Source organism: Grampus griseus (genome assembly GCF_964374135.1).
Source record: "Grampus griseus genome assembly, chromosome: 10".
NCBI lineage: Eukaryota > Metazoa > Chordata > Mammalia > Artiodactyla > Delphinidae > Grampus > Grampus griseus.
The window spans coordinates 5,630,111-5,774,289 of NC_139004.1; the positions used below are offsets into that span (position 1 = coordinate 5,630,111).

Genomic DNA, 144,179 nt, shown 5'->3' on the forward strand with positions numbered 1-144,179 from the left:
ACTATATTCCATATACTGGGATAAACCATAATGGAAAAGAACATGAAGAAGAATATATATATATATATATATATATGTATGTATAACTGAGTCACTTTGCTGTACAGCAGAAATTAACACAACATTGTAAATCAACTATACTTCAATAAAATAAATTAAAAAAAATAAAGTTGCACTAAGTAAAAACATGAAAATAAAAAATACAATTCAGGGCTTCTTATTTCTCCCGATGTATCACTTGCTCACTCTCTCTCCTCTGTCTTCTCGCCAATGTGGCAGCCAGGCAGGCCACTGCTGGTCTGTTAGAAACGTCCTGGGGCGGAACCCTGGACCCGCTCAGTGCTCGTCACCGGGGCCAGTGCTTCCTGCCTGCTCTTCCTCCTCTTCTGGATCACTAGAGTGGGACGATGGGAAACTTGCTCGGTTCTACCCTTTCTCAATTACCCAGGAGATGATGCGCAACCCAGACCCAGCTCGGCCTACTGCCATTCCACCCTGCAGGGCAAAGTCCCAGATGAAATTAAACTTGACTTTCCTTTGTTTCACTTTGCTGTTGCACCCTGTTCTTATATTTCCGTTGGAGTCTCTTCAGAAAAGAGGGCTGACTGAACCACAGCCCGATTTGGAGATTTCTGGGTTTCCCAGCCAAATAAAATATTAAAACAATCTTAAAAACCATCTCCCTGATTTTTTTTTCACTTTCTAAAAATAATCAGAAAATTCACTAAAATTATAAGAGGAGTCTATATAACTGCATGCTTACAGATTCAACAAACTCATTGAGATGGAAAACATTTCTAGAAAAAATGTTACCAAAACTGATGAAATTCTGAATAGGCCAAATATCAGGAAAAAATGTAGACAGTCATCAAAGAGTCCTCCCAATCGGCTCTATATTTCTACTGGTGAATCTTATCCAATTCACAAAGAAAAAAATCCTGTAGTATAAAAGCTGCTCCCAAATATGGAAGATAGAAAGCTATTTATTCATGTCCAGAAAGCAAAGGTAACACTCATGTTAAAATTATTATTATTGAAAAATAGTAAAAATAAAACAGACTGATCTGTCTATTGTTAATGGAGTTAACTCCAAGTTCCATGAAGTGCAGTCCTGAGTATTAGTTTAAGCAGTGAGTTCTTTCCCAGATGGTTGTGTTCACCCATATAAATGCTGGTGGCTTTAAGGTACAAAAGAAGGTATCGCGGTCTTTAGAAGAAGGGCAGCAGCCAGCTAAAGGTGAGTGTAAGTAGTAAGGACCCAACTCTGGGGTTCTAGAGGGTCACGATCTCTCATCAAGCAGAGGCTGTGACCACTAAATCACTTTCTCCAGGGAGAAGTTACAATCCTAAAACAGTTTTAATCTCACTATCAGAGTCTGTATTTCAGAATGTCATATTTAAAGCAATTCTAAGACATACGATATTGCCATCCTTTGCAGACCCCTCACGTAAACAAGAAAGTAATTCACCCAAGAGAGAAAGAATATCCTCTCAGATGGAAGACAAGGAAAAATTAGGGCACGCTAAAATGGAATGCAAACGGGAGTCCCCAGAAAATGAAACCTAACATTCAGATGTCAGACGTCTATGCTCTAGGAAGGGAAGCGGGCACTGCAGACTGTTTTGAGCAATGCGGACGCAGTGGGGGGCTGCCCGGGAACCTGGGGCACCAGGAGCCCCGCAGAGGTACCACGGGGGCCAGGTTCTCAGGCGAACTGTCAGAGCAAAGCAGAAACAGCCCCAAGACCAAGAATCAAGACATCAAATGAACCAGGAACACAAAAGTGAGAAGTCATGAAGTGTCTCACTCCAGGCTGCAGTGGAGTCTGGCCTATGGGATACCATCCCTCTCCTGTTCCCACTCTCAGCCCGCTCCCACCCCAAACATGCTGTCCTACTGAGGAGGAAGGGCAGGGGCTGGGCGGGAAGGCCTGGAGTTTACTTCTATAGCCTGGAACACTGAGACAGATTAATAAAGCTAAATATTTTAGACAGTGAAACAAATACATACCTTCAGTTAAAGTGCCTATGTGTGGTATTGCACTAGTCATTCTGCAAATATTTCAGGGTCTTCTAGGTATTCATTCATTTAGAGACAAGACAGAGTTGCTGTCCACAAGTGGAAGATGCAGAAAAATAATGAACAGACAACCCAGCCATAAAATGGATGAAGTTCTGGGCTTCCCTGGTGGCGCAGTGTTTGAGAGTCCGCCTGCCGATGCAGGGGATGTGGGTTTGTGCCCCGGTCCGGGAAGATCCCACATGCCGCGGAGCGGCTGGGCCCGTGAGCCACGGCCGCTGAGCCTGCGCATCCGGAGCCTGTGCTCCACAATGGGAGAGGCCACAGCAGTGGGAGGCCTGCGTACCGCAAAAAAAAAAAAAAAAAAAAAAAAAACGATGAAGTTCTGCCATTTGCAATAACATGGATGGACTTGGAGGGCATGATGCTCACTGAAATGTCAGACAGAGGACAAACACTATAGGATGTCACTTACATGTGGAATCTAAATATCAAAACAAACTGGTGAATGTAACAGAAAGGAAACACACTCACAGATATAGAGAACAAACTAGTGGTTACAAGTCCTCAATTCACAAAAATTAATTTAAGACAGTTCTTTGACCTAAGTGCAAAGTTAAAAATACAAAACGTGTAAAAGAAAACACAGAAGTTTTGCATGTGTCCTAATATGGTCAAATCCTTGGACCTTTATCTAGGGAACTGACTTCAAACACACTTTGAGCGTTTGCTCAAAACTACTTAGATGAACACTCAAAATGGGAAAAATTGGGGCTTCCCTGGTGGCGCAGCGGTTGAGAGCCCGCCTGCCGATGCAGGGCACACGGGTTCGTGCCCCGGTCCGGGAGGATCCCACATGCCGCGGAGCGGCTGGGCCCGTGAGCCTGTGGCTGGCCGCTGAGCCTGCGCGTCCGGAGCCTGTGCTCCGCGACGGGAGAGGCCACAGCGGTGAGAGGCCCGCGTACCGCAAAAAAAAAAAAAAAAAAAAAGGTTAGGTTTTGATGAATGAAACCTATGAGTGTTTATCGGATACTGACAAAGACCACAGAGGTGGCTGGAGGATACCGCAGTCGGCGTGAGGGTGGATTGATTCCTGGCTCTACCGGCCTGTGAAGCTTGGATGAGTTAGGTAATCTTCCTAAGCCTTCTCTTCATCCACCTGGTAAGTTTTTGAGGGTTAAGGTACATGGGAGAATCCATGTAAAGCTTTTAGAACAGTGGCCGTTATCAAATAATACTCAGTGTAAACACAAAATGCTATTATTAGTGTCACAGGACCCTTGGATGAGTGTTCTGTTTTCCACATAGCCGCCTTTCCCAGGCTGTATAGACACAGAAATACGTGTGAATTACCAATAACACCAAGAATATATATTCCCATTCACACACATTCACACACATTCCACATGTTTTTAGGAACATAAGTGGTTGTTTTTATAGAGAGTAGAGCCATAAAAGCAAATTTAAAAGGTTGGGGTAGCATGTGGTGGATACCATCCCAGGTTTCATCAGGGGAAAAGGTCACGATGGGAGGAGAGAGCACACTGAAGGAAGGGGTTTAGGATGCGACAGTGTGAGAGACACAGAGACAACTTACAAAGAATTCAGGAGGAGGAAAAGCAAGTTGCTGAGGGGACCTGAAGAAACTTCATGTGAAAATTATTCCCTGGGAATTCCCTGGCGGTGCAGGTGGTAGGATTCGACGCTTTCACTGCCGAGGGTTGGGGTTCGATCCTTGGTCGGGGAACTAAGATCCCACAAGCCTCGCGGCGTGGCTAAGAAACGAAAAGAAAGAAAGAAAATTATTTCCTTAAATCCATGTGTTTGTTTAACCCAGAGATAAGATAGAAGGGTGTTTTCAACCCAGAAGAAAAATTGGATCTTTTCTGTACGTCCCTTCCCTTCTCCCCAGACGCAGAGCTATTTCCAGTGGGCAGAGAGAAATTTCAGTTCAATAAGAGAAAACGGTCTAACAGTGAGGGCCATCCAGTACTGGGACAGAGCTTCAGGAGCTAATGAACCCCAGAGGCCTCTGCCTTCTCAGAGGCTTAAGGCGCTGTTGACAGAGAGGTCTTGGGAATTGCTGGCTTGTTTGTTTCTACCTGGAGCACCGCTACCACTTATGCTCTTGAACATAATACGGTTTTCTGAGCAGCTTTAAATTTAATTACCCGTGAACAGGCTTTTCCTGATATTTAATGAGGTCTTTACAAAATCGGCTCTAGTATAGCTAGGTGGATACCAGTGTTCTGGTTTGGAGTCAATTCCTCTGCTGACTTTCTCTCTCTGTGGATTCACACGGGGCATGGCCATCAATTCAGCAGTAGCTGGAAGGGGAAACACTCCACCTTATCCCTAGGAAACATCCGTGAGAAAGCTCTTTTACTTATTTATTTATTTTTCTGTTTTTAGACTTTTACTTATTTATTCCTAACGTTTTTATTGGAGTATAATTCTTTACAATGGTGTGTTACTTTCCACTTTATAACAAAGTGAATCAGTTATACATATACATATATCCCCACATCTCTTCCCTCTTGCGTCTCCCTCCCTCCCACCCTCCCTATCCCACCCCTCTAGGTGGTCACAAACCACGGAGCTGATCTCCCTGTGCTATGTGACTGCTTCCCACTAGCTATCTATTTTACATTTGGTAGTATATATATGTCCATGCCACTCTCTCACTTCGTCCCAGCTTACCCTTCCCCCTCCCCATGTCCTCAAGTCCATGTTCCAGTAGGTCTGCGTCTTTATTCTCGTCTTGCCCCTAGGTTCTTCATGACCTTTTTTTTTTTTTAGATTCCATATATATGGGTTAGCATATGGTATTTGTTTTTCTCTTTCTGGCTTACTTCACTCTGTATGACAGACTCTAGGTCCATCCACCTCACTACAAATAACTCAATTTCATTTCTTTTTATGGCTGAGTAATATTCCATTGTGTATATGTGCCACATCTTCTTTATCCATTCATCTGTCGATGGACACTTGGGTTGCTTCCACGTCCTGGCTATTGTAAATAGAGCTGCAATGAACATTGTGGTACATGACGTTTTTTGAATTATGATTTTCTCAGGGTATATGCCCAGCAGTGGGATTGCTGGGTCGTATGGTAGTTCTATGAGAAAAGCTCTTTTAATTTCCGTTTCCTTCTACTTCTATTGCTCAGAGATCAGAATGAGATAGAGAAAAAGCGAGAGATTCTTATCAGGCCATGCAGAGGGATGTGGGTGCATAGTGGGCATGGACTGGGTAGAAGGAAAAGAACAGGGAGGCAGAGTGAATTTCCAGACCTGGGTACAAGTATAGATAAAAAGGTATTTTATAATCTATTACATTAATTTGGATGAAATACAGCATTGTCCTGATGAATCAGAGCAGACGACTGGAAACTGACATACCTGTTATTTCAAATGAGTTATGATTAAGAACTACAACAAAAGTGTATCTTTGAGCTGGATATTACATTGACTTGAGACTTCAAACAGAGCTCCTTATAAAACATTCTGAGAAAGTTGCCTTTGGTGTTGAAAGTTCCCATATTTGGTTTCAGGCCAAAAGTGACTTTTTCCCCCCTGCATGATTTAATAATAAGGCATTCAGTCATCCGGGGGCTGCCTGCCTGTGAAAACGCACCACGGGCCTTGCAGGGCGCTCCCCACCCCCAAACATTCTCACATTTCACTGTCACTGCCCTGCCGGTTCCTATTAATCCCAAGAGGGGTGCTCCCTACCAAGACCCCTGAATGCAGAAGACCTCAAGGAGGGCCCTGAGGCTGACTGCGGCCTTGTGTGGAAATAGAGACTCACCACCCTAAATAAACAGAAGGGAGGTTTATTTATGGAGAGAGGGAGGGGGGCCATGGAATCTGAAGGAGCAGAAGCGGAGAGGTTCATTCCTGAGCCCTCACTTTAGTAGGGAACCAGTGTGGGCCCCTGGAGGCTCTCTTAGGGACAGTAAGGAAGGGGACGCAGGAGGACACAGCAACCGGATTGTGTGGCCTTATCACACTGAGCCTCCAGGAAAGAATGCTGGGCTCCTTCAAAGCACAGAGCTTCCCTAATGGGAACCAGGAGCCAATCAAGCTGAACAAAGTTGGGCCCAATTTCTCTAACTTCAGAGTTAAGGGCAAGCGGTCCTTTGTGGTCCTGAAACAGGTCTGTTCGCCTCCAAATCCCATGTTCTCAACTACCACACTTCCCTGGCTTCTGCGCAGTGTAATCCTAGAATCCTCCCAGAGCATCCAACCACCCGTCCCCCCAGCACTCTCTATCATGTTAGCCTAGTTTAATACTGTTTTCATAGCACTTAGCACATCTTGAAATTCTCTTGTATATCCGTCTACTTACCTCCCCTACCACCAGACTGGGATCTCCCAGAGGGAAGGGGCTGTGCTTTGTTAAATGCTGCTCTATCCTGATGCTAGAACAGTGCCTGGCCTAGAGGCAGTGCTCAAGAGATCGGGGACGAGTGAATCAGTGAACGATCAAGTGAATGAATGGATGCACTAAAGAAGTGGGGTAGGAAATTTTGATTGGTGGGATGTATAAAATAGAATACCAAGGAAAAGGAAAGGAAAATTGAGATTAGTCTGTTTGCAACCTACAATCACCTACTGCTTGCCAGCTCTCCCTGCCACTCCCAAGCCACCCAGCCCCACCTCAGGGTTCAGTCCCTAAACCTGCCTTGCGAGATACCTAGTGGCAGTGTGGTCAAGGGCACAGGGAGGAGGCTCCCTTGGAACATGACTGATGACCTTTGATTCTGAAGGGCTGAGGATGACTGTGATCCGGCTATAATCTAGCCCCGAAATTCTCAACCAGAGGGGACCTCCCGGCATCTCTGGGGCAAGAGACGCAGTGAGGAAGTGTGTGGAGTTTAACATGGTCTGGGTCCTCATGACTTGTTCACGTTTGGATCTTTTAACACATTATCAGGGAGCCTATGTTCAAAAAAAGCTGTAAAGTGACCTAAACAATGGGATCGGACAAGACTTAACAGAAAATCTTAATAACCAGAGAGAGTCGAGGATGAACCCGAAACTTGGAGTTTCAACGCACAGAAGGACAGTGGTTTCTATAAACCATGATGGGGGATTTAGGACAAGCTAATTCAGGGGATGAAGCTAAGCATAATTTGGAATTTGCTGAGCTGCAGATGGCAGGAGGACATCCTGAGGAGCCTGCGGTGGAATGCAAGTAAGCCAGTGAGAAGGACAGAGCTAGAGACACAAGCTAGAACCTTACACAGAATCTGGACCATGCCCCGTGGTACCAGAATATATACATATGGTCTTTGTCCCTAGTTCCTGGCCCAGAGATCCAGAAATCCTTGAAATTTCCAGAGTGACAGAAGTGTCTTTGTTATGCTAATGAGATGACTCAAGGGGGGGCGTCCCTAGAGAGCTTCAGGTTGGGGCTGGTCACCAGCAGGACCAATCACTTGATCAGAGGGTTGGGACTGAGAACCAGCTCAACCTCCAGGAAGGGGGACTGGAGATGGAGTTCAATCATGTGGCCAATGATTTAATCAATCGCACCTACTTAATAAGACCACCCCCTAAACCCTGGGGCTTCCTGGTTGGTGAACACCCTGATGTGCAGGGAGGGGGCCCACCCAGATTCCACGTGGAGAGGCACAAAGGCTCTGTGTCTAAGACCCTCCCAGACCTGGCCCTGGGTGTCTCTTCCATTTGTATCCCTTATAATAAAACTGTAATCATAAGTACAGCGCTTTCCTGAGTTCTAGGACTTCTTCTAAGGGAACCCTTTACGTTTATTGCCAGTCTGTCAGAATCGCAGGTGCCTGAGACTTGGGGTTGGTGTCAGAAGAGAGGGCAGGCTTGAGAGACTGAGCCCTTAACCCTGTGGAGTGTGACACTCACTCCAGGTAGCTGGTGTCAGACTGTGTTGCAGGACGCCTCCTTGGCGTGCAAACAGAGCATGTCCGAGTTGCCGCATGTATTACACAACGGTTGTGAAGGTGTTCAGGGATTTTTAGAAGCCTAGCTCCAAATGGAAACGTTACTGAATTTTATATTTTCTCTCTCACCATTCTGAGCCATTAACTGACAATAATTAAGAAATACTAAATGTCGCAATGGGTGATGATTTTGCATACATTTTATCCAAGAAATACAGAGTTAAGACGATCACCCTCATATGGGACACTCCGCTGAGGGCAATCACGAAATCAGAAAGGAAAAAACTTAATCTTCCAACTTTAATATGTAAAATGACAGACTCTGAGGAAATATAGGAAAATTTATCTCTGCTTAATTCTGGGCCTCTTTATTCCATTAATGTTAGGATGCCACTGATTTTTAAGATGATGAGTTTATAACAGACGTTTGGGGGAGATGGGGAAGGAAAGTAACACTGTCACATTAAATACAGAGATCCACTGTAAGATGCTATTCATTTCAGAAATGTAATATGTAAGAAAATAATCAAGTGCATCTCAGATTTGAGAAAATATGGCAATATAGTAGTAATTAAGATTGTCTTTGCTTCCCTTTAACTTTCAGATGATTTGCCTTAAAGGTGTTCAGTGTCATCACTTTTCCCTTATCCATTTTCTGTTCTAAAATATTACTGTCTCAAAGCACAATTGTTTATTAAAAAAAACTGTCTAGATGGGGGATAATGTGGCTGAGATAAAACAAGGGCCTATTTCACTCCATTACAAGCATTCTGAAAATCAAAAAAAATTAACTTATCACATTAACTGAATTTTGGAAAATAATTCTTCACCAATTACCCGTTAGTATCTTCTGTACTGACAGAAACCAGCTTTGTCTCATATACACACATAAACTGCAGGCCTTCCATGGAGGGAGCAGGTATCATTTCCCCACTAGGTCCTATTTTTCTATATGGAGAAGATGACTCAGAAGACAGCCCTAGGGCTTCTGGATTGCTACCTCCTTTCCCACCTGCCCTCCAGATGGCCGGCCCAAGGGAGGTAGAGCCATAAGATTCAGAATTCTCTTTTTAGGGCTCTGTGCACTGAAATCCCCTCCTAACAAGGCAGTCAGTGCTATACCTTCTGACCTTGAAATTTCTGAGTTATCTATATGAAGTTAGTGAAATGCCCAGTGCAAGAAATGGGCTGCTATTGATATCAGATAGCTAACCACAATCTTAAACAGACCAACAGGCTAATGACAAAAATGCTTCACCCAAGATGTGTGGTCCTGGACGCAAGAGAAGGGGATATGGGGATATATGTATACACATGGCTCATTCACTCTGTTATACGGCAGAAACTAACACAACATTGTAAAGCAATTATACTCCAATAAAGATGTTAAAAACATAAATTTAAAAAAAATTACCTAAAAAAAAAAAAAAAGATGTGTGGTCCTTACCCTAACCGAAGCTATCTGTAGCTAAACCTTATCTTCACCTGCCAAAATCTTACTGAAAATATTTTGCAGAGGAGCCAGGAAACATGGCTTTCATTGAGGTAAGACTCATACTCTGAGATCCCTCTCTTCAGGGGATTTAAATGACCAACGTACAAAAACAAACCCATCCACATATTAAGAAGAAAGGAGTGCTGTAAAATCCAGAGGGATATTTTTAGGTGACCTAGCAAAACCCCTGGAGATGATGCTGATTAGTTTACAATAACTGACAGAACAAGAGTGGGTGTTAGGTGAGGGGAAAGAGTATACTGTATTTATAGACAGTGTCATTAAGTTACTTACCATTGACAAGGGAGCTTTCACGTTGGAATCTTGAATCGCTCTGTAAACATCAATTATGTATCAAGATTCCTATAACGCAGCTCTGACATCTGCTTTTCAGTCCTTGTTGAAGAACAAGCTCTGTGACTTTGAAAGAGAACTCAGATGACTTGCTCTCCACTGCCCTCTCTCAAATGAATAAAGCTTATTGGCACTCACACGCTACACAGGACTTGTAGTTTAAGTGATTTACAGTACAGTGTTGAACTTATTACTAAAACAATTATTCCTTTATTGCTGTTTTAATTATCACTCTAAAAAGCTCTGTGAGACAAGGAAGGAAATTTTCATCAGAAATTGACAACAGAAACTGGCAAGGGTGGCGCCACTTGGTGCATCTAACCTCTGAAGCTGAAACAGCCTGCAGAGCAACGTGTACCATCCCGACATTTAACGACAAGGGAGATGAGTCTAGTTTCAGATGCCCTTCCGGCAGCTCAGAATAAGCAGGTCCAGCCTCCTAGAAACCCTCAACTACATCTCTAGGTAATCAAAGCCACCCCTTGAGAATGAAGGATGTGTCAGACACGGAGAGGGTGATTTATAAGACAATCAAACACTCATCTCATCACACCATCATGTAGTTTTTAACCAAAGCAACTGAAAATGAACAGATTCTCTCTTTCAGATGAGTTGCTTGCATTGATAGTTTTTTTGTTGGTGGTGGTTTTTTTAAAAAATCACATCTCTGGAAATCCTTCCCTGCAGCATAAACCATTAAGTATCCTTTACAGGACTCAGGAATGAACTCAATCCTCCTGGCTGACTTAGGAACACTGGCACGTGTTGACGGCCGGGTCCCGGCACCAGGAAACCATGTGCTAACTGGCTGCTCTATCCCTCTTTCCTCTTCAGCGTCTGCCAGGTGGAGCCCCGACTTCCAGGGCGATTCTGGCTCTTGGTCGCATCCTGCCTGTTATCTCTGTCTGGCAAACAACTACTCCGTGCTTCCAGAACAGGCACCGGTGATAAGTTATTCTCAGCCCGCTCTGCCAGAAGTTTTTTTGGCCGACAGGCTGAGGAAGACCATTGTTGTTGCTGGCTGTTATCTCTTGCCGGCTCTGCTTGGCAGATGTGCGACTCCGTCTCTCTGGTGTGGAAACAGGGAGCTCGACTCTGGATGAGTCAATACACTAATAAACAAGGGGCACGGAGGAAATAGCAACCAGTCTTGAAAACAGAAAAAGAAACACGTGGAGGTTTACTGGATGCCGAGATGTTTGTCCTCCACAGCGTGCCTCTGCTTTATCTCGCTTCACAGCCTTCCTATCAAAGAAATGGGGAAGTTCATCGTGTATCAAGTGCGAATTGGCTGTAATGTTTGTGCGTTACTTACATAGCACGGAAAGTATTTTTTGGTGCTGGGGAGTGCTGTTTTCTTCCATGGCAAATTTATATCTTCGTCATTCATCTCCCCTTTGGTCGGACCCCATATTCTAGGAAGTCCTCAGTCTATCAAGACGTTTACTGTCTCCTGGACTGATCCCCCTGAAATCAGCGAAACCGTCCTGACTGTGGCCTCGGAAGTGCCTGTGGTGAGATAAAAACGGCACGCAGGAACCCTTGCTCTGGGGAAGGCTCTGTCTCTGAGGCAGAAGCACAGGGCAGAGTGGGTGCACGTCGCGTGTCCCTACAAACACGGCACGATGCTGGAGTCCATCACCAGCCACAGGGACCAAGCGCCTCTTGGCCTCTGCACGTGTCACACGGGGGCCAAACACCAGGCTTCAGAGACTCAGCAGGAACCCCGTGGGCCCGCGGGAGATGAGCGCTCAACCTTGACGGTGTGGCGTGTCACAAGTGGAACTCGTGAGGACATGCAGGGGGACGAAGCCTGCTCTAGTCCCAGGACCACCTTCCTCTCAGAGGTCTAGGATGGACAAGAGTGGTGTCACACAGGATTGGGATCACAGGAGAGATGGGACTTCCTTGAGGGACTCAGGGACACCTCATGTCACCCTGTAGCGATACCGTCATATGAGGGTGACCAAATCTCTGTTTCCTCCAGAAAATCCTGGGTTGACCCTGGCATATGTATTCATAATACCATTTTTCTCACTCCAAAGTGTCTTTATTTGGATGGTAAGCCCTCCCATCAGTCCACACCCTATCAGGGCTCAAGATAAGCTCTCCTAATGCCACAGCTGCAATATTAGGGCCACTCACCACCTGGGCTTTTATTTAATGTGGTTTCAACAAACATTTGTTCAGCACCACGGGGTACACCAGCGGCACACCAGCCGCTGTGCCAGGCGGAGGGATAAGGACATGAATGTGAGACAGATGCAGGGTAGATGACCACCCTGTGTGAAACGCACAGCCGAGGGACGCACAAAATAGGACCTGGGCGCTGCTGAGGCGTCAGCTTAGGGAAGAGCTGCCCGCCCACTTGGAGAATCAGCTGGGGCTCATGCCGGCCCACAGGTGGGGTGGCGGTGGTGGCGTGAGTGGTGGGACCAGAGAGAAAACCATAAATCCGTGGGGCACACGTGTTTCTTGCTGTGCCCCGGGAGCCTCATCAGCACTGGAGGGCAGAGCGTAAACAGGGGCACAGGAGCCCCTGCATTTTCCCCTAAAGATATGCACAGTTTTTATTTTCAATATTTACTTCTGTCGGTGCTTGGCTACTACCAAGTAAATAAAGTAAGTCCACTCTTCTTTACGACTGAAGATCAACATGGGAAACTTCTCCCTCGCTCGTCCTTCCTCATTCCCACTGGCAGCAGACCATCCTCCTGGCGTTCTCATCAGCCGTCAGCACTGATGCAACACTGAACACGTATGGGTTTTTCTCATTATCTTTTCAGTGGCTGAGTGAACGTGCCTGCATTTTTTTTTTTCAGGATTTTATATTATTTGTGTGTGTGTCTCCATATAAAGTTTATTTTTTAACATCTTTATTGGAGTGTAATTGCTTTACAATGGTGTGTTAGTTTCTGCTTTATAACAAAGTGAATCAGTTATACATATACATATATCCCCACATCTCTTCCCTCTTGCGTCTCCCTCCCTCCCACCCTCCCTATCCCACCCCTCTAGGTGGTCACAAAGCACCGAGCTGATCTCCCTGTGCTATGCGGCTGCTTCCCACTAGCTGTCTATTTTACGTTTGGTAGTGTATATATGTCCATCATGCCTGCACTTTTAAACGTTGCTTACGTTCACCCTTTCTACGTAGAACGTCCTTAACTGTCTCCTTCATTTGTTGAAAAGCCGATCACACTTTAAGACTCAATGCATATGTCAACTCCTGAGAGAAAGCAATCCCGAGTCCACAGCTAGACTACAAATTCCGGGACACCCAACTCTGTCTCCGAGTCACCTTTCCAATTTTAGCATTTAGCCTAGAGTTCAGCAAATGATAAATCCTAGTTTGAATAAACATAATCATAGGGTTTTATCTTTTAAAAGTGTACAGCTCAGTGAATCATCCAGAGAGAACAGTCCTGCATGACTATTACCCGGTCAAGACTTAGAACATTACCGCCACCCCACAAGCCCCAATCCCTACATTCTCCCACCTCCCCAAGGATACCACTATTTCGACTTCTATCACCACCAGGTATTAGTTTTACTGTTTTGAACATGATATCAATGGAGTCATATCGTGTATATAATTTTATATTTAGCTTGTTTCACTCACATTACGTTTGTGAGGTCCATCTACACTATTATATGTAGCTGAGTTAGTTCATCTGGGGGGCAGTATATTACCTCACTGCATGAACATATACCACAGTTTATGTACCCATTCTGTTGATGTTTATTTGGGTTCCTTCCAGTTTGGTGTCTTACAAACCATGCTCTGATAAATAGTCCTGTGTGTGTCTTACGGTACACCTGGGCTCACAGTTCTGTTGGGAATGGACTTGCTAGGTCTTTGAGCAGATCTATGTTCAGTTTTGGTAGATAATGCCCAAGTCTTTCCAGAATGTGCCAGTTTATACTCCTACCTGCAATATATAAATTCCTATTTCTTCACATCTTGACCAGCACTTGGTGGGGCCCGTCCTTTAAACTGCAGCCATTCTGGTGTGTGTGTGTAATAGCGTTGCACTCTAGTTTAATCTGCATTTCCCCATGACTAATGTGAGTGGGCACTTTTTCATATGTTTATCGGCTATTTGGATATTCTCTTTATGGGCTCCATGACTAATCTGTCTGGCTACAAATCCCTTGTTATACATGTTATAAATATGTTCTCCCACTCTGTGGCTTGCCTTTTCACTTTCTAATGTTATTGTTTGAAAACAAAAGTTGTAGATTTTAAGGAAGCCTTGTCATTCATGGTTAAACTTCTGGGATCCTGTGTAAGAAATCTTTCCCTTCAAAACTCATGAAAATATGCTCTTAAATTATCTTCTAGAAGCTTTATAATTTTACCTTTCATATTTAAACCTGCAGCCCATGTGGGATTAATTATTTTTTGCATGGTATGGAAGTTGGGGCCACATTTTATTTTCCATGTGGGTATTCAATTCACCCAGAGCCAATAATTGGAAAGACTGTACTGTTTCCTACTGTTACATTTTTCATGATATCCCCTGCCCCTCACCCTTTTCTGTATTTTCTAAACTTTTATTTTTTCCATGCTTCATTCTGGATATTTTCTTAAGATGTTTCTTTCACTCCACAAGTTCTTGCTTCAGCTGTATCTAATCTGCTAGAAAGCCTACCTTATTTCCTTAAACACATTAGTCAGTTGTTTTAAAGTCTGTGTAAGATAATGTCATTGTCCAGATCCCCTGTGAGTCCATTCCTATTGTGTATTGTCTCTCTTGGGATTTCATCACATTGTCTTAACTCCTGTGTGTGATTATATTTGACTGAATTATGGAAATTTTATATGAAATGTTGTAGAGAGAATTTAAGGCCTCGGATGATGGCTATATTTCTCCAAAGAGGAATATAAATTTGCTCTCAACAGACATCTAGGGCTATAGCAGTTTCAATGATCTTAATCCAAGCTGGGATTGAGGTGATCCACAGATGAACTACAGTGTCCGTGTGGAATGGTCTATTTCAGTACATACTGACTCCTTTCCAATCTAGAGTGTTTGAGGTATGCCAGCCTGCTGCCATGATGGACCCCAAACTCAATTTCTGGATCCCCAGTCCTGTGAGTTTGTCAAAAACTTTGCTCAGCTTTTCAATCTCTCAGCTACCACTTATGGAACAGGCAGAGGTCTCTAAGGAAAAAATGGGCCCAAATGCTCATTTCTCTGTAATTTTCTTTTCCCTGATCTTGGCACTATAATTATTCACTAACTTGTTTGCACTCCATATATTCAACCAACTAAAAACATATTTTTTTGTTCTCTGAGGGGGGTTGATCTGAATTGACTAGTCTGCCCTTCACCGAAGCAAATCTCTATCATAAAATGTTTTATCACCGCCACATATTACATGCCTATCCATCCATGGTACTATGCTGAGTATAGCAGTGTACATAATACATTTCACGTAAATGACGTGTGCAATTATTTCTAATTCATTACAGAATATATTTGCAGCATCACTTGTTAGAGAGCGTGTCATCACTGTGGGATTTGACAGGATGGAACGGAGCAGACAGTGTACCTTAATCCCACAGACTTTACAGTATGGAGGGATCATTCTTTCTCCCCATATTACAGAGGTAGTAAATGACCCCAGGCAAGGTGAGTAATTTATCCAAGATCATACAACCAGCTAGTGCACAAGTAGATTTTTTAGATCAGTTATCACACTTCCTAGAGCTCTGAGTTCTTCCTTCCATAACAACCTGGTTTGCTGTTTGAAAGCGTCTACTTCTGAGTTGGAATTTCAAGTATGTTGATATTAGGAAGGAAATGAGGTTAGAGCACTTGACCTGATAGGACATTCCAATCATTAGGTACAACTTGAAAAAAAAAAAAAAAAGGCTTAAAGGCAGAAATAGGTTGATCAGGTGAAGAAACTGATGGATTTGTTTTGATGAGAACAATGAAGAAAGCAGACAGGCTGCCCAGCTCTTAAAAAACATGCAGACGGTGAACGCTGTTAAGGAAGCATCTTAGAAAAGAAAAGCAAGGCTCTTGTTTTGCCATCTGCAAATGGAACTACCCTGTGCTTTAGTTTACAAAGCAATTTTTTTTTTTTTCTGGCCGAGCGCTGAGCAGCGTGTGTGATCTCAGTATGTGGGATCTTAGTTCCCCGACCAGGGATGGAACCCGCACCCCCTGCAGTGGAAGTGCAGAGTCTTAACCACTGGACCACCAGGGAAGTCCCTACAAAGCAGTTTCATGCAACTGACCATAATAATGGTGAAACTGAGCAGGATTCACCGAAGGGAGGCAGTGGGCCACATCACGTCTATCAGTCAGTGCTACGGTAAAATGCAGGTCAAGATGAAAAGGAATGGCCAGGAAGGGAGGACGGAGGAGGGGCCATCGTACAAAACACATTCAAAGAGAAACAAAAGTTTTGTAGAAAATGGAACTTTTTTCTGGACTCATAGATTTTATAAATGTAGGTTATCATTTAACTGTACAGTACTCAAAGTAGTCATAGAGGAGCTTGCAGTGGTTTTGTATCAGTTGCTGCAAAAGTCCAAAACATTATTAGTTACATTGTGTGTTTCCATAACATCTCTGCTAGTAAACATACCTGCTAGGGTGCTGGGGACTTTAATGAGAGACTCCTGGGAGGTTATGTTACTAGCATCCCTTTTGAGCCATATTCATTTTTTCATTCACATACTATGTCACTCATTGGAGAAGCAGTTATTAAAATTTATGCTAGGAATGAAGGAAACAGATAAAAGACATGGTTCCTGCTGCCAAGAAGTTGCTTGCCTTACCGATGGAATTTCCCAGTACCCCATGTTGCTCTTGGCCATGCAAACATTAGATTCTTAGATTTCTACTCAAGGTTATTCCACTTAGAAAACGAGGCCTCACTACTGTTCGCTGAGGTTGTCATTCAGGTGTAAGGTGGGATCACAGGTCCTGTTACAGCACCTGAGTCACAATGGCAGCCTCTGCACAGTGACAAGACTGCACTCCTTTCCCTAAAACTGTGTGAAAACAGAGAAACAGTATCTTAACATTGCTTTTAAATCTTCAAGGCAAAAAAAAGAGAGTCAGTGCTCTGCCCAGGAAGGAAGAAAATAGCTGCACCACTTCTGTATATTTGCTAGGACGCTAATGTCAAAATAGGCTCAGACGTTAAGAGACACTGAAGCTGGGGTGGCATCGTTGTTCACTAGTCAATGAAAAGCAGATCAGATCAGACACCCAGTTCCTTGGTTACACCAGCCACACTCTGAGTGCTCAGTCCTCACATGGGGGGCTGGTGGCTGCCATATTGGACAGCTCAGATACATAACACTTCCTTCACCACAGAAAGTTCTATTGGACAATGTTGGAAATGGACTGGGTTTCCTAAAACGGTGGAAAGTTGGGATTGCACATGGTGCCAGTGGGTTTGGCTAGCAAAAAAGGAATTCTAGTTAAATATAATGAGAGATCTTCTTTTAAAAGTTCAGCTGGAACTTTCTAGCATGTAATTAAGCCAAAGAATAATGACCGAAACAAGTTTCTCCTGGCTTTGGGTGTTTGGATACCGACTGCTTTGAATCTTGTCTGTAGGACATACAAGACGCCGTGCCCCTGTGTTTGGCCACCAGGTGGGCCCAGGATCACTAATTGTGTAGACACCATCCAGCTACTGGCTGACAGCAAAGGCCCTGCAATGCAAAGCCCTGAAAAAGGCAAGCGGGGAATTCCCTGGCGGTCCAGGGGTTAGGAATCCGCGCTTCCACTGCAGGGGACCCAGGTTCGAGCCCCGGCTGGGGAACTAAGATCCTGCAAGGCATGCGGCACAGCCAAAAAAGAAAGAAAGAAAGAAAGAAAAAGGGAAACGCATTCATCCTGCACACTGAACAAATGCTCTGTCTGCCTGCAACTGTATTCCACAATGGGGGAGAAATGCCTTTAACGAGAGGGTCCTCTTATTCATGTGATTGGACACCTGAAGGTTTGCCCTTGACGTGATCACATGGGAGGGACAGAATGGAGCCTTCGGCAGTGGGTTTTGTTAAGTGCAACTATCTTGCTCACCTTGACATGATATTCCATTTTACACCCCATTTACCTGCTCAAATCCAGGTCAACCTGATACACATTACTCTCAGTCTTAAAACATAAGACAGAGGTAAATGGGTGCAGTATTTCTTGAGTCATGTGGGTAAACGAGACCTGTAACAATGTCAAATAGGTAACCGGGGCTTAATGAGATTGGTCAGCACTAGTTTATGTCTTCTGTCTACCCCCTGGTGGAGGGATTCATTACTAGTCGGAGCCAAAGAAGGAAAGAGAAAGAGAAAAAAGCATGAATTATTTCCTGAATATCTATTCAGTCCCTCCCTCAGTCATCTGGGGTTTGTTGTTTATACGAGATTGCCAGCTCCACAGAAGGGGAGCTGAAATCCATTCCTTCCCTTTGAGCCTCTGCTTTCCTGGAAAAAGAAGGAGCAGGACAGCAGCAGGAGGGCTCTGCCGAAACTCTTCATTCTGAGCTGAAGGGCCCATCACTCTGGGTGCAGAAAAAGAAAAAAGAGAATGATGAGCTTTGCTGCCCTGGCAGGTCTGGAATCCTTCCTTTGGCTGTGGGTGATATCTAATGATTCAGAGGAAGTACTGTCCATTCTTCAAAGCAGACCTAGCCAATTGTGTAATGTTTATTCTGAGGCACTGGAAGAAGCCAAAAAAGAAGGGAGGTTGGGGAGAAATTCCTTCCTTTGCAATGATCAGCTTACACCCTACACCACCAGGTCTGATTACCCTTATCTTTTCTTGCGTAACGACAGTGTTATGACTGCACAGAAGTGACCAGACTTCCAAAAAAAAAAAAGAAACTCCAGCCACAATATTTGACTCTATGCCTCTGGCGGTAAATCCCTTAACACTGGCCACACGCTGCGTGAGAAGCTATTTCCTTTGATTTACTCATTTACCAGTTCTCACCTCCATCAGGTGTCCCCTGTTCTTACATTAGCGAACGAGGTGAAAAGAAAAGTCTGTTCGACTCACAGACATAGAGAACAGACATGTGGTTACCAAGGGGGAGGGGTGGATTGGGAGTTTGGGATTAACAGATGCAAACTAGTATACACAGGATGGATAAACAACCAGGTCTTACTGTATAGCACAGGGATACATAGTCAGTATCCTGGGATAAACCATAATGGAAAAGAATGTATACATATGTATAACTGAACCACTTTGCTGTACAGCAGAAATTAATGCAACATTGTAAATCAATTCTACTTCAATAAAGTTTTTAAAAAAGAAAAGTCTGGGGCTTCCCTGGTGGCGCAGTGGTTGAGAGTCCGCCTGCCGAGGCAGGGGGCGCGGGTTCATGCCCCGGTCCGGGAAGATCCCACATGCCGTGGAGTGGCTGGGCCCGTGAGCCATGGCCGCTGAGCCAGCGCGTCCGGAGCCTGTGCTCCGCAACGGGAGAGGCCACAACAGTGAGAGGCCCGCGTACCGCAAAACAAATAAAAAAAAAAAAAAAGAAAAGTCTGTTGGTGTTGCATCATCCCTTTCATTTAGGCAGATTTCATCTAATGTAAATACCCTTTCATCTCTTTTTCTCATATTGCATACTGATTTTAAAAATTTGTTCTTTTTAAAAACTAGGTTTCTGGGGGCTTCCCTGGTGGCACAGTGGTTGAGAATCTGCCTGCCAATGCAGGGGACATGGGTTCGAGCCCTGGTCTGGGAAGACCCCACATGCCATGGAGCAACTAGGTCCGTGAGCCACAACTACTGAGCCTGTGTGTCTGGAGCTTGTGCTCCGCAACAAGAGGGGCCGCGACAGTGAGAGGCCTGTGCACCGCGATGAACAGTGGCCCCTGCTTGCTACAACTAGAGAAAGCCCTCGCACAGAAACAAAGACCCAACACAGCCAAAAAATAAATAAATAAATTAATTAATTAAAAAACAAAAAAACTAGCTTTTTAAAAAACTAATACCAGGACCCAGTTAAAATTATTCAGGCACCACAATATATAGAAAAAGTAAGTATCTCTCCCACTGCAGACCCTTGTCTCCCCAGGCCTCACCTCCAAGCCAGTCATTATTACCAGCTGCTGTGTAAACTCCAGAAACAGCCAAACCCATGTGTGTGTGCATTTCCTCCTTTTAAAATGCATTTTCACATAACAATATATTTCGGAGGGCATTCCATTTTATCATCAGTAGTGCTGCTTCATCCTTTTTCATGGCTGCATCGTATTCTAGTTTGAATACATAATTTATATAACCAGTCTCATACCAATGGATATGTATGTTTCCAGTTGTTTACTCATATATGAAAAGCTCCAACAAAGACCTTTGTATACATGTCTTCACATACAAGTATGTGCACTTTAAATGCTGATAGATATTTCCAGATTGCTCTCCAAAGAAATTACATCAACTTATACCATCACGACTGTATATAAGAACCCTTGCTCCCCACTTCCTTGCCAAAATCATCTAATAATATTTACAATCTTCCATCAAATGACAGCTCTACCTGAAAAACCACACGAGATATAGGGACCTCCAAATAAACACTGGGTCCTGACACTGAGCCTTCTACCCTATCTCTTTTTTTATATCAATTTATATATTTATACATATATTTATATATAAATTTATTTATTTTATTTATTTTATTTTTGGGTCTTCATTGTTGCACATGGGCTTTCTTTAGTTGCAGCAAGCAGGGGCTACTCTTCATTGCAGTGCGTGGGCTTCTCATTGTGGTAGCTTCTCTTGTTGTGGAGCACGGGCTTAGGCACACGGGCTTCAGCAGTTGTGGCTCGTGGGCTCAGTAGTTATGGCACACGGGCTTAGTTACTCTGGGGCATGTGGGACCTTCCTGGACCAGGGCTTGAACCCGTGTCCCCTGCCTTGGCAGGTGGATTCTTAACCACTGTGCCACCAGGGAAGCCCTACCCTGTCTCTTGTGAAACCAACGTCCCCTGTATAAGCCCTAATACCTAACAGAGCAAAACAAACAAGATGAAAAAAACAGAATGGGATATATGATCAAACAGACTAGCGCCGCCTAGAGGCTCCTTATTTTCAGTACTGCCAAGTTTGCAAACTACTTTGTACTGGTAATTGTGCGTGTGCTTTTTGAGGGTGGGGTAGTGAGAGGAATCCACAGTTTTCATCAGATTCTCAAAGCGGTCTGTGACTGCTGCCAAAAAAGCTAAGAACCACTGACTCAGACAATAAAAAAGAAAGAGAAAATTCAATGTGTATAAAAATGCAAGTGCCTGATTTTATGGCTTAATGTAGATAACTAAATAACACTGTAAACTTACACTCTTAATACATAAAATAATGCAATCACGCTAGAGCATTGATTCTCAAATTCTGGACTCAAAAAATTTCTAAAACAAAGTTTGTCAACCAATATGGTTTTGCCAAAGTTCTATTACATCAAGTAGAGATGTTAACAACAACAAAAAAAAAATTACTATGTTCTGTCATCATTTTATAAGACTATTTTAACACCCAAAAATAGGAAAGATGTAACCTTAGAGTAAAAGGCAGTCCTTTAAATTGAATAAGTTTAACTCTTTAAAGCTCCCTACTCTGCCCCACATTTTCTCACTTCACCATCAGCCCTCAAGTCTGAATGACACACACAGGAAAATGCTGTCATGCATCATCACTGTCTGTGGGCCGGCCCTCAGAAACCACTGCTATCAGGGACCTGTTTTTTTTTTTTAAACATCTTTATTGGAGTATAATTGCTTTACAATGGTGTGTTAGTTTCTGCTTTATAACAAAGTGAATCAGTTATACATATACATATGTTCCCACATCTCTTCCCTCTTGCGTCTCCCTCCCTCCCACCCCCCTATCCCACCCCTCTAGGTGGTCACAAAGCACCAAGCTGATCTCCCTGTGCTATGCGGCTGCTTCCCACTAGCTATCTATTTTACGTTTGGTAGTGTATATATGTCCATGCCACTCTCACTTTGAGGGACCTGCTCTTATATTCAGGAAAGCCGGGGCTCCTTCACTGTCTTGTTTTTGGTCTGTGCAGCTGAACGATGTAGAGGAAAAAGCACCAGATTTTGAGTCTTGGATTTGCCATTAATTAACTTCAGTTAAGTTACTTAATGCCTCTTTGAACTTCAGTTCTTACGTCAGATGAGAATACTAACCCCTTTCCTGCCTACCTCCCAGAACTGACCGGTTCAGATAAATAAACATGTGAGCAAGGTTTTTTGTAAACTATGATTTATGATACAACATGCAAAGTTTATTCAGCTAAAGAGGAGTGAGGTCAGGACTCGACCCCATGACTCTCTGGGGATCCCATATTCTTTTTTTTTTTTTTTTTTTTTTTTGCGGTACACGGGCCTCTCACTGTTGTGGCCTCTCCTGTTGCAGAGCACAGGCTCTGGACGTGCAGGCTCAGCGGCCACGGCTCACAGGCCCAGCCGCTCCGCGGCATGTGGGATCTTCCCGGACCGGGGCACGAACCCGTGTCCCCTGCATCGGCAGGCGGACTCTCAACCACTGCGCCACCAGGGAAGCCCGGGATCCCCTATTCTTAATCATTAGGATATACTCTTTCCTAACATGATATAATTATTACTGTTATTACTACAATTCTTATATGTTTTCATTCCAACCACTGGCTGAACATACAATGGTTATTAATTTGCAAGACTTGGGCTCCTTTGATATGTTAGCAATACCTGTGCCTACAGATGCCAGCTTTTAGTCTAATTAACAAAGGATTTGCTCAGGAAACATTCAGTTTGATTTCTTTTTATCTTCAGATATTAACCTTTGTAGATAATCATAAGACCTATTAGGCAGAACCACTCGGCTACACTGCTAAGGAAAGGCTGAGCATTACTGTACTCAAACTGAACTTATCTGGTGAAAATGTAAAAAATGGGATGTAAAATTAGAAATGTCAGGTCTTTTGAGCAGTGTAGTCACTTTACTAAATCTTCCATAAATTATAGGTAGGCATTAAAACAGTAATGTGAGGCTTAAAACAAAACCAACAAAACAAAACAGTACGTGAGCTCGCTGAAGGCAAACGATTATACTCGAAGGGACTCTCTGGTATACGACATTTTTCTCATTCATTCGTTTTGTGATTACCTAGAATAAAACACTGTTGACTTTTTCTCTTAATCAAGACAAAATCATCTCTAGTTAAAGCTGACTGTAGCGTTGGTAGGTCAGAGAGGTCAGGTAGGTGAAGAAGGTCAGGGAGGTCAGAGAGGTCAGGGAGGTCATCAGGGAGGTCAGGTCCACAGCAGGGAAGCCAGGGCCAGGGCACTGGCAGCGGGATGGGGTCTCCCAGCAGGGAGGGCGGCACTGAGCGCCCCCCATTTGTGCTGCCAGCTGTGCGAGGTGGTGACACCCGGGCCAGCATCCTCCCACGTGGCCCTTCTTCCTGTTCTTTATTCCCCCAGTGCGGGGCCATGTGACCTCACGCCTTCCTTGGTGGCGTCACAAGCGGAGTCCCAGAACTGCCCCCCTCGCCACCCACACTGCTGACAGCCACACCCTCAGCCCCATCCGCCAGCTCGCTGGCCTTCGGGATCTCTGTGGCCTCCAGCCTCAACCCTCTGCCCAGCTTCTGAGGTCCTACAGAATCAGCGTCCACCCGATTTATCCCATCGCTGTGCCATTACTTCACCAACCCGACCTTACGTCAGGCATGAAGAGGACTTCACCTTTCTTTAGCAGACACATTGCTTGTACTTCTTCTCCTCTCTGGAATTTTCTATCTGCTCCCTCTGCAGGGTCACATAATACAGGGTATATAGGCTTTGGAGTCAGACAAGAGTAGGTATGAATCTCACTCACATTCTTTCTATATATATTTTTAAAACATTTATTGAGCAGGTACAGTGTGTCAGAAACCGCCAAGTTCTTCGTCTCATTAGTTTTTTCATCACACTAAATCTATGAGGCAGCTGTTGTTATTGTCCCCAGTTTACAGGTGAAAAGAATCTGCAGTTCAGACATTAAGCATAGCCAGTCGGCAGACGGGATGGGATACAAATTCAAAAAGTCCTGGAATTCAGAGCCAATAACCTTAACCGCTACTCATTAGCAACCCTCTAGTTATACGAGCTTAAGCAAGCTATGTAACCTCTCTAATCCTTAATATTCTCATGTATAAACAGGGATATAAATGTCTACTCAGCAGGATTAATGAGATCACGTATACGACGCTACTATCAAAGAGCCTGGCGTCCAAAAGAGGCTCCTAAATGTTTCTCTCTCTCTTCTTTTCTGTCCAATGACATTCCCCTCATCTTTTACATCCTGCCTCTTCCATGAAGGGTCCTTGAAAGATGGAATGAACTGCGTCAGCCCATCGTGGTCTCTTCCTCCTGTACAACCCAAGAGGTCTAAAATTTAGTTTCAAATTGTTTTCCAACCATTTCATGTAAGTTAGTTTTTGTTTTTTCACCTGAAGTCTTTCATAAGTAGCAGCCACATATACTTCAGTTACATCCCCTGTTCTCTGCAAAGTACATCGCAAGAATGAGATAAATGTGGACTGGATTAGCGATGCAGCCCCTGGATACAGTCTAAGACAGGTTTTGCTTTAGAAAAATTTCATTCTATACTTCAAAGTGCTTATAAAAACGGTATCATGGTAAATGCAGATTCATAATCTATTGTTTATCCAGCACGACGGGTAAAAATGAATTGAAAATGAGGAACAAACTGGAACTTAACTGATACATCTTACTGAACTGCTATATTACCAAGGAAATCATACTAGAAAACATTAATAGCGTCCATCCTTAGATATATACCGCAGCCGTTAGGATTTAAGTGTTCCATGCATGTGTTGATTTTTCACAGCTGGTGATTTCCCTCTGCGGTCGTTAGGAAGACGATGAAGGTAACTGGGATTTATAGAATTGGCTAACTATTGTGTTAAGCCAGTCCTGGGAGTGAGCCAAGATAAGAAGCCAGAAATGACTCCACTGATACGAACTAGAGCCAAACAGCCAAGGCAACTGACTTAAGGCTCCAGACACGGTCTATTCTCCGTAAGCTCCTGAACTATGCCTAAGACCACTGAAATCCGGCCCAGCAGACGCCACAGAAGGAAGAGGGTGCCAAGACCTCGCCTGGCCCTTTTCCACCCGCAGGGCCTACCTTAACCACGTCCCAGAACTGCACGTGGCTGTTTCCCGTCCATCACCACGTGAGGGCCCAAGTCCTCCTGTCAGGCTTAGCTTCATCCTGGACCCTTCGCTAGACCTTGAGTTTTACCTGTTACCTTTTTACCAAAACAATCTGACCCATTTCCACCTACAGTTTCTCAATTTGAGTCTCTTGACTTGAACAGAGCTGGTGGGAGGCAAAAGGAGACAAGTCCACAGTGTGGACATGTGGACTTCAGGAACCAGATGGAGGGTGCCAACTACACTGTCAAGTAAGGGCCGGGCTAAAGGGAAAGACGTCTTAAAGGAAGAAAGTCTCAGGTTAGCTATTTCCACTATTTCTGAAGAACTGGCCGATTTCTGATACAATCAGAAAGAAACAATTTTAAATGCCAATTTCATACTACATTTTAAAAAGTTACCTATTTCCTTAGAGAAATATGTCAAACACTTTGACTTGATGTATCTGAATGAGAAGACACTAAATCAATACCTAAGCTTCCAGGCAGGGAGAAGATTTATGAAACCCAAACAAGCGGCCTGAAGACAGTCTACGTTTCTGTGACAAACTTCCGGAGCTTCTATAACCTCCCTGGGTAATTACAGTGTCTCAGGTTTCTCTTCATTCTGCTGACTGTCCCTCCCAGTGACACTTGCACACAATATATTATACCTTTTATTTAGTAGGGAGGGTATGTCAACACAAAGTCAAATATTCAGATGAAATTCAAAGCAGGCAATCTCCTGGAAGTTTTCAAAGAGTTTTACAACTGGCATCCTACGTTGGCAGCCAAATGACTGTGCCCAATTTTGTCTCAGGACGTGAAGAAAACCTATGTGTGCATCCCTGATGAAATAATTTGTTGCAAAGTTTTCCTTCACATGAAAATTCCAGAAGACAGTGTCTAAACCTTTCATCTTAATCACTCCTTTCTGTCATAGGCACATCATTAGGCTACCTGGGCGATGCCTGGATGGTTAAGGGTCACAGAGAAGAAGGCTCTTATTATGAATATTTACCATCCCATATTTAAGATAAAGGAGCCGCAGGGTTTAAAAAGCTCTCACACTACTATACAACATGTAGCCTCATTCTTGCTAGAAAGTATACATTTCTTGTCCAGAAAGTCTGAAACAGAAGTCTCAAATTCTCTTTAGGAGTAAAAGGAAACAATGTCATAAAATTAGTTCCAGAAACTGCAGGTAATCTCTAGGATGGTTCCCATAAATGGACAAAAAGGAACCCATGGCCATCCTCTCACAAGTACAGGGGTCCCAAAGCAAAGATAGACAACTCACCCAGCCAGAGCCCCTCTCAGTAACGCCAAGTGGGTAGTAATTCATTTCTGCTGGTCACTGGGTTCCAGTGAAGGAAACTGAAATGTCATACCTTCATTCACAACACTGTCTCATGGAATTATTTTTTCCGGATTCCTTGGGAAGTTAAAGTATTTGAGAAGAATATCAGGAACTGTTGTTTCAGCCTGTTTTGTGAGTAGATAATCGCCTTCCAACTCCATTATTGCAGGAAATGATGTGTATGGCATTGTTCCTAGTGGGGAGAGCACTGTGTTTCAGCCAGACCCGTACATGCTTATTAAACAAAACAAGAGCGTGCAGCCTAAGTCACTTCGCTGAACTCAGACTTTTTGAATCTGGTCTCTAGATAAGAGACTGGCCCCAGACAACCTACCCACATCCCAATAACATGCTTTTGAAAGGGTGTAAGCAAAACTTGTTTTGAGAAATGAGGAATTTCACCAATACTACTAAATGTGGCAAATGAATAACTCCAATAAATTAAGTGCTATCAAAATGGGTTCAGCAGAGACCTATTTGAAACGCTTGATTTTTCTCTCATTTGGGTCTGAATCAAAGACCAGCCTGGGAACTAGAAGTAAAACACATTTCATCCTGAGAAGTACCTATGAGTCCGTGCAATATATTAGCCGGTTTTCCTGACATGTGACATCATTTGTGGTACCAGTTGTATGGACGTGCCATCTAAGGGGTTAGAAAACTAGTATTTCTTTGGCTTTAATATGTATTTTAGGATCACAGAAAGCAGTCTGATCTAGCTAAGTGCTCCAAGAAGAGAGAGCTGCTATGGACTTCTCTTTAAGAAGCTTAAGCTACTTATGATCACGACCTATCAACCTTTCTATGGGTGGATTACAAAGAGTAAGTTCCTAAATGGACATCTAGAAGAGATGGTGATGATAATACAACTGTTATAAAAGCAAACGTTAAATACAGCACTTATACGCCAGGCTCTGTTTAAAATATATGACGTAAGTTAACGAAGTTAATCCTCAGAACAAACTAGGTAGGTTTTGGTACTTTTACTACCCATATTTTACAGATGCGGACAGTGAGGCACAGAGAGGTTAGGTAACTTGCCCACGGTCACCTAGTTAATAAGTAGCAGAGGTGGAATTTGAACTCGTAGTGAACACTCTTACCCCTCAACTGTCCCACCTCTGGGAACCTCTGGTGGTTCTCAGACACTTCCGTCCGATTCAGTTATGATACAATGATCTTATCTCCTCTTCATAGAGATTATTATTTGGATGGTTTGGTAATGAAATGAGAAGCACCAAACATTTTCTGGTTAGAGTCTAAATATTTTTAATAGAAACACCATAGTTCTATTATAATTCAACTTTAGTTTCCAGTAGTTTCTGTAGAGAGATTTTATTTTTCCCTGGAACAGTATGCTGCAGTGCTATATATGATACTTCAATAAAGAGGAAACTATTTCTATGGAATGTCTAATGCCTAGCATTGTCATTCAAAAGCTTAAGGATCTTTAAATGATTTTTAAAAATCCATTACTAAATGTAGAATTAAGTTTAAGAAATACCTCAGTTCTTTCATATTATACCTTAAAAAAATCAGGTGTAAAGAAATACAGGTTCAAAGCCTATAGCATATCTATCCATCCATCCATCCATCCAGTGAGTAAGTCCCACATGCCAGGTACTGGGAATATAGAATGGATAAGGCAGACAAGGTTCCTGCCTTCATGGGCTTATGTTCTAGTCAGCGAAACATTAAATACCAATGGGAGGGTGCTATTTAAGGCTTGAGTGGTCAGGGAAGGCCTCTTGGAGGAGGGAGCGTTGAACAGAGAGCTAAGGAAAGAGAGGGAGGGAATCTCGGTGGGATCTGAGGGAAGAGCACGTCAGGCAAAGGCTCCCAGGTGGAAATGAGCTCAGGTGTGTTTGAAGATCAGCAAGAAAGCCAGCGTGGCCAGATGGAACTAAGCGAGGTGTACGGGGAGGGAGATGAAACGTGACAGCAACAGGACCTCGCAGGCCATGCAAAGGGGCTTGGATTTTATTGAGCGGGAGAGGGTGTCATTAGAGGGTTTAAGTCGGTGAGTGACAAGATCTGCTCCGTGCTTTCTAAAGGATCCATGGCTGCTGCGTGGAAAATGGATTGGGTAGGGCTGGGGGAAGCAAGAGGATGAGCAAGGAGACGGTAAGAACCAGCGGTGCACGGAGAACACCGCGGTGGCTGAGACCAGAATTGCAGGCGTAGAGGTGGTAAGAATTGGTGGTTAGACCCGGGATAACGAAGGCAGAGCCAAGTTGCTAACTGATGGATTGGATGTGGGGCGTGGGGTGAGTACTGATGCCTGGATTTTGACCCAAGCAACTGGATAAACAGTGGTGCTGTACACAGAGCTGGGAAGCCTGGGGGAGCAGGTCTGAGAGGAAGAGGCAGCAAGATCTCTTCAGACACCGAAGTCTGACATACATTCTAGAGACCTAAGTGGAGGTGCTAATCGGGCAGCTGAATATATGAGGGCGAAAGTCAGGGCTGGAGATATAAACTGGGTGTCGAGAAAAGCATGGGACGGGGCTGCAGGGAAGAGAACAGGCTGGAAATCTGTGAGGCACAGCAACAATCAGAGCCTGGAAGAGAGGCCCACAGAGGGGAGAAGGCAAAGCAGGACTGTGTGGCCGTCAGGGACCCAGGTGAAGACAGCGTCTCTAGAAGGAGGGAGGGATCAACTGTGTCAGCTGCTGATAGAGTAACATGAACCGAGGACCGAGCACTGGATTTGGCCTGACGGAGGCTTCTGGTGACCTCGGTAAGAGGGGCTTCAGTGGAGGAGCGGTACTGAAGGAGGGGCTGGGATGGGCTCAGGGGAGCATACAAGGTAAGGTAAGTTCTTTCCAGGCATTCTGCTATAAATGTGAGCAGAGGGGCGGAGCAGCAGTTAAAGGGTAAATGTGGAGCCTGGCGGATGGGGGGCATCCTGGGTTTAGGAGGCAGTTCTAACACGCTTGTAATATGTTAAATGAAGGATTTTGCATAATCTTTTAAGTTTTTATTTTTCGTCTTCTAAAAAATGGAAATAAAACTAGTTTAATTGATTATAACTAATGTTGGAAACATGCATTTTTCTTCTGTACACAATTAATCAAAGTTTTGTTTTGTTTTGTGTTTAAGATACGATGGGGACCTAGACTTGGCTCAGCCAGTCCGCTGGCCACAGCAACTACGCATATTGCCTCTTACTTTTCACTTGCTGTAGCCTTGAGTTTTCCTTTTCCGAACACTTAAAAAGGAACTTGTCCTTTTCTTTACTAAAATCGAATCTAGGTGGGCAATGGAAACCAGACCTCACAGGTGCGTCACCCGCCTCCCCCTTGGGGCTCTCTGCCCTCTCCCTGCTGTCACCACCAAGCATGTTTGAGACTGGGGGTCAGCTCCTTCCTTAATTCCCTCCACACAGCGGAGATCATGTTGGAACATTAGGAAAAAAGGGTTTCACTAAAGACTGGGGGTCACAAAATGTGAAGAGTCACAAAATATAACCAGATAATCTGGTTTATAAAGCATAACTCACTCATCTTTGGCCCAGGCCCTCCTACAAAGACTCCCTGACCACCTCCACACGAGGCAGAGGTCATCTGTAACCCCTACCCACTAAGGCTGCTATCAAGTGTGCCTAGACTTCCGAAATTCCAGATGAACCGTGGGGGGAGGGGACAGGAGGGGAGAGAGAGGTTTCCACACCTGCCTGGCCCTAAGAATCACCACTTTTTTGGGTGATTAACATTAGGAATGTCCACACATTCCAGGATTCAAGTGTTGTCTTACTCTGTGTCCCTAATGAAATACCTCCATGAGATGATAAGAGAATAAACGCAGAATCGATACAAGAGATACACACAAACACGTGTATCCGATACGGACGAGAGGAAGGCGTTTTGTCATCCTCTCCGGCGTGTAGACCACCAGTGGGACCCGGCACCTCCAAGAGCGCTGACTCACTTCATGGTAACCCATGTCTGGGATGGCGGGATCAGTTCAGGCAAGAAAGAAGAAAAGAAATGAAAATAAACCCTGGGGGCTGCTCCCCCCAGCACCCTGTCACTTCTCCAGCCCCAGTGGAAGCCTATGGGTAGCAAACTCACAGCCAACTGGTCGGCTCACAGGACGTCCCACCTTAAGAGGGCCAGGGATGAAACGTTATGGGAGCTCACTGAATCTGCAAATGGAGGTTCCTTTTACCCGGTGGTGCGTTTAAAGAACTATCACTGTCACCTAAGTACGTTAAAAACGTGTGTGTGTGTTGGTGGTGAAGAGGGATGCTTCTCTCATCTACTACTTAATCTCAACAAGTCATTTAAAAAACTTGAACATCTCTTTAGCACCAGATAAGAAACGGTGATACTTCACTGGGAAGTGGGATGGAGAACTTTCTGTTTCAAGGCAGTAAGTGTAACAACAGCAAGGAAAGCAGACTGGAGAGAGGCCGGAACTGGGGATGAGGGAGGATTCGGCCTCTACCAAAGAAGCCTCCCTTCAGGAATGGATTCTTCCACCCCCGTTCCTACCCGGCAATACTGCTTCCAGAGCTGCAGTCCAGCTTCCACAAGTTGAAACTCTAAATACATCTCTCAAAAAAAAAAAAAAAAAAGGCCTTCAATATAGTGGCTGATTACTAGCTTACATCACTGGTCCTGCTGCTGGTACTATAATACTTTGAGACACAACAGTCTTTGTGGCTAGAAAAGCCTGATCACTATGTACATCATTGTTTCTATCCGAAGATTCATTCCCAAACAGATATCTATTTGGTAATTGGGAGTCACTGTGTTTTCCAAAAGATGTCAACTTTCTACTTTCACAGTATATAGTTTATCTTAAAAGCTTTCCTGAGAGAAATAGCAAATATTATAAGCTAGGTGACAGACCAGAAACCTGATGGTGTAGACTAAAAATAACAGAACATGTTCATCTAGTCTTTACCTTCATATTCATCCACTGTGAAACACAAATGTAACAAAAATAGCAAGGGTAATTCAAACCTCACTTAATCAAACTCATTAGTAGCCTTATACTATGGAGAGAACTTTTTTTTTTTTTTTAACACACAGCACATGTTCTAAGCATGGGATAGAGAACAGCACAAAACACATTCTTTGTCCTTGAATAACTTAATCTACTGGGAAAGGAAATGGGAAATCCTTAAATAGGCCTAGCTGCCTAATAAAAGCCCATAGTATTTTCTCACTAATGTATAAAAGCAAAATATTTATCTAGAAGATAAAGATATCTTAACATCTTTCTGATCTTCCTAATAGTGATGCTGTTCTCAAAAGCAAAAAAATTCAGTCACTTGGGCTAACAATTATGATTATATATAAAAAAGCAACAGGGCTGATTATCTAAATTTTGTTGTCATAAGAAATATAAACAGTGCATAGACATACCTATATATGGATGTTAAAAATTCTCACAATCTTAAATTCCAAACTGAGATCTTCATCGCTATCCCTGCCCTGTCTAGACTAGGAATTGCTATTTTCAGTCACATTCTCAAAAACCCACGCGCAGGGTAGCAATTTCCTCTATCAGTCACACATCTGAGTCTATAGCGCAACCTTCCTGTCATACTGTCATTGTGCCACACAGTCTCATTAACCTACAGGCTATGCACAAATTAATAAAGTTGGAAGTGATGTGAAAATTGTCTAAGTGATGTTAAGTCTGTAAATTTAGCGATGGAAGCATAACTGAAACTTAGGTCTTTTGACTCTCAAACAAGTGCACTTTCCAATTTCCAGTCTTCTCTGATATTTTCAACACCAAAGAAGCCTAGTAATTATTGTATGAACTTACCAGTAATTTCATTTGCATTTTTGATAAACAAGGGCAGAAATTGAGCTTTATGCATTTTTTAAAAATCCCTACAATTTATCTAGGAATACAAAGTGGCTGGACCACAGGTGCTTCATAAATGCTTAATGCACTAAACTGAACCGGATATTCTGCCATTCTTCTCACTCTCCAAATCCTACTGAATTCAAGTTTTATCTTTATTACTAATGATTCTTTGATTATAACTTACAAAGATAGTTCCTACTAGGAATTCGCTTAATCATAAACTGTTTTCCTGGTAGAGCATCGTCTTTGATATGATACTGTGTAATACTATTGTCCTGGTTCTTCTATTTCGTTATTACATGTGCAAAACTGATCATAAATTCCATTAAGATGGAGTGCTATTATTGACTCTAGTTCTCTTGGAATACAGTCCAGACACAGCACAATGCTTCGATGAATAAATGTGTATTGAATTCTACTTTGGCGTCCATAGTTGGTGGGAAAAAGATACCCTGACAACCAGCTCTTTAATTCCTACTATTATTTTCCACCAATTACCGTATTTTTGTCTCTAAAAATTAATTTGGAAGTTATAAAACTATAATTTGGAGGAAAGGACAAGGTTTTTTTCCAAATCCATTTAAAAACATTATGGGGAATGCACTGTTTCTTGACTTGATTTTGGCTACACAAGATGTAACCTAATGAATTGTGTACTATTCTACACTTCAGGATAAAGTCCAAAGCCTCACCAGGGGTTTTTGCTGTACTTTTACTGCTAATAGTACCTTCACATCAATAATATAATTTATAAATCTGTATGTATGAAACATGAAGAAAGTTAGGAAAAAAATAACAATTCTCAAAAGTACTCCTAACCCTCCAGGGATACTATATATATGCTTTCTTAAATTTTGACATTTTTGCTCAGGATATAACTCACTTTCATTATTTCTTACACATTTTTGTTCACAGATGGTATGCACCCATCTACACAAAACTGCTTAGTGGGGAAAAAAAAAATCTGTTATCACAGTGACACCTGCTGGTTTTTAGCTACAAATTTTAGATCCCGAGTAAAAAACAAATTCTTTAGCGTCAACATTTTTCTTAGTAAAATTAAATAGTTTCCATCTTAATAAATTATTTGACGTATAATTAATTTTAAAATAAATTTATTCAATATACAATGGACCCCATAAGGTTTGTGTGTGTGATCACAACCTCACTGTAATTTTATGAACTATTTTTCTAAAAAAGATACATCTCCAAAGCTGCTTAAGCATTTCAGAGTACATGAAATTAAAAAAAAAAAAAAATTAACTTATGGCTTTCTATTCAGATTCTCTACAAATTCTGTTTTAAGGGACTCACTATAGAAGCCTTAAAAATATTTACAAAATTGCTTCTCTGAAGAATTGTAATTTAAAAAATATGGACGATTTCATAAAAGTCAAGAATTTGATCTAGAATTCTTTTCTTGTGATGAGAACTTTAAGATCCGCTCTTAGTACTTTTCAAATATACAATATTGTTAACTACAGTCACCATGCTGCACATTACATCCCCAGAACTTATAACTGAAATCTTGTATCCTTTGACGCCCCCCAACCCATTTTACCCACACCCACCCCTGCCGCTGGCAATCACCAATCTGTTGTTTCTATGAGGTTTTTGTTTGTTTTAGGTTCTAAATAGAAGTGACATCATTTAGTATTTCTCTTTCTCTGACAGATTTCACTTAGCATAATGCCTTCAAGGTCCATCCATGTTGTTGCAAATGGCAGGGTTTCCTTCCTTCTCGTGGCTGAGTAATATTCCGTTGTATGTGTATATATACACATATCACATCTTCTTTATCCATTCATCCACTGATGGACACTTAGGTTGTTACCATGTCTTGGCTATTGTAAATAATGCTGCAATGAACATGGGGGTACAGATGATCTCTTCCAGATAGTGATTGTTTCTTTTGGATATATACTCAGAAGTGAAACTGCTCGATCATATACCAGTTATAGTTTTAATTTTTTTGAGGAACCTCCACGATGTTTTCCATAGAGGCTACACCAATACAATCCCACCAACAGTGTATGAGGGTTCCTTTTTCTCTACATCCTCACCAGTACTTGCTATCTCTTTTCTTTTTGATGACAGTCATCCCAACAGGGGTGAGGTGATATCTCATCATGGTTTTGATTTGCATTTCCCTGATGATTAGTGATGTTGAGCATGTTTCATGTACCTGTCGGCCATTTGTTTATCTCCCTTGGAAAAGTGTCTATTCAGTTATACAAGTTCTTTATATTTTTTGGATATTAACCCCTTATTACATATATAATTTGCAAATATTTTCTTCCACTCTGTAGGTTACCTTTCCATTTTGTTGATGTTTCCTTTGCTGTGCAGAAGCTTTTTATTTGCTATAGTCCCACTTGTTTATTTTTGCTTTTGTTGCCTTTGCTTTTGGTTTCATAACCAAAAAATCACTGCTAAGACGAATGTCAAGGAGCTCACCCCGTTTTCTTCTACTAGTTTTATGGTGTAAGATGGAGGTGTCGTTTCAACCTTTCCATGTGGCTGTCCACTTTTCCCAGCACCATTTATTATAGAAACTGTCCTTTCCCCACTGTATATTCTTGGCTCCTCTGTCATAAATTAACTGACCATATACATGAGTTTATTTCTGGGCTCTGTTCCATTGGTCTATGTGTTTTTATGCCAATACCATACTGTTTTGATTACTGTAGCTTAGTAATATAGTTTGAAATCAGGAAGCACCTCCAGCTTTGTTCTTCTTTCTCAAGATTGCTTTGGCTATTTGGGCTCTTTTGTGGTTCCAAACTTCAGTATTGTTTATTTCTGTGAAAAATGCCATTGAAATTTTGATAGGGATTTCACTAAATCTGTAGATTGCTTTGGGTAGTATGAACATGTTAACAATATTAATCCTTCCAATCCATGAGCATGAAATATCTTCCATTTATTTCTTTAATATCTTTCATCAATATATTGTAGTTTTTGGTGTACAAATCTTTCACCTCTATTTCTAGGTATTTTACTCTTTTTGATGCAATTGTAAACGACATTGTTTTCTTAATTTCTCTTTTCAATCGTTCATTGTTAGTGAATAGAAACACAGCAGGTCCTTGTATATTGATTTTGAAACCTGCAAGTTTACTGAATTTATTAGTTGTAAGTTTCTTCGATGGAGTCTATGATAAACAATATCATAGAAGTAAAACTCTATTTGCATATGACACTGACTTCTCTTATAGTCAAAAGTTTCACTTATAAATAATACCTCTACGGAGACTGGAAGTGTTCAGATTGAAAGCCTATGTGTGACAGAAACAAAAAAGAGAATTCACAATGCATATTGGAGGCATTTGTGATTCCTCCAGATTTTCATGAAACCTTGGGTTTAATACCACAAATCTACTTCTATCTATATACTCATAATAGGGACCCGGGATGTTTTCACAAACTATATACAACAATGCCCTAAAAAGAAAAAAAAAAAAAAGAAATCCAAAATGAAATATACAGATAAGAGTTATACAGGTTCAAAATGAGACTGCTATACTCTTATTTGCTTTTATTAGCTCATGAATAGTAAAAAGAATCCAATAGAAATAATGGAAACAATCAAATTAGTTCACAGATAATAAGAAAACACAAAATAGAAAATATTGAACATTAGGCACAATGATTGAAAGAAAAGGTATCATCCTTTATACTAGAATATGGACAAGGTCTTTTGGGAGGGAAATTTGAATATAATAAAATCAACATATACCTAACATACCTTTCTGAACAGAGAAATCTCCAATAGCTACTGAACACCAAAAATGCTAGAAAAAAAGTTTAACTGTATTTATTTTTACTTTATTATTTTTTTCTTATTGGAGTATAATTGCTTTACAATGTTGTGTTAGTTAACTGTATTTTTTATTCATGGCTAAGTTCATCGCAAATTAATGAAAACAACTGAAGGCAGATTGGGAAAAAGTGAAATTCTACAGGATAATTTGACTCTGGAACTGATAACTGTCCTAGGTCCCCATCCCTGTGGCCTAGAAGAACCCCAGTTTTAAGGACCTGTGCCTGCATGGGGGCAGGAATCACCGTCTGGGACTGTGTTAGTCTGCTTGGGCCACTGTAACAAAACACCACAGATGGGGTAGCTTACACAAAAGAAATTTATCTTCTCACAGTTCAGGAGGTAAGAAGTCCAAGATCAAGGTGCTGGAAAATTCCATCCTGTTGAGGCCTCTCTTCCTGGTTTGCCGATGGCCACCTTTTCTGCTGCGACCATATGATCTTTTCTCTGTGTGCACGTGGAGAAAGGGTGCTCTACTGTCTCTTCCTCTTCTTATAAGGACACCCGTGCTATCAGATCAGGGCCCCACCCTTCTGACCCCACTCAACCTTAATTACCTCCTCATAGGCCTTGTCTCCAAATACAGTCACATTGGTTAGGACTTTAACGTATGAATTTTGGGGGACACAATTCAGCTCACAACAGGGACTGAGCTGGACTGCAGTACAATTGGTGAATCCCCAAAGGGCACCACTCTCAGTGAGTGAACTAGGAAAACACCTAAAGTTTCTCTTCTTTATTCCAAGTAGAGCTGTGAAGGATGAAAAAAATCTCTAGGAATGTCTTATCACAGCCTGACACTGGCATACATTTGAGGAAGAAATTCACACTGCCTGTAAGTGTCTGTGAGCACACACACACTGAGTGACAGGGTGGGAGTGGAGGAAAACTCAAGGTGAAAACTGACTTTGAAGTGGTCCAGGGTTAGAGGGCCATAAGAAACAAAATGGAGGTGCTAGGAAAAAAACCCAAAAACCAAAACACACAAAACATACCAAAAATTCCCGAAAAGAAAGTTCAGAGGAATGTAAACTCACAATGAAAATTCACTGATCACATCAGAAAACAAGTCACCATAAACTTGTTTCAGACAAAACAACAAACAACAAACTATAGATTCAGATTCACAAAAAAGGAGAAAAATACAGAAATCATCATATGCAGAATGCAAAATAAGTACATTTAATATGTTCAAAGAAAAGAAAAAGAGGGAATAATGGAACTACCCCAAATGATGAAGGAAGTTTGAAGAAGAACCAAACAACACTTTCGGAAATGAAAAAAATATACCCATAATTAAAAACTTGATAGGTTAAAGACAGTGAGAAGACACATTTAAACAAATCATCCAGAATTCAACACATAGAGACAATGAGATAGAAAATACGAAATGGAGATAAAGCAATATGGAGAACAGAGTGAGATGGGAACACTTAAGTCTAACTTGATCTCCTAAAGGAGAGAATCCAAAGAATGTAAAGGTACAATATTCAAAGAGGTAAAAGTTGAGAATTTCTCATAATTCATGAAAGGCACTAATTCTCAGATTCAAGAAGCTCAGTGAATCTGAATAGATCAATGAAAAGAAATCCACAGTAGACACGCTGTAGTATAATGACATTTGATTGCAGAATGCGAAAGATAAAGAACTTAAACATAACCTGAAGGAGAAGACAGATTATCTACAAAGGAATACTGATCAGACTGACAAGTGTCATTTCAGTAGCAACACTGGAAGCAAGATGACAGTGGAACAATATCTTTAAATACTGAGAGAAAATAACTGTCTATCTAGAATTGTATACCCAGATAACTTTCAAGGATAATAAGCAAATACTGACTGTAAAAAATAACTGTTTTTGGAGTTAAACTGAGATAAAACTAAAATTCTAGACACTTATTAGTTAAGGGGAAGCAATCACTTTGTTCAGAAGTCTAATATTCAAATAAGAGTAAAGACATAAACTTTAGATTCTGTTAACTATGCAAACTAAATTTCATGGTAAGCACTAAAAAGATAAAAATTGAGTTTTACCTTTCAAACTAGTAGAGGAAAATTGTAAAACGAAACAAAACAAAACCAAAACTCAGTGTGGAAAAAGAAAAGAAAAAAAACCCAAAGGCAGTGAGGAAACAAAATGGTGGGACAAAAAGCACAGTAAGATGGTACAGCAAATCCCCTACATGTGAACAAGTTCCATTCTGAGAGCGCATTTTTAAGTCCAATTTGTTTGTAAGTCTGACAAAGTTAGCCTAGGTACCCAATTAACACAATCAGCTACACAGTACTGTACTGTAATAGGTTTACAATACTTTTCACACAAATAATACATAAAAAACAAACACAAAAAATAAAGAAAACATTTTTAATCTCACAGTACAGTACCTTGAAAAGTACAGTAGTACAGTACAACAGCTGGGATAACGGGGCTGGCATCGAGTGAACAGGCAAGAAGAGTTACTGACTGGAGGAGGGAGAGGAGGTGGGAGATGGTAGAGCTGAAGGATCGTCAGCAATAGGAGATGGAGGGCAAGCTGCAATTTCACTCATGCCTGACACTGATGGCACAGGTTCTGGTTCCTTGCTGGATTCAATTCTACCTACCCTCCTGTAAAAACGATCCAGTGATGTCCGGGTAGGAGCTCTTTTTTTTTTTGCTGTCACAGATGACACGGTAGCACTGGATCGCATTCTGAATGGCTGCTGCAACCCTCGTGTACCGTTCTACATTCGGGTCCTGTGCTCAAAAACTAACAGTGCCTCCTCTAAATAAAGACAATCCCCTTGCTATTTCCTGTGTTGTGAATCTCTTCTGTTCTTCTTCTTCCTCTTGTCTCTCTTCGTCCTTTCTCTGGGCCTCCAATTCTGTCAGGTCTTTATTAGTAAGCTCCTCGTGTTGCACAGCAAGGTGTTCAATGTATGAAAGACACGTGAACTAGCTTACGTGATTGGACAGGAGAATGAATGCACGTTCGCATCTTTGAAAATTCGCAACTTGAAGGTTCATATGTAGTGGACTTACTGTATAAATAAATCCTAATATATTAGTAATTTCAACAAATGTAAAATGGATTAAAGTCTCCAGTTAAAAGATAATTAGATAGAAAGAAAAAAAATCTAGTTACAGTTTTTAAGGGGCACATGAAAACATGATATAAAGGTCCAACAGAAGAATAAAGAAATTTATACCCTACAAATTATTAACCAGCTGGTGTGGCCTGTATAAATCTCTCTTTTAGAAACAGATTTTAAAGCAATATAAACTGATACAAAAACATTACTAGAAATAGAGGCTGTGACTACAAATATAAGATTCAATTCTAAACTTGGAAGATAATTCTAAACTTGTATGTACCTAATAACAAAGCTTCAAAATATATGAAATAAAAACTGAAAGAATTACAGGGAGAAATCAGAAAATCCACTAGAGTAGGAAATTTTAACACATATCAGAATCTGGAAGATCAAGTAGAAGAAAAAAAGAACAGTAAAACAGACAATTTAACCAACACAATTAACAAGTTTGGTCTAATGAATACCCAACAGTTGGAAAATATGCATACTTTTAAGCACTAACACAACATTTACAAAAACTTAGCATATTTTAGGTAAGATGGCAAATCTCAACAAATTTTAACATCTCAAGTCTTATATGAATCTATACTTGGACCACAATCCAATAAAAGCAGAAATCAATAATAAGAGCAGAACTTAAAAATCTACATGTTAGGGCTTCCCTGGTGGCGCAGTGATTGGGAGTCTGCCTGCCAATGCAGGGGACACGGGTTCGTGCCCCGGTCCGGGAGGGTCCCGCGTGCCGCAGAGCGGCTGGGCCCGTGGGCCGTGGCCGCTGGGCCTGCGCGTCCGGAGCCTGCGCTCCGCGACGGGAGAGGCCGCAGCGGTGAGACGCCCGCGTACCGCAAATAAAAAAAAAAGGCAAAAAACTACATGTTAGGAAATGGAAAAAAAAATCCACATATATAAGTCAAAAAAGAAATCATGATGAAAAATAAAAAATACTTAGAATTTAAAAACAAATATTTCTATAGCACTTTAAGTTGACAAACATGATTTCGTTTGATCATTAGAAACTAATCCAGTGAGGCACACAGAATCCATACTCTCTCTGCTTGACAGCACAGCAGCAGAAACGCTGTATGTTATGTAACGACTAAAGCTACTTTCTATATATAAATAAAACACATATCAAAAGTGATTTAAAAACTGGGAAATATAAGTGAAAGTGTTCACTACTAAAAATAGTAAAGGGAAAGAAAAGCAACCCTCTCTTTTAGAAGCTATACTGAACAGCTAAGAAAGTCACAAAGAAAGAATTTAGTATCAATGTTTAAAGCTCGAAAAGTCCATTAAATCATTTTGGTTTAAGAAGTCTCTTAGATCCTCCTATAGTATATACAAACTCATATGGTAAAGTATTTATTATTCATATGAGATGAACAAACACTGTCAGAAATCTCTGCACAAGTTGAGGAACCATTCCTAATCACACAAAGTCCTGATCTCCTGGTTCCAGCATCTGTTCAATGGTGCATTGGCAATTAATGGCTCTCCCCAAACTGCCTATGGTACAAAAGGAATTTTCATTTAAGGTTCCCCTCCCTTTTCATGTGTGGGATATTTTGGGAAGTATGTTTTCTTTTTCCATCCACTGAAAGAGAATTAAGAAAATTCCAACATGCCTGAATGTCAGCAAGTGCTCTTTTTCGTCCAGGTACCGGAGGATGATGGATGAACCTGTCAAGCCTACAGTAGCGGACAGAGGGAGTTGGCAGAAGTTCAGTGTTACTGAAAGAAATCTCAAATACTTATTTCATCTCCTCTATTAACTTTAATCACATTTTCAACATGCAGCCAAGAATGAAGCTTTGACAGCAAGCCATAAATTTACACAAGCAAGCATTGTCACTTTTCTGCAGTAGCAACACTGAGATAACACAAGAGTTGAGTATTTTCTTTCTTGTGCCTTTCTTTACTGAAGAGCAATGAAAAAAAAAAAAGACCTGAAAGATTTATCCATACCTCAAATTCATTTGCCATAAATCTCTTGAAATTATTGCATTTAATTCTGCTCGGTTTATGGCAAATAAAAAATCAACTTAGTTCCTCATTAGATTGGTAAATGCAGAGTTTTAAAGATCACAGTGATGACAGAACTGGTACATGTTTCATCTTAATACACCTGCTGATGAGAACAGACATTAAACACTAAAAAGGATTTACATTTAACATGGATCATTTGCCATGTGGGCAAATACTTCTGGTGTACTCAGAGCCAGAATCTTTATATGGTTCCAGAGGGACGCCTTGGCAGATTTTGCTGATTACTCATTAAACAGCTGAAACATGTACAGACATTATTTATCTTACAAAGCTTACCCACAGCAAAACACACGTAAAAATGAGGTAAATCTATGGGCAAGATTATGGTTCTTGGAAAGGTTAAAAGTCAACTCTATTTTTGGTAAGCTTTTCCTTGTGAGCACATTTTAAAAGCTGAAAATATGAAGTGCGGGAAGGCCACAAACTTCACAAGCATGTCTTGCCATCCAGTGAAACACGGCACTACGCTGCCATGCAAAATCTGCAACTTCTCCCAACAGGCCAATCCAGAGACCAACGTGGCTCTCTTTGAAGAGCAGAGACAAAGTTTTGACTCTCTCCAATGTGGTCTCTGCTCCCAGGACAGTTGTTTCTCAGTACATTACTCATGGAATAACACTGTACACACTCTTCCAAGAGCCAGGGAGGCTCTGACAGGCAGCCACCATATCGGCCTTATGAGCCACAATAATAAAGTAACATTAACCCTGCATAAGAATGAATTAAATTACTTTTCTAAGAAGTCTGTATTTACAGTTCCCCGAGATAATCAATGGAAACTAAGACCAATCTTCATTAACAAAGAGCGTGTTTATACCATTTTCCTCCTACTTCTCCCCATTTAGAGATACAGGCAGATACAGGAAATTGAAACTGGGAAGATGTGGCATTCTTCTTCTAGGAAACAGCTAAGACTCCGGTAGCAGTTTCTTTTTTCTGCAAAAGAGTGACACTGAATACACTGCTCAACTTGAGGCAGAGGCTGAGCGGTTTCTGAGGGGAGGCAGTATTTTCTCATCAGTCTGTCACTGTTATGGCTCAAGTTCTCCAAAGGCTGGGTATTTTGCCAGGCCCCTCTCCATCTCGGCGTATTGTTCTTTCAGCCTCTCCATGGCTGTTCTGTGCTCTTCGTCCACTTCAGCCTGTTTGCTGTGTTGTTCTTTCATGAAATCCTCCCACTGCATTATATGCTGTTTCTCACTAGCTATTAAATGGTCATTACGCATCTGAGAAAAGAAAATTTGAAAGTCATGGGACGTTTTGCAGACAATTAGTTTTCTATGCAGAGAGACAAATATTTTGATATTTGCTCACTACAGTGTAACAATCGGCTTATAAGTCACAGTGACAAAACTGCTTTATAGTTTTAATGTCCAACAAGAACATGACATATTAGAAACATCTAAGGCTTCTCTTACTATGCCCGAACATGGGCATGCACATTTCTGAAATTTCAAAAATGTCTAGTATTTTAAATGACAGAATCAAACGTAATCCAGGTAAATTTTCATACCTCTATTTCTCCACAAATTCCATTTAATCGCATATAATTTAAAAATTAAGTTTAAAGAATACATGCCAAAAGAATTGTTATTTTAAGAAATCAAAATGCATGTCTCACACAAAATATTTTTGGCCACATTAAAAGAATCACAGATTATTAATCACTGGAAGACAACTCAAGAACTCTCTCTTGGTTCAGTTCCAAAACTTAAAGCAAATAAACGGCAAAAGCATCTGTGTCAAATATCTAAATTCATCTTGAGATGTCCCTTAGTATTTCTATATGAGGACAAATTTTTTCTTTTGAGTAACACAACAATAAAGATGAAACAATATATAAATTAAAAGGCATAAATTTAATATAATTTATTATCTTTGAATAGGTATTGGGTTGGCCAAAAAGTTCGTTCGGATTTTCCCGTAACATCTTACAGAAAAACCTGAACGAAACTTTTGGTCAACTCACAAAGAGCTAAATAACAAAAAGACAGTATAAAAAAAACTTTCTATCTCTGCCTCAGTATTCTACGTATGTGTCTAGAAGTTTTGCCACAGACTAAGTCCTGTTTAAAAAACAAGCACTGTGACAGGTGCAAACCATCAAAACCTACAAAGCACCAAAAGGCTTACTAATCCCAGAGCTCTAATGAAAGCAGGAGGACACCTGGTTACTCAGAATACTGGTAACTCAGATGCTGAGAGAGCTATCAGGAAAAAGATGGAAGCCGTGTTTTCCCGCCACCCATAATGCCGCCCATTATCTTCTCTCTCATCTGGGCCATGATGAGAAGAAGCAAGGTGGAGAAGCCATGGTGCTCTAAGTATCTATGAAAGGTGTATTTCTGCTAGTTGTTTTGTATATCTTATCTACTTCTGAGGTTACAGGATTCTCATTTTACAGATGAAGAATTAAGGCTTAAGAACACTAAGTTTACTTCTCCATGGTCACTGAGCTACTACATTGTAGACTCAAACTTAGGACTTGCTGACACCCAAACCTATGGCTTTTCTATCACGAAGTGCAAATCAGATCTTTCCAAGGAAGTTTTACATAGATGGCTAAAGGTCTTCTGCAAGACAAAAAAAAAAAAAAAAAAACTACTGCAAGAGTTTTTTCTGCCAATCTGATCTAAAGTTCCTCAGCACCAAGGCGAGAGGTTAGAAGTGAATCTGAAGTTTCAGTTATAGTGAAACATTCCCCTAAAATATGTCCCGCAGACCCATGTGATCTGAGCAGGCAGTACAGTGGTGGGGAGAGAGGGTTAGGATGGGGTTTGCTGATCCAGTAAGTTTGGGAAACAGGTTAAACAAAATTCAAAACATTTCTTCTTAACCTTTCGGCCTCATGGACGGTAATTCTTCAAAAGATGAATAAAACATGAAGAGTTCATTAAATTCTTTTCATGGAACTTTTACAAAACTATTTATTTTAAGAGAAAAGTCATAGAGAAGAAAAATGCAAATAAATTTCATCAAAATGATGCCTTGCTTTGGCTGAAAATTAATTTCTAATAAGTACAGAGGATACTAACCCTGCATGCTCAGAGTTGTTTAACAGATTAGTCTTCTCTTTTTAATTGAAGCGCTGTCATTAGCTTGGCTGACCCTGTGATCTGTGCCATGAGGCAACAGCCCAGGTTCGACTTCCCACCAGGCAGCATGTTGCCATACAGCTCAACAGAGAAAAATGAAGATTTGGGAAGTGGATAAACCTGGCTTCAAATTCTGGTTCACCTGTTACCAGTTGCATGACTGGCCACGTTAAATTTTAATTTTAAAATGAGGAAAAGAATATTTACATTCATAAATAAATCTGTATCATGTCAAGTTCCTAGCTCAGTGTCTACAGTGCTTAATAGAAGGTAAGCATTATTATACAGATATGAGCAATGCATTAGAAGGCAGATCAAACCACTTTTTAATCCTCTTCAATTTAGGGTTTTAAATCTTTAATTTTAATAATCTGATTTTAGCAACAGATTTTTATAATTCAAACAATACAAGGCAACTCGAATAAAAGTAATAGTTCTCGCCTCCCAATCCCATACTCAACTCAATCTTCCCGTGATTCCACCATTTACCATTTGGCTGTAAGACAAGACTTTAATTAAGACATTGCCAAAGACCAGTTTCTCTATTTTGTAGCTTCAGAATACTATTACCAAAGACATATACATCCAAGTAGCTTTTTCATATGACACATATCACTGCTTGGCCTCCTAGTCCAGGTGAAAAGAAGGTGAAGACTGACAATTCCCTAACCGAGTTGAAAATCTAGTCTTGCTTTCATATCAAGGAGTTTTGCAGACTTGTGGTTGCCAAGGGGGAAGGGGGTTAGGGGAAGGAATGATTGGGAGTGTGGGATTAGCAGATGCAAACGCGCGCGCGTGTGTGTGTGTGTGTGTGTGTGTGTTGGATAAACACCAAGGTCCTGTGTAGCACAGGGAACTATATTCAATATGCTGTGAAACCACAGTGGAAAAGAATAGGAAAAAGAATATATATATATATATATGTATATGTATAACTGAATCACTTTGCTTAGGCAGAAATTAAACACAACATTGTAAATCAACTATACCTCAAGAAAATTTTTTAAAAGAGGTCTGGAAGCCACTCTACTTTATCTATCCTTTCTCAGTCTCCCACCTTTAATAACAATAACTGCTTTGAAATCTTGCATTCTCCACAATTAGTAAGGAAAAAAAGGGAGGGGTAGCTTGTATATTCCTGTACTGACAACACTGTAATCTTTACCTATAAACAAAAGTCAGCTACCAGAAAATAACATCTACCTGAAACTTAGTTGAAAACTTTATGGTAAGAACTTTAAGCGGTCAAAAAAAAAAAAAAAACACGCACACGCGTGCACGCGCACGCGCGCACACACACACACACACACACCAGCCCAAAATAACATAACACAAAGTCCATTTAAAAATACTGCAGTATTCATGAAAAACTCTTCTGATTCTGAATTTATTTGCCCTACCTTACACACAATTCTAACCAGGTTAGTTAACTGTTTTCCAAAGCTATACCATATTAAAAGTCAAATTAAAGAAAATGCTGATAAATGAGATAGAAAGAAATGATAGGCATCAGCCTTACAAAAAAGAAGACAGATACAGAAACTTAGAAACAGACAGTATCTGAGGGCATCTGAAATAGAGAAACACGTTTTTCTCTCTAATTCCCTGAGGACATCACCATTTTCACCACAGCATAAAATTTTACATTCTCAGTAATTCCTAATTCATAAAGAAAATTAACCTGTAACATTTAATAAACTTTTTATAAAAACCAGAAAAGTGTGGAATATATTTTTAAAGATTTCCATCCAAAATAGTTAAAGTGATAAAAGTACTATGCTTCAAGATGATAAAAATCTCAGCTTTGTGGTTGACCTGGCTATATGGAATGATTTGTGTTCTAAGACTTCTAGACACGTGAGGTTTCATTGTATGTAACAGCAGAAAAATCCCGAGTTAGCTATATCTCACATATCATCACCCAGAAGCAAGTTAAAAACTATTTAAGCCAACAGGAGTGAAGGTTACCTCAGAGCATATCTATTCAAAATGTCAGGAAATACAGTCTGGGCAGCGGTAACCTCACCAGAACAGAACAACAAGGAGCTGAACTGCTCCTTGATCTGAAGCAGCAAAGGCGCCACCTCCTCGAGAACCAAGCCCGTCCTAAGGGCAGCGCGCCTCCAGTTCACGCAGAGCAAGTTATAAACGCCAAAGATTTAGCGTAACATGCCAATGAGTCTGTTTACAACTAAAAAGAACTCTCAGAAGTAAGGAACAGTCTTTTATAAACAGTGAGCTAACCGCAGACCGCCATCGCCTGTGCGCAGCAATTCGGCTTTCACGTTCAATACAGGGGGCTCTACGTCAGATTTAGTCGGGAAGGATTCCTCTACAGTTGAAATGCGTTTGAAAAATAACGATCATATCTAACTATCGTTATGTGCAACAGATTCACACAAGACTAACAGAAGGAACACAACATAATAATGGAACTACTTACCATTTAAAGCTTAAAATTACCTGTAATAGGTAATTACGGTTAGCAGTTAAATTTCTAGCAGCTACCAAAAGAGTACATACTAAATTATACGTTTAAAACTTGATATTCATGGTGGTGGCAGTAATTAGGGTCTCTGGTGAGCAATTTGCAAAAATCTATCAAAATAGAAAGTATAAACACTTAAGGCTCAGTAATTCCTCATATTAGCATTTTCCCTTAATTTTTACTAAAGAAGTATCACAGATCTTAGAAACAAATTCAAATACAAGAATATAAAGGGACAGTTCCCCCCCCAACATACACATACAAATCCTGTCCCTTGTTTCCTTTTTCCTAGTATTACTACTAGTTTGATGGGTACACTTACGCTTTTTCCTTTGTTCATACAAACCTATTTACTTAATTACAACAAAATGTAGTCATACGACACATGATGGTCTGCAGCTTTCTTTTTTCAATAACGATACAATATGTACTAATGGCATACCAACAGCACGAGGGTGGGAGAGCTCTGCCCTGGGTGCAAGCAACAAGGGGGTGCACTGTCTGACAGAATTTAAACCGATGACACACACAACTGACAGACTGGTTTTTATTACCACCAGGTGCTGGCAATATACTGAGTAATGTCAGTGATAAAATACTCTTAACCCCCAAATCCTTCTTTGGTCTGAGTGCTAAACGATTATTGAGGTTACTGTTGAAGTTTAGTAATACATAAGTTTCAAATTAACACATTTTCATTGTTTATCCTTTAATAAACCTTGAAGTTAATTTAAAGGACTTCCAGTTACAGAGCCAGTCCTGAACAAAGTGAGTCAGCTACACACGTTCACTTCCAAAAGTAAATTCCTAACAGTTCAGAATCATGTCAGCTTTCTTTAGATGCTCAGCCCCTCTAATCCCTGAATTACTAAATGTCCTTGCATTTAAAAAATGATCCAGCACTTCCCCAGTGGCACAGTGATTAAGAGTCCGCCTGCCAATGCAGACGACACTGGTTCAATCCCTGGTCTGGGAAGATCCCACATGCCAAGGAGCAACTAAGCCCGCGAGCCACAACTACTGAGCCCATGCGCCGCAACTACTGAAACCAGCGTGCCTAGAGCTTGGCTCCACAACAAGAGGAGCGACCACAATGAGAAGCCCATGCACTGCAATGAAGAGTAGCCCCCGCTCACCACAACTAGAGAAAGCCCACGCGCAGCAATGAAGACACGACACAGTCAAAAAATAAAACTAAAAAAAATAAAAAATGATCCAGCACAGCAACTGCAGAAATAAAACCTGAATTAGTTCAAATCTATCATTCTACATTACTTTTTTTTTTTACTTAAACTTGTATGTTTCACTCTGTAGTTAAAATTTTTATACTGTGGACACTGGGAGCCACTAAAATGGTTTCCAAAGAAATAAAGATAGTATTACAGTTTCTAGAATTCATTGTGAAATGTGACTTTTATGAATCTCTTCCAGACTTATTATGTTTAATACTTCCCCAAATGACATATCTGTGTATTTTATCACAATAAAAATAATTCAAATCAAGTTTCAGAGGGTTCTTCCTAAATGAAATCAATTGCATACTCAAAGGAGTGGATACATTTGTTTTCCCAAGATAAAAAAGAAAATGCCAACTTTAAAAGAAAATAAAGAGAAAGTTTATTAATGAGCTATAGCTGTGTACCAAAAATAATTAGCTGTAATGGTTTTTGTCTCTTTCTACAACAGAAAGAAACAGTAGTAATAACCCAGCTTACTTATGTCCCATTGGAGATACATTTGAAGAAAAGTCAATCCTGAAGGCAAACTGTGTCTAGGACCAGGTCTATAAATCAACTCATGGATACATAATAAAAACACATTTTTGCACGCATTAGTCTAAGTCGGTAATTCTCAGTGGGGGGTGATTTTGAGGCTCCTGTCCCCCAGGTTTTTGGTTATCACAACACAGGTTGGGGGTGGTGATACTGGCATCTAGTAGGTAGGGGCCAAGGATGCTGCTAAACAGCCTACAACATGCAGGAAAGACTCCACAACGAAGATTTATCTGCTCCCAAACGCCAACGGCGCAGAGGTTGAAAAATCCTGTCTAAGGGAAAGCTCTGAATAAAGCAACTAATGTCTAAAAGGTTCTTTGGAACATCTGTCAGCAATACATGTGCCTTTAATTTTACATATGCCTTACAAGGATAAATGAAAAAGTATTTACATCAATAAGAAGTACCAGAATAACAACTGCCAGTAATTATTTAAAATATTTAGAATATTATGTACAGTCATCCCGTGGTATCCATGGGGTTTTGGTTCCAGGACCGCCCCCCCCCACTATGGATATCAAAATCCACAGATGCTCAAGTCCCTTATAAAATGGTGTAGTATTTGCATATAACCTGTAAATCCTCCCATATACTTTAAATCATCTCTAGATTACTTATAATACCTAATACATATAAATGCTATATAAATACAGTGTAACTGCTTTGGAAACAGCTGCCAGCATGTGGCAAATTCAAGTTTTCCTTTTTGGAACTTCCTGGAATTTAAAAAATACACATTTTAAATATTTTGGTTGAATCCACAGATGCAGAACCAGCGGATACAGAGGGCCGATTGTACTGATCTATTACCCTACAGTTTCAAACTCTATCAAGAAAAAATGTATAAACCATGCTATCTCACTGCTCTCATAAAAAAAAAATCATACAGAGGGAAAACTAAATTTAATAAATATTTGTGGACAAGATGAATCAAAGGATTCATGTTTACTTTATTATTATCTCTAGTCTGGATGAACAGAACTTCAATAGTTGATGCCTGTGCATGAACCTAAGTTTAAACCAGTGACAGATATTAATCAGCTCATCATCTGCCTTTGACAGCTTATTTAAGTCAGTGAATTTTATAAGCCAATTGTATTTTCATTTCACTACTCTTACTGCTAGTGCCCAATATGCAGCTTGTATTAGTTACCAGTTTTTAAGACATATGTCAAATAACTGGGGAATGTGCATTTATTGTCCTTCTGAATGTACTTTTAGATATCAATTGTGGGAAGTATGATTTGGATGAATGACGTTTATCATAACTTACTTCCCACAGAATTCCACAAATTGTCTTGACATAAAAGAATGATTAATGGCAATAGTCTATTGTATTCCATTACTACTCCCATCTTTCTTTGTTCTGAGAGCCATTCAAATATACAAAATGTAGCCAATAGAATAACCGAGGCAACAACTAACATTAGATTGTAAACTGCAGCTAGAGGTCAATTTTGCTTTGTGCACATTTGCTAGAGGAGAAGTTAGCTTTGCCTCTCTGTCATATGTATGTAGTCTGTCATATGTATGTAGTCTGTCATATGTATGTAGTCTGTCATATGTACGTCGTCTGAAGCCTCCGCCACACCAAGTTTTGGCGAAATCAGATATGGCACTTCAGAAAAAAAGAAAGACCTTAAGGATCCATATTTCAAATGTTCCGCTAACTAGACACGCACTAATAAAAGAAATAAAGACTACATTTCAATATATTCTAAAATACTGATTTTTAATGTGTATTCCATTAAAAAAAAAAGTTCAATAACATTCTCTAAGATAGTACCTGGAAGAAATATATTTAAGACCAAAATACCCCAAGGGCTTTATTATTTCTTGAGGCCATTTTTTTTTAAACCAAGGGACAGTATCTTTCAATTTAGAAAATCAAGTGCTTCACCAACCCTACAGACCACAGCTGGGCTCTTATGCAGAGTGATTGCCTGCATCTTAAACAAACGATCGAGGTGGTAGGGGAAAAAAAGCCACCTGACATTTGGAAAGTAAAGCTATTTCACATAAATTATATAACACAATATATCAGGTAAGTAGAACATCAATCTATCAGGTAAGTAGAACAAGTATTTGCTTTGAAGCTCAAGGACTTGTCCAAGAGCACACAGTTAGCTAATAAAGGCAAGTACCAGAAATAGAAGACACCAGATATTTTTTACCCAATCTGGTAATTTTCCTACTTACATACAGTTAATACACCAAACATGAAAAAAGTTCAAAGTGACAAGAGGAACCATCTATCCCAATTATAATTTAATGTTAGGTTAGTTCTGCTTAAGAATGACAGGGATTGCCATTTTATCAGAATCATAACTGCCCTGAGAATGTCTTAGAAATAAAGACCAATATCATGTGAGTGCATATTCACGTAAAAAAAAACCCTTTTTCATTTTTATTTTGAAAGCCAAGAGAACTGCGTAAGTTACAGCCAGCACAGCCAGCACAGCCAGTGTTCTATCAGAAAAAGTCTTTCTGATTCTCAAACACAGGAATGTTCCTGGTGCTTCCACAACAAATTGCTTAACGTTGAATGCTTGATTCTCTACATTCTTCTCTGGAAACATCCATCTAGACAGTCTACCTACCAGCTCCGTGAGACCACCGACTTCTCCCATCTTTTGCCTTTGCTTCCACTGTATCCTTTATCCTACAGTATCTTTCTTCCCATCTTCTATCACTCGAATTCCTACTCACTGATCATGGTTGGGCTCGGATGTCACTATCTTCCTAGTAAATTACACTTTTTGCCAAGATCCTGCAAAGTTCTTTGTAACTATCACAGCCCTTACTTTATCCTACATTATATTCGCGTTAGTGGTTTGGGACTCCTAGACTTTTAGCTCCTACATGTATGAGCTGCCTTAAACTTAAATTAAAATCTTTCACCTTCAGTGGCACCTAGCCAAGTAGAGACTAAAAAAAAATCTGCTGTCCAGCTGGGCATGGCGCACTGAAGCCCCCACAGCTGTCCCCACCGTGCTCTCCGGACACTGTGCAAGCACTGCACCCCGACACCAACTTCCCTGCCCACGGCTCTGCCCTGCCATGTTATCAGTGGTCTCGCAACAGCCCTGTTTCCCAACCTGGCCCGCTGGGATCCTGTTCCTCTCGGGCAGCCTTCCCACCTGGCTTAACTGTCTTTTCAGTAAGGCTTGATCCATCAGATTGTTGAGTTTTTAAATTTATATCAACATTAAGAGTTGAGCAAAGGGTGGAGCAATTTAAACTCGGGCAAGGCAAGGTCCGTATTTCTTTTTTACAGTGCCAGATCGGTACCATTATTATGGATAAACCACACATTAAGGACAAATGGAGATAGTAACGCTTGCTGATATAAACACACAAAAAGGCATATTTTCAGAGTGACTCACCATTTCTTAACAAGTGCATCCCCACTAGTTTAGAACAATAAAGTTATAAAAATACTTCATGAAAACTGTAAGTTAAAACACCAAATTATTACAGGAACTTAAATTCTTGTGCTGTTTTTCCACATCTGAATTTAGTTAAGGTATAATTCAAATAAGCAAAGCACTACCCAGCAAGTGATTCACACACTCTTATGACTATTCATTAAAGAACCCATCCACAGGCATGAACGCCTCCTTTTCTAGAAGAAATAATACATAATATACTCAAGGCCTCAGGCCTGAAGATTTATATTTCCAACCTGGTGGGTATTTTTTGTTCCATGTAACAGTCCTATTCTTTCTCCTCTAAGAGACAAATACCACTTTCAGGGAAAAGTTGAAAAGGAGAAAAAGAGGTCTGCAATTTGAATTATAAAAATACAGATCGTGCAATTATGTGACCATACCTCCTCAACACACCTTCAATGAATTAGCCATTTTTTAATCTTTTAAAATCACTGCACAAGAGAAAACAAATTCAGAGAATTTTTTAAAATCAAAAGCAACTGCTAATAATATGATAATAAAAGCCCTGGAGTTACAGCCTCCATTACCCAAATGGTCCACTTTTACCTTGTTTCGCTCCTGTTCCCTCTGTTGGAGCCTACAGACCGAGTCCGTAGCTGCTTGCACTGAAATAAAACAGAGTGGGTTTTCAATCAGCAGCCCTTGTTCAAGGAGAAACTTACCTGGATTAAAACAAAAACAAAAAACAACACTTGGACTGTTTTAGATCTCAAGAAACTATGCAAAAAAAGCTGGTATTTTGGTCATGGTAGGGTGGCTAAAAGGGGAAAACAAAGTATTCAGGATGTCATAATGAGAACCACTATCATTTGTGAGCTTTGAGCTGCAAGCCAAGGGCATTCAGTACTAATTCCAATGACAAGTTGTCATCAATGACCTCAGAATTCTCTAAAAAAGATATAAAACACCTGATAAATGTATCATTCCATTCTGATGGATGTAGACTTTACGGAGTCTCTCTGATTCATTAACTTCCCCTGCCCCTTCCTCACTGGTACCCCTGCTCTCTTGCAGGCAGGACTTGATACCCAGAATGCTTCGACGACTTTCTACTATTCTTCTCACCTCTTCTAATTCATCCTGGCTGCCACTGCCAGATTCAGGTTTCTCTGGACTGCTTTCTTTTGAGTCATTTCCCTTTTGTAATGACTTAAAATTGCTAGTAATAATTATTGTAGTTATTTGCTGAGTACTACTATGTGCCAGGAAGTGTGCTAAGTACTTTCCATGTATTACTCCTCTTAATTCCACTTTCCTACTGAGTATCACTATCCCATTTTACAGATTTTTGTCATCTGTAAAAAACTGAGGCACAAACGCAGTGAAACGTCACTCAAGGAGGTAATATGACTAACAGGCACAGAAAGCAGGACTTAAAATCAGACCCCTGACCCTAAGACTCGGCTCTTACCTTCAGGGCTCTACCTCTCTTATAATCTCAACAATGAAACTGGTTTTAATCCATCAGTTGTTCAAGCCTCTTCCTTTACCAGATCCGTTTTATTTTTGTACACAAACGTTCTCACTTACTTCGCTGGTTGGTGTGTGGGCTAAGAGTCAGCCTTCCACAGTCAAACCTTGAGTTGAACTTTAGTTACGCGTGTGACTGCCCTTGGGCTTGTGTGCTCGCTCGTTCATGCAGCCGTCTGTCAGGTATTTACTGAGTGTTTGCTATGTGCCAGGTGCTACTGCTGCTGCTCCTAATCTCTCAGAACCTTAGTTCCTCATTTGTAAAATGAACGTAACAACTAATAAGAGGGCTTCAGAATGGACATGAGAAAAGGATGAGATAATGCAGTACGTAGTATGCTTAAAAATAATTGAAAGATTAATAATAAAAGCTATTCAGAGCAGTTCTTCACACATGGTAAGCAGTCAAGAAATGTGACTGTTGCTATTATTCTATGCACTGTCCTCTCCCTACTGAAAGTGCTTTCCTTATTCCTTTCCTCTAATTAAAATGTTTACATGTTTCAAAAGCCCAGTTCAAGGTTTAGTGCCTTCATAAAGCCCTCCAGTTGAATCCTTTCCCTGTAAGGATTTTCTCTTATTTGAAATTCTTTAACCAGGTATGTGTATATCCTACCACTTTATCTTGCATTTGCTTAAACAACTTTACCCAGTTGTTTCACAATTACGCCTTTCTACCCCACTCAACCCAGCCCCAAGTTCAAAGTTCCATACAGGGCAGGGGCTGTGACTTCTCTTTCAGAAAAATGTTAGGCCCCTCCCTGAGAGGGTATGACAAAGGGGAGGGTTCAGCTTTTAAAAAGTCATGTTTTTATCAGTAACCATTCATTTTAGTCACATCAAAGATAACACTTTAGTACTAAAAATTAAGGTTCCCAATCATTGTTTGTTCTAATAGAAAAGTTGAAAACACAACAAAATAGGAGTTGATGAGCTCTGCCTTCTTTCTGTGGTATATTAATATTACATCATCTCTCCCGAGTGGTGGTTCTATCATTTCCTGTATTTTCTTTTTCTTGGCTCTGAACATAACTCTTAAAAAACCCATTTTGTGGTCTTTGGGTGCTTCATCATTTTCAGATCATTCTGGGCTTTATCTAAAAGAAGAGTTACAGGACTATGACATTTATATTTTGTCATTTGTTATATACTTTAAAAATTTAATTAGAACACATCAGACAAAGGCACACTTTAGTTCCTTATCAGGATTATCTTTGTACTTAGAATATCCATTTTGAGAAATTTCAGTCCCTGAAATTTTTCATTCTTTATCCACATGATAAAAAAGGTTTGCTTTCTGAATTTAATGAAATCTGCTCTTCTAAAATCTAAGAAAATCACCTAACTACCCTTTCTTCCCCTTTCTTTACAAGTAGAGACTCCAAGAGGAAAAGGGCCATTTATCTAACCCTATCACTTCTATACCACATATTGGTCATTCCTGACTCAGTAGGAAGCCACTTCCCCAGCTGTCTCAGTGTCCCAGGAGGCTATACTGACTTTAAGGAGTTAGGAATTCATCAAATTATTTTCTCTAAACCAAAAGATTACTTGAGGAGATTAGCACCACACACAGTAATTGTGACATGCAACAGCTAGCAGTGTCCCTGTGTCCTCACATAAAAGAGAAACAAATTCATTGTGTCACAGTGTGTATGTGTAAACTGCAAATACACACCTAAGAAAGTAGCTCTGGTTTGGTATTAGGAGCAGATGTTGGCTGAATTCTCATTCATTCATTTCAAGGAACAAATAGTGTGTACAGACGGAAAAGATGTCCCAGAACCAAGCCGTAGGGCACCCCAATGTCAAAAGTCAAGGAGAGAAGTGGAAACTAACAAAGCAGACTGAGAAGGAGGAGCCTGTGCTGTAGGAGAGAATCCAGGAGAAAAGGCGGACTCTCCTTATGACCTGTTCCGCAGAAGCGTCATTCTGAAGTTCAAAGAGCTTGAGCTCTGGCAGCAGAAGCACTAAGTCTGCATGGCGGTTCCTCCAACTATTAGGGAGAACCATGGATGTTAAAACACTTTCAGTTTCCTCAACTATAAATGTGTTGGGAAGAGGGTGATAAATATTTACTTTACACAGTTAAGATGGTCAATGAGGAAAATACAGGTAAAAAATCTAACTAGTCAAGTGCTATTAAAAATTAGTATTTTAAGTCATAATGAGTTCTTAAAGTTTTCTAGCTACAGAGGGAGAGTGAAGCAAAATCAGACAAACTTAGCCCAAGTACCTTATAAAATAAATTAACAGTTTTTTAAAAAGGTAAAAAAAAATCCATCATTTACTGAACAATGAGGAATTATATAATTATATTTAAACTTTGAAAAGTGGTGGCCAAGGACTTCCCTGGTGGTGCAGTGGTTAAGAATCCACCTGCCAATGCAGGGGACATGAGTTCCAGCCCTGATCTGGGAAGATCCCACATGCCATGGAGCAACTAAGCTTGTGTGCCACAACTACTGAGCCTGTGCTCTAGAGCCCGCGAGCCACAACTACTGAGCCTACGAGCCACAACTACTGAAGCCCCGCGCACCTAGAGCCTGTGCTCCACAAGAAGCCACCGAAATGAGAAGCCCGTGCACCACAACGAAGAGTAGCCCCCGCTCACCGCACCTAGAGAAAGCCCGCACGCAGCAACGATGACCCAACGCAGCCAAAAATAAATAAATAAATAAATTTATTAAAAAAAAGTGGTGGCCAAGAATAGGAACACAGAGTCTATAAAGAACTGAGACTCCTCACCTCACCATAACCACTCCAACCCCCAAAAAATGAGAAAAAGAAAATGGACTGGGATTTCCCTGGTGGTCCAGAGGTAAAGAATCCACCTTCCAGGGCTTCCCTGGTGGCGCAGTGGTTGAGAGTCCGCCTGCCGATGCAGGGGACGCGGGTTCGTGCCCCGGTCCGGGAAGATCCCACATGCCGCGGAGCGGCTGGGCCCATGAGCCATGGCCGCTGAGCCTATGCATCCGGACCCTGTGCTTCGCAACGGGAGAGGCCACAACAGTGAGAGGCCCACGTACCGCAAAAAAAAAAAAAAAAAAAAAAAAAGATGTCGGGAATGATATTCACCAAAGCTAAAAAGCAATGGTTATCTTGAGGCAATTAAAGTGATTTCTTGCTTCTTTTTCTTTCTTATTTTCTTCTTTATTTCTACTTTCTCATTACTTAGGCATATATCCTTTTGTTTAAATAATAAAAAATAAAGTCACTGCTCTTAAAACTTAGTTTATTTGAATGAGGAATAACCGAAGGCTTTCTGTCCTTCTTAGCCTCTAAAATCAAAGGCTGGGTCCTCAATGCTAAGCAAGATCTTGAGACAACAAACACGGTGAAGTTTACGAGTCTATGAAATAAATAATAAGTAGAACACAGACACTAGGATGAGAAAAACGTACTTTACGGGTTACTCTTATGTACCCTCCTAGAGCTCTCACTTACTTTTTGTGTTTTTTAAGGAACCACAGGTGAGTTTTGGTCCTGAAGCCTCTGCTCATCCAATGCTAAGACACTCAGCTAGGATTCTGTAACCGTCTCCATCCAAACAAGCCGAGACGTCCCTCCCTTAATGCTCCACAGTTGCTCAGTTTTGTGCACAACGATCGACCAATAGCTTAAGATCCACACCACCGAGTTCTAAGATTCTCAGCCAACCACACTCCCAGCTCAGCCCTCAAACATGCAGAGAAGAGGTAAATGAGACAGATCTACTAACAGGCACAAAACAAAACTCAACTGTCACTAACCTTGTAAAGTATTAGTTAGATCAGAGTATACTGCCTAGATAAACTCACTTTTATAAGCAAGCCAGCACCATGGCTCAAAATGTAAAGTTTTTAAACATGAAATCCTGCAGGAACAAGAGCTGGGCCCAGGCCAATTTTTAAAACTACATTGGCTCTAAAATCAGATAATTATCTCCATTATCCCCGTTAGGCTCATGATAATAGCTACCAGGAAATACTTAGGCTGGAGCCTACTGAGGAAGCCATTCCTGCTTCTAGCGACAAAATTAACTCCAAAGCCACCGCATGTCTCTAATGCTAACAATAAGGTAGTCCTCAGAGGCTAAAACTTTCATTATTACTTCACATTCTGCGTGCTTTAATTCTTTCTTTTAGCAGAATACATTTACAGTCTGGATTCCCTGTTACCTGTAAAACTTTTCTATTTCATTGTGAAGACTATACTTTTAGCATGAGGCCTCACGTCAGAAATAGCTTTGGCCCAAGAACAAAACAAGTCAAAACAACCATTCACAGTTTTCTTTTTCTTACTAAGTTTTATCCAATATTTTTTATATACTCAAAGTGTGTACAAGGAAAGTTATAAGTACATCTCGAAAGTAAACATAAGCATTTCTATCAATAATAATTTGAGTTTTACTTTTACTGTAATGACTAGAAAGCTTGTCAAGGTTAAGGAAGTGATGGTTGAACGAACAAGGGTGTGTTTGCAGTTACCATGCAAAGCCTGAAGTCAATTCTAGACTCTTTGCTCTTCTACTCAAAGAAACCAAATGTGATTGTGGGAGGTCTGTCCTCTCCAAGCTCCTCTGAGCATCAGAGGACCCAGGCTAACCTGGACTTGCACACATACTCTTATGTAACTCAGTCATTAACCAAGCCCCCCTGCTACCTTCCCTCACAGGACATTACATTACCCTCCAGTTTTGCTATTTTCTCCCCAGAAAGATATTGTTTCATGTTGCCCTCCATCGTTATCTACCAGCATCATTTGTCCTTGGACAAACTGAACAGTGTCAATATGGACCCGAGAAGCGCTGAGTTTCTGATACACCTCTAATTTTAAACTCAGTTACTAATAAAACTCCTTTTATTTTATAGTTTAATATGTTTAATAAATATCCTTTTAAGCAAACATCTCTCCATGTTAAAATATTTTGCTTAATGAAAAAAGTGATAAAACATAAACGTTTTTGACAGGTTTTTTTTTTTTTTTTTAGTTAAAAACTCTAGTATCCTGTTTGAAAAAGAAGCTTCATTTCATATCCTAATTACTGGTCATCAAACTTTTTCTTATGAATAAGCTTTTTTTTTTAAGGTAAAAAATGTTTCGATTGTCTTACATCCTAGAAGGATTATCTTGTGCACCCATCTTGCCTTGGAGATTAATGCTCTTAGCATCAAGGGCAACACACACTAACGGCTGGATAAGCACCTTATCTGTGACTTCCCTCTCCTGGCTCCCGCTTAAGAATTCTCTCTCCCTCTCTCAGCAGATACTCAAGGACATCCATTTCGGCAGCGCATGCATCTGAAATAAAGCAACATGAGGAAACCTCCGGCTTACGTCTCTGGAGAACGTGGTTCAAGCTGTCGTGCATGGCCTCCCTGCACGCGGGAAGAGTACGTTCATTTGTCTCATGGATCATATTCTTCAAGTTTTCAAGAACTCGCATTTCTCGAAGACCACGTTTTTCCTGTTAAAAGAAAGTAAACAGTTAGTACATATTGTGTCTTAAATCTTAGTAATTACTTTCTGGGGTTTCCACCCAGGTTTTGGTTATGTTATTACCTACTACTGAAATTTACCCAGCCTTCTTCCAATTATTTGGCAATAAATGAGGTCACAACCTGGAGGCATTTTTTTAAATTACGAAATGCTTCAGAAGTTGCAATGTAATATTTTTATACCTATGTTTAAAAATGGGCATGAGGGGGGCTTCCCTGGTGGCGCAGTGGTTGAGAGTCCGCCTGCCGATGCAGGGGACACGGGTTCGTGCCCCGGTCCGGGAGGATCCCACATGCCACGGAGCGGCTGGGCCCATGAGCCATGGCCGCTGAGCCTGCGCGTCCGTAGCCTGTGCTCCGCAACGGGAGAGGCCACAGCAGTGAGAGGCCCGCGTACCGCAAAAAAAAAAAAAATTGGGCATGAGAAATACTAAAAGAACAAGAAGAGACCTAGACTCCATGTATTTCAACTGTGGCAAAGAAAGAAATGATCTGGTTTTAAATTTGATTTTGTTGTTCTTACCATCATAAAGCTTCTATTATTATGCTCTGTATTTTTCATCTGATTCCAGATTTCTCAACTAAAAATGTGTTGTAAAAGTAATAGTATGTGGGAACTTCCCTGTACAGAAAAGAGTTAACACTGAGTGCCTGAGACCGCCTCCTTACAAAGGCTGCCTGCAAGGTTGGCCTTCGGCTGGGGGCTGGGAACGTGACCAGAAAACAGCTCCCATGGAGGTGTAAGACACCTCTTTCCTTCTGGGAGTCTGGAATTTTGATACGCGCTAGGCAGAGTGTGCCTACTTGTCCAGTCCCCAATAAGAACCATGGACTCCCAGGTTCAGACGAGCTTCCCTGGGAGACACTATTTCATGCGTGTTGTCACAACTCACTGCTGGGGGCACCCCTGGAAGTTTCTGCCTGGCTTCCTATAGAGTCTCCCCATGCACCTGTTCCCTTTGCTGATTTTGCTCTGCATCCTTTTGCCATAATAGAGTTCAGCCACCAGTGCAACCACATGCTGAGTCCTGTGAGTAACCAATGAACCTGGGGGTGGTCTTGGGGACCCCCAGCCCATCCCCCCTTCAGAAAGCTGAGCTTAAACCACCCTTCCACTTGGGTGGGCTAGACTTAGTGACCTGCTTCCAAAGAATAGAGCAGGGAATGAGAAAAATATTAACTTTACAGTGGAGTCAATGAAGGTGACCTCATCAGTGATGTCATGGTGACAGCACGCACCTCCCAATGTAATGTGACAAGAAAGGCACTTTAACCTCTCTGGTACTCTTTCCCAAAGCCCAGAAACCCAGTATAATCTTAGGAAGAACAGCAGACAAACCCAGATTGGGGGACATTCTACAGGATACTGCCCAGGACTCAAGACTGTCAAGATCAAGAAAAACAAGGAAAGACTGAGAAACTGTCACAGACCAAAGAGGACTAGACAGACATGACAATTAAATGCAGTGTGGTGCCCTGGATTACATCCCGGAGCACGAAGAGGACTGCAATGGAGAAACCGGTGAAATCCAAATAAAGTCTGGTGCTTCATTAGCAGTAATGTATCAATGTCACTTTCTCAGTTTTTACCAATGTAGTATAGTAATTAATGTAAAACATTAACAACGGGAGGGGACTTCCCTGGTGGCGCAGTGGTTAAGAATCCACCTGCCAATGCAGGGGACACGTTCGAGCCCTGGTCCAGGAAGATCCCACATGCCGTGGAGCAACTAAGCCCATGCGCCACAACTACTGAGCCTGCGCTCTAGAGACCGCGAGCCACAACTACTGAAACCCGTGCACCTAGAGCCCGTACTCAACAGCAAGAGAAGCCACTGCAATGAAAAGCCCTCACACCACAATGAAGAGTGGCCCCCGCTCACCGCAACTAGAGAAAGCCCACACGCAGCAACAAAGACCCAATGCAACCTAAACAAACAAACAAACAAAACAAGGGGGGGTGAGACGTATAGGAGACCTCTGTCCTACCTTAGTAACTTTACTGTAAATCTTAAAATAATACAAGACGAAAAGTTTACTTCAGAAAGGGTGGTAAACTTGATTGTAAGGAAATAATGTTAGTTACTGGGGGTTTTGTTTTGAACCATTCTTATGAGCAGCTGTGGTCAGATTTTTACTCGAATTTTTCCATAATAAAAAATTTTAAACTTATACAAAAGTTGAGAGAGAATGAAAGAATGACTCCTCATGTACTCATCACCAAGCTTCAACTCGTGGCTGACTTTGTTCCCCCTGTAACACTCCGTACAGCCCCCTACCCACAATCCTAGATTCTTTTAAAGCAATATTTCAACATCTACCTTTAAAAAACAAGGATTCCTCTTTAAAAATAAAAAATAAAAAAAAAATGAAATCACAGCGCCCTTCCCCTCCCCCATATCCTCCTCCCCTTGCCCCAACCCGCCCACTCACTCTCTCTCAACAATCATTCTTCAATACTAAATATCAACGAAGTACTCACATTACCTCAAATATCCCAATGTTTCCTTCTATACCCCAGTTCGTTTAGACCAAAATCTAAATAAGATTCATACACTGCAACTGGTTAATATGTTTCCTAAATTCTTTTTAATCTATAGATTTCCCTTCCATTTTTTGTCCACCTTGCAACTTATTGAAAAAAAGCGAGTCATCTGTTCTGCACAGTTTCCCACAATCTGTTTTTTAACTGAATGAATCCTAATGGTGTGATTTAAGATATCCTTTTGTCTCTTCTCTCTCCTGTAAATTAGTAGTTAGAACTAGAGAGCTGATCAGATTCACGGTTTGTTTTGTTAAATTGTTTGCAAGCATATTTCAGAGGTAGAGATTGGTTCAAGATGGCAGAGCAGAAGGACGTGTGCTCGCTCCCTCCTGCGAGAGCACCGGAATCACAACTAACAGCTGAACAGTCATCAACAGGAAGACACTGGAACTCACCAAAAAAGATACCCCACATCCAAAGACAAAGGAGAAGCCGCAATGAGATGGTAGGAGGGGCGCAATCACAATAAAATCAAATCCCATGACCACTCAGTGGGTGACTAACAAACTGGAGAACACTTATACCACAGAAGTCCACCCAAAGGAGTGAAGGTTCTGAGTCCCACGTCAGGCTTCCCAACCTGGGAGTCCGGCAACAGAAGGAGAAATTCCCAGAGAATCAGACTTTGAAGGCTAGTGGGATTTGATTGCAGTAGTTCGACAGGACTGGGGGAAACAGAGACTCCACTCTTGGAGGGCACACACAAAGTAGTGTACGCATCAGGATCCAGAAGTAGTGACCCCATAGGAAACTGAACCAAACCTACCTGCTAGTGTTGGAAGGTCTCCTGCAGAGGGGGTGGCTGTGGCTCACTGTGGGGACAAGCAAACTGGCAGCAGAAGTTCTTGGAAGTAATCCCCTTGGCGTGACCCCTCCCAGAATCTGCCATTAGCACCACCAAAGACCCTGGGTAGGCTCCAGTGCTGGGTCGCCTCAGGCCAAACAACCAACAGAGAGGGAACCCAGCCCCACCCATCAGCAGACAAGTGGATTAAAGTTTTACTGAGCTCTGCCCACCAGAGCAACACCCAGCTCTACCCACCACCACTCCCTCCCATGAGGAAGCTTGCACAAACCTCTTAGATAGCCTCATCCACCAGAGGGCAGACAGCAGAAGCAAGGAGAACTACAATTCTGCATCTTGTGGAACAAAAACCACATTCATAGAAAGATAGACAAAATGAAAAGGCAGAGGACTTTGTACCACATGAAGGAACAAGATAAACCCCAGAAAAACAACTAAATGAAGTGGAGATAGGCAACCTTCCAGAAAAAGAATTCAGAATAATGACAGTGAAGATGATCCAGGACCTCGGAAATAGAATGGAGGCAAAGATCGAGAAGACGCAAGAAATGTTTAACAAAGACCTAGAAGAATTAAAGAACAAACAACTAGAAGAATTAAAAAACAGAGATGAACAATACAGTAACTGAAATGAAAAACACACTAGATGGAATCAAGAGCAGAATAACTGAGGCAGAAGAAAGGATAAGTGACCTGGAAGACAGAATGCTGGAATTCACGGATGTGGAACAAAATAAAGAGAATGAAAAGAAATGAAGACAGCCTAAGAGACCTCTGGGACAATATTAAATGCACCAACATTGGCATTATATGGGTCCCAGAAGGAGAGGAGAGAGCGAAAGGACCCGAGAAAATATATGAAGAGATAACAGTCGAAACCTTCCCTAACATGAGAAAGGAAATAGCCACCCAAGTCCAGGAAACTCAGAGTCCCAGGCAATATAAACCCAAGGGGAAACACGCCAAGACACACAGTAATCAAATAGACAAAAATTAAAGACAAAGAAAAATTATTAAAAGCAACAAGGGAAAAACAACAAATAACATACAAGGAAACTCCCATATTGTTAACAGCTGATTTCTCAGCAGAAACTCTACAAGCCAGAAGGGGGTGGCACAATATATTTAAAGTGATGAAAGGGAAGAACCTACAACCAAGATTACTCTACCTGGCAAGGATCTAATTCAGATTCAACGGAGAAATCAAAAGCTCTACAGACAAGCAAAAGCTAAGAGAATTCAGCACCACGTAACCAGCTCTACAACAACTGCTAAAGGAACTTCTCTAGAGACACAAGAGAAGAAAATGACCTACAAAAAACAAACCCAAAACAAATAAGAAAATAGTAATAGGAACATACATATCGATAATTACCTTAAATATGAATGGATTAAGTGCTCCAACCAAAAGACACAGGCTTGCTGAATGGATAGAAAAACAAGACCCACATATATACTGTCTACAATAGACCCACTTCAGACCTAGGGACACATACAGACTGAAAGTGAGGGGATGGAAAAGATATTCCATGCAAATGGAAATCAAAAGAAAGCTGGAGTAGCAATACTCGTATCAGACAAAATAGACTTTAAAATAAAGAATGTTACAAGAGACAAGGAAGGACACTATATAATGATCAAGCGATCAATCCAAGAAGAAGATAGGACAATTATAAATATATATGCACCCAACATAGGAGGAGCACCTCAATACATAAGGTAAATGCTAACAGCTATAAAAGAGGATATCGACAGTAACACAATAATAGAGGGACTTTAACACCTCACTTACACCAATGGACAGGTCATCCAGACAGAAAATTAATAAGGAAACCAAGCTTTAAATGACACACTAGACCAGATAGATTTAATTGATATTTATAGGACATTCCATCCAAAAACAACGCATTACACTTTCTTCTCAAGTACACACAGAACATTCCCCAGGATAGATCACATCTTGGGTCACAAATCAAACCTCAGTAAATTTAGGAGAACTGATATCATATCAAGCATCTTTTCTGACCACAATGCTATGAGACTAGAAATGAATTACAGGGGAAAAAACGTAAAAAACACAAACACATGGAGGCTAAGCAATACGTTACTAAAAAATCAAGAGATCACTGAAGAAATCAAAGAGGAAATAAAAAAATACCTAGAGACAAATGACAATGAAAACACAATGATCCAAAACCTACGGGATGCAGCAAAAGCAGTTCTAAGAGGGAAGTTTATAGCTATACAAGCCTACCTCAAGAAACAAGAAAAATCTCAAATAAACAATCTAACCTGACACCTAAAGGAACTAGAGAAAGAAGAATAAACAAAACCCAAACGTAGCAGAAGGAAAGAAATCATAAAGATCAGAGCAGAAATAAATGAAATAGAAACAAAGAAAACAGTAGCAAAGATCAAGAAAACTAAAAGCTGGTTCTTTGAGAAGACAAACAAAATTGATAAGCCATTACCCAGACTCATCAAGAAAAAGAGGGAGAGGACTCAAATCAATAAAATTAGAAATGAAAAAAGAAAAGTTACAACAGACACCACAGAAATACAAAGCATAAGAGACTACTACAAGCAACTCTATGCCAATAAAATGGACAACCTGGAAAAAATGGACAAATTCTTAGAAAGGTATAACCTTCCAAGACTGAACCAGGAAGAAATTGAAAATATGAAGAGACCAATCACAAGTAATGAAATTGAAACTGTGATTAAAAATCTTCCAACAAACAAAAGTCCAGGACCAGATGGCTTCACAGGTGAATTCTATCAAACATTTAGAGAAGAGCTAATAACACCCATCCTTCTCAAACTCTTCCAAAAAATTGCAGAGGAAGGAACACTCCCAAACTCGTTCTATGAGGCCACCATCACCCTGATACCCAAACCAGACATTACAAAAAAAAAGAAAATTGAAGACCAATATCACTTATGACTACAGATGCAAAAATCCTCAACAAAATACTAGCAAACAGAATCCAACACCACATTAAAAGGATCATACACCATGATCAAGAGGGATGTATCCCAGGGATGCAAGGATTCTTCAACATATGCAAATCAATGTGATACACCATATTAACAAACTGAAGAATAAAAACCATATGATCATCTCAATAGATGCAGAAAAAGCTTTTGACAAAATTCAACACCTATTTATGATAAAAACTCTCCAGAAAGTGGGCACAGAGGGAACCTACATCAACATAATAAAGGCCATATACAACAAACCCACAGCAAATGGAGAAAAACTAAAAGCATTTCCTCTAAGATCATGAACAAGACAAGATGTCCACTCTCACCATTACTATTCAACATAGTTTTGGAAGTCCTACCCACGGCAATCAGAGAAGAAAAAGAAATACAAATTGGAAAAGAAGAAAAGTAAAACTGTCACTGTTTGCAGATGACATGATACTATACATAGAGAATCCTAAAGATGCTACCAGAAAAATACTAGAGCTAATCAATGAATTTGGTAAAGTTGCACGATACAAAATTAATGCACAGAAATCTCTTGCATTCCTATACACTAATGATGAAAAATCTGAGAGAGAAATTAAGGAAACACTCCCATTTACCACTGCAACAAAAAGAATAAAATACCTAGGAATAAACCTACCTAAGGAGACAAAAGACCTGTATGCAGAAAACTATAAGACACTGATGAAAGAAATTAAAGATGATACCAACAGATGGAGAGATATACCATGTTCTTGGATTGGAAGAATCAATATTGTGAAAATGACTATACTACCCAAAGCATCTACAGATTCAATGCAACCCCTATCAAATTACTAATGGCATTTTTTACAGAACTAGAACAAAAAAATCTTAAAATTTGTATGGAGACACAAAAGACTCCAAATAGCCAAAGGAGTCTTGAGGGAAAAAAACAGAGCTGGAGGAATCAGACTACCTGACTTCAGACTATACTACAAAGCTACAGTAATCAAGACAGTATGGTAGTGGCACAAAAACAGAAACATAGATCAATGGAACAAGATACAAAGCGCAGAGATAAACCCATGCACCTATGGTCAACTAATCTATGACAAAGGAGGCAAGGATATACACTGGAGAAAAGACAGTCTCTTCAATAAGTGGTGCTGGGAAAACTGGACAGCTACATGTAAAAGAATGAAATTGAAACACTCCCTAACACCATACACAAAAATAAACTCAAAACGGATTAGGGACCTAAATGTAAGACTGGACACTATAAAACTCTTAGAGGAAAACATACGAAGAACACTCTTTGACACAAATCACAGCAAGATATTTTTTGACCCACTTCCTAGAATAATGGAAATAAAAACAAAAATAAACAAATGGGACCTACTGAAACTTCAAAGCTTTTGCACAGCAAAGGAAACTATAAACAAGACGAAAAGACAACCCTCAGAATGGGAGAAAATATTTGCAAACGAATCAACAGACAAAGGATTACTCTCCAAAATATAAAACCGGCTCATGCAGCTGTATACTAAAAAAACAAACAACCCAATGCAAAAATGGGCAGAAGACCTAAACAGACATTTCTCCAAAGAAGACATACAGATGGCCCAGAAGCACATGAAAAGCTGCTCAACATCACTAGTTATTAGAGAAATGCAAATCAAAATTACAATGAGGTATCACCTCACACCAGTTAGAATGGGCATCATCAGAAAATCTACAAACAGCAAACGCTGGAGAGGGTGTGGAGAAAAGGGAACCCTCTTGCACTGTTCGTGGGAACATAAATTGATACAGCCACTATGGAGTACGGAGGCTCCTTAAAAAACTAAAAATAGAACTACCATACAACCCAGCAATCCCACTACTGGGCATATACCCTGAGAAAACCATAATTCAAAAAGACACATGCACCCCAATGTTCACTGCAGCACTATTTACAATAGCCAGGTCATGGACGCAACCTAAATGCCCATCGACAGACGAATGGATAAAGAAGATGTGGTACATATATACAGTGGAATATTACTCAGCCATAAAAAGGAACGAAACTGAGTCATTTGTAGAGACCTGGATGGACCTATAGTCTGTCATACAGAGTGAAGTAAGTCAGAAAGAGAAAAAACAAATATCGTTTATTAACGCTTATATGTGGAATCTAGAAAAATGGTACAAATGGACCAGTTTGCAAGGGAGAAACTGAGACACAGATGTAGAGAACAAACGTATGGACATCAAGGGGGGAAAGTGGGGAGGGTGTGTGTGTGCGGTGGTGTGATGAATTGGGAGATGGGGATTGACGTATGTACACTAATATGTATAAAATAGATAGCTAATAAGAACCTGCTGTATAAGAAAAGTAAAATAAAATTTAAAAAAAAAGGAATATTTCAGAGGTGGGCTGTGCACTTTCAACAGGATGCTGGTAACATTCCGTATTCATTTATCAGCAGGAATACTTCCATAAAGAGAAATTTCCCCTCGACAACTATTTGGTTACTCTGAGATATGCTCATATGAAAGGCAGAATAAAACATTTGATTATTTCTCTTTATCCACCAGTTTCAAAAATAATGGTTTGGTTTCCTAAAGCTGCTAAAGGTTTCTTTTTTGTATGTTTCCACGCATTCCTATGACTCATAGGAATATCTGAAGTTTTTAACCCATTGCAGTATTTGTCCTCCCTGATGCTGAAATCATCCTATTTCCAGGGAGAGCCTATTTACCTTGGCTCTGGAATGCTTCAGTCCAAACCCCAGTGCTCCTTAGTAGCTTCTTTGCTTTCTAGTTCGACCTGATGCTCCAGGCTCTTCTTGTCCATTTCCTGACCCAGACTTGGAATCAGCAGGTCTCTAAACACCACTGGTATTTAGAGACTGAGCACTAAGGGTCAGTCATCATTTCTAGCCCTTTGAGTGGACAAGGCTAGGAAATAGGTATTTTTGTGAAAAGAAAAGAAACATCTAAAGTTCACATTCATAATCAAACTTAAATTCAGGGGACTTCCTTCGTGGCTCAGTGGTTAAGAATCCGCCTGCCAATGCAGGGGACACGGGTTCGAGCCCTGGTCTGGGAAGATCCCACATGCCACGGAGCAACTAAGGCCGTGCGCCACAACTACTGAGCCTGCGCTCTAGAGCCCGCGAGCCACAACTACTAAGACTGCGCGCCTAGAGCCCGCGCACCGCAACGAAGAGAAGCCCCTTCTCACCACAACAAGAGGAAGCCGCGCACCACAACAAAGACCCAACACAGCCAAAAATAAATAAATAAATGAATTTATTTTAAAAAAAAAAAAACCCTTAAATTCGGGACTACAGGATTTTTAATTACCCTCCTGTCTTTATGTTTCTTTTTCAATTCTCAAAATACCAACAGAGTTACTCATTTGCTTTATCACCAAGTCAATGAAATAACAATACCAGTGCCAGAATTAACAAAATTACTGAAAATAATTTCAGGGTTTTTTTTTTTTAACTTTCTGTTCTGAAGGGTATTACACTAGAAATGTACACAGTCAAATTACTGCGTTTTAAAGTTACCTGGAAGAATTTCTCTGCGTGGCAATGCCACCTTCTAGGAAAATAGGTTTGCTTTTTTTACATGTTACTTGATTTTTAGGGATTGCTCCTTAAAATTTAATTCTCTTTTAAATTATGTAAAATATTTACATGGCTCCCAAACTACATCTAAAAATATATATATTCAAGAAAGTCTAGCTTCTATCACTACCTTTTGTATCCTATTCCCTCTAACACTCTTTAATTATTTTTATCCTGCCATTGTCTTAACTATAAGGATATACATCCACATGTATACATAGGTATGTGTATGTATACACAGATGCGTATATAAACATATATGTGTGTGTATATACACATTATGTATAAATATATTTCAACTCCTTCTTAAACAGAAACATGATATACAGACTTTTCTTATTTCACTTTGAGTCACGCTGATTAACACACACACACCCACAACGTATATAATCTTTCTCTATGTGGTCACGCGGTCTATTTGTTCTCTCTTTTGGGTATCTCTTTCAGTATTTTAAAAAGTTGGCGTTTTTGTTCTCATGGTTATGTTTACACTAATACTTCTTACAATAACCCGGTCTCCACTCTGGCTACTGTCTGTTGGTTCCCTACTCTAAGCAAGATTAGTATTAGGTGGTCACCTCTTCTGTCTCTAGCCTTTCCCTCTCCCTCAAAATCTAATCTGCAATAGCATCCTTTCCCTCCCAGTTAATACTGATAAGGCAACAACTGAGGACAGTCTCCTTTTCATATGCCCTCCCCTCTCCTTCCGTTTTCTGATAGGCTGTATCTACACGGGCAGAAGACAGAGCCACCGCATGTGACCTGGTTGGCTCTCTCCCTTATAGCCATTGTTTAGCCTTAAATTACACGTTATAGTAAGTGAATTTGTACTGTCACCTCTCTAACAGCCCATTAATGACAATAATTAATTTAAACAACAAATAGGCCCATCTGGTATGTGCTTGTTTTTATGCTGATATTTTTGGCTAAGGTATACGGTTGACACCTACTACAAAAGGAAGACTATAGGGCTTCCCTGGTGGAGCAGTGGTTGAGAGTCCGCCTGCCAATGCAGGGGACACGGATTCGTGCCCGGGTCCGGGAAGATCCCACATGCCGCGGAGCGGCTGGGCCCGTGAGCCAAGGCCACTGAGCTTGCGTGTCCGGAGCCTGTGCTCCGCAACGGGAGAGGCCACAGCAGTGAGAGGCCCGCGTACCGCAAAAAAAAAAAAAAAAAAAGGAAGACTATAAACCAACATCTGTTTATTTGTTATATGAATATTATTTCTGGGGTGAAAATTCTCAGAGCAAAGCACAGCACCAATGAAGCTTGGTTTCTGATGTATAACACCCCATAAAATTACATATACAGTTAATTTTTCTCAAGTTGAAATTAATAACAAGTGCTCAGGTAATGTGCTTCAAGACAGTGCCTGGCACTAAATGCTTCAAAATGTTAGCAATTGTTTATAATGTTAGTACAGTCACTGTAATATTTACATTAAAGATGTAACGACAGTATCAGAGAGGAAATGAGAGGCCGATGTAATATTTAAAATTTTCTTTCCATCACAAAATGGTCAGTCCCACAAGTTTCTTTTCTCACAAGTTTTAAAACCGTTATCATACATACGTGAACCTATTACATGCCATGTGGGATCGACTTCTTCCTGATATTTAATACTCTGACAGCTACTCTTACAACCTAACAAAAATGAGATCAGATGTCAAATGAAATTCTTGTCTGTCCTGCCTTTTAAGAGACTTTATCTTTTTTTTTTCTTCCGGTATGCGGGCCTCTCACTGTTGCGGCCTCTCCCGTTGCGGAGCATAGGCTCCGGACGCGCAGGCTCAGCGGCCATGGCTCACGGGCCCAGCCGCTCCGCGGCATGTGGGATCCTCCCGGACCGGAGCACGAACCCGTGTCCCCTGCATCGGCAGGTGGACTCTCAACCACTGCGCCACCAGGGAAGCCCGGGACTTTACCTTTTTATCAGTACAACTCACATTCAGACGCAGCAGTAAGAACCCTCACACCTCCTATAACTACTGTACTTATTTTAACAAATTTTTTTGCCTCAATTTTAATCAACATTTCCTCCATTTTTTCCCTATTTCTCTAACACCTATTTTTCTTTCTCAGTTCAAGTATCAGCCCCGCTTCTGAAGATTTCCCTCCCAGCTCAGCTGGGAGTTATCTCCGCTTCTGAGATTTCAATCACTTTGTGCTTATTTTATCATAATAATTTCACCATTACAATTTGTTCTCCGCAGACTGTAAATTCCTGAAGGTAGAGACTGTTTCGTATCTATTTTTGCGTATCCGGTGTGACAGACAGCTCTGGATCCATCCCCCTCCTCTCCACACCCAAATACCACGTGGTGGTAAACCTGGCGTAACAGACACAGCTAGCCGTTGCCCCCCTGCCGTCCTTTCTGCTGCATGAAGTGCACGCGCCATGGCTGGGCTCCCACAGCTACCCTGTGAGCGTGAGCCTGGGGTGAGGGCACCACGGCAGTGAGGAAGAAGGAAAAGCTGGAGGAAGAGCTGACGTCCTAGGGCTGCCACACCTGCCCCAGGCTCTGGCTGCCATGAGAGGAAAGTAAGCACTTAGGAAAGCCACTCTCCTCAGGTGTCTGTCACTAGTGACCAAACACCTTCCTTATGATACACCAAGGTATTCAGGAACCAGTCAATAAAGCAGTCAGAGACTGAAGTTTGCTGAAGATGAGTTCGTGCAGGACTGCACAGCCCCTAAGCATTTCATAAACGCTGACCTGCACGGCCTCCCCTCTGTCCCACACGAGAGAGGCCCCAGCGTCTCTGCAGCTGGAAAGATAACAGTGCAGAAGATCATGCCTTTACTCGCTGACACAACCAGACAGGCTCACTGGAGGGGCCCTGCCGGGATCTCTGTTCATAGTATTTACTGGAATCGGGGGGAATAAAAGAGCTGTGTGCAGTTGGGAGCAGGAGAGTCAACTGTCCTGAAATACTAACAATCACAAAAAGAGAGCTTAAAATATTATAATAGAAGGTCGATAATTTAAGTAATGCTGCCACCGTGTGGCACTTATTGCCTTCTTTTAGAAAGGAAATTTTATAAAGAAAAGGATTATCGTTGCCGTGTGTGTTAACTTTTGAAAATATATAAACTATAAACGAGTTTCCTTTTAAATGCTAGCCAGTTTTTCTTCAAGTGAACCACATTTAAGTGACCTAGAGAAGACAAAACTTAAGGACTTACTGTGTGGCACATGGAACCATATACAATATCATGTAATAACCTGTAATGGAAAAGAATCTAAAAAAGAATATACATATATATGTATGAGTATGCGTGTATATATATAACTGAATCACTCTGCTGTACACCTGAAACATTGTAAATCAACTGTACTTCAATTTTTAAAAAAAAGACAAAACTTGTAGGAAGCCCTGACAGCTCTGCCTCCCCGTTCCTCCGGTCCAGCCGTGTGACGCTGGGGAAAGACCACTTTTAGTAAATAGAGGATGTTTTTATTTGGGCCAAGATAGAAAAGAATGGTAAGTAATGCACATATCTATTCAAATCTAAATCTCTAAAATGCTTTCAGCTTTTCTCTCATAATTTGAGGGGAAAGGTTAGTGTGTAACAGACAGAAAAGGTACCCGAGCCTGACATACAGGAAAGCTTCCAGGAGACACTAAAAAAGACGGACTGGGGAGGTGACTGCGTGAAAGGACGGCATCAAGTACTTTTCTAGAAGAGGAGTCATGTGACCAATTAGCTGGAGAGAGCGCAAACACAGCTGATGAAATATTTTTGAGCCCTTCAGAGACCATTCTTCAGTGACTACATGAGCCTACCCTGCTGCATAAAGGCTGGGCCCGTCTGTCTTACTCAGGGATACAGCACTGGTTCCTGACATGAGGTCTCACACAAAATAAGTGCTGAAGACATTTTGTTTCACTTTCTATAATAAGCTTACATCTGTCATACCCAGTGTGAAAATTTTATTCTTTAGTAAACATTTTCCTGAGATGTCTATACCACTTGCTTAACAAATCGCTGTTTTCCCTAAAGATATCAAAAACGGAACCAAAACTCAAAGTATTGCAAATTCTGAATACAATTTTAATTTGATTTTACTTGCTCCCATCTTTCTCTTAATAATAACAGTTACCAACACCTGCCTAACATCGACATACCACGGAATTTAAACAATGATACATTACTTAATCCTCACAAAAACTCTGCAGTATGTATTATTGTTCCCGTTTTAAGAAAGAGGAAACTAGGCCTTAATAAAGCAAATAATCACAGCTAGGAAGAGGGATACCAGGATTTGAGCCCAGATACGTCACAGGTCCAGCTCCAAGGCCCATGTTCTTTTATGCTTCAGCACAGCCCTGTCTCCAAAGAGACCCTGGAGGGCTGAACAACGCGGAACCCAGGTAACTGCTCTCCTCTCAAGCACATGCCCGTCTTCTCTCGGCCCCAGTTAACAGAGGTGTTGGCTTCAAAAGGGAGTGAGCTCTTCAATATAACATATTCCGCAGCATAAATGAAACAACACTTCTTTCATCATCCATTCAAGACTCGGTCTTGCTTGTACAGCCCTTTTGCAGGAACCACCTGCATTATCTAACGAGCGCTCAGCCACTCATCGGCTGTGTGACCTTCCACACATTCCTTTCCATCTCTGGGCTCAGTGAAGCGGGGGTGGGGGGGTGGGGTCAGACTAGAGAAGCCATCTTAATTCCAAAATTCTATGCTTCTTTTAATATAAAGTAGGCCTTTAGAGATACATTTACAAACTTTTTAAAAATAAAAGCTATTTAGCATTTCAAATTAACCAGATTGGCCAAAAAAAAAAAGATGACTTATGAAAGGATGTTGGAAAAGCCAGGTCTTAGGCCAAGCTCTGTTAATTGTGCTTTTGAATCATATTAAGTACCTACCCTACAATGCACAAGACATTCTTTCAGGCACTTTGAACACAACAGAGCATAAGAAAGGTAAGTGTCTATATTCTAGGAAGGACAACGGGCAATAACTAAGCAAAAAGTAAGGAAAATATAGGTAGTAATAAGAGCTCATGGAAGGCAGAATTCAAGATGGTCCCTGAGAGCACCACCCCTAGGATATACACACCTCTCAGTTATTCAGTCAAACCCTAACCGAGGTGCTGCTGTATAGATATTCTGCAGGTTTACTTAAAGCCCCAAATCAGCTGACTTTAAGAAAAGGAGATTATCCCTAGAGGGCCTGACTCCATCAGGTGAGTCCTTAACAGGGATGGGACTCTTCTCGGTAAGAGAGGTTTAAAGCATGAAAGGCAGACTTCACTTACGTCTTTGAAGAAGGAAGGGGCCGTGTGGCAGGGAATATGGGTGGCCTCTAGGAGCTGCGAGCGGCCCCGGCCGACAGCAAGCAAGCAAACGGGAACTTCGTCTACCTGGGCAAGGAACTGAGTCCTGCCAAAATCCTGCGAGTCAGAAAGAGGACCCTGAACACCAAATAAGAATGGCGCCTGGACAGCTCCTTGATTTTAACCGTGTCAGACCGTGAGCAGAGTACCCAGCGTGCTGTGCCCAGACTTTATTCCCACTACTTTATTCTCACTAGTCAATTGTTAATAATCTTTACAGAGCATGATAAGGGAATAGTCTATGGTTAATTTTCTGTCTGGGGGATAATTATTCTTACTCTACAACAGCAATAGTAATGATGACAAAGATAACTAACAGTTATTCCTAGGTACCAGAAAATATTCTAAGATACACACACCTTTAATCGTCACAATAACTCCATGAAGCAGATATTACGCAGATTTTAAGTCTCTTGAACCCAGAAATGGTGTCTAATGCTGCAGCTCTGTTTCTCTTTTGAGTGCTCTGTACCACAGGCTTTCTGTACTTTTAAAGTGTTTATGGAAAGGTTCTCTCCTTTTAGCAGGTTTAGACTTCCTGCTTGGTTGGAGTCTCATTTGAAAATAAAACCCCAGGAATTCTCTGACGGTCCAATGGTTAGGACTTGGTGCTCTCACTGCCAGGGGGTTCAATCACGGGTCGGGGAACTAAGATCCTGCAAGCCGCGAGGCCAAAAAAGAAAGAAAACGAAAACCCCAACTTCCACAAAATCACAAAACTGCTTGTGTAACGTCATTTACCATCTACCCAACAGGAGCTTGGGATGTTACTATTCAACGCACAGTGAACCAATTATACATGTGCAAAATCACAGTCAAACGAAACAGAATGGCAGGCTAGTGCATCAGGACTGTTGGGACATAGCACACGAGGTGGGGTGGGAGACGGTAAAGCTAGAAAGATAGGAGCCGGGTCATAGAAGGATGCCGGGCTTTGTCCTGTAGACAGAAAATGATATCAAAGGTTTTGAAAAAGTTAATGTCAGAGCGCTCTGGCAGCAGGGTGAAGACTGGATTTGACTGGGTTGATAAAGCAGGCATACCAATCAGAATGGACAGAGATTTGTTAGGTAGCATTTGGAAGGCTTGATCATTGAATGTAACCTAAAGAGGAGGGAATAAAGGGCGATTCTCACGTTTTAACTTGAGTGCTTTCAGTAGATGCTGCTGCCCCAAATGAGAAAAAAAAAATATAGAAAATGGGTCTGCAAAACTGACCCATTCATCTGTAAGATCATTTTTTTCATTATATCTCATTTTATACCTGAAAACCTGAGTTCAACAGACAGTAAACACCCCAGAGCAGGCACCAGAACTGGAGCCCAAGGCACCTGCTGCCTACTCTCGTGCTCCCTCCATTCATGTCAATGCCTCTGAATGCTTTGTACATTTTATGAACACATGAACAGAAATCATAGATTTTAAAACTAGGGAATTTCCCTTCCGTATATTAACACACTAACAATTAGGGCAGTCTTTTTACAAAATAGGTTTCAAATACTCACTTCAAATTCTTTCACAAAATAACGGGTTTCACCTTGGATAACTGGTCTGTGATCTAACAGCCTCGAATGAATTTCTCCGAGATCTGTAAAGACAAAATGAAACTCACGGTCAATCCACGCTAAGTGGCACAATCTCTAGCTTGTTTTACTCTTCCTGTCCCCACAAACGTATGAAGGTTAAAATCCAGTTCAGACTATGGATTATCCAATCAGTAAATTGGTAAAGTACTTTTGAGAGCAATTTGGCGATATCTAATAAAGTTGAAGACGTATACCTAGCAATTTCATGCCCAAGTATGTGCCCTAGAAAAACTCTTAAACAAAGGAAAGAGAAATGCATAATGTTTACTACAGCATGAATATAATGTCAAAAAAAAAAGGGGGAACGACTTAACATACTCATAGGATGGATATTACAAATCAGTGAGTGAAAATGAATACAGTGGGGTTACATTTATTAACAAGGAAAAATCCCATAAATAAAATGTTAAGCAAAAAAGCAACTTTCAGAAGGATAAAGCCATTTATATAAACTTTCAAAATATGCAAAATCACTTCCTGTTGGGACATATACAGAAGCCATAAAGCTATAAAGAAATGCACGAGAACGATAAACACCAAATTCAAGACAGCAGTTACCTTAGAGGAGGGAGGGCCGTGCAATGAGAGCAAAGGGCACGATGGGGCTCTTCATGTGTGTTTATTAATATGGGTGGTGAGTGTTCATTGTAAGTCACTATAAGTCATAATTAAGGAAAAAAAGTTCTGAATTTTAACTGTTTTTGGTGAGTCATCCCGGGGTATATTCTGCTCTCATACCACATACCATATTGTCCTGAAATTTCCTCTCTACTCCAGTGAGTAAGAGATCAAATTGTTTGTATCATCCACAAAGGGTTAACATACATTTTTCTATACGACTGAGAAGCCATTACATTGATCTTGGGATACCTGCGTCTGTGGCCTGATGTAATGGGAATTTTCTTAGTCTTTGGAGAATTCAATTCTGTTCAGAAGTGGATAATCACCACTTCTGAAACCCTGACTGCACTCCAGAACTTAAGATGTGGAGATGAGGGGAAAAAAGATTCTGAAACACACACGACCACAGAAATTAAGCTGGTTTTGTACTAACATTATAACAACAAAACAAACACATTATAATAATTCAGAGTTGCAGGTATCCCAAGGATTACAAACAAATTCTCTCAGTTTAATAATGTAAAGGTAAGCCACATATTTCCACATAAACTCAATCCTAGCCGGGCTACAGGCAAAGCACTCTTTTGTTGTTTGTTAACAAGACAAAAGATATAATCCTTTGTTCTCCAAAGTGCATACTCTAACGTGGGAGTTAGACAATCTCTTCACACAAAAGACAGAAATAAGCACTTCAACAGACTATGAGACAAGAAAAAACACAGTAAACTGCAGATCTCTCATTATCTAATGAAGTTCTGGCCCTGAATTTGCAGACCTTTAATGTAGTATGTGGATCTCTTTGCCCATAAGGAACAATTTACTGCAGAGTAAATTTTTCTGATAACATCCACATCGTCACCATTGTCACCTCACTGCTTCTCAAATCCATCCCTTCTGTTCCATCCTTGCTTGTCTTGGACTGTTTCAACAGAGTGAGTCACACCCCTCTTCAACCCACTCCATGTACAGTCAATTCTGCTTATCTGCAGGACAGTAGGCCCCTTGTATTCTCTGATTCTGCAGTTACAAATTCACTTTATAAAGTAGGCAAGTTCACAAATGGGCACCCTGCAAGATGAGGACCCACTGTACCTGCCTGAGTGCTCTATTTAAAACACAGATCTAACCACATGACTCTTGTACTTATTGTTGTTCCATAACAATATGGAACATTCAACAAGAAGTCCAATCTCCTTAAAAGGCAAGAATTCTTCTTCGGTCTGATTCCCACGTGTAGTTTCCCAAACATGCCGTACTGACTCAGGCCTCCACACCTTTGCTCATGCTCTTCCAAACTAAGTCCAAAATATCCTTGCCCGCTTTTCTCAACTACTAACCCTTTATTCTTCAAGACTCAGGTCAGACACTCCATGCCCCAGGAAGCTCCCCGTCTCCTAACAGCCAACCACAGCCCAGAAAACCTCAAAGACCTGGGGCCTAAGTATTGAAATCATTTATTTATATATTTCCCTCTCCCTAGACCCTGGCAATAAAACTCGACACGTATATTTTCACAATCGATAGTCTTCAAGTAAGATGAACTAAAAACAGATTTTCATACTGAAAATAGTAAATCGTTCCACAAAAAAACCCAAGGAGATTCTAGACATATTTTCAATTATAACTCAATTTTGAATTAACCTGAAAAACTTCCTTTGAATTACCTTCTTTTAAAGAAAGTACTACATCTGAAACTAATATATTGTAAATCAACCGTACTTCAATAAAAAAAAAAGTACTACATCAAAATCACAAACTTCTGTGCATCAAAGGACAAAATCAATAGAGTAAAAAGGCAACCCATGGAATGGGAGAAAATATATGCAAATCATGGCTGTAAAGTGGCTAATATCCAGAATAGAAAAAGACCTCCTATAATTCAACAACAACAAAACACACTACCTGATTTAAAAACGGGCAAAGGACCTGAATAGACATTCCTCCAAATAAGATTTACAAACGTCTAGTAGGCACATAAAAAGATGTTCAACATCATTAACCTTAGGGAAATGCAAATCAAAACTACAAGTTACTGGGACTTCCCTGGGGGTCCAGTGGGTAAGACACCGAGCTCCCAGGGCAGGGGGCCCGGGTTCGATCCCTGGTCAGGGAACTAGATCCCATGTGCCGCAACTAAGACCTGGCGCAGCCAAAATAAATAAATAAATATTAAAAAAAAAAAACAAAACTACAAGATACTACCTCACACCCACTAGAAAGGCCACTACCAAAGAAACAGAAAATAACAAGTATTGTTTAGGTTGTGGAGAAATGGGAACACCTGTGAACTGTTGGTGAGAATGTAAAACGGTTCAGCCACTATGGAAAACAGTAGAGTGGCTGCTCACAAAGTTACAAACAGATTTATCATTTGATCCAGCAATTCAGCTGTGGGTACATATCCAAAACAAATGAAAGCAAGAACTCGATATTTGTACATCCATGCTCACAAGGGCCAAAAATGGGAAGCAATCCAAGCGTCCATCCATGGGTGAATGTATACCCAAAATGTGTGTGTGTGTGTGTGTGTGTGTGTATACAATGAAATATTTGAATCATATTCAGCTTTAAAAAGGAAGGAAATTCTGCCACATGCACGATTTTACTTATATGAAGTACCTAAAGTAGCCACATTCAGAAACAGAAAGCAAAATGGTGGCTGCCAGGGGCTGGGGCGGGGGAAAGGGGAGACTGGGGAGTCCGTGTTCAATGGGTACACAGCTTCAGTCTGGGAAGATGAAATAGTTATGGAGCTGGATGGTGGTGACGGTTTCACAACAACGTGAAACGTACCAATGCCACTGAATTGTACGCTAAAATATGATTAAGGGAAACTTTATATTCCACGTATTTTACCGTAATTAAAAAAAAATTTAAGTAATAGTTCACTAAGATTGCACATGTAAACAATTATAATTTAGGGCTAACACCCATGCACTACGCCCACACTACTAACTAGATTTGAGACACCCTGAATTCTACACAAACCTGACAGATACGGTTAAAATGCAATAGGCATGAACACGAGGATGCCATTCCCTGGGCAGCGCTGAGGGGCGCCGGAATCCTACAAGGGCTTCAACACTGCAAGACGGTAGGGCTGCCGGCAGAAGCGAGGGGTTAAGAGAGGACGGAGATGAGGCGGTGCGGTATTTAACTGGCAAAGATCTTTCTGCACGAAACAGTTGTTGATAGTTTGGAGAATCAAACCAATTCAGGTTCTGTGAGAATAAGGGCTGTAGCTAGGTTGTAACCTTCTCCCAGCTCAAAGCAGACGGGACGAGTGGACATCGGTACACGTGTTGGGGGCCTTTGGTGTTTTAAGATGCCTTCATGTTCTCTCGTTTCCACCTTGCACGACCCAGGAGCAGACAGGGTCAGAGCGAACGACCTAGGTACACACCTCCTAAGCGGCCTGCCTGGGTGCGCGGGCTCTTCCCGACTCCCAAGCTCAGGGCATCACACGTGGGTCGCGAGCCCGCGTCCACGGCAGCTCCACGCAGGGTCCCGGGCTGGGGGAGGGGAGAGGGCAGCCCGACGGCTCTCGGCTGCGGCTTCTACGAGGAAGCAGGAGGGGCTAGGGCGATTTGCTGTTACTGGGAGGCACCTGGCGCGGGGAAACTGGCGCCAATGCGCAGACCCCTCCCCCACCCACCCACCGCAAACGCCAGGCCGCCCAGGAGCCGGGGGTCGACCTGGGGCTCGGCCCCGGGTCAGAGGACGCCGCCTGGGAGGTGGGGCTGCGCTGGGACCACCGGGCCGAGAACCCTAGAACTCCGTACCCTTGATAATGAGGTGGGCTGGCGAGCCCGCGGTCCCCAGCGAGTCCTTCTTCTTGCCGCCGCCGCCGCCGCCGCCGCCGCCCGACGCGGCCTCACAAACCACGGGGGTCTCCGTCCCTCCGCCGCTCATCCCGGCCAGCTCCGCCCACCCGCGGCCGCGCTGCGCCTGCGCAAACCTACACAGTCCGCTTTCCCGCGCGGGGTTTAGGCGTCATCAAAGAGCATCGGGGAAGCTGAGTCTACCCAGCGGCCGGTTCCTATAAAGCCACTATGGTGTGGCCAGGGATGTGAGCTTGAAGAAGCCGGTGCCGCCATGCTGGGTTAGGGCAGATGCTGCCGGAATAGGAAGGTGTTTGAAAGTTAGAGCTAAATTTATTCCTCCCTAAACCTGCTGGAATTTATCGTGATTTAGAGAGGTTGGCGGAGAGGGGATCTAGTCATAGATGAATATGAATAATAGTGGGGTAAATACATCATCTATATTATTACCTGCCACCAGTATTTAATGGAGGTTGTTGACGTGAGTGCTTTGCCACATTTGCTCATCATGGCAACTGCGGGAAACAGTTTTGTCATTTCTTTCTAACAAAAGAAGAAACAGGATTAGAGATTAAGTAATTTGCCCAAATCACCTCTCAGACTCATTCATGCCCATGTAAAGAGCAAAAATGTCTGTTCTTAGCATTTGTATTTACAAAATCTCAACCAGTTGTTATAGGGGCTAAGATAAAATAAATGCATGTAATTATGGAAGGGACCATAATTTGCTAGGCTGCTTTGATTCGTAGCCATGAAGAGACAAATCTGGTGCTGACATTTGTATCTAGTGCTACTGTTTGGTAAACTCCTTAGAGTTGATCTTGTATTCTCAACAAGTTGTCATTCCCTTCCTGGCACAGGCCTTCCCCCATAGCCTCTGCTTTAGCTCCTCTCGGAAGTACCTAGATAATAGTAATTGATGAAATTTTCCTGAGGTGTTTCGAAGATGTGAACCCACCCCCACCAAATGGAGGATGTTAACTACTTGATGACTATGAGCACGTAGCCCCAGGCCTCCCGGAGCCTAAGGACTGATAAAGTTAACCCCTGTGACGCCACCCTGTTCCTTCATCAACAGCCAATCAGAGTATTGTGCACGATCTGATCGCGTATTCTGCAGACCCCTCCCCCCACCTTGCCCTTGGCCTTTAAAGATGCTTTGCCGAAACCCTTCAGAGTGCAGGAGGCTTTTTAGGACTTGAGCCACCTTGTCTCCTTGCATGGCCTTGCAATAAACCTTTCTCTGCTCCAAACGCGGACGTTTCGTCGGGCACATGAACTTGCGTTAATATTTGTGCCTGTTCAAACGACAGACGGTGCAACTTTTCAGTGACTCCTTCATCTCCTGTGTTCACCCAGCGGTTCTTTCTAAGAATCATCTCTTAATCTCTCCCTTCTCCCTCCTCTCTTCCTGCACTGTCCTTACCCTCAAGGGTCTCTCAGTCACCAACATTTACAGTCTAGGGCCTTGTATGTGATAGGATGGAGTTAAGTGCAGCACATGTGTGGGACACCTGGGGGCAGGAGGTGGCCAGGAACGACTTCCCAGAGGAGGTATATTTTGTCTTCAGACCTGAAATGTTGTGTAAGTCATGTGGGGTGCGGTGAAGATGGAACTTGGGGTTTTCTAGCACAGGAATAACAAAGAGGCATAAAATAGATGAATTCATAAGTAGAATGTGAACTTGGTTAATTGCATGTTATTGGGTCCGGCTTCTAACCTTTTATTTCCCTCGCTTTGGCATTAACCTCTAGAAAACGTAATTATTTTTAAAGCCCCTCATTATCCTCCCCTCTTCTAGGCACTTTCCGTATTCAAGTTTTCTTCTGCATCTGCCAGACTAAATCTTCTCTAAGCTTAGTTTCTTTGAACTACTGAAAAACCTGGGAAGACTTGATACTGAACAGGACACTGTGGGGCTCCTGGGCACAAAATTCTGTGTCCCTCATTACTCGATTACAGAAAATAGGCTTCATTCAGCCTCCATGACCTTCCCAGAGTTCCAACTAGCAGGTTCAAACAGTTGCTAATTAGGGAAGGGCGGGGATGCGGAGACAAGGGAGGAACAGTGAAAAGAAACAGTAGTGTCAGAAGTTCCTTAATGGTCCAGTGGATAGGACTCGGTGCTTTCACTTCAGTGGCCTGGGGTTCAATCCCAGGTTCCCCTGGTCTGGGAACTAAGATCCTGCAAGCCACGCAGTGTGGCCAAAAAAAAAAAAAAAAAAAATAGTGCAGCCTTGGGACAGGGATACATAACAATATCTTTTCAGATACTGAAACCCCTACCAGGTGGGAGAAATTAACCATAATAAGCACGGTGACCCCAGACCGGTTAGAACCAGAAGGTTGACGATGCTGACTCCCACTTACTTCCCCACCAACCAATCAGAAGAATGTCCACAAGCTGATCGCGCCCTCTTTGAATCATTACTATAAAACTTCTCACTATCCCCTCTAGATTGGGATACACAGTTCTGAGAGCAGGAGTCTGCTGTGGCCTCCCAATAAAGCTATTCTCTTCTACTTCACCCAAAACTCTGTCTCCAAGATTTAATTTGGTGTCGGGGTACAGAAGCCAGATTCGGCTTCAGGCTCCCTCTAGTACAGTGAGATTGATAGTCCCCCCACATTAACATGGCTGTTAAAATTGCAGATTCTGGGTTCTGCCTCCCCAGATTCTGTTTCAGTAGTTCTGGGGTAGCTGCTACCTCCCCGTACCCAATTGCCAGTTGATTATGATATAAGAATTCTGTAAGAAACGGCACCAAAAACGGAGGAGAGCTTAAACAAGCTTTATTTGGGAACGCTCCAGGGCGAGGTTCACTGGTCCGAGAGAAAGGGGCCAGAGAAGTCGCGCCCAGGTGCGGGCGCTAACAAAATGTATAGGGATGGACGCAGGGGAGGTCTTGCTGTGTGAAGCATCCCTTTTTTGGTAATCTCTCGGGTGTTGTGGCAATGTCAGGTGTCGGTTGCATCAGCCTCAGAGCCGTTGGTTCTGCCCCTCGGGGAGCGGGAAGACCGGGGCCGAGTGGTGTGGCAATGTCAGGTGTCGGTTGCATCAGCCACTTTGGCGGGGGTTCCGTCTGGCTCCCTGGGCCCTTCCCCGGACCTGCTGGCCTTACAAATTCCAGGTGCAGTAGTTAAGACTTTGGAATCAGACAGAACTGGGTTCAAATTCTGACTGTGCCACTTGCCTGATGTTCCTTTTCTACAGAATAGCAATAAGATATCCATATTATAAAGTGATGATTAAAGAAGTTAATACCTGTAAAGTACTTAGAACAGCGCTTGGCACAGCAAATGCTCAATAAATACTATTTCAATAACCTCCTCTATCTCCTTTTAAAGCCCTGTATAATCTGCTCTTTCTTCCAATTCACCTTTATTTGCCACCACTATAATGTCTTGCACGTGTTTGGCGCTTTACAATTTATAAAATGTCATCACACATAACATACCATCTTCTCATTATTCTAGTTAGGATAAATATTAAAATACCCATTTTCAGATACAGAAACTGAGGATCAGAGAATGTGGGAGAGTCTCTAAGATGGCTGCCATGTTTTCTCCCTTGCTGCCCATCAAGAGACGGAGTTTGTTTCCCCTCCCCTGGAGTCTGACCTGACCTTGTGACTTGCTTTGATGGGTAGAACATGGTGGGCCTTAAGTCACCTGGCAGTTTCTGCTTTTGCTCCTGTCAGGAAGTCTAGGCTGTCCTGCTGGGGAGAGGCCGTGCTGTGGAGAAGCACGGGAAGATGAGACATCCCCTGTAGAGAGGCTTTATAGGTGAGAACGGAGGCCCCGTAGCAGCCAAGTGTGAGGGAGGCCTTCTTGGGTCTTTCAGCCCAGCCATGAGCCAGCTGAACGCAGTCCCATGAACTGCAGTGGAGTGGATACCACCACATGAAGCCAGAAAACTGCCTAATCAACCCACAGTGTTATGGAAACAGGAGGGAAGGGGGCAGGGCACAACCTCTAAAAGAAGGACATAGGGCTTCCCTGGTGGCGCAGTGGTTGAGAGTCCGCCTGCCGATGCAGGGGACATGGGTTCCTGCCTCGGTCCGGGAAGATCCCATATGCCGCGGAGCGGCTGGGCCCATGAGCTATGGCCGCTGAGCCTGCGTGTCCGGAGCCTGTGCTCCGCAACAGGAGAGGCCACAACAGTGAGAGGACTGCGTACCGCAAAAAAAAAAAAAAAAAAAAAAAAAAAAAAAAAAAAAGAATGACATAGCCACTGAGGATATGACGAAAACTGGCTAGAAACCATTAGGTCAAAGATGGCGGAAGATTCGACTTCCAGGGGACCTTGAGTCTCATTATACGCTCATTGTAATACATCAGCTAAATGACACAGGCACCAGCGCCATGACAGTGCTGAGGCTGACTATAAAAGGCCAAAAAGTGGGCGGTGGCCCAAGTCCTGGAAATCCCCGCCCCTTCCCCAAAATAGTTGGAATAGTCCTCCCGCTCATTAGCCTATGAAATTACCCAGCCCATAAAAACTAACCACCCCATATTTTGGGGCCTCTCGACTTCTGAGATGGCCCACACTGTCTGTGAAATGTGTTTCTCCCAGGGCCACTCTAGCCGTTTGAGACAGCCCGCATTCTATGGAATGTGTATCTCACTAAATAAATTCATTTCTTACCTATCACTTTGTCTCTCACTGAATTCTTTCTATGCTGAGACATAAAGAACCTGAGCTTCATTAAGTCCTGACACCAGGTGTGTGATTTCAATTAAAAGACAGTGGGTTCGGGCGTCCCTGGTGGCGCAGTGGTTTAGAGTCCGCCGGCCCACGCAGGGGATGCGGGTTCGTGACCCGGTCCGGGAGGATCCCAGGTACTGCGGAGCGGTTGGGTCCCGTGAGCCATGGCCGCTGAGCCTGCGCGTCCGGAGCCTGTGCTCCGCAACGGGAGAGGCCACAACAGTGAGAGGCCCGCGTACCACAAAAAAAAAAAAAAAGACAGTGGGTTCCACGTCCCAATCTGAATTGTGCAGTTTCACTATGAGAAATAATAAATTTTTGTTGTTTTAATCCACTAAGGTAGGTGTGTGTGTGTGAATTATAGAAATCCTCTTATAGAGGATTTCTTATATCCTCTTATAGAAAGGATTTCACATGGCTTACAATGATCTGTAAATGTACTCCCACAACATGGTACCATAGTTATCAAATAGCAGAACCATGGTCAGAGCCCTGGTCTATGGACTTCAAGGCTGGTGCTTCTAAAACAGCAGAGCTCCATCAGCTGGGGGTGGGGTGGGGTGGCGATGTGGTCTCTCCACTGTGTCATGACTGTGCCAGACATTATTTCTGCCTCTTTCTTTTTTTTTTTTGCGGTACGCGGGCCTCTCACCGTTGTGGCCTCTCCCGTTGCGGAGCACAGCCTCTGGACGCGCAGGCTCAGCGGCCATGGCTCACGGGCCCAGCCGCTCCGCGACATGTGGGATCTTCCCGGACCCGGGCACGAACCCTTGTCCCCTGCATCGGCAGGCGGACTTTCAATCACTGCGCCACCAGGGAAGCCCTGCCTCTTCCTTTTTAGACACCCCCTTCCTGGAATGTTTTCCTTGCCCCTTCTGCCTGTTCAATGAATTGAATCTACTTTATTTTTGTTGTATAATAAAGAACTTGGCTGATCCGTATCCCTGGTTCCTGGAAGATAACCTCTAAATCCTTGGAATTTCCCAAGTGAGGGGAGTGGCTTTGTTATTCTTGGTGGGCCGGAAGTTATGCTAAAGCGCTCACTCACGTGGGTCCCTGGATGGTTCCAGGATGGGGGCTGGCCATGCATGAAAGACCACCACGTGATTAAAGGGTTGAGGCTTTGAGCCATGTAATATCAGCTTGACTTCTGGCGAGGAGAGCGGGCTGGGGATTGAGTTCAGTCATTCAGGCAATGATACATCAACCATGTCTTCACAGTGCAACCCCAGTAAAAACCTTCCGGACAGCCCGGGTGACCTTCCCGGTTGGTAGCCGTACTTTAATGTGCCAAGAGGGTGAGGCAAACATGAGGACCCAGAAGCTTAGCGTTTGGGACCCTCCCAGACCTCACCCTACGCATCTATTCATTAGGCTGGTCTTGACTTGTATCATTTACAATAAAATTGTAATCATAAGCACAGCACTTTCCTTAGCTCTGTGAGTCATTCTAGTGAATTATTGAACCTGAAAGGGTAAAGTGAGACCTCCTGACATTTGTAGACAGCTGGCCAGAAGCTCAGGTGGCCTGGGAACCACCAGAGCTGTGGAGCCTTCTGGAGTCTATGAGGTCTGGGCTAACTCCGGGAGTCAGTGTCAGAACTTGCTGCAATTGAACAAACACTTACGTGGCACTTATGACAGGCCAGCTAATGTTGTAAGTGCTCTGTACGTGCTGACCCAGCTAGGGCTCATGGCAGTCCTCTGAAGTTGGTAGCATTATTATTCTCCTCATTTGACAGGTGACGAGGCTGAGGCATAGAGAGGCTAAACGCCCAGCTGGTTTGGGGCAGAAACAACCTGGTCCCTGCGTACGTGTTTAAGTGTAGGTGGTGGATAAAGAGAAAGTAGGGGAGGGTGATCTGGAGAGAAGGAAGAGGGAAGCCATACTACCTCTAACTGGCCTTTTCATTTCCTCATTCAAACACGTTTAACAAATATGGATTGAGCACTTTCCGTGTGCCAAGCGCAGTGCTAAGGGCTGGGATATAGCGCTGACCCAGCCTTTTCCTCCCCTCACGGGGGCGACATCTACCAGAGGGGACAATATTAAATCCCTATGCAATGACTTTCCTGCAATTCTGTTGCTTACAGCCTGTAGATACACGTTCCAGCTGTTTGATTGTTTTCTTCCGCCCAGTACTGCGTTGCGTTGTTCTCTGGGATGGTCAGGTCCAGAGTACACCTCTGTTTCTTTCTCCTCTTTTACACAAATCTTTCAACTGCAGCTCAGACAGCAAAGAGCAACTGAAAGAAAAGTTCCAGTGGCAGAGCCCTCCTGACAGATACCTTGGGCTGGGGTCCGGGCTGCTCTGTGTCCTTGCTCTTTGACCCGTGGAATCTCCCTGAAGGGCTTGTGTTATCTCTAGTTGTCTCTGGATTGATAAGACGTTTCCTGTATTATTTAAATAAAACTTTTATTGAGATAATTGTAGATTCTCATACAGTTGTAAGACATAATACAGAGATTCGTCATACACTTTGCCTGATTTCCCTCCACTGGTAACATTTTGTAAATGTGAATATCATAACCAAGATACTGACATTGATACAGTTCATCAATCTTATTTAGATTTCCCTAGTTTTACCTGTACTCATTGTGTGTGTGTATTATGTCCTATATAATTTTATCACATGTGTAGGTTTATGTACCTACCTGTGTTTATGTACCTACCTACCTGTGCTGACTATGTCAGCACAGTCAAGATATTGCACAGCTCCAGAGCCATAAAGACCCCCCTTGGCACCTTTTTGTAACCACACTTACCTTCCTCCCTGCCCTACGCCATCCCCTGGCAACCCATGATGTACCCTCCATTTCTAAATCGTTGTCATTTCAAAAACATCACCTAAATGGGATCATACACAAAGCACTTCTCCTGTTTTAAGAGTAGCTCTTCTCCCCTGCACAGCGCTCTATGCTTGATCCCTTTTTAGAGACTCTCAGTATCAGACACTTCTAAACTATGGAATGGTAAAGGGATTTTGCCAATTATTGTGCTTCTTGAGAGTTAAGGCATCTAAAACATGCAAATAATGCTAATTTAGAAGAAGTAAATTTCTGACTTCAGGGTAAATTATTTGCTAACTCCTTATTGAACCTTATAAAAGTTAGAAAATAAAAATAAAATGTGTATTTAATTACATGCCTCTTGAGAACAAAATTAAAACTCATTTCTTAGTATAAGCCCATGATGGATAAGCATAGCTGCGGGAGTGCGCTCCTAAATTTATTTTGCTTTTTATCAAATCCACTTCATGAGATTTCCTCTGCATATTTTCTATTGGCGTTACTGTTTATCCTTTTCTGTCTAACCTTTTTTTTTTTTTTGCGGTACGCCGGCCTCTCACTGCTGTGGCCTCTCCCGTTGCGGAGCACAGGCTCCGGACGCACAGGCTCAGCGGCCATGGCTCACGGGCCCAGCCGCTCCGCGGCATGTGGGATCTTCCCGGACCGGGGCACGAACCCGCGTCCCCTGCATCGGCAGGCGGACTCTCAACCACTGCCCCACCAGGGAAGCCCTGTCTAACCTATTTTTGAAGTGGGTTAAAAAATTAAAAATGGAAGAAACTGATGAAAATAAAGGAGGGGAAAAGATTAGACAGTTTGGGGGAGTAAAATACTCAATATTACTGTGTGTTAATCATATGAAGTTTTGGAAATGCCTCTGGCATGCTAAGCCCAGAGGCTGTGTGTTATGAAATAACGCGCTGGGTATTGGCATTGGCAGAGACTAGGCAACGACTTTACAGTCCTGGACTGATCCTTCTTGGACTGAATCCTGCTTGATGCTTCTTAGAGCTGCTTCCAGCGTAGCTCCATCACTTGGAGAACATGCAGTGCTTTCCCGCGAGAGCTGCTACAGAGAGAAACTCCTGGGACAGAGCCAACCAATCAGAACTCAGGATGCTCCATCACCAGGCTAGGCCCACCTCCAGAAAACTGGACTTAGCTACGCAGAAAGACAGGAGCAAGAGTTTTTGGATGAGCGCAGCTGCTCTGTGTCTGATCGTCACCCAAGCTTCGGACAGGTGTAGTATAACGGTTCTCATGGTGGGGTCACCACACCAGACCTCTTGAATCAGAAACTCCAACGGGGACCCAGCAATCTCTGTTTTGAGAAGCCTCAGGTGATTACCACTCATGCTCAAGTCTGAGAACCACTGCTTTCATGTAATGTCTGTCACACATGCCTCAAACTTCAGACAATGACAGTCAGCTCTACATTTCTTTCATCTAAGTCTCAGGGTTCAAGTCAAGTGCCGAACAGTCAGGAACTGGTAAGGTCAACCAGAGGGTGAAGCATTTCTAAGGGTTTTTAAGATAAGGGTGTGTGTGTATCTGTGTGTGTGTGTGTGTGTGTGTGTGTGTGTGTTGCAGGAGATTGGGAAAACTGGGGCAGTGGAGGAAGGATAACCCACGTTGCATGAACAGACTGGTTCATGGACTGCACCAAAGAAACTCTGGAATTTGTAATCAGATGGCTGGAAGTTTGTGGTCTTGGTCAAAGCAGGCCTGGGGCCTTGCTGTGTAGAGCGATGCTTTGTCAGGTTAGTTGTGTGGCTACTGTATTTCAAGCTTAACTTGGACAGACAGGCCTGCCAGGCACAAATTTCTCAAGCAGATGATGTTCGGGAAGGCAAAAATTATCCATGGCAAGACCGCGAGGACCGATGACCCTTAGCAGAAATGGCAAGCCAAGTCCGCAGGATCTCTAATACAACTGGCTAGCCCTAGGGACCCAGCCTCTCTGAAGTGGAACAGACAGCACAGATGAGCCATCAAATGAACTCGCCAGGCTGGAAGACATGTGACGCTTTCATTCTCCCCACAAAGAAACGAAAGTTTAAAAGATGAAAATATTCCTAAAGGAATCATGATAATGGAAGAAGAAACCCTTGAGACATAATAGCAAAAATGGCCAGCATTTCAAATTCTCCTGACGTCCTGTCTCCCTTCTTTTGGCCTCTCTCGTAAGTGAAAGATGAGTTTTGCTAGATAAGGTAGCAGTTGGAATTAGTTTTATTCATCGGCGGCAGGGAGAATAAAGGAAGAGCCTGCAGGAATATGGGCTCCAGCAACAAGTAATCATTATTACAAAATCAAATTCCCCATCTCATCTCTGATATGCCTGTATGTAACCCTAGAGCTGGGCTTCAGTGTTATAAATCCAGCATACAAGACATGGAGCAGATAGAGCCCCTTGTGTATCGAAAAGCTCTGGCCAGCAAGAGCGATATATGATAGCAAATTTCTCCCCACTGCTTTTTCAATAAAATTCACCCAGAGCTCCAGGAAGAGTTGGGAATGTAATTCAGCTTCAATAAATCAAGACTAAAATTAAGATGGCCAGATATGTAGCAGCCTACTCAGGTGTATGGAGAATTTCAAATTTAGTGCCCTGGTAATGGGTAGAAGCAGGTTACCTCATTATGGAGAGAAAGAAGAAATATCGCTCTCTGGAGCTAAAAAGCTAAATGCTCGAATCCACAAAACCACCACATCTCTGCCAAAGCTAGATTAATATTAAAGTTTGTGTAACATCTGACTTTTTTTTTTAAAGGAATGAAGTGAACTGATAGAAAAAAACATACATAAATGAAAAAGCTGTACTTCACAATCATTCTAATTTGACTCCTCGTCAAGGGTTGTGTATTTTATCTCTCGGTGTGATGTACGTGTACCTGATTGCAATAGAGTTCTATTCTTTCCTAACAATATCTCTGCTTAAGTTTTTATCAACACGTCTTGAAGCTATGCTGGAAGGACTTTTAGCAGGGCTCTCACACGACGCACCAGCAGCGGGTGATCTGCCCATTCTCTCCACTCCTACCTTCCTACCTTGGTCCCTGCGGTAAACTTAATGTGCCCATTACAGACTGTGGTGACTACAGATTCAGGTTTAACTTGGGGGAGCCAATGGGGGACCTATATGCTTAACAGGGAGTAAGAATGAGCTTGCCCACACATCTGTTAAAAACCTCCATGCAGTAATGTTATGCTGAATCTGGATGGGGATGGAGGAGAGTTTAAGTTAGGTCACTTTTTCTACCATCTTGTGACGGAACTCCACAAATCACTTCGTGACATCTTGGATGCTTTGGGTATAAGTGGGCCGAAAGACAAACGGCCTTTTTTTTTTTTAAATATTTATTTATTTGGCTGTGCTGGGTCTTAGTTGCGGCATGCATGCGGGACCTAGTTCCCTGACCAGGGATCGAACCCACACCCCCTGCACTGGAAGTGTGCAGTCTTAACCACTGGGCCACCAGGGAAGTCCCACAAATGGCGTTTTGATACTGCTTCCAGTTCTATTATTTCTATTTGGTTTGTTTACTTATTGATTTTTATTTTGGGGGCAGCGCCGTGGCTTGTGGGATCTTAGTTCCTCAACCAGGGATTGAACCCAGGCCCTCCACTGCAGTGTCCTAACTACTGGACCCTGGGGAATTCCCCTCTATTTGGTTTAAAACCATTATTTATTGTAATTAGTGGAAAATTTGTGGATCCTCGACTGAAGAATGATCCTTCCCTACTTGGAATTTTTGACCTGTTCTTGGAAGTTGCACAGGGTGTAGGGAGACAGGGCCAGTACCTAGTCACGGCCGTCAAATCAAACCCCAGTGCATAAAATGGTGATGTCCTCCAGTTCTGCAGTTGTACAGTTCCCATTCACTCCAGCCGTGGTCTAACTGGGTGGTCAGCATGTGGGTTAGTCTCTGCCTCTGCCCTACCTCCTAGAGTAACATGAGATAATGTGAAGGTTGTAAAGTGTCTGGCACAGAGCCCAGACACAGTAGACACTCAGTAAATGGTATCTGATTATTTTTTTTTACTTTCAAAGAATGCTGAGCAGCTGGTTGCCTTCCCAAGGATGCTTTACCTGCTGTTTCAGGAATCTGTTTACAGACCATTGGATTGGAAACCCTATGAGGGCAAGTGTGTACCTGTGTTGTCCACAGGGCCTAGTCGACTGTCGACACACAGTAGGTGCTAAAGAAATATTTGAGGGCTATTTTTTAAAAAATTGAAGTGTAGTTGATTTACCATGTTGTGTTAGATTCTGGTGTACAACAAAGTGATTCAGTTATACATATATATATATTCTTTTTCATTATAGGTTATTACAAGATATTGAATGTAGAGGGATTATTAAATTTATTAATTTTTTTAAATTTTATTTTTGGCTGTATTGGGTCTTTGTTGCTGTGCGTGGGCTTTCTCTAGTTGTAGCGAGTGGGTTTCTCACTGCAGTGGCTTCTCTTGTTGAGGAGCATGGGCTCTAGGCACGCAGGCCCCAGTAGTTGTGGCACACGGGCCTAGTTGCTCCGCGGCATGTGGGATATTCCCAGACCAGGGCTCGAACCCGTGTCCCCTGCATTGGCAGGCGGATTCTTAACCACTGCGCCACCAGGGACGCCCTAGAGGGATTATTGAATGATGAGTGCTCTAGGCTTCTGGGAATTACAGAAAGGAAATGGTGAAAAGGGGCATCTGCTTTTCAGAAGGAATGGCATACACTTTATTTTAGAGGAGTTTCGTTGATCTTTTAGGGAAAAAAGAAAAATAGCATGCGCCCTTTTTTCAATGGCTTGAAAGATGTGAGGACCAGAGATTTTTAAGCTGGTGAGTAATACAATGGATTCATGTTTTACCAAAATCATAAGATGGGTACTTCCCTGGCGGTCCAGTGGGTAAGACTCCGTGCTCCCAATGCAGAGGGCCCGGGTTCAATCCCTGATCAGGGAACTAGATCCTGCATGCTGCAACTAAGACTGGCGCAGCCAAAGTAAATAAACAACTAAATATTAAAACCACAAGATGCTCTGCCTAGTTATTTTATCTGATCTTGTTGAGCAGGTGCCTCAGAGATGGCCGGTGGGAAGAGGCTTATGGATTAGTTAAGAATTTGACTTTACAAAATTGTGGGTTATGATTCTACAATCTTCCATAGCAGTTTGTCCTTCACTGATCACTTTCTGTGTGCCAGGCACTGTGCTAGGTAATTTTTATACCTTCTTATTGCAAATTAAATGAGATCAGTCATCTTCACCTCTGTTTCATAAGAGGAATTTCACATGCAGTGACTTATCCAAGGTCTCGTAATTAATATACGGTAAGGCTAATGTATTTGACTCAAAAAGAAAGAAAGAAAAAGAAAGAAAGAAAGAGAGAGAGAGAGAGAGAGAGAGAGAGGGAGGGAGGGAGGGAGGGAGGGAGAGAGCGAGAAAGGAAGGAAGCAAGCAAGCAAGCAAGCAAGCTGCTTTAGGACTTCCTTTGCGGTCCAGTGGTTAAGACTCTGCGCTTCCAATGCAGGAGCGTGGGTTGGATCCCTGGTTGGGGAACTAAGATCCCACATGCCACGTGGTGCAGCCAAAAACAACAGCAAAAGCCTGCTTTATTAAGCTATAATTCACATATCACAAAATTTACCCATTTAAAGTGTACGAGTCAGGCATTTTTAGTATATCCAGAATTGTGGAAACATCTAATTTATTCTCAAAGTTATGTACACTTTTGTTTTATCCAATGCCTACGGCAGCTTTTTCTAAGGTTGGCAAAAACGAATTTCACAAGTTGGTTAAGCAGAAGTTGCCAGGCACACTGGTGCTTACAGACTGAGTTTGAGCCAGACACTCGACTGAATCCCAACCCCTGGATACTGGCTGTGACCCGGGGAAGTTCCTTAACCAATCTGTGCCTCAGTTTCATTATCTGGCAAAAGGGGATAAGAATTAAAGGAGTGAATTCACTTAAAACACTTAGAGTGGTGCCGAACACATACTGAACGCTCAAGAAGTGTTTAGCTGTTAGCGCTGTTATTAAAAGTGCATTCACAGATCCTCATAACTCAGTATTGCAGGATCCTAAAATAGCTTGTGAACCTTGAAAACCGTGATCAGTGAAAAGTATTTATTCTATGGTATTCGAATTCTTTGCAAACTGATGATCCATGGAACGTCAACAATTTACTCACAAAAATTATTTTACAACTGGATTATTTAGCATTCAGAAAGTACTTTCCCACTTAAACACTACTTACCGTGATAGAGATAGCTAGCTGCCTACCTAGCTGTATCCTTTCTTCCTTCTTCCTCATTCATAGCACAAGTTTTGTTCTGGCTGGCAATGTGTGTGCTAAAGGACTCCACTTCTGGCCTTTCTCCCAGCTGGGATGGCCAAAGACATGTAAATAGATTTTGCTGAATAGGGCTTCCCGGAAAGGTCCTTCAAGTGGAAAGCAGCTAGATGCCTAATACCAACTGTGGACTGTCTTCTTTCACATAAGAAACAACCCAGTTTAATGTTATGTGGTTTTTCTGCTATACATCTGTACCTAATTGCAATTCACACTTACACTTTTCTTGGTTAGCTCAAAATGCACTTAATACTACATTCTTTCAACACACATCGAGCATTTACTGTTATGTGTCAGTTATTGTTTGGACAGCTGCGAAAAGACAGTCTCTGCTCCCAAGGAATTAAACATCTGGTGGAAGAGACTAGTGATCAAAAATAGCACAATGACGTCAGTACCAGATGGGAGGCAGGGGGAGATGGGTTGGTCAGCGTGGACTTGACTTCCAGGACACGACAAAGTTGAATACTGAAGAGGTCATCAAGTGAGAAAGAAAGGGCATTTCAGGTAGAGAAGTACCTGACGGAAATGACCCAGGACGCCCCTCAGCCCTTCTAAGGGGAAAAGAACTGTTTCGATTTAGACGCTGAGAACATCTAACCTTATCTAACCTTTGCCTACGGGAGCCAGGATTTTCTCTTTCTGCCACCCCTGCATCTTCCAAGATCATCCTGGCACGTAGTAGGTGATAACTATTGAAGCAATGATATGCTCTGCAATGAAGAACTGACTAGCAGATATAAGATTCACAAGGGGGACTTCCCTGGTGGTCCAGTGGTTAGGACATGGCGCTTTCACTGCCGTGGGCCCGGGTTCAATCCCTGGTCAGGGAACTAAGATACAGCAAGCCACGGGGCGTGGCCAAAAAAAAAAAAAGACTCACCATGTGGAAGTGGGAAGAGGATACATTTGGCAAAGAGGTATCCGGTATCCTCTGTCCCCCGCTTCCTCACAGCTGACCTACACTGAAGGAAAAGAGTGAAATGGCTGGAACAGAAGGACTGGCTAGCCCATCTCTTGCCTATCCTGTCTATCCTGCTTACCTCCCCGGTCCAGGGGAGACCAGAGAAGTGTTAGGGGAAGGAGTAATTTGCAGCAGTGGACTTTAAGGTGGAAGCCTTACAGCAGACCCAGCTGGGGCAGCGGCATGCATGAGAAGTCAGACTGGGCCTGCCTCGGTGGCACACGTACTAACTCCCAAGGGGAACTTGAGCCCTTTAGTCTCTGAACATGCAAATACAAGTCCAGAGTTTCTAATATAAAGGCTACTTTGTAAAAATTAAAAATGCTCCCAATAGCAATGAATTGTGAAATCCAATCCTGTAAAAATTGTCTTGATCTATTACAATATACTCAATACTCTTGGCCTATTAAATCTCTTGACTCTGTAACGTGAAGAACAAAAGCGGGAGTGGGGGGCCTCTTACAAAGAGAAACCTTTACTGACAGCCATGGGCTGCATGTTAGGCTTTTTCACGTATGTTTGTCCCCACAAATCCTCAACATTTAGAGTTATCTTCACTTTTACATTTTATTTTTATGTTTAGAGATTAGAAAATATGGTTAACTGATTTGTTTTAGGTCATGCATTCAGCTAGTATGTGATCAAAGCAGGACTGGGCCAAAGGGATGGACCCTTCCCAAGTCTCTGCTCTTTGCACTTGAGCTTTGAATTGTATTCTACTGAGACTCAGAGTCAGCACCAAAATGTTGCACAGCATTAACAGTGAAGTGTTCAAAGACAATTTTTCCTATTATTTGTAAATATAAGCTCTTTAGCTCTCAATCATTGATTATTTATTTACTCAGCCACTAAGAGTTATAAACTGTATAGGTTTGTTTTAATACAGTATGAGTCTTCGTTCTTTACACAGAATGTCAACAGCAGCCTTTCTATGTTGGTTTTTAGTTTAGAAAAATCTAGTAGTTATCAAGTCCGAAATTAGTGGGATAGTGGGAATTTCCCATTGCTTTTTAGCTACTGCATATTCCAATGAGCCCAAAGACAACAAAAGAATCATGAATTCGAGGGAATGTATTTTATTCCACTTCCCTCTAGGGCAGTGCAGTAGTTTCACCTCAATGAATACCGACAACAGGAAAGAAACAAACAAAAAAATGACTTTTTCAATTTTTCAACCACGTTTACTGGCTCACATAAATATTTGAAAACAAATCCATCTGTCTTCCCTTTTTTGTCTCCTTGGCACAATTTACCCTAGTTCTTAAAAAACAAACTACTATAAATATTCAGAAGGGGAAAATTAATTTATAAGATGAAAGAGGTCAATAAATAGCCAAATATTGTCAACCATCAGAATGACTATTTTTTTTAAGATTAAGCCACTGATTTGCAACTTTTATTAAAATAAATTTCATCTCTAAAAATAAGATAATTGATACCTTGATCTCAAGTTTTGACAGCACTTGAAGTTTTACATTAAAAAAACTGCAAAATTTCAACTAAAGAACAAATAAAATGTTGGGACACAAGTTTATACTTTAAAAATTCTACCAACTTCAATGAATAAAGAATGGCTGCCTATCAATTCATGTCAGTCCTCTGGTCCAGAATACACTTTCCATTTAAAATATCTTAATCACTCTTCTGTACAGCGCAGATGGCTTCTAGTGGGAATTAGTATACAGTCTGTTCTTGATGAAGACAACACTAGACAGATGTTGCCTGATGCCTGGATAATGCTGAATGTGACAAAACCAGCGAGACACGTTAAGATATTTCTCCTTTTCTTGAACTGTCAGGTCAACCTAAGTAGAGATTAAAAACACACACACAACACAGACATTACATAAGTGCAACTATTAATACCATTTGAGTAGGAGATAGAAATTTGGGGGAAAAAAACCCCACAGTTCTCAAAGCCCACATATTCAGATAGGAGTGAACCACTTCAGCCACTTGGACGAGCCCACCATTCGTTTAATGATTTCATGTTCAGTTCAAAACCAGATGTGCTTAGGGGCGAAATCTGAAGTTTTCAACAAACGAAAAATTTACATTAACACAGGACCTGGAGACTAAAGTTTGTTTTTTTACTTTATTGTAAAGGAAAATAGAAGAAAGGAAGAGAATAGCTTCTGAGACACTAAGACATGGTTCTTTCTCCGATACTTTTCGCAAACCTAAAATAAGAAAGGTTTATTGGCATCTAACATACTTAACAAGGGAATACGATGTAAACTCAAATACATACACATATATATATATATTTGTAGATGGCTGGCGTATATGTGTGTGTAGACAACTGCTTCTTTCTACTAAACTCTGGGGGAAATTTTTACTGAAGAAGACACTGACTCATTTAATGTTAGGGGGTTACTGCTTAATACAAGAAGGAAGGGCTGTTTCTGGGGTGTATGTCTCAGATGAACAACAGACCTTCTGAATTCTGTTTGCAATAAAGCTGCACTCAATCTTTAGAGGATGTAGTAGTTCACAGAATTTACTGTCAAGCTACAAGTATGCCCAGAGATTTGGTTAGGGAAAGACGCAATCAAAACAGTGGGTGCCTATCATTTCACTGGGCTCAGATCCCAAAGTAGGTGACTTGAAGCCTTTTCTTTGAGCCAAATCTTGGATTAGAATCATGAAGAGGTGTCAGGTAAGGAGAAGCCAGTAGGACGGCCACGGACCAGGTAAGATTAGTGTAGTTCCTTCTCCTGTTGTTAATTCATTTGTTTAACATATTGCAAGTCTCCCTAAAACTGACAAGGAATGTTCACGCACACCAAAAATCTCAGTCACCCTCACGTACTTCAAACCCATTGGCAGTCTGCTTGTTGGAAGGCACTTTTAGCGATGGATGCCCGATGGCTGTTCAGAATTTAGCATATACTTCTGCCTACAGGCAAACACTCTGCTAAGTCACCAGGTCAACAACACTGAAGGACAAATCACTCTGGTATCTAATAATTATTACAGAATGTAAAATATTATTAGCAATAAAATTAAAAGGTAGACATATAGCATTTTCTCAATAAATGTTTAATTGAACATGTATTTTCATTTCACATTTACTATAATGCTGTCTAAAAAGAGAAAGTGATAGAAGTCATCCTGCCTTCCTTTTTTCCTTTATGACATTAGGATACAACTGTATCAACATCTGATCTGTTAACATCTTTGGTGTCAAATGTCTATCTCTGTTGGACCAGTTTCCTAGCAGGGGGGTCTCACTGCTACTGTTATGTAAAATTTAAGTTTCTGGTCTAAATCCTACACAGCAAGCTGCTGCAGCAAATTACAAAAATACACTCATCTTGTTTAAGGGGGTGGAGGGCTGCATCCAGTTACCAGAAACATGTGACTAGAACTGTTCACCTATAACATAGTTAGGCCATGGCAAGCAGATTAAAAAATTAACACAGTGGCGCAGTGGTTGAGAGTCCGCCTGCCGATGCGGGGGACACGGGTTCGTGCCCCTGGTCTGGGAAGATCCCACATGCCGCGGAGCGGCTGGGCCCGTGAGCCATGGCCGCTGAGCCTGCACGTCCGGAGCCTGTGCTCCGCAGCGGGAGAGGCCACGGCGGTGAGAGGCCCGCGCATCAAGAAAAAAAAAAAAAAATTAACACAATAGTCAAGAAAATTGGTCAAGAAAGTCTTTTTTTTAGTGTAAAAGTTACTTTTTATTAAAAGAGAATTCATGGTTTCACATGTAAAGAATCATATTATTCCTAACTATCTTGTACTGTACATAGAAGGCACTTAAATAACAATTGCGGAATAAACCGAGTATCAGTCCATATTTCAAAAGGTAAAACACATTTTGTAAAAGAGCTAACTTTTTGTTCTTTTTCTAAATCTTTACCATAGGTGAACTTCACCACTGACTTCTAAAGAAAATACAAGATTTTTAAAAAGTTCAACTACTAGTAAACATAGCTGCAACTCTAACAGGAAATGGGGGTGAGTTTTCCTTCCTTCCTTCCTCCTTCCTTCCCTCCCTTCATACATAAATACATACATACATATTTACATACGTAAATAAAATTCAAAACCAACTTCAACAAACCTCTTTACTAACAGTTAAAGCAAAAAGTAGCAAGTATTACTGCAACTTGATTTCATGTCAGCTGTTGAAATACATGATGAATCCAATCTGACTGCTTACAAATTTGACTAATTTCAGAACTCTTTCATTTTAAAAAGTCTCTACTCAGCCATTTTGTGAGATGTTATTTTTCAGAATGAATTAAAATGCACCAAGAAAGCATTTCCAAACAATAAAGTACTGATGCTTGTTTGACCTACGTTCAAGTTGTTCACTCAGATTTTGACACAGGGAAAAAGGGCAGTGTCTATTTACTATTTACATTTCAGAACAGCATTTGGTGTCACCGGGCCTAGCATATGCTGCCACCAGGCCTATCACTGAAGATTTTAACAACAGTAACAAACTACAACACATGGCAAAATCGATATTCTCCAACTTAAAAATTTCACTTTTTTGGTCTCTAGTGTAAGGATTACAACAGACCCACAGCACAAAATAACTGTTATTCCAGGAACTTCTAAAGTTTCTTCTAACATTTCCTAATTTATTCTGATAATTTTTAACTAGATGATCTAGTTTAGACAATGTAAATTTGTTCATTTTCCCTCAGAACATTTTGCTAGAAATGCAGCACTTTTTCAGACGGATCAGGTTATGCTTAACCTTCTGGTTTAAACTTTGGAGCTTGCCCCTTGAGTCTGAGAAAATTATGACTGACCTCGCTTTGTTACCGCCACTACTTTTTTGGTAGACATTCTATTTCTGAACATACTGTAAACAGAAACAAACAAACAAAGATTTTACCCTCACCAAACTTACATTTTTTTAGAACTTTTGGGATGGGATCCCCATCAAATATTTTACTTAAAACTGGTTTTCCATCATTCCTTTCTAATTGACTATTTTTTTCTTCTTTTTTTTTTACAACAGGAAACACGATGCGATTGTTCTAGTTACCGTTTCCTGCTTCTTACTGGTCAGAATGCCAGCGAGTCTACAGTGGTGCTTGGCTCTTCTACCTAATCACTCCTTCTTATTTATACTGGCACTCTACAACTAGTCTGAACTTTAAAGCCAAACAGATAACATTCTTAGTCACTAATTTTCCATGAAGACATGTGAGAAACTCTTTGAGTGACCCATTCCAGACCAGGGTGAAATGCTGGTCTGCTACCTTTCCAACTGGCACCATGCTGCCCCTGGGACATTCTTTACGGCCTGCGTTCCTGGACTGTGCTGCAGCTCTTTTTACTTTTCCTTTCTTTCTAAAAGAATGACACCTCCACTGGTGCTCCGAACTTGGAAACAAATGTATCTCATTGATAACAATCTTATAGTTAAGCAGCACATATTTACAAAGGATTTTAATAATCTTGAGTAACAGCCTGTTCGTAGGGACTGCTATCTACTGAAGAAATCACTTTAAGAAAGCAATGAGTCACAGGGGTGATAATAAACGGCCACAGTAACTGGCAGTTTAACAAAGGAAGAACAATGTAATATTGCTCAGAGGGAATTAAGATGGACCAGATCTCAGAGTAATCAGCCACCGCTGAAACAAAACACAGCAGGACTACTTGATGCCATCAAGGTTCCCTGACTGCTGCTTTGTATACTGCGCTGATCGTGCTGACTACATATTAAGTATTTAATAACGTGAACAAGTAAATGAAGGAACGTATGAGGGCAAAAATAAATGCACTGCCATGGCAAACAAAGCGCTAGAACTGTCTGATGAACACAAGCAGGAAGCCTACTCTGCCCGAACTCAACACCTAGTAATCATTTTTTTTCTCACCTGGGTATATTTACACCTCACTCAACAGGAATGTCATTTAACACCGCAGGGCAACGCTGTCACAGCACAGGCCTCGTCTGTGAGGCCCGTTCCTTGAGAAGGTGTTTACTTCTCTGCCATAATCTGCCTGCATGTGGACCAGGGTGGGAGAGCTGCTTTGGTTATGGACTCATTTTACGAACCCAAAGGGACGGTGAACAGTGATTTACGTATCATTTCACTCAATTCTGTTTGGAAAACAATAAGCATGAGATACTCAATCATAATACTGTAATCACTAAATATAAAAAGGATATCCATGTCAAAATAGGGAATATAAATAGGCAGAGATCATTGAATATTGTTAACAGAAGCCTAGTTTTTTTTTAAGTTTTATTTTATTTACTTTTTTTGGCTGAGCTGCGTGGCTTATGGGATCTTAGTTCCCTGACCAGGGATTGAACCCGGACCACGGCAGTGAAAGCCTGGAATCCTAACCACTAGACCACCAGGGAACTCCCTGGAAGTCTAGTTTTCACACGCAGCATTGAATGAAACTCTTCTAACCTGCTTGAAAACCATACACCCTTGTGGGCACCTAGACTCACAGTGAAACAGCTTGGCAGCCAGTGCTACAAGTGCTGTGCATTAGGACCCTGTCCACTCTGCTGGCAAAGAAATTCCACACAAGCTCCCTCCTTCTCTGAGTATTTCCTTTCCCTATCGCATGACCTGTATAAGTCAGAGAGGGAAGAAAGTAAATATACACGTTGGTGTGCAAGAGTTACACTTCCTTGTCATCTTTTTTTTAATTAGAGGGGAGAAATGCTCATCTTCTTAATGACAGCTTGTGTGTGATTTCTCCGATATAGCTCAGCCAGGAGATAGGACTGAAGGCACATATTTGGACTGACCAAGAGTTGGGGATTTGAGTTACACAAAGGGGATCTAGGCTGGATGGGGAAGAAAGTGTACAGGTTTGGAAAGAGGGAAGGAATTGAGTTACTTCGGATAATGATGGAACTAGGGAGTAAGATTAAGAGCTAGGGTAAGAGATGGCACAGAAGGTGCAGTACTGAAATCGAGGTGTAGAGCTGGAGCAGAAAGGGGATGGTGGGGTCCAGGTGAGGATGACAAGCGAGTACAAAGGGTGGCAAGAGAAGGAGCCCCAAAGAAAAACAGGAACAAGAACAGGAATCAAGCAGGTCAAGGAACAGGAAGCTCCTATGTGTGATGGATCCATGGAAGGAACATTTGCATAAGGTACCTTGTATAAAAATAATTCCTTTCACTTTCACGTGATAAGTTGAAAATTCAAACTTGATTTAAATTCAAGACAAAACAAATCATTCTGAACATCACAGACAAAAACACCAATAACTATTCAAATACTCACAATAAAGCGATGAAGTCCATAGTATAAGAGGATATCTGCTAATGTGAAGTTATATCCTGTAAGGTAGACTTTATCTTCAAGATATGAATTAAGATCCTAGGGAAAAAAAATTAAAAATATTAATTTAAAAAACAGTAATAATAAAGTTAACTATACATTTGACTTGAAACATTTAGAAGGCTATTAGAAAACACAATACTGACATTTAATTTAATAAATTTAATCTTTGACAATAGATTTGAATTCACTCAAAATCACAAATCACATAACAATCAACTCATTTTTTAAAATAAGGTAAATATTATTAGCCTTATTTTAAAGAAATAAGAAAACATTAGAAAATGATATTCACAGCCATCTCTGATCCTTTCAAAGACTCCAATTTTTTTGCGGGGGAGCATTCTGTAAATCATGCTCATGTTGGATTTATTTTTTCCATTAAAATATAAAAAGCTCCTCAACAATTCCTATTTTTTAAAAAAATTTATTTTATTTATTTATTTTTGGCTGCGTTGGGTCTTCACTGCTTCGTGTGGGCTTTCTCTAGTTGCGGTGTGTGGGCTTCTCATTGAGGTTGCGGAGCACGGGCTCTAGGCACGCCGGCTTCAGTAGTTGTGGCACACGGGCTCAGTAGTTGTGGCTCACGGGCTCTAGAGCGCAGGCTCAGTAGTTGTGGCACGTGGGCTTAGTTGCTCTGTGGCATGTGGGATCTTCCCAGACCAGGGCTCAAACCTGTGTCCCCTGCATCGGCAGGTGGATTCTTAACCACCGTGCCACCAGGGAAGCCCAACAATTCCTATGTTTTAAGAGAATTATAATTTATTATAATTATAATAACTATAATATAATTATTAATTACAATAAGTATAATCAATATCAATTATATTAATATATCAATGCTATTAATTATAATATTGATCATATTAATTTATTAATATTAATTAATGTTGTTAATAATTATTGTAATTATTGTTGCATTTTAATATATATTTTTAACTTTTAATTGAGGTAAATACATGTAACATGTAAAATTAATCAAATTTTAATTTACCACCGTAACCATTTTTAGGTGCATAATGCAGTAAGTGTTAAGGGTATTCACACTGTGGTGCAATCAATTTTCAGAATATTTTCATCTCAGAAAACTAAAGCTCTGTACTTATTAAACAACTCCCCCTTTCCCTCATCCCCCAGGCCCTGGCAATCACCATTCTGCTTTCTGTTTCTATGGATTTGACTATTTTATACGTTGTATATAAGTAGAATCATATACTATTTGTCCTTTTGTGTCTGGCTTATTTCACTGAGCATGATATCCTCAAGGTTCATCCATGTTGTAAAATGTGTCAGAATTTCCTTAAGGCTGAATAACATTCCACTGTATGTATAGACCACATTTTATTCATCCATTCATCTGTCAGCAGACACTTGGGTTGATTCCACCTAACTGCTACTGTGAATAACACTGGCATGAACATGGGTGTACAAATATCTCTTTGAGACCTAGTGTGAATTCTTTTGGGTATATTTCCGCAAGTGGAATTATTGGATCATACGGTAAATATGATTTTATTTTAACTCTTTTGATGAATCGCCATACTGTTTTTCATAGCAGCTGCACCATTTTACATTCCCACCAACAGTGTACAAGTTTTCCAATTTCTGCACATCCTCACCAATACTTGCTATTTTGGTGTTTATTTTTGGTAGTAGTCAACCTAATGGATATGAGGTGGTGTCTCATTGTGGTTTTGATTTACATTTCCCTAATGATTAGTGATGTTGAGCATCTTTTCATATGCTTATTAGCTTCGTATATCTTCTCTGGAGAAATGTCTACCTGAGTCCTTTGTTCATTTTTAACTGGGTTCTTATTTGTTGTTGAGTTGTAGTTCTTTATATATTCTGGATATTACCAGATATATGATTTGCAAATATTTCTCTCCCATTCCATGGGTTGCCTTTTCACTCTGTTGATTTTTTCTACTGATGCAAAGAAGCCTCACATTTTGATGAAGGCCAATTTATCTATTTTTACTTTTGATGCCTGTGCTTTTGGTGTTATACCCAAGAAATCGGTGCCAAATCAAATGACCTGAAGCCTTCCCCCCAGGTTTTCTTCTAAGAGTTCTACAGTTTTTGGTCTTATGTTTAGGACTTGGATCCACTTTGAGTTAATTTTTAAATATTGTGTAAGGTAAGAGTCCAGTTTCGTTCTTTTGCAGTTGGATATCTAGTTTTTCTAACACCCTAAAGACTCCAATTTTAAACACCATTTAAAGCTACAGAAAGTTCTTTGTCATTTGTTCCTCAGACAATGACCATCAATTTTTAAAAGGTTAAGCACTGAGCTCCCTAAACAGCTCAGAGGCACTTTTGAAGGAAAAAAAAATTTAAGTACATGTTAAAAAATTAAATAAAAAATTTAAAGGATCCTAATCTAAATCAGAAGTATTATCTGATAGATGAGCATAAATAAAATCAATTAGTTTCCTGAGAAAAGAAAAAATCTAGACAAAAGAAAATATATTATATACATATTTTTGGTCCCTCTCGAAATTAACATGTAGTTTAACAGCACAGGAATTTACATTAAATTACATTCACATGAAAGGAGACAAAAGATTCATCTCACCTTCAGAGAAAGATTTATAAATATCAGATATTCTCACAGGCTCCTCTAAAGACTAGTTATAAAACACTGCCCCAGAGGTCAACAGCATTCATTCTAGAAAAATTTCTTAATCTGTAGAGAGAGAAGTCTGTTTTGATATTCAAATCATATGCCAAATGCTTGGCACATAGTGGTTCAGTAATCAGTAAATGTTTGCTGAATTGAATCTGATCTCTTTGAGTTTGCCCATGCCTTCACTTAAAGACAGTAATTTTCAAGACGGTATTTGAATATGGGACTGTTAGGGGTGGTACAGATGATGACATAAAGGAACACGGACATAAACAGGGAAGCAAATGCATAAGAATCAAAATAAAATTGGGTAAAGAGGGTAAAATACACTGGTATATTACAGGCTACCACTTAAATTCTATAATAATCTGCTTAATGGAGATGGTTTTTCTTCAAATGTCTTCAAATGAAACAAGTTTAATAAAGCATAAGAATAAAATAAATATATCTACAATTAATGTTAAGCATTTTTAAAAAGGTCTGAAACAATAATTCAACACTGCTTTGTATAGTATATATATTCTTAAAATAGAATCCATATCTATATTTTAGTTATAAAGACTCTTTTAAGGTTATACTCTTTAGTTATAAAGACTTTGAAATGGAGTTTCAAAAACTATGAATAGGTAATATCTTTCTGATTAGTGATCTAAATCAAAATTTTCAGAAATTAAATTCTGATTTTTCAGAAATTCAGAAATTTTTCAGAAATTGAATTCTGAAATTCAAAACAGAATTTCACACATTCAAAATATTCAGGGAACAGAACTAATGTCTGATGTTCATTACATTTTTTTTAAACAAGTCTTTCTGATGCCATTGCCAAACTTTAAAAAATATTTCCCTCTATAGAGTTCCACCTGATTTTTCTTTTTCCTCTTAATTACCTATTATTAAACCTTCTAATAATATTGAAAAAGCAGTATAATAAACAACTATATATCCTCCATCTAGATCCAAATGTTAGTGTATCATAATGCCTGCTTTCTGAAATTACACCTTAATTATGAGCCATTGTGGTTTTAACTCTGAAATGGAACTTTTGCAAGTAAATGAAATCCTTTCACAATATCCTTAGTAGGAAAATTTTAAAAAATAAGTAATAAAAACGGAAATAGCCCAGTATGAAAACAGGCCAAGAATACATGTAAGCAAATTTTTAAAAATAATGAAGATGCTCATAAGCATTATGAAAACAATGCCACGGCATTAACAACGTCAAGGAAAAAAGTGCAAAGTAAACAGAGATCACTTTTTGGTTTGTTCTGGTTATGAAACTGGGGTGGTAAAGAAGGAAAAGGGGTAACATCCAGGGCAGCAAGCGTTTTGTGGAAGAAGCCACTGTCAATACACTTTTCTGGAAGGCAGAGGAGCAACATAGCCTTAGACATATACAGCTTTGGCCCAACCACTTCCCTTGTAGGGATTTGCCTAAGGAAACCAATGGGAATGTGTGAAAATATTCAGCAACAATCCAACACTACATGAGGACAGACTAAATCTTGGCACAGCTATGTGACAGAGTACTAACAGGTTATCAGAGACCGTATAAGCGAGTATTTACGGACTTGAAAAGATGCTCCCAACATACTGTCAGTGAACAAAAAAAAACAAGTTACAGTGTCCAAGAGTGGCCCGTTTTTAAAATACAACACACATATATATATGAGAAAAGAAAAAGCATGTGAAGAACACGAAAGGGAGTCAACAATCCACTACCTGAGGACCAAACGTAAGTGTTGCTAACAGCTCTCGCTCGATGGTGGGACTACAAATGTTTGAAATTTCTCTTATTTGCTTACTTATATTTCTTAAAGTTCTACAACGGATACTGCCTTTAAAATAAAAACACTATCACGAAATAGCAAAAAGCAAAGTAAAACAGTAAACAACCCTTTCTCATCTAGCCCCAAATCACACACACATCTGTCTCCCCCACTGGTCTGAGTTCTGTAAGGGCAGGGGCTGTGCCTAGTGGGTCACTGTATCATCAGCCCCTAGGACCGTATCCTACTCATCACTGTAGGGACAGATGAGCAAACAGTGGCAGAGCAAGGGCGACCACCCAAATCATCCAGTGCCTTGTACATTTCAAAGATGGTCATATCGCCAGCTGGATTCTCCCAGTTGAGATTTCAGATAATAATACTGACATATCCCAGACACAATGTTTTATACTTCTAAGCTCCTAATACCAAATCTCTGAATACGACTTTTGAACTTACACACCCAATTTCAATGAAATACTTAAGAATTAAATACTTTACTACTAATGCTTTCTTTTGGAAAACTGTAAGAGAGAGTTGTATTTACTTCTTATTTGCCTGAAAGCTCCCATTCACTTAGAGGGAAGACATGCTTGCTTCCCTTTGGGAGCGCTGCCACTCGTGGATATTAAAAAAGAGTAGTTGATCAGGACAGACCTATAAACGAAAGAGACCTGAAATTTATTTTCTACCAGTTCTATTGATGGTATCTGTCAGGAATACAGTTTAAACCATTTCTCCCAGAATGACAGATGAAAAACTTTCAGTACCATAAGATCTTCTTGTACAACTTATATCACCAATTTATATTATAATTGGAATAAAATTAGGAAACAGAAGGGATTCCTACAATGACATGTGGTTGTCTGGGTGATCTCTAAGGTTCCTTCAAATTTTAAGCTTAAAAACAAACAAAAAAAACAAAACAATGCTTTATTTTTATATAATTAACAAAAATAATTTTATTTATAAAGATTTTTTATTCTTAGTGATTCTGGAGCCATATTTGGTTTATATTTTATATCAATAGATTCTTTAATTCTAACTTGACCTCTTTAGAAAGAAAATACAAATCCCAAAGCAATCAGTCTCAAAGGCGGGAAATGTGGGCTTTCTCAGATCAAATGGACAGATTTTTACAAACTACAACCCCCAAAACTTTGATTCCCCCTTGGCTTTAAGAAAGTACTTTACTGGTTAGGGAATCAGGACTGCAGAGTGGGGGAAATGAATATCAAGCCATCACATTAAAAAATCATACAAAGCTATTATTATTAACTATGATTAGTGCTGCAAAGGAAAAGCACAGGGTGCTGTGTTAGGAAAGAAAATCACTGAGAACAAGGAAGTGCATCTGTCTGAGAGAGAGTAGCCAAGGACGAGCTGAGGAAGGGGTATGTGAGCTGAGGGGCTGGCAGAGGCTGTTCCAGGCAAGGAGGTACCTATGTAACAAGGTGCTCCTTGTTAGTTTGTACAGACTAACATGAGGCAGAAGGAAACAAGTAAAGAAAGCCAACAACTTCAGTTACTGAATCTCAGGGAAGAGACATCCTGTTATTAAGAGTTCACACATTTCAGCCTATAAAGAGACGTGGCGATACCTTCAGAACAGTGCGGATGTCGTCTTTACTGGAGTGTCCATCTACTTGAGTTACCCTGTATTCTAACCACTGTTGAACCACTGCTTTTTCCTCTGCGGTGCTCCCCAGCAAATATTCCTTGTTGGCCTGCTGGACTAGGTGAGCTGCTATGGTAGTCAATCCCGTTAGACTTGGACCATTGTTCGTCTGAAGAACTGGAATCTTAAAAAGAAAAAAAATTCTTCAGATAAATTTTAAAAACAAATACCATCACGACTGTAAGTTCTAAGTAATCGCTAATTCCCAAACTGTCTTTTCAAATACCCTTAAGATATTAAATTACCTACAAATGAGTCAGGAAAATAAGAGTTACATAATTTACATTTGATAATAGATGCTTGATGCTATGAAACTGGTAATAACATTGCAAAAATTAGTAATGATGCTTCTGCATAATTTATAACTACATATGTACAAAAAGAGAAAATGGAAATCCTAATAATATCACATTAATTTTGATCAAGATTACCCATACCTTATTTAGCAAGGTGAATGAACATGCTTAAATAAACCCAACTTCTGTAATAACAAAAGTAAGAAACAGTTATAGTGAACACTGAATTCATGTTGATACAGCTAGAACCACCAAATGAGTTCTATCCTGGTTTAAGTGATATGTGATCTAATATAGTTATCTCATTAACTAGGTGTGGACTGCGATGGTGATTTCCTTGCCATGGATTGCATATTCATCAATTTTGGCGTCATTTAGAGTGAGGTCACTGATTATAAAGTCTAATAATAAAGTACGGGCTTCAGGTAATCACCTGAAAAACAATCCTACTTTCTAAGTTTCCCCTACTGTAACAGCAATCCGAAGGCTCAGATTATAAGAAATTGCTAATTAATTTAATTGTTCTTGATGCGCAACTAAGCGAAGCATTTTGAGAAATTTAAAAGAAAATGGAAAGTATCACCAATGGGGAGACTGATCAATTATAAACAAGTATACAATCTAAAGGACCTCAGGAAACCAAAAGAGAATATTTCCCCTGGAAGACGGCTGCTCTCTTCAGCCATCTGTTCAGTTCAAATAGCATACTGAACTCGGATAGCGATTTTCACTGTTGAGGGCCCTTTCACACTTACATCTAGGTCAATAAGACCATGTGAAGTATACGGGGAGATTAACATTTTATGGATACAGATTCAAAGGTTACCTCCTAAACGGTAAAGGAAGCAACCAGAGGTAGTCTCAGCTTTCCACTTCCTCACCAGCTACTTTCCATTCATTACTTAGCTCCTTGAACTTTGACTTTTGCCTTCACCCTCAAATGAAACCATTACTTCTAAGATCACCAATAACCTCCTTTAAAAAAACGCATTAAAAGAAAACAATAGCAACTCACTGGGGATGCTGCCAGTGTTCCATTCCTTGACTGTGTTTGTGTGCATTTTATGGCAGGTAACTCACTGAGATGCGTGTGCTTTTAGGTAGGGGAAGGAAGGGAGGGAGGGAGGGAGGGAGGGAGGGAGGAAGGGAGGGAGGGAGGGAGGAAGGGAGGGAGGGAGGAAGGGTGGAAGGAAGGAAGGAAGGGGGAGAGAGAGAGGGGGTGGGGGGAGGAGGGGAAGGAGGGAAGGAGGGAGGAAAGAAAGGAAGGAAGGGAGGGAGAAAAAAAAGAGAGGGAGAGGGAGAAAGGGAGAAAAGAGAGAAAGAAAGAGGAAAGAAAAGGACTCACAACTGCTGACTGTGGGGGTAAAATGACAATTCTAGAAAACTATTTTCAAAAACAAATTATCCACAATCCCATCACAGGAACTCAAAAAATTTCCGGTTACTTTCTCATCTAATCATTATATCTCTTAAGACAGGTAAGTAATTTCCTCCTTAGTTTACAGATAAAGAACCAAGGTCACCAGGTTTGTAACGGCAGAGTCAGGGTTTCAGTAAAGTACATTTGGCTGGAAAGTTCATTCTCCTTCCTTTACGCAGCCTAAGTAGACAAACCTCATGCAGCTGCAGTCACGGGACACACACCACTTCACATTCACCTTAAGGTTCCATGGTCTTCAAAGTGATCACTTTCAATGGCTACATAAATAATGTTCCCATGTGCTGATGTACATAATTTAATAACCACTCTCCTAGAGCTGGATTCCTGGATTGTTTTCAAATTTTTATTATCGATAATATTGCAGCGATGCCTTATCACTGGCTATTGCTGTCAGTTGTCTTCCCCCCAAAATGAATAAATCTTACCATATATCCTCATCCCTTTCCCCAAACACATCAACGAAAACCTTCAATAGCTGTCCTCTGCTTTAAAAAAAAGAAAGAAAAAGGAGAACAAAGGTTTAATTAAAATAAAATAAGAAACCACACTCTGAACTCCACAGCCCTCACAATTGGGCCTCGAACTACAACTCTGGATTTACTTTGCATTGCACCATCCACCGTATTGCTCTACTTGTTACCCCCAATTACCCAATCTTTCGTAATTTACTGGTCTTACACACTTTAAACACCAGCTTTTCACATAGTTTACAAACTCATTTTTAGAGTCAGGATTAACTTTCTCTTCCACCTCCTCAACAACGCTCTCCTCCATTTAGCAGCTCTGCTGTTCTGATTAACATGAACTGTCGATGACTACTTCTCATACTGGATCATAAGCTCTCTGAAGGCAAGACTCATGTTTGGCAACATCCCCGAAAAACAGAAACCAAACCAGGGAGTAGGGGCAGAAGGGGAGGAATCAGCAGGAGTACAGAGGCAAAAGCACAAGCTGGCCACTCGGCCACTCTGGCTCCAGTGCCTACTCTGCACCCATCAGTGGGCTGGTCTCAGGCAAGTCATGTTATCCTTTCCAGACTTCAATCTAACTGACGTGTAAAAACTACAATACGACTGCTCTGGAGACAAGATTTTAAGATGGACCAAATGAGGAACAGAAAAAGTCACAACAAAAACCAAGTATCATCTAGAAAAAAATCTCAAAGGGGCAAAAAACGTACATAATCCAAAGTTGTCTTCCTACATTTTCCTCTGATACATTGATTCCTCCACCGCAACCACCCACCTAATAAAACACAACGTCCTTCAAAGCCCTCAGAAATCTGAGTCCCTACACCCCACCAGGCAATCTCCAACCGCGGAACTTCCCCCCTCGATCTCTGCACGCTGCACACTGAACTTGACCTCACAAGGCCTCAGAAAAACCGAATCTCCCAGATTGCGCCAGGACTCACTACGTGATCTCTCATACGTCTACGCTGCAATGCAGCACTTTTCAGTACTGTAACTAACACAGCTGCAGTGCTTGTCCACCTAGCTAAAAATCAAGCTTCCTAAGGGGAGGGACATGTCCGCCTCGACCACCTCCGTATCCCCCGGCCTAACACGGTGTACTCGGCACGCCGTTTGCTCTCCGCAGTCGCTGCGTAATTCTGAATGAAAAGTACTGTTACAGCAAATGCTGTCACTGAACGCACACGCGGGGCCTCCAACTCGGTCTACCCGACGGCTCTCTGAGGACCCCCTTGCTTTCCCAGAATGGGATGATGATGACAACTTCGCGGGAGGAAAAGTTCAGGCCAAGCCCGAGAGGAGCAGGTGCCCCCTCCTCCCTCCGGGAGCCAGGGCCGAAGGAGGAGAGCCGGCGGCGCAGACACGTTGTGGTGAGAAGACGCGCGGCATCCTCGCTCCGCCGCCTCCGCCCGCCGGCCCGGTCCCACCCCGGCTCAGCAGGCCGCGCTCCCGTCCACCTCTCCCCCTCCGCGCTGCCTCAGCTTCTCACCTGACGCTCGCCCTGAGCGCTGTACTTGTTCCCTTTACTGAGCCCCAGACACTTCTCCAGCAGCGTCAACTCAGCGGCCGCCGCCATCTTCCGGCCGAGCTCTCGGCAGGGGCGGGACTAGGTCAGCAAGGGTCTCCTGCATTGGCTGAGAGGGACGTTCTACTCTCACAAACGTCAGCGGCTACTGGCTGAACGGAGGGGGCGTGGAAGGTGCGCCTGTGCGCAGAGGCGGGGCTAAGTGAGGGGCGGAGCCGAAGGCGGGTCGTGGGTGGTGTGACAGCTGGAGAAGGAACTAGCAAACCTCAGGACTCCAGCTCAGGGCTAGCAGTAGAATTCTGAATTTAAAGATTATCAAAGAACACTGGGTGTGTTAGATAGTGTCAAGTAATTTGTATAGCCCATTCATCCATTACTAGTTTTAATGATCTTTATTTGCAATACCAAAAGATATAATAGCGATATAATTTATGTAGATATATTTATGTGTTTTATGTATATTTATGTTTAATTTGTGTGTGATAGTGATACAATTTATGTAGCTTTTGGTATATAAATAAACAATGCACAAAACACTTTCTCCCTAAGATATTCTAACATCTTCAAAGTATAAAATGGGGAGTATATGTTGAACTTAGAATATTTCCAAAAGTTTTATGAAAAATGATTTCCACATTGAAGAATGAAAAAACAACGTGTGTATTAGTCTGAGAGAAATGGAAAGGAAACACAAGGTAGTTCATCACTAAGTCAGAGATATAGTTTAGTGGGGAATGCTGTCACTGTGTGACACCTTCCCTACCCTAAAATACTTAAAGAGTTAATTATGGCAGCAGACATAAATGTAAAGAAAAGAAAATTTGGCCAAGTCGACATAAACAAAAGACAAAGGATATTCCAGTATAAGTGGATTATTGTGCATTAATTATCTGTTTATTTTCCTTATACAGAGAGTTGAATAACTATTTCACTCCTTCCAGAAAGGCCAGTCCTCTGAGAGAATTCACTCATCTATTTACACGTTTTGCTTGCAATAAAATATTTTAAAACAATCTGTACAGTTATCTAATTCCAATAGGCATTATATTTAAGATAAGCCTTGACCTAAATCACCTAACCTGAGATTTGATTTGAATTCCAGTATAAAGTATCAGAAAAGACATGCACCCAATGGTAAAAGTGATAACTCTGGGAGAGTAAGATTGGATATATGGGTGGAATATCACTTTTTAATTTATGCACTTCGATTTGAAATATTATAGATAGATTTTGTAATTTAAAAGAAAGTTGTTTGTTTTAAAGTAGTTATAAGTTTATTTCTTCCCTTCAAGTCCTGAAGGTTTTTACATTGTTATTTATTTCTTGAATGGGGGAGAAGTTCACTTGGTTTGAAATTCAAGGGCACAAAAGAGTATACAATGAAAAGTCTCTCTCCATCCCTCACCCACAGCCTGGGGATGGTTGCTTTAGACAGGGCATCAGTGAACACCTCTGAGGAGGGGAAAACTGAGCAGGAACCTAACAGAGAACTCGCCAGCCATGCAAAAACCCCAGGGAAGAGTGTGCCAAGGCAGAAGGAACAGCCAGTGTGAAAGCCTAGAGGCAGGATTGAACTTGACATTTTCAAGATGAGGCTTGAAATTATGACCATCAGACTCTCCACGATCCCATTCTGTATCCTACTGGCAACCCCTGCAGTGAGTCTGGAGTGGATTTTTTAAGACCTTTTACTGGGCATGTACACACATGTATATGGTACCTTAGGTGTCTCCTTGATTTTTTTCATACCCTATGTATCGTTTGGCAATTTCCTTTTACTCAATAATGTGTTGGAGACTTCTTTCATGCCACTTAAACACCTCATTCTTTTTAGCTGCTACTCAGCACTTCAGACAAGAGCTGTAATGGTTTCACCATCCGTCATCCTCTTGATGGATATTTAGGTTGTTTCCAATTTCTTGCCCTTATGTCACTGCTGCCGTAAGATCCTTGATCAGGCTCCTGTGTACGTATGCAAGAGTTTCTCTAGTGCATGGGTCTTGCTACCGTAGATCAGGCTTCAAGGTCTCCCAGAGTGGGGTGGAGAAGGGGAGAGGATTACTCCATTCTTCAGAGAAGAATTAATGTCAGAGCATGGCCTGTCGAGACAGTTGGTGTGCGGGGGGGCGGGCCTTGAAGGTTTTTAACCTTGAATTTCCTTTTCTTCCCTGGTATTCCGCCTTTTGTTGTGGATGTGCATGACTGGGGAATAAAACTGGTTGACCACTGCAGTGCTTCTGAGCTGAAAAGGAAAGCAGGTGGTGTCACATAAGGGGCAAATTTAAACCAGATTTCAGGAGTCAGGCATTCTGGTTTCTGATTAGCATGGAGAAGTTGTGTCATTCTGGGAAGGCAGTTAACCCCCTTGGGACTCAGTTTCCCCAAGTATAAAACAATGGGCTTGGATTAGATATCCTCTCTGGTTCCTTTTGGTGTTGACATCCAGTTTTTTCAATACTTCGAGACTTTTGCCTGAAAGTGAATAGGTATTTTTGTACCACTAATGTAATTTTGTCATTGTAAATTTATAATGTAACGGTGTTACTAATGCAGTTTTGTACTGTTGGCTGGAAGGGCCTTTTATTGTGGCCACCTGTGGTGTATAGATAAAATGCTTGCTTGTTTGAACAGACTTTGGGGGTGGCCATAGAGAGGGGGTGTCTAGATGTTCCTGTCATACTCTCTAGTCTTAATACCAACGTATGAGAAAGAGGATGAGAAGTACACGTAGACAGGGTTGCTTTCAAGGGCATGCTTAGCAGGACCCTGTGCTTGGTATAACACTCTGCTGTCTCCATCTTGAAACTCTTAATAGCTTTTAAAAAGGGGCCCTGCCTTGTCTTTTTGCATGGGCCCAATGACTTATATAGCCAGTCCTGCATGTAAAGCTTATTACCTTTGCTCTCTGATTTTACAGGCTAAAAAGATTCCAAGAAACATGTGAGGCTTTGACATTCAGTGTCCAGACAAAGATAACTGAATATATCTTTCATGAATGCAAATCTATTTCAGAAACTTGGACAAGATCTAGCTTGGCTGCCTCTGTGTACATTATTCTCCTCTATAGGGAATCCAGAAGGAAACTAGTGCTTGCTGAGCACTATTGTGTGTTAGGTGCTTTAAGCATGAGTTATTTCATTCAGTTCTTCACAACGATGGGAGATGTGTGGCCTCCAGTTATCAGTCAGGGCTTTTGGATGCAAAGGACAGTATCTACTCTGATTAATTTAAAGGATATTAGGAAGCTCACAATAATGTTAGGAAGCCTACAGGAACAATCTCAAAGCTAGGTTTCTCCAAAACCAAGCTGGAGAAGTGGCCTGATGAGGGAAGTTCTACCGCTGATGTCATGGCTACAAAGTATTGCTACAAACATAAGAAATTAGATTTTTCTGCAGCCACTGCTGCTACCAGCACCAATGCCACTTCTGCATCAGGAACATGACCTTAAAATCATTGGGAAACTGCGTCTCCCTCACTGTTGCCTTTGGAAGCTGGTTGCCTTGGCTACCAGCTATTCCCTCGAAGAGCGCATCTCCATGCACGGTGTCTTTCCGAACATTACTCACTTCTTCTTCTTCTTTTTTTTTTGAAGTACAGTTGATTTACAATGTTGTGTAAAGAGCACATGGAAATGAAAACAGCTTGTGATTGCCTCACTGGTATTAATTAGAAGAAAAAAAGCCATTGTTTCCATGTAGGTGCTGGAAGAGCAGGGGAGAAGGTGAAATAAAAGATTACTAGCAAACTCTAATATTGTTCATAAATGGTAACTGATAGGCAGCATCCCAAAGAAGAGGGGATTAGAGTTATTATATAAAGCTAACCTTAGGACAAAAATACTAACTTTCCTAAACGCCGAGGGGAAGAGAACACTCAAGCAAAAAAAAAAAAAACAGACCGCATAAGTGGATTACTGTAATCTTCATGAGTGTATATAATTTATATAACATAAAATCAATATGACAGAGCTGAGGCCAAGTATATCGATTATATTAATAAATATATATGGGTTTAACTGACCTATAAAAAGAAAAGGGTTTTCGAATTGGCTAACAAAGCAAAATTCACATTATGTCGTTTACACGAGCACATCCGAAACAATACAAATGGTACTTTATTTGTTTTTTATTTTTTAAAATAAATTTATGTATTTATTTATTTATTTTTGGCTGTGTTGGGTCTTCGTTTCTGTGCGAGGGCTTTCTCTAGTTGTGGCAAGCGGGGGCCACTCTTCATCGCGGTGCGCAGGCCTCTCACTGTCGTAGCCTCTCTTGTTGCGGAGCACAGGCTCCAGACGCGCAGGCTCAGTAGTTGTGGCTCACGGGCCCAGTTGCTCTGCAGCATGTGGGATCTTCCCAGACCAGGGCACGAACCCGTGTCCCCTGCATCGGCAGGCGGACTCTCAACCACTGCGCCACCAGGGAAGTCCTCCTTTCCCTGTTTTTATGGTGAGCTGACGCATGCTGTATTTCCTTCACTCAATATTAGGCATAAGAATGAGGGGAAATGTTGTATTTTACTTACAATAGTCAATATGCGTATTTTTAGATGATCTGCATATTTGACTTGGAAATATCCATGCGAAGACCTCCTTGCTCATAATAAAAATAACTTGATGATTTGATTTTGTCAAATGGAACGCTTTTCTAATCTGCTGTTGTCCTAGTCAAGTTTTAAATCCACAGTACCTGGGGATACAAATTAAATGTCAAAGGAAATTAATTTGTCAAGTGGAACACAAACCAGCTGATTTTCTTTTCTGGAGCAGGCCTGACAGCTTTCTGTATGTCATATCGGCATCTGTTAAAATGAGCCGCATATGCCAGAAACCGTGATTGTATCAGACTGCTCTCAGCAGCGCCTATCTGAAAATGTTCAGTTCTAGGGGAACTTTATTTTAGAAGAAGATGTTGGGATTTTAAACCCAGGTTTCATTGCCATCAACCGCGTGCTAAATAAGGTGATACATGTGCAATGCGTGCTTTGATTTCTTTGTTGCAGGTACCTCTCATATCTCTGTTTGTCCTGCATTTATCCCAAGGGTTCTTTAAGTCATTATTATGCACCAGGCACTGAATTAAGCAGTAGGGTCACATGGACAAACGATCCCTCAGGTGTAGGGTGTCTGGAGGGAGGAAGCTTGAAAACAGACCATTAGAATCATGTGAGAGGCAAAGAGCAGGAAGCAGAGAGAAGGGCAGGAGCACAGAGAACTGGGGAAGGTCAGGGAAGGTTCCCTGGGGGGTCAAGGTGTCTGAGCTGAGACCAGAGGGAGGAAAAGGTGTTTTTCAGGTGAGGGGTGAGATGGAATGGAAGTGGAGAGTTCTGGGGGTGGGGGTGGGGTGGGGATTGCACATACAGAGGCTGTAAATTGAGGAGAACGCGATTCTTGCAGGAACTGTCCCAGGTCAGTAGGGGAGAGGGAAGCTGGGCAAGCAAGTAGGTGCTGGATCAGAAGGAGTCTCTTTTTTTTTTTTTAATTAATTTATTTTTATTTTTGGCTGCATTGGGTCTTCATTGCTTTGTGAGGGCTTTCTCTAGTTGCGGTGTGCGGGCTTCCCATTGCAGTGGCTTCTCTTGTTGCGGAGCACTGGCTCTAGGTGCGCGGGCTCTAGAGCACAGGCTCAGTAGTTGTGGCGCACAGGCTCAGTTGCTCTGTGGCATGTGGGATCTTCCCGGACCAGGGCTCGAACCCGCGTCGCCTGCATTGGCAGGCAGATTCTTAACCACTGCACCACCAGGGAAGCCCAGAAGGAGTCTTGTCAGCTGCGTTAAGAAGTCTTTGCTCCAAGGGAAGCCTCCTACCCTGCTAGTGGGAATGTAAATTGGTGCAGCCACCATGGAGAAGAGTATGGAGGTTCCTTAAAAACCTAAAAATAGAGTTACCATATGATCTAGCAATTCCACTCCTGGGCATATATCCAGAGAAAACTCTAATTTGAAAAGTTACATTCACCCCAATGTTTACAGCAGCACTATTTACAATAACCAGGACATGGGAGCAACGTAAATGTCCATCGACAGAGGAATGGGTAAAGAAGATGTGGTGCATATATACAATGGAATATTACTCAGCCATAAAAAAGAATTAAGTAATGCCGTTTGCAGCAACAAAGATGGACCTCAAGATTATCCTACTAGGGGAGCTCCCTGGCAGTCCAGTGGTTAGGACTCAGCATTTCCACTGCTAGGGCCCGGTTTCAATCCCTGGTTGGGGAACTAAGCCTCCTGGAATGGCCAAAAAAAAAAAAAAAAATTGTCATATTAAGTGAAGTAAGTTGGACAGAGAAAGACAAATAAATATCAGATGATATCACCTATATGTGGAATCTAAAAAAATGATACAAATGAACTTATTTACAAAACAGAAATAGACTCACAGACATAGAAAACAAACTTATGGTTACCAAGGGGATGGGGCAAGGAGAGGGATAAGTTTGGAGTTTGGGCTTAACAGATACACACTACTACACATAAAACAGATAAACAACAAGGTCCTACTGTACAGCACAGGGAACTATATTAAATAATCTTATAATAAGCTATAATGGAAAAGAATATGAAAAAGCATGTATATATATGTATAACTGAATCACTTTGCTCTACACCAGAAACTAACAGAACATTGTAAATCAACTATACTTCACTTTAAAAAAAAAGTCTTGGGCTTCCCTGGTGGTGCAGTGGTTGAGAGTCCGCCTGCCGATGCAGGGGACGCGGGTTCGTGCCCCGGTCTGGGAGGATCCCACATGCCGCGGGGCGGCTGGGCCCGTGAGCCATGGCCGCTGAGCCTGCACGTCCGGAGCCTGTGCTCCGCAACGGGAGAGGCCCATGTACTGCAAAAAAAAAAAAAAAAAAAAGGCTTTTCTCCAAAGTCTCTGAGGCGCCTCAAACTCAACGTGTCTGCACTGAACTCACTATAGTATCTCTTATGCTCCTTCCCCAGACACCCCCGCCCCGCCCCAGGTCCTCTCTTGGGGCTGAGCCTGAGCTCTCCCAGCAGCCTTGGGAATGCTCCTCGCATAAGAAGTGCTCCACTGTATTGAAACTGCCTTCTTCTCCCTCTGTGCCCATTGCAAGCTTTTGCTGAGGATGTGGACGGCGTCCTGTTTATTACTGAGTCATCAGCACTTGGCACGAGAGACCGAACAGAGTGGGCCCTTGACCACTTCATTGGCTGAATGAGAAAATGAACATGATGCTGGTCAGTGGGTCACCGAGACCAACATGCACACTGCGAGGACGTGGTAGCATTCTGCCTTAAAGTAAATGTGAAAATCCCCAAAGCAGAGAATCCATGCCTGCTGGGTAGGTCTGTGCGAATGAAAATGACTCAGAAAACTACTAGAAGGAAAAATTTACTAAAGGAAGAATCACTTCCTCGCCCCAGTCCCCCAATCCCTCGTTCACCGATTTCCTGAACCACCAGCTCTGGGCTCAGAAAGTGGCCATTTATCATCTCATTGCATCCGCCTCCTCATCGTCCTCGTTATTGGAGGATTTATCAGTCATTGCTGCATGTCTTGTGGGATCTTAGCTCCCCGACCAGACCAAAGATAGAACCTGTGCCCCCGGCAGTGGAAGCGCAGAGTCCTAACCAATGGCCAGCCAGGGAATTCCTGAGTTTGGAGTTTTTATACTTTGTTCCCTTCCTTTATTTGGCTGTGCAATAGAATCTAACCCTGTTTTTGATGTATAAAAAATTTTTTTAATTGAAGTATAGTTGATTTAAAATGTTGTGTTAATTTCTGCTGTACAGCAAAGGGACTCAGTTATACACATATATAATTCTTTTTTATATTCTTTTCCATGACGGTTTATCCCAGGATATGGAATATAGTTCCCTGTGCTCTACAGTAGGACCTTGTTGTTTATCTGTTCTATATGTAATAGTTTGCATCACCCCCAAACTCCCAGTCCAGCCCTCCCCCACCCCCTTGGCAACCACGAGTCTGTTCTCTGTTTTTGATGTTAGACAGTTGATAGCATTTAGGCTTCCACCACTGCCGCTCTCCACCCCCGAAATCTGGTACTTTACCAAAGAAAACCCCATACGCCTCCTGAGCTCTTAAAACTAAAAGGAATTTTGAAACTCGCAATCCCAGCCTGGCCATGGGAACCCTCTTCTAGCCCCCAGGCACGATGAAGACCAGACTCATGCTCTGCTCTTTGCTCTTGCCATTGCAGATGGGCTTGAACCTATTCTTCTCTCCCCAGAGTCCCTTGTGTGTGGGTAACAGACTTTCTTTCAAGTTCTCTTGGTGCCTAAAGACATGACATCCGTTGAGACAGCCAACCTGTTAATTGAGAGGGAGTCCATCTCGTATTTGTGGGATAATCAGAAGACAGCCTGTGTTATCTGAGAGTCCTTGGTAAGCTCGGGGCTGTCATACTTTTCTCTTCTCGCTAGTTCCTGCATGCCTCAGCAACCCTTTTGCGTTTTCTCAATCCTTTCCATGCCTCTGTAAATAGTCCTTTCATTTAAAGTCTCTTGAATCATCAGAGTTGGATTCTGTTTCCTGCAAGCATCCTGGTTGCTACTGGAAGAAGAGGAAACAAGTTTGATGAGCATCTAGTTAGTTGCTGTCACATTACAGTCAGTGTCATTCTTTGGATTTTTTCCTTGGCTTTTGACAGATATGGGTATATATGCACACCGGCCTAAGTAGATGGGATTTGATTAGGAAATTTAGTAGAGGAACGTCTTCTTCATGCACTTGACACTCAAGTGTCATTTTGCTTTAACTCTTTTGTGATGGCATTTGGACATGTATCGGAATGAAGATTACTCACCTGAGACTGGACTTTGATTAATATAGGACGAGCATGTTTTATACAAAGCTTCAGTGGAAAGCCAGATGAGGTTCTTAGTGAGGAAGCACTGCTGTAAAAATCAGTCCGCAAACCAGACACATGTTTTCCTCCGACTCATCCTGTTGAGATGCCCATGGATGTCCCTGTCTTAGAATCAGAGGATGCTGGGAATAGGTCCATGCAATTGACATGCTAAAGAAAATCAGAAAGAGAAGAATTTCTCCTCCAGTGCTGCTTGGAATTCCATAGATGACCTGGCTGCCCATGTATTATTCTCAGTTTTTGGTTTAAATTAGGCAACTGAAACTCATGTTTCTACTTCGTTTGATTTCATATCAAGCATCCTCCAAATTGAGGGGCATTTTTTAAACTCCGTTAGTTTGTGAACAAGAACCTCCAAGGAGGTTTGCTGTCTTTGCTCCTGATTTGTGTGCTCTCACTAGCTTGAAGCTCTTTCCAGGCTCTCTGGTGTTCAATTAATAACAAATGATGTGGAGCTGACAGGTAGGTGAAGATATGGAGTGCCATGATATTAAAAAAAAAAATCTCAATCTATTATGCAACACAGTGTGAAACACTTTGTCAGGTTTTGCCTGTAGGTATCTTAATTTTACTTAAGTATTTTGCTCACATCTTTTTGAACCCAGAGGATGGAAAAACATAGCCCTTAGCAGCTCTCTAGCAGACTTTGTAGCATATAAGGCTGTGATACTGAATACCGAACTGTGTCAGTTTGGGGGGGATTATTTGAAACCACACTGAATAAAACAAAAAGGATAAATATACTTTGTTAGTGGAGGAATTGTCTGATTCTCATTTGAAGTTATAAGGGGTCCAATTTTGGATCAATTTCAACATTATTTCTCACAAGCAGAGCCGTCCAACTCTGTCCCAAGTGAGTGTGCTCCTTGTCATCGTAGGTATTTAAGCAATGACGGATCATCTGCCAACAATTCCTAGGAAATGGTTCTTAGCAAGTACGCAGAATATTGACAGAATAATTTGGTGGTGTTTAAACTGCATGCATTCAATTTGTTTCGTATTTTAAATTTCAATGCACTCTTTCTTTAAAAGGAGTTCATAAGGAAAATTTCAAACATACACACAGGCAGAGAGAATAATATAATAAATCCCTATTCATAGTCACCCAGCTTCAACAATTATACAGTTTCTTTTGAAGAGAAGTGCTACTGTGAAAAATGGATGTAGAAACTGATGGACTGGATAATGCCCGAGGTCCCACGATTCCATTTTATAGGTAACGCTAAGCCTCCCTGTCTTGAAGGGCCAGTCTCTCCGTATAAATTGAAAGAGAAGATTTTGATGTGTGCCCCTCCTGAGCTGTCCTCTTGGCCACTGACCCTCTTCATCTCCTCTGCCAGCTTTGGTGTGGACAACTATTATTCATTTCTCTGCTGGTTATGATTCCTTGATAAGTGTCCCTTGCTCTCCTTGTGCCTGTGGAGGGGTAAAGATTTATTTTTTTTACCTGGGCAGTGGCATTTTGGCTGACCAGCTGCTGGGGACTTTGCAGGTGACTGCTGTGCACAGATAGGAGCTCCCATGGACAACGTCACTCTGGTCCAGGGAGCCGGGAGGGGACACTGCACGCTCCCTGAAGACAGCAGCCGCCTCCTGGCACTGAGAGGCTCCACATTCATTTCTGCCCGCTTCCTTTGTTTTCTTATACATCTCCTGAAGGGTCAAGGCAACTACAGGGAATTACAAGAGAAAGAAGCCTAAAATTATGTTCCAAATTTGACTGTTTCATTTAGTTCAAGAACTGGTCCCTATCCCAGAAGGTTGCTCAGGATACCCTCATGGATATTCCCAGATCTTCATCTCATTTCTTCCATCCGCACATTTATACAATTTCGCAAAGGTGCCCCTCTTTTTTAAACTTCCATGATGCGTCTGTCCTTCGACCTTCCAGAAAACTCCATCCTATAGTCACTGAGATTGGTCCTTCTCTTCTGACCAGCATATTTCCCCGAGTCTGAGTTATTCAGTCTAGAACACCATTCCAGGGGGAAGGGCTCCAGGAAGACAGTACATTTTGGCTTTGCATCGCTAATTCCAGGGAGTAGTTCAAGGGCGATATCCAGGCTCCAAGTTCAACGCTCACCAGGTTGGCCACTACACGTCTTTATTCTCCATTTTTTTTCGATGAGTCATTGATAAAGCAAATACAATTATCCATTTCCTAAGGCCAAACTTTCATCCTAGTGTAAGCTGTATAGTTGAAACAACAGGGCCACAAATTTGCAGCCAGTGAATCTTCCTCAGTCTATAGATGTGTTTGTTTATCCAGCACGATGTTGAACTACACAGTTTCAAAAACTTGAATTAGTTGCCGACATTTAAAATCAAGAAATTTTACATAGAAATCCAGATTTCTGACTTTCCTTTAAGAACAGGAAAATCTGGCAACGCTCAACATCCTTTCCTGCTTGGGGACACATATCTGGAGTTGAGTAGCTGCTGCTCCCTTTGGAGGGAGGGCATTCTCTCTCTGGTTCAACATAGACTCACCCTCTCTCAAGTATCCCCTAAAACTAAGGCAGCCAAGTAGTGACTATTTATCATCTTGCAACCAACCCATTTCTCTTCAGGATTTCAGTCTCTCATATAAGAAGAAGTCTGTCTGCAAGCAGCTGATGGAAGTACATAGCCACCCTACCATGCCTCCAAAAGCCCAGGATCTTTCTGTTTTCCTGTTCTGTTATTCCAACATGTTGCCCTTGTCTTCATGGTTGAAAGGTGGCTGCCATATCTCCATTGCATCTGCATTCCAGGTAGGAAGAAGGGCAAAAGGAAAAAAATCACTTGCCAACTGAGTCTTTCCCTTTTATCAGGAAAATATGATATTGGTTACGAGTGTTTGTCAAAAGCAGAATCCACTTTGGAAATTCCACTGCATGACATTTCGTTTCTACAATGAATCAGAAGAGAGTTGTAGCTTTCATACAGATCAATGATATTTTGAAAAATTTCCTTCTAAAATTACCAAGCCTTGGAAGTCTCACAGTATCACTTTCATCACATTCTATTGATCAAGGCTGCCCCAATTCAAGGGCAAGGGAAATAGACTCTACCTCTTGAAGAGTAGTTGCAAGGTTCTGAAGACCATGTGGGACCAAAACTATTGCTGCAGTTATTTTTGGAAAATGCAATCTGCTGGAGTCTCCACAGATTGCATTCTGGTCACAGCAATGCCAGTCCTTCCTACATGGAAACTATACTTGCCCGGAAGCATCATCCCATTATGACACTAGGCTCCAAGTCAGTGTCGAGTATCCCGTCATTTAAATCTGGTCCAGGTGAAGATGAGGATTTTTGAACATTATTCTTCTGGAACAACTCATTGAGAACTGTTCCTTTTGTCAGAAAGACCTGTGAACTAAGTTATCTGGACCCCACTTAGCCAACACCCAACGATGGGATAGGCATGGGATAACCATTTTAGACATTTCTGTTCAAAACAGGTGAAGGCACACAGCAGTTACAGGTTTGTAACAATTCCCAAGTCCAGCTGGGCATGTGTTGGCAGTTCCATGATTAGGGCTCAATTCGAACGCCTGGGAAAGATTCACTGCGGCTCTTTCCTCCACCCTCTGAAATATCCTTCCTTTCCCTAAAATGTGGCCCATGTTTGAAGCGTTTGAATAATTTCTGTATCTGGTTTCTAACCACAGAAATTTGATCATTTGAAGACATCATTTCATGTTGTACCGTCTATGCTCTCAATTCAATCTAACGTAACTTTAAAAATTCACAGGTTTTTCGGTGAATTGATTTGAAATCCATTCCATTAGCTAAAAGAAACACTTGAAATCTCTTGAATAAACCCTTCTGCAGCTTAGATTCCCTGGAAAGCAGCCAAGGAACGGTGGCTTTAAGACCCTTAGACTTTTTTTTTTCTTTTTGAAATGGGTGCTGCCTTCTGAGATCTTAACAAAAGCTTTTACAATCACACCTTTGGCTTCATTTTTAGACCATATTTTCCTGACATACTTTGGATTTGATCTTCGTCCGAAAGGTATTTCTTAATCTTAGCACTGTTTGCTACCTGGAAAGGCTGGGAATGAGAAAGTTTTATTTTGGAGGCTAGCAAGCCCTGGTTCCTTTATATCTAGCAGTTCTTTATTGAGTTTATTTCTCTACTCACCTTTACTGTAGCAGCAAATAGAGGCCGGTGGCACCTTCCACACTATGCTTGGAAGTCTCCTTAGCTAGATTATCCCTTTCAGAAGTACATTTTCTATTTCCACATTCCCACAACGAGAGTGTTACTACATTTTCGGCTACGGCATCACAATGATCCCCTTTCCTCTAGTTTCCTAGAACATTTTTCTTTTCCTTTAAGCTCACCAACAGCCTCCTGGGGGCCATCATCAGGGTTCTGCCAACAGTCTCTCGAAGGCCCTCAGGCCTTCTACCAACACTCTGTCCTGAAAACTGCCATATGTTCTAGGATTTAGTTAGGGCAGCACCCCACTTTCTCGTACCCAAATCAGGTCTTTATTTATCTATGTAGTTTGTAGCACAGCACGGGGTAGAGTGGCTGTTTGATGCGGAATTCGATTTTCAGTTCGTTCTTTTCGTCTCCTTTTTTTTCACATTTTAAATAGTGATCATAAGTGGTTATGGTTATTTTCATTTTTCTTTGATTAGTTGGAGCTTAGTGGGGAATCTTAAAGTTTTATGCATGAGAAGAGAGTACTAGTTTTTACCATAGATCAATGGCATTTTGAAAATTTGTCTTTTAAAATTACTTAAACACACAATTGGAGACACTTGGATTTGTTTTTTATCCATAGGGACATTCATAGGGACCAGGTAGTAATTTATAAAATAAACACAAAGATCAAAGTCATTTGAAACTCAGACTGATTTTCTCTCTTTTTTGGGGGGCAGAGGGTTGTTGAAACTTCAATTCGTTTTTATTTAAGACCATGCTTGCCAGCAAGGGAAATATAATCCACTTCAACCGTCCAACCATTGACAGCACATTGTATTTATTCATTAAAGTAATCGGTCAATGGGAATAAGGTTTTCTTTTTTTAAAAAATATATTAAATAGTGAAAAAGACGGGTTCATAAAAATGTTTAGGAATTTTCATTTCTTATCTTCGCTCAGCTGTCTGCAATCGTGTTATCCCATCGGTGGGGCTTTGGCATAGCTGGCTTGCTCTTGGGTACATGTGAACCCCTTGTGTGTATACGTGGCATCTCCCTGCATCCCTGCCTAAGATGACAATAAAGGTAAGAGTAATTAGAATTAGGGACACAAAAGAGAGCAGAAGCGTCAGCATTGGCACATTTTTGTGGACAGACACTGGTCTCGTGGTGACTGTGTTGACACTTGCCCCCATTGTCCCTGTGACTGCTCCCTCCCAGGGTCTACAGTCTACGAGTCTCTAGTCTCTGTGGTCTGTCCTCAGTCATGGAGACTTGCAGGACAAAAATCCACTCACAGCCCTCGAATTTCCAAAGGAGGTGATAAATAAGGCAATCACATAACTATTATTTTTCTGTCATAAATTGTCTATGAGGATGACTTTCTTTAATACTGTTAAGATGATCAGTATGTATTTTAAAAATAGTGACATATTTAAAAACTTTTTATTGCAATATCACTTGCCTACAGAAAAGCTCATCCGGCATAAACATACATCTCAGTGAAATTTCACCAATAGAACACACCTGTGTAACTGACTTGCATCCAGCTCAAGGTAACATCACCTGAATCCTTTGTAATCTTTCCAGTCAGCGCCTAGCCTAAGAGTAACCACCAGAGATTGGTTTTGCCGGTTGTTGAACTTCATATAAATCATGAGGTAAGCACGCTTTTTTTAAAAAAATAAATTTATTTATTTTATTTACTTATTTTGGGCTACATTGGGTCTTCGTTGCTGTGCGCGGGCTCTCTCTAGTTGTGGCGAGTGGGGGTTACTCTTCGTTGCAGTGCAGGCTTCTCATTGCGGTGGCTTCTCTTGTTGCAGAGCACGGGCCTTAGGGTGCATGGGCTTCAGTAGTAGCAGCACGCGGGCTCAGTAGTTGTGGCTCACAGACTCTAGAGCGCAGGCTCAGTAGTTGTGGCACACAAACTTAGTTGCTCTGCGGCATGTGGGATCTTCCGGGACCAGGGTTCGAACCCGTGCCCCCTGCATTGGCAGGCGGATTCTTAACCACCGCACCACCAGGGAAGCCCGGTAAGCACGCCTTAAAAAGTACTTTGTATGCTTTATTGAGGCATAATTGACATACAGTAGATTGCATATATTTGGAGTGTACAATTTGATGGGTTTTGACAGATGAATACACCCATGAAACCATCACCACAATCAAGATAATTAACATGTTCATCGCCTTCAAAGTTCCCTTATCTACCCTCTCCCCCAGCCCTACCTCTCCTCTCCCTAGGCCACCACTTTCTGTCACCATGGATTACTTTGCATTTCCTAGAATTTTCTATAAATGGAATCATACAGAGTGTACTCTTTTTTTTGTCCTTCATTCCCCGTAATTATTTTGAGACTCGCCCATGCTGTTGTGTGTATCACTAGGTCATTCCTTTTTAGTGCTGGTAGTCGTTCTCTGGACGGATGCACCACAATTTCTTTATCCATTCGCCTGTTAGTATTTTTTGGCATCTGGGCTTTTTTGGCTCAACATGATGTTGGTGAGATTCATTCTTAGTAGGATATTTACGGTAGCAAAGTGGAAATCACTGTGTTAACACTCCAAGGAAGAAAAACTCTGCAGCAGAACAGATGGACTGATCTACATTTAATGTGAATTCATGGCCAACATTGTCATTTCACAAACTATTTTAATCATTTATTGAGCATCTACTTTGTACAAGACATTGTGCTAGTCACTGGGAGTTTAGTGGACTGGTCGATTGTATTATTGTCCCTGGTTGTTTTCTGCCCTCTCTATAAGAGCATTATTCAGCCCTGTCTGTAGCCATGTGGCTTGCAGTGCCTCCCTACATGAGGATTATACTTCTCTACCCCACTGATGTCAGGGGTGGACGTTTGACTTATTTTGGTCAATGAAATGTGAGCGGAAGCTTCAAGAGCCATTGAATGGTTTGGTCTTAGCTCTTTTCTTTGCCACAGGATTACTGTGCCCCAGACATGGGGCATTTCTTCAGCCTGAATCTGAACGAACAAGGCACATAGAACAACTGCTGACCTACAGCTGATACGGATAATGAGTAAGAAATCTTTGTTATTGTGGGCAGTAGTTACACATAAGAGCTTCTCTACGTGAGCAAATCAACTTGAAATATTGAGTAATTGGTTGTGTTTTTGTGATCATACATTCCAACAGCCAATATCTAATTCTAATATCTAAATTTTTAAGGCTTCTTCAGTTTTAATCAACCTTCTTATTCTTTCTTTACCAATATATTAATATTTCCTTTAGCTTTAAAATGAGTTTACCTTGAATTAAGAAAGAAATCATTTCCCGAGCGTCTAGATTATCTCGTTTAATATTTGGTCCTCCGATTTCTCCTCTTCAGAAGACCATTAGGTTATAGACAGTTGCTTTCAAACTGTGCTCTGTGGATCCCAAGGATACGTCTTCATCTCTGCTCTGCTCCCCACTGTGAAGTAGAGGCATGATGCTCAGAGCCTTCTTCACCCCCTTCTCAATCTTCTATACCTGCATTCTTGTTTGGCTTCAACCGCAGAATCTCCTGTATTGTTAAAAGAAAGTGCAAACCACAGGGTTACGGAATTATGAGCACCATGCTGAAATCCCTACCCAAAGCCCTCCTTCTGGTGACCCAACAAAAGAGGTCTAACTGACATAGACTTGACTGTACTTTCTTATGCCCACTCTCCTGAATTGTTAATCTTCTTGTACTTCATGCTGGGCCCGGGCTAATTGGCATAGCTGTAACTCTCCAAAAAAAGTCACTTTACGTCTTAATATTGTCTGAGAATCCATCTCAAACTGTGTTTGGTTTCGACCTTATATTTCAAAATTAAAATCCATTCATGATCTACAAAATGCATATACTTTATTGGGGTTGATTATCATACTTGTTGCCACTGGAAGGTTTTAAACTCCCATTTCTGAAAGCTTACTTCTAAATTTGTACTTACCATCAGCTATCGATATTACATATTTGGAAGGATCATTGTAAAAGACACTTTGAAAATCTAGCTATTGTGCAGCTGCTTAAAAAATACACTTACCCAGTGATTCTTGGCTGTAGATGACTGTTTTCGGGCCTGTTCCTCCCTGGCTAGGCTGTTGTTTGGGAACTGACCAGCTGATGTCACTATGGGACCGTGAATGTAAGCGTATTTCCAAACCCTTGGTTCAGAGGGACTTTGGATTAGCGTCCTGGTAGCCTGGGGAAAGACAACCTCCCTCAGACCCAGCGCCAGCCTCCGCCCAGCCTCCTCTCTTCCCCTGCCTGTGTAGTTTATAAAATTGAGAACTAGCTGACAGATTTAATTTTGATGGAGTATTACCTGTAGGCAAGAGGGCAATCAAACCCACACTGTTAAGGATGGGGGCGGGGCGGGACTCGAGATAATGAATCTATTATCTCTGTTTCGCAAATGGTGAGTGTCAGGCTAATAATCTGTCAGTTTCTTTTTCCAGTGCTATAAGCTTTCACTTTCATTTTCTTAGGTACAACTAACTTAGAACTACAGTATCTATAAATGGGATTAATTGGGTGGGCTATTTTCTAGACCTCCTATTCCCTGTATCCTTTTCTGTGCCTACTCTTGATGTGTTCGGGCCATCGCAGAGTCCCAGCTGGACTTGAGATTTCAAATCAGTCTCTTGGTCACAAAGTTTTAGCAAATCCTGGAGGTGTGGTATGGGGGGGGAAGGTTAAGAGTAAGAGCTAGAAAAGAACCTTGGAACCATCCGTAGGTAGAAGGCACTTACGCCACCACTTGCTGTCATGCACAGGCTCTCAGAGGCCACAGATGAAACTTCCTGAGCTTAAGGTTGTATTAACAAGAAACATTGCAAATCAACTGTACTTCAATTAAAAACCATATATGTACATACAAAGCAGTTTGTTTGGAGTCATAAAAGTGCATAAAGTTGCTAAAAACAAACAAAAAATAAAGTGTTAAAAGAAGAGTCCTGCTGACATGGGGTCACTTACTGTGTACCCCCTGCATTGGTCTGCTCCGGCTGCCATAACAGAATATCAGACTGGGTTCCTTAAGCAACAGAAATTTATTTTCTCACAGTTCTGGAGGCTGGAAGTTCAAGATCAAGGTGTCGGAAGGTGTCGGCAGGATTGCTTCCTTCTGAGACTTCTCTCCTCCTCAGCTTGTAGACAGTTGTCTTCTCCCTGTGTCCTCACACGGCCATCCCTCTGTGCATGTGTGCATCCCTGGTGTATGCCTTTATGTCTAAATTCCTTTTCTTATAAGGACACTAGTCAGATTGGATTAGGACCCACCCTAAAGGCCTCATTTTAATTTAATCACCTTTAAAGATCCTATCTCCAAATGCAGTCACATTTGGAGGCTCTGGGGGTTAGGACCTTGACATGTGATTTGGAGGGGGACATGATTCAGCCCATAACACCCCTTCCACCCCCTCCCTGGTCTAGATTGAAGTTGAGCAGTCTGGGATGCTGATTTATTTGACTGAAATATATCCCTCAATTTCCTTAACTTCCTTATGCACTTTTGAATAGCATGGGATCAACTCACTGATGGCCTGTAGTTCCCCTCTTCAGAACCATGAGATGATAGAGAATTTGGGGATGTCCAGGGAGCCTCCCTGAAGACCACGGAGCCTGGGAGAACAAAGTCTGCACAAGCCCACAGAGCCAGGGCCCAGGCCTCGGCTGCAGAGAGAGATTATGGTGGATCCCAAAGTACCTTAATGTGGTCTCCTTCCATGGATCCTCAGGCTGTAGATAGCATTTTTAAGAAACCTTATACCAAGACACTTTAAAAGTTAAATTATTGAAAATAGGGTTAATGTAAAAATAATTGAATTATTTGGCTTTTCCTCTGCCGTATGGATAGCTTTAGCCTTCGACTACATAAAAAGAAAGCAAATGTGCAGATATTATACTTTTATTATAAAATTAATGACATAATAATGTCATGTTAAAATTTTAGAAAGTACAGATAAATAAAAGGAAGAAAAATCAGTTCACTGTAACTCTTCTTTTTTTTCTCTTTTGTTTTCATTTTTGTTTTGGCTGTGTTGGGTCTTCATTGCTGCACGCAGGGTTTCTCTCGCTGCGGTGAGCGGGGGCTACTCTTCATTGCGGTGCGCAGGCTTCTCACAGTGGTGGCTTCTCTTGTTGCGGAGCACAGGCTTCAGTAGTTGTGGCACGTGAGCTTCAGTAGTTGTGGCTCGTGGGCTCTAGAGTGCAGGCTCAGCAGTTGTGGTGCATGGGCTTAGTTGCTCTGCGGCATGTGGGATCTTCCCGGACCGGGGCTCGAACCCATGTCCCCTGCATTGGCAAGCAGATTCTTAACCACTGTGCCACCAGGGAAGTCCCAGTTTTAGGAAAATCTTAACTGATTTATTTCACTTATTAAAAATGTTTGGGCAAAGAGGATCCATGATGAAATCTATGCCTAATTCTGTCTAAAAAAGCTCTGTTAATGAGCAAAAAATTATTTTGTATGTGATAAGGAAGCATTGTGTCCCAGTGGAATTGGAAGTAGTTTTCCCCTTAGTGATACACACAAAATACAGGTGCATGTCGCCAATTGATAATGTTTTAGATTCTATGAAATATGGTGCTATAACATGTGGTGATAACTCAAGTAAATTAAAGGTAAACTTGAAGGCTGTATTAGTTAGCTCAGGCTGCTATAACGAAATACCATAGGGAGGTGGCTTAAACAACAGACATTTATTTTTCGCAGTTCTGGAGGCTGGGAAGTCTAAATGCTGCAGGTTTGGTCACTTTCTGGTAAGGAGGGTCCTTTTCCTGGCTTGGAAAATGCTGCCTACTTGTCATCTCCTCACATGGCAGGGAGAGAAAGAGAGAGAGAGAGACAGACAGACAGACAGACAGAGAGATGGAGAGAGAGAGTTAGTTCTGGTCATTAATTCTATCATGGGAACGCCACTCTCATGATCTCATCTAAACCTAATTTTCTCCCAAGGGCCCCACCTCTAAATACCATCACAGTGGGGGGTTAGAGCTTCAGCATAAGAATTTTGTGAGGATATAAACATTCAGTCTGTTAAGAGAGGCACCCAGCTGGACAGAATTGGTTTGCAGGAGTAACCAGGAGCCCCTGTATTTTTGTCCTTTGTGACTTTGGGGCAATCCCTTAACTTCTTTCATGCTCAGCTTCCTCATTGGCCAAATGATATGTGCCCTGCATATTTCATAGGGTTTAACAATTGTCACCTGATTTTTTTTTTTTTTTTGCAGTATGCGGGCCTCTCACCGTTGTGGCCTCTCCCGTTGCGGAGCACAGGCTCCGGAAGCGCAGGCTCAGCGACCATGGCTCACGGGCCCAGCCGCTCCGCGGCATGTGGGATCTTCCCGGACCGGGGCATGAACCTGTGTCCCCTGCATCGGCAGGCGGACTCCCAAACACTGCACCACCAGGGAAGCCCTGTCACCTGATATTTATTCATAGGGTCAGTCATTTAACAAAGAGTTACTGAGGACCACGCCCCAGGTCTGTGCTTGGTGCTGGGGGTATATATGAAGAAGGCCAAGATGGTACGGCCCTTCAGACAGTGACCTTTGACAGACTTCCTCCCACTCACTCTGCTCAGGATGGCATGTGAATGAAGGGAAACGCTCATGAATCCTCTTGGGAGCTGAGATGTCCACTCCTTGGTCACTTTTTACCTTGAGAGGGATCTGCTGAAGTATGGTAGGTCCCGCATGGGTCTCGGGCATCCTCCCAGGGCCTGCTGGGGGATGCTGTGGTCCCTGAATTCTGAGATCTCTTTGAACTGACCCCAGACCTGCATGGGCCATTGGTTCTGTCAGTACTTTCACCTAAGAGTCTGTTGAAGGAGCTGAACAATTAAACAAGCAATTAGCCTAAAGTGTATTAAGTGCGGTGGGAGAGCACTTATTACCGAGTGCTAGAGGTATGTAAACCAGAGGCTCTGAACCTAGTCTCCGGTTCCTGAGAAAGGCTTCCTGTGAAAAGTTTCTCTCAAACTACAACCTGAAGGATGTGTAGGAAGGAGTCGGCCAGGCCAAGGCAGAGAGGGTTTTGAGAGTTGGGGGTGGAAAAGAGGAGTGTGTGTTTCAGGCGAGGAACAGCATGTGAGGGGCCCAGCGGCAGGCTTATTTGAGAAACTAAAGGTAGGGGTAAGGTGTGCTTAGGTGGAGCTGGAAGCATCAAAAGATGAGGCTGAGGAGGAAGCTGGGACCACATCAGAAGGGCTGGAGAAACCACAGTAACCATGGTAACTGCAGCCGGTCAGTGGGAAGCCACCGGAAGTTTCTAAGCAGAGGAATGATCCAGTTAGATTGCCTTTTGAGCAGGTGACTCAGCTGTGCTGCAGAGGATGGATCAGAGGGGTCTATTACAGTCGTCCAGGTATTTGTTAGAAGAAAGATACGACTAGCACAGCAAAATCCTTTTTTTACGCCATAAGTGGGCATCCAAGATCATTATACAGACTTGCTTTTTTTTTTCTTAAAAAATAGAAATCGGTAATAGACACTAAAATTTTCTCTCAAAGGCATATATTCTATTTTAACTTAATGAGAAATTCAGTATATTCTATGGACTCTTTCCTACCCACACTCCATTAAAAATAAATTATGATACCAAAAAATCTCAACTTAAAGATGAAAACACATACATTCAAAATTTTATCAAGTGGTCCATCGCTGTGGTAGATCTTATTATTGTATGCAAGTACGCACAGCCCTTCTGGGGGTGGAATCATAATTTCCCCATGTTCATGTGGCACGTTTTGGACAATAGAAATGATCAGGAGGCACATGTGATACTTTAAGACACTGAGGTTGGGGGATAGTTTGTTACCCAGCATAACCTGGTCTGATGAATGTGTCTATTATGTCATAAAATAATATTATACCAAACATGGGATTTAAAAATATCTCAACTTTCCATAGAAATGGAAAACCTGAAAACAGTAATTAATTTGGTTTTTTGGCATCCAAGTGATTTCTGGGTGGAAATGGATGCTTCCCAGGCTTTTAGGTAAGATAAGAAAACTGAGGATAAGAAGGCAGCCAGGAGAGAAAGGAGAGACGGCTTTCTCCAGACAGAGATCTGTCCCCGGGAACTTCCCTCTCAGATCTCTTCTTGTATTTGGCCCCATCTGTCTCCCTTCTCCAACTTTTTATCTCATCCTCATTAAGCTCAGTGGGAGACATGTTAAGAATCCCCCAAAAAGATGCATTAACTCATTGCTTTGCAATAAATAGATGGAGATGAATTTAACACCTGGACAATTAGCTTTAAGATGCTTATCAACTTGAGCTGATCTGATTACAAGTTCTGTGCAAGATGTGAGTGGGAATCGCTGAATCCAGTTTACAGGAGCTTGGAGGACACAATTATGACATTTTGTGACACTGAACAGAAAGTTCAGTAAAAGTCTGCAAAACTCAAGCAAACAAAATCTTTTTTTTTTTTTAAGTAGCAATGTATCAATATATTTGTCCTATTTAAGGAGCTGTAATATTCAGATCCTGGTATCTACTTGTATCAGTATATGCTCTGGAGGCTTGTTAGTTAAAATTCCCTGCATGTTATTCATTACTATCTTATATGAGTTGGTTCTCGGTAGTGATTGTAAAATGCTTCCTTCTTATTGATATTTCGTGCTCTTTTGTTCCTTTGCATGCATCTTCATGCTATGCTGTTTTTCTAAATTTATTTTATTTTATTTTTTTAAATTAATTTTTATTGGAATTGCATTACATATATAGTTGCATTACAATGTCGTGTTAGTTTCTACTTTACAGCAAAGTGAAACAGCTATACGTATACATATATCCCCTCTTTTTTGGATTTCCTTTCCATTTAGGTCACCACAGAGCATTGAGTAGAGTTTCCTGTGCTATACAGTAGGTTCTCATTAGTTATCTAGTTTATTCCTAGTAACATGCTGTGTTGTTTTGTCTCTAGAATGCTGATGGAATAGCTATTGAAGGAAGTAGCAGCTAAAGAATTGGGCTTTGATCATGTGATATGGGTGTAGTTCCTATGATAGCAGTAAATGTAAGTTTATAAAGCAAGGTCTGCACAACTGGTACTTTGATCAGAAAAATAGAGAAGGCGGACACAAAAGAGGCCAAAACATTTGATGCTGAAAGAATCAGAAAAGAGGATTTTGGATGATGATTCTTTATGCTAAGGAGAAAGGCTTAGTTGTCTTTCCTGCAAACATCACTAGTCCCAGTAAGTAAACAAGTAAATTAGAGGAATGACATTTACTGCTACATGTTACTTATAATTACCTAAATTTATAAGGGAGATTGAATGGTTTCTTTAAGTTCTTTAGAGGGAGGTTTATAGTTAAGTATGAAATGGAAAGTTACTAACTAATGCCCCCAAAGAATCAACTTTCCCGTATCATAGAGAAGCATGTTTTCCCCTAGAGAGCTTGCTTTCCACTTTCCAAATTTTTAGATATTTTATTTATTTGTTTATTTATTTATTATTGCCAATCTATTTGAAGCAATTTATGAATACTGGGTGTATACACAAAAAAAATAAAAAATGAAAACCCTGCACAGTCATGGCATATGAATTATAAGTGAGGGTCCAAACTTTCTAGCTTCTTGCTGAACTCAATCAGCTTTAGCCACTCAACGTATGCACAGAAGGTACATTAATATCATTTCAAACGTTAATGGAATTTGCCTAGGGTTCTCATCCATAGATGAATACAGCCAACTGCTTCCTTCAAAAGGCAGAATATCTTGCAATCAATTCATCAGATTCCCTGTTGGAGTGGCTTATGACATTGTGCATTCCCCATGTGACACAGCGTGGAAGTCAGAGCACTGGGCACTGACTGGAGTAAAATCCCGATGAAAAGGTATTGGTTTATGTAGAAGCACAAGCTCATGTTACTTTTGTGTCTTGCAGCTGCAGGGGGTTTCCAGGCAGTCTTTCTGTGCTGAAGAAAAAATGCAATTACTTCATGTCAATTTATGTTTTTTAATGTCCTTTTCTTGAGATAACTGTCAGATTGTCAACCAAATGCTCCAGTGGGATCTGAGACCTGACCACGTTCAAATGGGAAGCAATCTTGTCATGCTGGCCACAGTGAACACACAGCCCTGTGCAAGTGTTACCCAACCTGGATTTGGGTCCGCTTGCTGGACACACGGCAAAGCCAATCTTCTGACACCAGGTTGTGATAAAGGAGAGTACAGCATTTACTGTAGGGAGCCATGCAAGGAGAATGGGCAGCTCATGCTCAAAAGACCCAAACTCCCTTATGGCTTTGAGGGAAGGTTTGGGGTTTTTTTTGTTACTACTTTGCATCTGCTAACCCAAACTCCCAATCCTTCCCTTCCTCACCCCCACCACCCCGTGGCAATCACAAGTCTGTTCTCTAAAACAAGATTCAAATTAAGGTTCATCCTGCCCTCACTTCCCTTTGCTAACACCCTTCTGGGGAGTGTTTTCTTTCCATCTGTTTCTCTTTCGTAGATATGTTCATTTGTGTCTTGTTTTAGATTCCACATATAAGTGATGTCATGTGGTATTTGTCTTTCTCTGTCTGACTTACTTCACTTAGTATGATAATCTCTAGCTCCATCCATGTTGCTGCAAATGGCATTATTTCATTCTTTTTTTATGGCTTAGTAATATTCCATTGAATATGTATACCACATCTTCTTTATCCATTCATCCGTCAATGGACATTTAGGCTGTTTCCATGTCTTGGCTATTGTAAATATTGCTGCAATGAACATTGGGGTGCATGTATCTTTTTTTTTTTTTTTTTTTTTTGTGGTACGCGGGCCTCTCACTGCTGTGGCCTCTCCTGCTGCAGAGCACAGGCTCCAGACATGCAGGCCCAGCAGCCATGGCTCACGAGGCCAGCCGCTCCGCGGCATGTGGGATCTTCCCGGACCGGGGCATGAACCCGTGTCCCCTGCATCAGCAGGCGGACTCTCAACCACTGCACCACCAGGGAAGCCCCATGTATCTTTTTGATTATAGTTTTGTCTGGTTATATGCCCAGGACTGGGATTGCTGGATCACATGGTAATTCTGTTTTTAGTTATCTGAGGAAACTGCATACTGTTTTCCATAGTGACTGCACCAATTTACATTCCCACCAACAGTGTAGGAGGGTTCAGGGAAGGTTTGTTTGTTTGTTTGTTTAACTTTTTATTTTATATTGGAGTATAGTTGATTAACAACATTGTGTTAGTTTCAGGTGAACAGCAAATTGATTCAGTTATATATATACAGGGAAGGTTTTTAAAGGCAGTGTGAGGGAGGGGACTGCAGGGTGTGTGATCAGCTTGTACTCAATTCTCAGGTTGGTTGGCATCAAGGTGAGGTTTTGAAACTTTTTTAGATGTTCTACCTTACTCCAGTTGAACAACTTTCCTATTTTTTTCTCACAGTTTGGTACAGGGAAAAGCTTATGCAATTTGGAGTTTGAGTAGGCATAGGGGAAAGTCCCTACTTTTTTGAGCCCCAGTTCCTCAACTGAGATAATGTTAGCTGCCTCTCAGTATTTTTGGTGAGTGCTGAATGAGATACTGTGTGGAAAAAAATTAGCACCCACCAAACATATAGTAAGTCCCTCAATAAATATCCATTCTCTTTCACTTTTTTTCTCTGACACACTCAAGGAAAATCTTATGTTAGCCTCATAGTAAATGCAATAGAGTGAATGAAGAATGGAAAAAAGGAAGGGAGAAAGAAAGAGAATAAAAAAGAGTAAAGGAATGGTATCAATATAATAAGAAAATTAGTTCAAAAGCACAAATTTAGTTAATTGTTAATTTAACTGATTGCCAGGTACTAGGATAGGCACTAGGATTATACAGTGAGCAAGCTGGTTCCAGCCCTCTTGGACCTCAAATTCATGTGGTGGCACTGGTACAAAAATAATTATCTTGAACAAGATATGCTAAATTCCATAATAAAGAGAGGTCTGCACATTGGTGAATGGACAGGTGATCTCATTACACAAAAAGATTACTTTGATTGACCTCTTTGAGCTCCCATAGTCTCTAACACATTATAGAGATTTTTATGCAATGCTTCCTTCCATGAAAATTCCTTGCCATTAGATGGACAGTTAGGGTAACGCATCGCTTAGACTCAGAATAAATTATTTTGTCTTCTGTAGAAATTATCTGAGTAGTCAGGTACAAATGCTCAAGTATTAGGGAAGGCCACAGAACATTTCCTCAAGAGTTGAGAAGTTTTATCATTTATGTTTCATTTTGTAGCAAAACAAACAAATGCATAGGAGACCAAGACTCAAGTGAAGCCTCTCACCACTTAGCCGTCTAAAGTAAGCTGGCATCTCCAATGAGAAGGTATAGGCTGGAAAGAGGTCCCTGTCACTCACGGCTTTAAGCGGATCTGACAGTTTCCTATTTAGAGAGAATGTGTTCTACAGTTGACATGAAAAGTTTTGATGACACACTGCACTCATTATCTCCTGCTCTCCGGGAGAGTGGAATCCACAACCCAATTCAGGGTGACATATGTTTGCCCTTCTTGGGATTAGCAGTCTCCACTAACTGTTCATCACACCAAGTCAACCTGCAAATACAAACTCCCGAGCCATTTAACAAGGCCCTTACCTACGGCCAACTTTGAGGTCTCGGTTGAACTCTCGCATCTCTGCTTCTGACGAACAACATCAAATGATGCTTCCATGGAAATAAACGCATCTTTGTTAGAGATGTCAGGTTAGGGGTGTCTGGCCTCTGAAGCTGGCTGAGGCATGATTCCTTTCTTAGGACGAGGTAAAGGGCTCACTGAAGCAATTAGAGCAATTATTCAGAGCTGCCTGTCATGGCTAATCAGCTCTGGCCAGCCTGATGGGAAGAGGTAGCCCAGCCCTGCCTTCTCAGGCCAAGAGCATTGTTGTCGGACGGTGTCTTCAGCATCTCCGCAGATACACTCAAGTTTCGAACACTTATTGGCAAAACCTAACCTTCTTACCTTTATGTCTCTGTTCTATTTTAACAGTCCTTCTACTCAGAGGGGGTCATCTGAGGCTTGTTACGATTTATCTTTCTTCTGCAATTTCTCCTTTACCCCACTTGATGTTTGATTGCCAAACTTCCTTGCGATAATGCAAGAGTTTTTCTGAGCTATGGAAAACTTCTCCTTTTCTTTCATCCCAAATCATCCTGAAGGGCCAGTTAAATCCTTTTAGAGAAACTTGGTGTCACCGAGGAGGAAAGACATTTGAAGGCCATAGAAAAATGGCTTGTGGGAGATGCTGGAGAGGAAGAATTGATCATTCATCACCGTGAACCTTGTCAGCATTTTCATCCCCACCATCCTCATCCTCATCATCCTCATCATCATCTTCATCAACATCATCTTCACCAGCATTCTCCCTGTTTCCACTGCCATTAGGTACCTGTGTATATGTGAAGTGGCATGAGAATACCATAAAAATGGAATTAAATGTACACGGTCTTGCCTCTCTAAGTCATTCAACTTAAGGCAACTAAGATTCACACATATGATAAACTAAAATATGAACTTTTGGGTGAAGAATAAATAAGAGCTTGGATTGCAAAAATAATTGAAAGGTTGCTATTACATATAACACTTCTTAAAAAAATATGAGAAGTGAAGGAAAGCTACAAATGCTGTGTGCCTCTTCCAGAGCAGGTCAGGAGAACGTGTTTACCCCCTCCTCCAGTTTGTCAGAGAGAGAATTAAGGAAGAGTTGCGACACTATATTAGGAATTACTTTAAAAAAGGAAAACAGGTGTCTTGCTCGCTATAGGGTATTTCAGCTGTACTAACGCCTGTATTAAAATTATCTTAGTAGGGGGCTTCCCTGGTGGCGCAGTGGTTGAGAGTCCGCCTGCCGATGCAGGGGACACGGGTTCGTACCCCGGTCCGGGAAGATCCCACACGCCGCGGAGCGGCTGGGCCCGTGAGCCATGTCTGCTGAGCCTGTGCGTCCGGAGCCTGTGCTCCGCAACGGGAGAGGCCACAACAGTGAGAGGCCCCCGTACCGCAAAAAAAAAAAAAAAAGAAAAATTATCTTAGTAATTTTTATGAAAGTAGGATTATTTTGTTTGGCTGACAACAGTCATGAGAAGACTGGGCCAGTCATTTCTTTGGTGATCAAATATAGCCGTGGATACATGACAAGGTATTTGACTTGATCGGGGTAAGTGAAAATTTTTTCTTCTCCTGCTGATTTCTGTCTATCATAAGTACCAACACGCTGTAGAACTCAGTGGGCACATCTCTTATTTGTGGCCCAGCAACAGCATTTAATTGTTACCTTTTACCTAAACAACAAGGTCATATTGTATAGCACAGGGAACTAGAGTCAATGCCTTTAATAACCTATAATGGAAAAGAATCTGAAAAAGAAAATCTATATGTATATATAAATGAATCCCTTTGCTGTACACCAGAAACTAACACAATATTGTCAATCAACTCTGCTTCAATGAAAAAAAAAGATTTGAGGAAAACTGTGATGCAAATTGGAATTGGATTATTTATTATTATTATTATTGTCGTTATTATTTTTCTTTCCTGAAAAGAAAATAGTTACCTCTTTTTTTGTTTTCTTTGCGGTACGCGAGCCTTTCCCCCTCACTGTGGATGAGCAGAAACTTCACAGGCATACAGCCTCACTCAGTGCCATCACTTGTAAGCAGAATAATAATGCTTGTAAATGGTGGGATTTTACAAGCCTGGATCACAGGAATTAGAGCACTTATTGGCTGGCCTAATTGCTTCATCACGCAGCAAGGCAATGCTGCCACCACTCAAAAGTAAGAGAACTTGGGGGCCACCACCTCTCCCCAATTGTATTTTAACACACTGTGCCTAGAAACATCCCCCTTCACAGCTTGGTAAGGGAGAAGGACTTTTGGTTCATCAGAAGAGAGAAAGTCCAAACGAAATGTGAATGACCGAGGCAGTGCCAGGCATCCTGCAAGTGGTGTGATCACTCACTGTGATATTTCAAAACCACCTCTGTTGGGAAAAGAAGATGATTGCGATGGTCAGCTTCACGGTAAACTGAGCCTGGAAATGACAGCCTTCTTATTGTGACACAGTGAGAAGATTTTTATGTGTGATATTTATGTGGCATCAATTTTAGAACCATCATCCAATAACTCTGGCATGCAAGTTTTCTATTTCTGAAACCGCTTTTGGGCTTTGGGTGTCTACAATGTTTGCCTGAGTTAAAGTTTCTCCTGAGTTGGAAATTTAAAAAAAGCAATTATAAAGCAGAAACTAACACACCATTGTAAAGCAATTATACTCCAATAAAGATGTTTAAAAAAAAAAGCAATTATAAAAGATGTGAAATTTAAAGATGCCGGGGTTCTCCCCTGGTGGTCTAGTGGCTAAGACTCCACACTCCCAATGCAGGGGGCCCAGGTTCGATCCCTGGTCAGGGAACTAGATCTCACATGTCACAACTAAAGATCCTACATGCTGTAACTAAAGATCCCGCATGCTGCAACTAAAGACTGGCACAGCCAAATAAATAAATATTTAAAAAAAAAGATTACAGGGACATTGTTGTTTCTCCAGAGAGACAGAACCAATGGGATGCATTTCCATAGAGAAAGAGATTTATCATAAGGGATTGGCTCATGGGATTATAGGAATAAGTCCTAAAATCTGCCGTTGCCAAGCTGGAGATGCAGGAGAGCCAATGATGAAGTTCTAGGCTGAGACTGAAGGAAGAGCCCATATTTCACTTTGAGTCTGAAGGCAGGAAAAAGCCAATGTCTTGGTTCAAAGGCAGCCAGGCGGGAGGAATTCCCTGTAACTCAGAGGAGGGTCAACCTTTTTGTCTATTCAGGCTGCCACCTGATTGGATGAGACCCACCCACATCAGAGAGGGCAACCTGCTCTACTCAGTCTACTGAATCAATTGTTAATCTCATCGGAAACACATTCACAGACACACCCGGAATAATGTTTGACCGAATACTTGGGCACCCCATGGCATATTGGATGCCCCGAAGTCAAATCGACACTTAAAATTAACCATCAGAGACATCAGCTAACAGAGTGCTTAAACTGGGAGTGCGGACGTCTGTGAGGTTAGATTTTTTTTTTCCCCACAGGTCTGATGAAGCAAATTCCTCTAACGCCCTATGGTCACTTAACCCTTCATATCCCTGCCCATGTGGGCAGGTGAGCCGCAGGTCATCCAGCTGATGGCTAATTGCTCAGCTGGCTAATATCCTCATAGCAGGGAGGCTTACATTCCCTGCCTACCTGGCCTTCAGAAATTCCTTGAGGATCACGTGATGATGAAATTGGGTGCCCTGGCTTTTAGTTTGGGTTTGGCTACCAATTTCGTATGTGTCTATGCGAATTATTTGAGCCTCTTTTTTCTTGTTTGTACGCTAACTGAATTCGGTATAATCCACATGATGTCCAAGGTCCCGTCCAAACCTCAAATCTTATCACTAGTAGTTGACTTGGAAAGTAATTAGTAGATGTCTTGGACACTACTATTTTTATTATATTGGTGTCTTAAATGTGAAGGATATTTGAATTCTTTTAGTTTCTTGATATCTGGAAATAACAAGCTTCTCACTGCCACTTTGGGGATACATTTTCTTCTAGGTAACTGCTTCAAACCTCTATTACATTGCTTTTGTCCTCTGTCCAAAACATATCATAAAGATTTTTGAAAAGGAGCCTATTTCTTTCCACAGTAATAAAAGGACATTCTGTGGGAACACCTGACACCCTATGAGATAGTAAGTGTTAGCTCATGACTCGTAAGTTCTTGATTTCATAGCTCAAGGCCCCAAACCAAGCTCGCTCTTTCCTCAGTCAGTCAGCTTTGAATTCAATGACAACAGATCCCAGGAAGACATTCAAGAATGTCAGTTCACATCTGAGCACTTTCCTATTAAATAAAACTTTGGCATTTGTTATGACGGGCTTTACAGCACATGGCAGAGAAGACACACATCCTATTGCTGTTTGGCTTTTGTAGGGCAGGCACATTACCTACTGCTTCAGTGATAAGACTGCTAACCTCCTAACTTTGCACTTGAAACCGTCTGCAGCTCTTTTCCTGCCACAGAGTGTCAATGACAGAGACAAGGCTATTGATGGAGATCCTTATGGGATCACCCACACATTCTTCATAGAATCATGGCTGACAGAGTGACATGCTATCTGTTTTCACAGTCACACAGAGGTTGAAAATGGGAAAGTTAAATATAAATCTTCGTGGAAGTTTCAGTAATTTTTAATAATTTGTTCTTTTGTCGCATGCATGTATGAATGATATATTTGTCCTAGAGCAATGTGAATTCATTTCCCCACATCTGTAATATCTGCAGTAAGCTAAATTAAAAATGCATTTGTACTTGTACAGTTAAATGATCATATTTAATGAAATGTCAGAGATGAATCTTAGCAAATAGTCAGGAAATTATTTTAGAGAGTGCAGCATTTCATTGCTAGCAGTCAGGAAAAAGTGAAGTGATTAAACAAATGGTTTACTGCTCAAAGGTGGTGGCTGTCCGGTAAGAATGGAAAGCCAGGGTGTGGAGTTGATGGGCAAATGCTGAGTTTCTAAGTCTTAACCCTCTCTCTTTTCCTGCTCCCTGCATCCCTCATGGAATCTTGAGTCTGATGGTAGCTCGCATTAGGAGTTTTGGAAATTTTCCCCATGGAAGTAGGAAAATAAGCCATCAGAAGATGGATATAAGGCATGAGAATCTCACATGAGTTTTCCGCAACCCAACTTTAGCAAAGTTTAGGCAGATGAGTTGAATAGGAGGCTCAGATGAACTGAATGAGAACAGGATGGAGCTGGTCAAAGACTGATGGGCTATTGAGGCCACAGGCTCTTCATCCATGGGGCAGATGGATATGGAGTGGAACTGAGAAGAGGCAGGGGATTAGGAAGCTGTGCTGGAGGTAAGAACAGAGTGAGAGGGGACAGGTGTTAACAGGCAACAGGTAAGAGCAGAGGAGGAGTACGTGAGTAGGAGGGCTCTGAAGGGAAGGTATTGGGTGATGGAGAGAGCAGGGTGGGGTCATCAGGTGGCTAGAGAGACCTTTCTTTGTCACAACACGTGGCCATACCCCACACCAATCCCATGCAAGCAACTTGATATGCGGGCAGGCCAACTCTTCCAAG

General features: G+C 41.5%; 2 protein-coding genes across 6 annotated transcripts; both read right to left on the bottom strand.

Annotated features, from left to right (window-relative positions):
- Nucleotides 1–3,506: 3,506 nt before the first annotated feature.
- BLOC1S5 (biogenesis of lysosomal organelles complex 1 subunit 5) lies at nucleotides 3,507–80,257 on the bottom strand. 2 transcript variants are annotated; one of them, XM_082664313.1, is made up of 5 exons: nucleotides 80,115–80,257; nucleotides 75,631–75,713; nucleotides 58,691–58,820; nucleotides 52,448–52,506; nucleotides 3,507–3,795 (listed from the first exon to the last, which is right to left on the bottom strand). In XM_082664313.1, the coding sequence occupies exons 1-5, from the start codon at nucleotides 80,242–80,244 to the stop codon at nucleotides 3,625–3,627; spliced, it is 573 nt and encodes a 190-aa protein (XP_082520439.1). In that variant the 5' UTR covers nucleotides 80,245–80,257; the 3' UTR covers nucleotides 3,507–3,624. The 2 variants fall into 2 exon arrangements, with proteins under 2 accessions (XP_082520439.1, XP_082520438.1); XM_082664312.1 differs by lacking the exon at nucleotides 3,507–3,795 and adding an exon at nucleotides 40,814–42,317.
- Nucleotides 80,258–82,947: 2,690 nt separating this feature from the next.
- On the bottom strand, nucleotides 82,948–112,144 carry EEF1E1 (eukaryotic translation elongation factor 1 epsilon 1). Of its 4 annotated transcripts, none has more exons than XR_014297322.1 (5): nucleotides 112,020–112,127; nucleotides 108,244–108,444; nucleotides 102,191–102,286; nucleotides 87,152–87,257; nucleotides 82,948–83,271 (listed from the first exon to the last, which is right to left on the bottom strand). XR_014297322.1 is itself a non-coding variant. In XM_082663942.1 (4 exons), the coding sequence occupies exons 1-4, from the start codon at nucleotides 112,104–112,106 to the stop codon at nucleotides 87,228–87,230; spliced, it is 414 nt and encodes a 137-aa protein (XP_082520068.1). In that variant the 5' UTR covers nucleotides 112,107–112,127; the 3' UTR covers nucleotides 87,005–87,227. The 4 variants fall into 4 exon arrangements, 2 of the variants coding, with proteins under 2 accessions (XP_082520068.1, XP_082520069.1); XR_014297323.1 differs by having other exon boundaries at nucleotides 82,948–83,362; XM_082663942.1 differs by lacking the exon at nucleotides 82,948–83,271 and having other exon boundaries at nucleotides 87,005–87,257.
- Between the last annotated feature and the right edge of the window lie 32,035 nt (nucleotides 112,145–144,179).

Coding starts and splice junctions, on each gene's coding strand:
- BLOC1S5 (XM_082664312.1), bottom strand. CDS start 80,244: ATGAGCGGCGGAGGGACGGAGACCCCCGTGGTTTGTGAGGCCGCGTCG. Junction 75,714..80,114: donor AGCCCACCTCATTATCAAGG/GTACGGAGTTCT, acceptor TTGTCTTTACAG/ATCTCGGAGAAATTCATTCG. Junction 58,821..75,630: donor ATTTTGTGAAAGAATTTGAA/GTGAGTATTTGA, acceptor TTCTTTTAACAG/GAAAAACGTGGTCTTCGAGA.
- EEF1E1 (XM_082663943.1), bottom strand. CDS start 112,106: ATGGCGGCGGCCGCTGAGTTGACGCTGCTGGAGAAGTGTCTGGGGCTC. Junction 108,445..112,019: donor GCGCTCAGGGCGAGCGTCAG/GTGAGAAGCTGA, acceptor TTTCTTTTTAAG/ATTCCAGTTCTTCAGACGAA. Junction 102,287..108,243: donor ACATCCGCACTGTTCTGAAG/GTATCGCCACGT, acceptor TTTTTTCCCTAG/GATCTTAATTCATATCTTGA.